Below are 109,714 nucleotides of genomic sequence, written 5' to 3'. Positions count from 1 at the left end.
TTGTAAATAATTGTTTTGGGATATGTAGATAATTCCATTATTTTTAAGCCTAGTAACGTTACCTAGCAACATCTGAAAAACAAACAGCTGCTCTGTTTAATGAATGCTATGCGTTATATGAAAAATACGGTTATTTTGTCAACACTGATTTTCTGACTGTGATGAGACTTCAATAGAGTTATGTAAGTTATACATTTAAGAGAATTCATGATTTGCCGATATTTATAATGAATATTTGACAATAATTTTGTATCTGTTTGTTTACTCAGGTTATTGGGCGATATAGGCTTACACGCTGTACAAGAAATTACTAAAGATGCCCCTAAACAGATATGGTGAGCATATTAATCCAAAATAATAACTTTATACTTTACTTTTACTTTATTAAAATTAAATTGTGTCTCATTTCTCAAAAATAGTGTGAGAGTGGATATCAATCTCAGTATTATGAGTCAACAATGTAGTAAATAAATTTAAGACCGTTATACCTAGCTCTCTGTGGCAAGATCATACTCCTTCGAGTATAAGTCGTGTTTTCGGTGTCGATGAATACCCATTATGAGATTCTTACACGATATTCCCTGTGAAAGAGTGTCAAAACCACAGTGGTCAAAACTCTTTTTGTCTCGTTTTGATTACGTCAGTAACGTGGAGATGACGTGGAGCGAATACGCACGTCGTCACGCGTTCCAATACAATACACAGGCGCGCCGCCGCGCCCTTGCACTCGGCAGTCAACTGGCAACAGTGTCATAGAACCGATATAATGTGTTTGAAAAGACAATACAAATTATACTCATATAATTTTGTTACGTTAAACTATTTTTGATAGACAGACTCACAATTAGACTCACAACCTTCTATTTATGAAATGTTTAAAAAAAAACCTTGCTTGTTATCCACCTTTTTTTTCAACATGGAAGTAAGCCTATGGGTGAGTCTTCCGGTTCATTAGCTGTAGGTAAATACTAGGGAGGAGAATAACAACATGCAGTAAATGGTACAACGGTTTGCACTACAAACCAGTGTGCTCTTAATTAAGATAATACATTAAAATAATATGAATAATATGACACACCAACTTTCAAAATCAAACAGCAAAATGAGCAAAATGTTTTGTTCAGCTAAAAATAGCTGGACGGAGTGGACTCAGATGAGACTGGAAGCCAGACTCATACTGTAGAATTTACAAATGACCCCGCCCATTTTTATGACAAGAAAAAGATGGATAAGAGCAACAGGTTCTACATAAATGCTTTAAAGTAGCCATTTTCAATCCCAATTTCCATTATTTAATGCCGCACTCTTTAACCTCCTGAGACCCAGAGAGCCAATTACACTTTCATTGTGCTGTTTTCAATATGGCACCAGCTGGTCTCTCATGGCCCTATGAGTTTTGTTAAAGTTTACTGTGGCAGCTACATGACCTGTGGTGCATCTCTATTCATTACCTTAATTAACTATCATTAGGCCTGCTATATGGGCCAATCTGTGGTTCCCTCCTACACTTTCTCATGCAACATGTGACGCCCCCATCTGATGAGTGACCCATTATGAGGGGGATGGAGATGGTTTTGATGATATTCATTTGACGCTTCCCATTGAGTGTGTCTGCGAGCACAGTGCAAGCTTGAAAGACCATATGCTCTCATTTTACATGCATGTGTGTGAGTGCATCTATCTAGGACACAAGGTCCTACAGGGGTTAGGGGCAATGGCCCGCCTAATATAAGACCGTTCTCACTTATCAAAAATCAATGTAGGCGGACTGCTTTGAGGGGGAAGGGGACGATGGCCATCCTTCCAAACTGTTGCACTCTGACCGCCCCCCTCAAAGAGCAATGCATACATGACTTCCCCCATTATATCTTAAGCAGACATTACAGACGTACCTCAACAGTTGCAGCAGAAAGCACAACGCCTCCTCCTTGCCCCCCTCAGCACTGAATTAATGTCTTTTTACTCACCAATAATGGGCTGAGTGGCAGTTTGCATAATAGATATGGACACTAAAGAACTGAGAGAGAAAAAAAGGGACGGATGGACACTAAAGAACTGAGAGAGAAAAAAAAGGGACGGAGGATCAACAAATAGTGGTGCAAGTATTAGTGATAAAAGGTGTTTTCACACAACTTCTGCTGTTCATTTTCTTCATTTAGCTGAAGAGCCGAAGTCTGTGTATTCCACCACAAGTCTTTCTGAGTAATTTGTCTTCCAAAAACGATGTTTGTTTGTACTCTTCAATACAACATCAGAGTTTTGGAATTTAACACATACAGACAAAACATACACAAACATACAGTAAAAAAAATAAATAAATTATATATATATATATATATATATATATATATATATATATATATATATATACACACATATATATATACGTATATGTATATATATATATACACACACACACACACACACACACACACACACATATATATATATATATATATATATATATATATATATATATATATATATATATATATATATATAAAAAATAACAGAGAAAAGTAAACATGTTTACAAAACAACCTGTAGATTTTAATAAATAAATAAACAAGTAAATTTGCAGCAGATCCATTGGGAATTTTTTTTTTTTTTTTGGGTGAGTTATTCCTTTAAACAGAAACCTATGAAGGAAGTGAAACATACACAAAACACCATGGTAACACACATGACACTGAAATAAAGCAATAAACATCAAAGAGTTAAAACCCTAATGTACATAACTGATAACAAAAAGTATTATGAAAAAATTATTGAAACAATACCATCAAATGTGAGCTGTCACGCATGCAGAGGACTCTAGGAGTGTCAGTTTACAGTTTTGTTGTAAATTATAAAATGACTTGTTCATTTTCACTTCCATAAATTGTACGTTTAACAGTATTTTACTTTGATATTATATGAAATGTAAAGTTACATCTATTACAGTATTACATATATAAGGAAATACCATTAACCAATGAATAGGTTTTACTGTTTTAACTGCATTTTTATAATCTTTCACAATTAAAAGGATTTTTTATTTTTTTATTTTACAGTGCATGTAAGCTCTTAATAGCTTTTAGCAATTTAATGTTTAATGGTCTCTTAATCTTTCCTTCACATTTTTAACAATGATGATTAAGCCATTAGTTATGTGGTCTGCATAACCATTTAAAGCAAATTCATAGCAATTACATCACATTATTAAGAGCCACACTCTAAGACCACTAATCCAGTCACTTGAACTCAGCTGATGTAAAATGGATGGAAATACACAGACAATCACTGATATCCCCCGAACACCCCACCCTGTATTATTTAAAACAAGTACAAAAAAGCCAATCCAAATTTCCTAACTAAATTTAAATCATATTTGAATTGATTTCTTTGTATGTGCATGCTGTATATTTAAATAGCAAATTTGAATATTTATCTTATATGCAAATTATTTTTTCTCTTAATTCAGTGGGATTTAAATCACGTACATAAATCTGCTATTTACATGCAAGTCTCATTATACAGACTGTTCTGTTTTGTAATATCATAGATTACTTTTTCAGGTCTAATGTAAACACAAAAAATAAGAAATCTAAGATCTTCCTAGAATGAAACAATAATTTAATCTTGCTCTGCTAATCTGAGAATACAAGATCCCAGAGCATGCAAAATAACATTAGATCTACTGTAACGGAATTAGTTATTGTTCCTTATTATCAGAGTGTTTTTTCAAGCAGCACTGTAGGAAATTCCCTGAAAATCCTATTGAACACACATTTTAATTTCATTTTTGTAGCTTAATCTTGTAGAAAGCATCATAAATAATCCAATGGGATTAGGTCATGTTTTTTTTTTTTTTTTTTGTCTTTTCAAATACTTTCATTTTGGGCTTTTAAGAAACCATCTATCACTGTTGTAAAAGCATGAGCAAAGACTATTATTGACGCAAAAGCATTACACCCAAACTGTACCACCACACTGTATCTGAACAGAAACAGGCCTCCTTGTATGGTCACATTTAATCATACTGTATATGTCATGCGTGGACTACATATATACAATAATTTGAGGATAAATTGAAGAAATTAGACATTTTTCGTTGTCCAGATGTTCTTTTAATCCAACTGAAGATTTAAGAGATGTAATAGGAGTCATCGATTAACAATTATTCTAATATACTTATTGTGAATAAAATCCTGCTCTAAATCCTTCTTATACAGCATCACGTGTACTACATGTATGTGAAAGAGTGTATGTAAAGAGAGGGAGTTGGGGGGGGTATTTTCTGATTAAGGCAAAGTATTATAAATGTATTTAAAAATGCTGAGAGATTTTCAACTAGAACCCATTCTGAAAGCAAGGTTTTAGCCACCATTACTTACATAAAAAGGCAGATGTAGCCTTATATGAGATCATTTGAGCTCCTTTATTTATTAATTGCGAACTAAGAGTCAAACAAGGCTTGCAACATTCAACAATTATCTTCATTGCAACAAAATATCTCACAGAACAATAAGCTGAACTAGTTAATTAATTGTACATGCTTATCAAAAACCACACAGCCATTTGTCCTTAGTGAAGGTAACAGCCCAGAGATTTCCCATGATGCTCTGCTGCAGGTTAAAACCTCATCCAGACTCTCATTTGTTATGGATGGCATTAGCCCGTTCAAATCCAATTCTCATCCACCAACATACTACCTTTTATAGACTGAATATAAAAGGATAAAGGAGCTAATGCCTTTTTTTGATTCATTATATAATGTTTTTCTGAGAGCAGACAAGGGAAATTATAATAATAATAATGGAATAATTTAAATAAATTTACTTTAGTTAATGTGCTCTGCGTGGGCTGGCTAATCTGAGGGAAATGGTCCGTAAAACACAAAAACAGGGAGAATCCCAACTAAAAGCAAATCCTCTCTGACTCTTTCACCATCACTTTAGTTCATTTGGAGAAGACTGGAGCAAAAATAAATAAAAGTCAAATAAAATATCTGTCCTACTACCAAAAAGCCTAAACACAGAGATGTGCGTGAAGTTTAGCATGTGATAATGCTGAGGAAACCCACATGTTAATTAATATATTTAATATAACCCATATTAATAGACTTAATCAAGTCACCTAACCTCTGCACATTATGTGCAATAGATCTTATAATGCAGCTCACACTAACCAACAATAACTAGGATCAAACAACAGTATTCTTATTTGCAATTGAGTTACAGTTTAATTTATGATTAAATATGACTTTGATAAATTGCAGCAAATCAGAAATTCATTTGTTATGGGTTTTCCATAATGCACCAATATTTTACAGTTTGTTAAACCCTCCTGCAATTAAAAATGATGGTAATATCCCTCATTTCTTTTGAGTCAGCATGTTTAAGCTGCACATACTATATAGGCACTTTAATAGCAATTCTAATGTTCTGGTTATTATTTTATAAATTTGCTGCTAAAATATCATGGTCTTATTCCTTTTTAAACTTTTAAATAGCAATGCATCATTGCATAACACTCATTTCAGGAAGAATTTGGGATTTATAAAACAGATTCAATGGACTGTCCACTTTAACATATCTGCTTTACAACAAGAAAGAAAATACTGTTTTGGTATTAGCAGGAGATATGATGGTATGTCCACACTTTAACATCTCCGTTCCTACAAATTTCATGCTTTACAACAAGAAAAAAAAAACAATGCTTTGGTATTAGCAATAAAAATTATGAGGATTAGCTGTTCTTTGTTCTAAAATGAAAGGACAGTCAGTGATAAAGAGGATGATTACTCTCACTGTGTAAAATCCCCTTTGCATGCATCAGGAGCTGGCTGGCAAAATCAGTGCTAAGCAGCAATCATATGATCTCAGCTTTAATCAGAAGTATAACAAAAACCTATTTCTGCTTCATAATTGTAAAGAGCCCTTAACATAAGCCTGTCACTGTGTTACAGTCTTTATTCAATATTAAAAAGTGACAGAAGAGGAGCTTTTACTGGAAAAGCTGTTCCAATCAGATTTGAGAGAAATAACATTCAGAGCTTGTTAAAGACATTGTACAGTTCAGCTCACATTTACAGCTCCGGAGGCATTTTTTGCTAATTTTTTCCCCAAATCTTTTGATAAAATAATAAATTATATCAAGCAGGTCAAGTAGTACTCAAGCCCTAAATCTTACAGCCCTCTCCCAAAGTCTTCATTCTTTTGTTCAGCTGGCTTTGCCACCCTGTTGATTGAGCTCCTAACAGGAACTGTTTAATATCCGGATAACCTGGTCATTTCATTGTTTTGTCCTAACAGGGCATTATTACAGTAATGAGAGCGAAATCAAATCACTTAATGCGTTATAGAGGGACAGGCTTTCAGCAAGCCTGCCAAATCACTTTTCACATTTGCTTTTAATTTAAGCAATCCAGTAGAAGACTCATTAGTGGGTGAGAAGATTAACTCATAGAGATGTCTGCCTCCTGATGTCTTTCCTTTGACAGTTTAATCCGTGTTAACTTGGAGTTCTGGCCTGCAATGAGATAAGCCGTAAAACTAAGTGATATTCCATGAATAAGATGTCATCGTCATGAAATTATATTTAAATATTGCTGATATTTCTAATGAGAACCACCGTGATAGAATCTGCTGATGTACAGCCTTAGTCTATCGAATGATAATGCTTTCTATATGTTTAGCTGCACAAAAATATCAAAAATTATTTCCATAGTGCCGTTAGAATTCAGATTCAAGTATTCTTTTGAACAAAATGGACATACATTATAGATCACTGGTGCGTTTTTGTACTTTAAATTATTAGAGCAAGATACAAGCACACATTTCAAGAAAAATGTTTCACAAAAGTAAGTTATTATCAATGCATAGATATTTATACAATGCAGTACTTTTTGGTACTATTGTATAGCCTTCAAAAGTTTGGGGTCTGTAAGAAGTCTCTTGCTCACCAAAATAAGACAGTACTGTGGAATATTATACAATATAAAATAACCATTCTATTTAAATATACCTTAAAATCTAATTTAATAATTTAAAATGTGATGGCCAATCTCTCGGCAGTCTGAAGTCTTCAGAAATCATATTTATATGCTGATTTGGTCCTAAAAAACATTTGTTATTATCAGTTTTGAAAACAGTTGTGCTGCTTAATATTTTTGTGGAAACTGTGAAACATTTTTTTATCACTATTCTTTGATGAACAGAAAGTTTGATTAATAAAAAACAGCAATGTTATGAGCAATTTAATGCACCCTTCCTAAAAACAAAACACAGCTGTGTCTCAATGTACCCTGTGTGATTATTTCAGTTTCCCCGGTTTTGAAGCCATATCTTCCACATCCAATGTCATATTAGCAAAAATATAATCACAACAGAATGTCCTTCAAGAAAAAAAGAAAAAAAAATCATAAATTGCCTGATCACCATCTCTCTATCCTGGCAGCTGCAGAGGACGCCGGCTGCCTGTCATCGAGCATATGTGCTAAATTAGCCACAGAGTGTCTGTCTTACCCCAGGGAGGGAGACAGACGGGTCTCTAACGCTGCCATATCTGCATGCCCCACTGCATCCTCATGCCAACCCTGCAGACCGCACTACAGACATGCATCTGCACCAGTGTTATAACTAGTGCTGCCTCACTGGAAACATGAGGGGGAATCAGATTTATTCTCCAAACAGTCTTCTGATTCTTCTTTACTTAATATTTTGAGCTGTGGAAAAATTACGTGGTGACACTGGATTAATTCTAAAAGTTTTGCCCAAAGCCTATTTTTTTCGCGTTTAACTCGATTTAGAAGTTTTACATTAAATTAATTTTATTCTTCTTCATGTAAACGCTGGTTGGCGGAATTCTACTGATGTTTTTGGGTTCATAACGTCCATTGTAGTGACAAATAAACATAAAGCACCATAAATAAACAACAGCTATATCGGTCTGTTATTGTGTTACGAATGAAGGCATCTTAATGGTAATAAAATACTTTTGCAATTTTTAAGAGCCGAATAAAATTCCCCAGAGAAGCACATTCTTTACGATTGACTCTTTACGACTGAGAATAGTGATTATTCGTGATTAAATATTTTAAATGACTGAAATATTTGTTATGCATTGAAAAAACATTTTATTATATATATAGGCCTATGATCAAGCAATATATATATTTATATATGATCAAGCTTAATCATAGACCTATACATAGCCTACATATATAATCAGATTTTAGTTTTTCATTTAATTTTCAGTAATCATTTCCAATGATTAAGACTCCAATTGGTATAGAGCGATATTTCCTAATTGTCATCTTTTCTCGCAATTTAATAAATCATTATTTTCTGCAGAGTTCATATGCCCGTAATTTTGCTATTATTTAACTGTTGTTTATATGTGACCACACAAGTTTAACCCTTTATTATTCAAATTAGTAAAAAAATTGAAATAAATAAATAAATGTAGTTTGAGGTGTAAAGAATAAGCAGCGTCTTCACTTAAAGTTGTGGTTGTTGCCACATACTGAACTTCTGATCTCAAATGAGAGGACAGGATAATTCATTTGTCATCTATTGTGAATCAATGTTTGCATTTTTTAAAACCGATTTTCTTCTTATTTTCCTTTTCCTTCTTTTTGTCAATCTGTTCTTAGCCTCATTTGGCATAATCCTGCTGCGGAGGGTGGGGTGGCTGCGGAGGGTGAGTAGATGGTGGTTGGTGGTAAAGCAGGGTGAGAGGGACACTGAGGACCATGGGGACAGGCACTCTCCCGTGCTTATGGTGGATTATGGGTAATGGCACTTAGCTGAGAAAATGAGCTTGAATGTATATGCCCTCATACATATGGGTTGTGGTTGGTTTAAATGCCAGAATTCACTTGCAACTCACCTATTTCTTTTTTTTTTCTGTGTATTTTACATAAAATGGTCAGATTTTAGTTTAATACCATATTTACTATAAGATATATTTTTTATTTAAAACCATCATCACTCCAAACCTCTTCCTTTCCTATTCATTGTTCATTTCCATATAATATATCCATTGTTTTTCATATATTTGTTCTTAAAAGGCACCTTAAGTGAATTTTGAGGCTCTAGAACCTTAATCCAAAGGCAATATCTTGTCATTCTTGAAGAAAAGATGCTTTTATATCTTTTTAAATATAGTCTTTGGGGCTTACAGTATGATGATGAGACGGATGGGATGGCCTTGGGGAAATGGAAGCCTGCACTCATGGAGCTCCACTTCTGCATCCCTGTGACAGATTGGAGCCAGATTGGGAGACGTTCTGACACTTGCAAGGCTGTCCCACTCCTCAAGGTTAGTTATTGAATGTTAGCACATGACATCTGCCACTCAGCACCAAACGCCACAGGGCTTAGGGCACTTCATCAAGCGCCATGTTTCCCTAATTAATTGAGTTAATGTGTATTTTTTAAATTCCCTAAGATTTATTGTATCTTGCAATCCACTGACAGGTCATTTTATATAGTTATTTAGAAAATATATTATCTTTTTATGTAAATATAAATGTGAAAATATATTTCTTAACCCCTCCACATGATTGTGACCTGACGGTTAAAGACAGTTTTTTCTGCCAAGAACTATAATCATCGTTGTGAAAAAAAAAATATTTGGAAATATAAGTTGGTAATCCATGTGCAAGATTGCTCTTTCCTTTCCCCTCCACTCAGATATGAACCATATGCCTCATAACATATGTGATTATTTTTAAGATTGACATAAAAAATACAATAGTCTCTGCACTTTTAATAATCCCTTTGTCCGATTTAATATCGCAACTATTATTCAAATCAAAGGCAGATTTTGTTTTCATTGTTCTTTTATAATACTCTTATGATTTCTCCCTATCACTTTCAGAAAAGTCCTCTGCCAGTTAAAGCTAAACCCCTCCTCTCCTTCCAGTGAGGACAGGGGGTGTGTTGGGTCGAATTAAATTCAGTGTTTCCAAATTTCTAATATGCCGAAAGTGTACACATGTTATTTCAATCTACATCTGTTTCTGCATCTTTAGTTCATCTGATTTAGTTTTGCCACACCAAAACTCTGTTCGCTTCCAGTTTGTGCCTCTAAAATATGAGGTTACCGTGACCCATGAGAAGCCAACAGGATTATTTAATTTGAAAAATGCAGCTGGCACCACTAAGGTCTTGGATTTGATTTCCAGGGAGCATAAACTGGTAAAATATTTATAACTTTCCATAAATACACTGTTCAGAGGTTTGAGTTCCATAAGGTTTTCAAAGTTTTTGAACAAAGAAATGCAAAGAAATAGATTTTTTTTCATCAAAGAAATAAATGAATAAATAAATAAAATAAAAACTGTAAAACTAAAATATTGTGAAATAGAATTTTAATGTAAACTAATTGTTTTCTGTTTTCATCACTTATTCCTGAGAAGGCAAAGTGTGGCATGATCCTTCAGAAATCATTCTTATATGCTGATCTGGTGCTTACGAAACATTTCTTATTATTACCAATTTAAAAAATATATATTTTTATGGAAAGCGTGATATGTAGTTTTTTCAGGATTCTCTGATAAAGTTCAAAATAACAGCACTTACTTGAAATATAAATCTTTTGTAACATTATTTAGAAATGTTTTTACGGACATATTTGAACAATATAATCTGTCCTTGCTGAATAAAAGATTGAATTTATTTAATCTTTTATTAAACAAACCTTATTATTGTTAGTGATAGCCCTTTTCCTCTATGACACAAGTGCACAGTAATAATATGCCCAAGTCGTTAATTATACTTTAGTAGTTTGCAGAATTCCACAATTGAATAGTCATCAAGTAGTCCGGAGCACTTAAAATAAAGTGATATCGAGACCAGATAGCTGGGACTTTTTATTGCCTCTTTTAGGTAAAGAGTGCATTGGCTCTTGCACAGCACAGTGACGGTTGGTTGTCTGGACAGAACAATGTGTCACTGATCACGGCGTCATAATGAGGCCCCATCTTTTAATTGACCTGATTCCTTCTAATTAGCAGACTTTAAGGAAGTGGGGAGAAAAGAAGAGAAAGAAAGAGAGGGCAAGAAAGGAGTGAGGGGGAAAGGAAAGGAGTGGGAGAAAGAATAAGAGAGTGATCACTGTCTAATAGGTTAAATGAGTCAGACAGGCCTGTGATGGCGTGTGAATACTGTCTTTGTTAGCTAAGCTAACTGAACAAGACACACAAATGTCATTAGTGGACATGCTTACCCATTACACAAACCCAGCACTTAGCTGGTGGTTAGGGCCTTCGTGCTTCCCACTGTTAACCTTTATCTTTTCCCCTCTTGCTTATCCTCCCCCAATAGCTCTTTTTTTTTCCGAAATTATGAGTCAAGAGTCTGGTAACTAGTAACCAGTGTTGGAGTGTAACTAGCTGTTGGCAGTGATGTAACTAAACTACATTTATTTTATCTTTTATTGCATGAAACAAGCTACTTTCTTTTATTGCATGTGTAGTTTACAGTCAATCATCTGATAGTTATGTGTACACTGTCATTCAAATTTTTGGCATCAATATTTTTTTACAAAAATAAACACTTTTATTAATCAAGGATGCATTTAATTGTTCTTGAGCACCAAATTATACTAGAATGATTTCTGAAGGATCATGTGACACTGTAGACTGGAGTAATGACTGCTTTAAATGGCATTTTAAATATATAAAAATCAGTTATTTTAAACTAATAATATTTAAGAATAGCACTGTGTTTACTGTATATTTTATTATTGAATAAATGCATGTTTGCTGAGCATAAGATCTGTCAAAAACATTTAAAAATCTTTCTGACCCCGGACAATATAGGCAGTAAAATACAGACTGTTGTGTCAAAATTATTTGGTTAATATGAATATTAGCAGAAAGAAACTTTCCATTATTGAATGTGTGCATTAATTATATAAGGGTCACAAAGCTTTGCTGATCGAGTGTGACCCAAGCTGTGCAGTTTTAGTGAAAGTGTTGAAGGTGGGACACTTGGACCAGAGGATTAGGACAAAATGAATTCCTTGATAAACCTGTGAGTCTGACTTGTTTTCATATGTTGCAATATAAAAAAATAAAATAAAAAGTATATATTTTTTTTTGTAAATATGAAACATTTTGTATACACAATGAAAGGGTCCAGTGTTGTTAGGCTTCTTTAAAATATGTTCTTTTTAGGAAACGACACGAGGGTATTTAAGCAATGAGTGAATTTTCTTGAACTAACTTTTTACATTTCAAAACTAGCATCTTGCAAAAATCTAGCTTTGTTCGGATGGCACGTGGCTTCTTTGCATATAAACGCAAAGGAAGGCTAATAGAGGTTTAACAATATTTATAAAATGCCTTTGACCCTGTGCATCCCCTATAATCTTTAATCCTAAACTGTTACACATAACGGCAAGTGCAGTTACATTGTTTACACTTTTGACAGATTTGTAACATGTATTGCGTGCTGCATGGCGTGGCCTCACTTCAGACGTGAGATTACCACAAGACTATAAAGCTCTAAGAAGACCAAAAAACCCCAGACATCAGAGATCATTAGTGGTCTTGACTAATTTACAAAACTTTAATCCCACGACTACCCATTGTTTACATCACTGAATTAGGTTAATCTACAAGGAGGACTATTTGCATAAATGTGCATTTTTGAATAATTAGTGGGCCAGAGGCGGTGAATGGGGTGTGATTGGAGGGGGTGACGCGTGGCCAGACTATTGTTGCCCCCTTATCTAGCATAAACAATGGACCAGCTAAACAATTAAAAACAAACTCAGTTGGGTCTGGTGTTTATAGGGCATTGCTGAAGATGACCCAGGACATAATCACTGTCTGGATACAGAATTATAGCAATTACTGCTATCATTTACAGTGTGCCACGTAAACACTCAAGATTCAAATTATGAAACAATTCCTTCCCCATCTGCCAAATTGCCTTGTCTTTAAACAATTAAAGCTTTTGTTGATTCTGTTGAAGGATATAATAAATTGAATTCGAAATCATTTTAAATTGTCAACCCAATAATACAACTTCTGTCAACATTTATTCACCCTCATGTTGTTAAAAACACTTAAGGCTTTTTCCTGCTGTGGAATATAAAAAGAAGTTATTTTTAAGAATGTTTTTATTTAATTTTTGATGTTAACCAAACCTGCTCCCAGTGATGTCCTTTTTTTGTCCATATAATGGAAGTCAATGGGAACCAAATGTTTGGTTATCAACATTCTTAAAAATATATTTTTGCTCAACAGATCATCAGTCATACAAGTCAATCAGGTTTGGAACAAAATGAGGGTGAGTAAATGATGACAGAATTTTAATTTTTGGTAAACTATCCCATTTAGTTTATAGTTTATTCACCCTTATGTTGTTCCAAAGCTGTATATATTTCTTTCTTCTGTGGAAGACAAAGTAAAAAGACACTCAAATGTCTATGACCCTTGGTTACACTTCAGTTTAGGGACAATTCTCACTATTAACTAGTTATTTATTACATGCATACAACTAGCAGATTGGCTGTTTATTAGTACTTATGAAGCACTTATTAATGCCTTATTCTGCATGACCATATTTTAGATCCCTCAGTCCTATACCTAAACTTACCTAAATGGCTACCTCACTATTAATAAGCAGACCATTATGATTTTATAGAGGCAAAAGCTGTAGTTAATAGTAAGAATTAGTCCCCAAACTGAAGTGTCACCAAACTATTAATTTAATAAACCCTTTTTAAATTAGTCTGCAAAATTTTCTAAAACTAGTCGCATACTAGTCGCATGGTCCCAGCATGGGAGCACACAAATCCATTTTAAAGCAGCAGTTTAGCTTAGTGTCTTCCCAAGGGAAAAATTCACATAATAAAAGTGATTCATAGCTCTAACTGACTGGCCAATTTCTCTTTGGTTTTGAGTGTAACTGATCAGATGACCTCTGATATCCCTTCTGTGTCTGTGTGTGAATATGAGTGTGTGTATGCAGAAGGTTTTTAATTAACCCGGCTCTCTTGGTCCCAGGTGGGCTCTTCCACGCTTTTGTACTTATTCCCCAGAGAGAGAGAAAACCGCGTCCTAACGCCTCACACGCTCTCTGCAGCACACGTCCTCGCACAATGCATCTATTTGAGCGTGTCAGTGGGTGTGTGTTAGTTTTTTGCCTTTATTGCCCTCAGTGGTTGGTAACAGGTTCTAAAGATGTTTGTCATAGCAAGAAACACATTTAATACTGATTAAAACAAGTCGTGAGGTTTTCAGTACCATACAAATCTGTCATGCATTGATTCAAATGTAAAAAGACAGTTTAGCCAATCATTTAAATTCTGTCATCATTTATTTACCCTTGTGTTGTTCTTGCATGACTTTCTTTTCTTTCTTTTTTTCAAAAAATGTTTAAATGTATTCTTTTGTGTTCCAAAGGAGAAAGAAAGTCACATAGGTTTGAAACAACTTGATGACAGAATGCTCAATTTTGGGTTAACCATCTCTTTAAGTAAACCTTTACAAATTAGTTTACTGTTATTAATTATGTGTGAATTTTTTTTAATACTTTTTAAAAGAGCATAATCAATTCATTACAGCACATTTGAACCTTGCAGGGTTTTATGGCTCATAACACTGGACTTTTTTCAACCAGAAAACTAGAAAGATCCAGTGAAAATGAACATCAGGCGCAGACAAGCAATTATTAGAGTGAATGTAAGTATAGTGAAGCAACAAAAGGCAAACCGATTTCAAAAACAGTGAAAATGAATGACTAAATCTCATAGATTTGTGCATCGACAGATAAGCTGCCAGCGGAGCTAAGAATGCAAAAACCTAATCTCAACATAAATTATTTACCACTCGAGGGTGAATACTTCTCTGGTGTGATTACATTTCATGGCATTAATGTGGCATACGTTCCAAAAAAACGATCAGCAGCTTATAAAATATTACCCCATCAAAACGCAAATCGTTGCCTTTGGTAAGTTTGAAATTTTGTGCACAAATGCTGTTAAGCCTGTTCTCCTCTAATACAGCAAAATGATTATCTGGCTGGTCTCCCTTTGCATGTTTGAAAGCAGCCGAATGGACATTTGCATCGGTTTTGATTATTATTATTATTATATAAAAGATTATATAGGGTTGGGATGAGGGCATTTCATTTTGCTTACAATTAATATACGCTTTATTTTGTCCTGGCTTGGGACAAATAGGATGCTGGGTTACAGCTTGTTTGTTTGTTGTTTCTGGATGAAGCTTATGTGCAGCTGACCTTGACGGTGCAGCTTTCTTCTGACTGAATTTCTTAGACTACCAAGTGATCCTCACAGCGTATTTGTGGGACATTAAACAAGTTGTCTAAAGGGATCATCCAGTGTTGTTGAAAAGCAGTGAGGGCCAGAGTGATGGGAAGTTGTTGCACACTGACGATTGGTCAGATGGAGTTTAAGTAGCATTGTGTGATGTTCTTGTTGATTACAAATCAGCTGTGATCTTGATAGACTGGGTAAAACATCTGGATATCTAAGGGCCCAGATGTTTGCACAACAAACACATAAAACCTCCGACCCTTGAGCACAGACAAACACAGCTACCCAAGAATCGAGGATTTGGATTTAGATTTGAACATCTGCCCACTGTTGTAAAGTGACAAAAAGCATCCTTGACATTATTAGGTTTTTGAGAAATCTTGTTCTAAAAGCCTAAAAATCTAAAGGAACATTTCAAGGTCCTGTGGTCCTTATTCTGGCTTACACTGAAAAAAATTATTTAGACGTTGCTAGTAAATTTCACAAATAATAAAAAAAACCTGCAAAAACCACATAAAATATTTTTTGCAGTGCATGCCAAACATTTGTCCTTGTGGGGGAAACAATTATTATTATTATTTTACCTAGTTTAACTTCTAAAATCTATTTTCCCCATCATATTAAATGTAAAATCTGTATAAAATCCCATTGCTTATAGCCATTCTGCTGGCAGCTAGTTCTTAGGTGGATGGGTGATGAGAGCGCGAGCGGGGCTGCTGCTATTCCCAGTGGCGGGATCCTGCTCAGAATTAGGGCACGTGGCATGTCTATTAGTCAAACAACCGCCGTGTGCCGCGCGCCACGGCCAGAGAAAATTAGAGCAAAGAGCGATTTTTGATGTTACGCTCTTTAAGAGATTAATAATCTTGGCGGTGGAGAATCGGCTGGAAATCTTCTCTGGAAAATAATGAGCGGAGAAACATTTACTGATTAGTTTAATCCAGGATTATCCTATCTGATGACACCATGAAACCCAGCCTTGTAATCTGGCCCTTAAAATAACATAATTTATTTCCTCGCTTTACCACAAGCGCAGTTTAAGTGTGTTGTTCGCTTCAGTTACTTAGCGCTGATTTCTATTGAAGGATTTGTTTTATTTGTCTGTTTCCGTTGAATTGTGTGTGATCCGGACTGCCTAAAAAACCAAAAACTGGGCCAGATATCAACGGTCAAGTTCTTTGTTTATTCTTAAAGATGCGTTACTGAAATGGTTTCAGAATTATTTAACAGTAATTTATTTTAATATTTATTTATTTGTTATTATAATTTTTATTTTATTTTATTGAGTATTAAACTCCAACCCGTTGACCAGTATAGGCCTACTAATAGGCTATTAATGAATCAACCTATTTACATGCAGGATAAATAATAGGCTGCACAAAAATAAAAAATAAACAATAATAGTTAAGGCCTTGCGTTTAAAGGAGAAAACAGATTCAGGAAATAATGCAGTGTTTAACAAAATGCAATATGGAATAATGTCTGCAAATGAATGAATGAATGAATGAATACGACTATTTTGGAATTTAATTGATTTCAGAAAGAATACAATTATATCACATTTGTTCATTATTTGTTCCTAATTTGCTAAGTTCTTATACAATAATTACAAGACAATACAAACAAAATAGTGTTGTTACTGCTGCTACAATAATAATAATTATTATTATTATTATAATTATTATTATTAGCCTATTAAAATATAGGGAATACTATTGAGTAGAAGATATAACGTGAAGAAAATAAACGTGATGGCCAAAGATTATTCTTCAGAGTGATTACTAATGATCTCTCTCCCTCTTTTTTTATATTTAATTTTAGTTAACGTTATTTTACATTAGGCTACAGTTATGAGGATTATGTTGAGCAGCTCTCTTAACTGCCAGTTAGAAAGCTGGAGGTTGTCCTGGTGGAAACGGGCCCTAAAAGCAGATTTTAGAGTCCAGCTTTTTATATGACAGATTAATGTTGTAAACGAATTTAATGGAGTTCATTTAATTATCTCGTGTAAGACGATTTCTAAAATTGCTTCTTTTTATCGAAACAGACTGGCTGAGATGTGGCCTCTGCCACTGTACATCATGTCGACCTGACAGCAAGCATTACCGTAACTTTGACCTCATTTTTCAAAATCTTTTACGATGTAAGAGCTTCATTTCCCCTCATTCATTGCTGACGTAATAATTCAATGGACGAAATAAAGCATTTCTGTGATCACGTCAAGACAACTAAGTTTTTAATACCAATATCTCCCGGGAAATTTGGTGGAATATCTTACTAGATCTAAGGAGACTCTCAAACACTGGTTTGATGGAGTGAAACTGTGCTTGAGGACACGTGTCAATCATGTTGCGAATATTATAAACATAAATGCATTTTATTCATTGTCAAAAGTTGATTAGCGGTTGTCTGGTCTTGAATAATTAAATGCAAGATCGAATAGCCTACGTTATTGGTTTACATTTCTCAATGTTAAAACAACATTTTTAGTTGAAATACATCCTACTACAAAAGTCTAATTAAGTAAAAATTAAGTAATAAGTTGATAGATGATACATTATAGTTTATATTTTTTATTATAAGAATTATAAGTCTTATATAGCCTACATGTAAAATAATAAATAAAAATTCAGGCAATGTTATCATAGATATAATAATCTGATACTAGCCTACTACTACTAGCCTTCTACTAATTATTAATATTATTTTTCACCTACATAAATTCAATGTTGCCGTTCTTGTTGTTTTGCATTCTAAAAATAACTGGATCGTTTTAATGTATAATTTGTAAGTAAATAATTTAAAGGAAAAAGTATTTTTTTAATTATATATATATATATATATATATATATATATATATATATATATATATATATATATATATATTTTTTTTTTTTTTTTTTTTTTTACAAGCAAACTAGTCCAATGCAAGCTTGGCATTTTTTTTTACTGATTTAAATTAATAGTTATGGTTATATTTAGAAGAGAAACTACGTTTTTATTTTTTTATTACAGAGAATATAATTTTCTGTTTGAGTTTTGGCTAATTATTATAGCAAGTAATTCAGACATTATTTAGAATTAGATTACTGCTAACGAATGACAAGAAATAATCACGAAAGACTAGATAGCAGGTCACTAAAATTTTAAATATTGATATCTTTCTGGTTTCTCATTACTAATTAATTTAGAATATATTCAGAATCCAAATGAAATATCACGCATTAAACATTTTCAGTAACTCACAACTCGTCGCGTTACAGTCTGCGCATATATATATTTTTTTTTTTTTTTTTTTTTTTACAAGCAAACTAGTCCAATGCAAGCTTGGCATTTTTTTTTACTGATTTAAATTAATAGTTATGGTTATATTTAGAAGAGAAACTACGTTTTTATTTTTTTATTACAGAGAATATAATTTTCTGTTTGAGTTTTGGCTAATTATTATAGCAAGTAATTCAGACATTATTTAGAATTAGATTACTGCTAACGAATGACAAGAAATAATCACGAAAGACTAGATAGCAGGTCACTAAAATTTTAAATATTGATATCTTTCTGGTTTCTCATTACTAATTAATTTAGAATATATTCAGAATCCAAATGAAATATCACGCATTAAACATTTTCAGTAACTCACAACTCGTCGCGTTACAGTCTGCGCATATGAGTGAAATCTTCCATCTAAAGGGAAAAAAATCTACTTAGGACCAATTCAAATAGAAAATCCTTATCGGATTAAAGGGAAAATTGGTGGCAATTAATCCTTTGTGATTGAAAAAGGGAAACGCCTCTTCAAGGTTGACATCTGAAGTTGATTCTGATTGGATAGTGCTGGATTGGACAGACGAATAAATGGTCCCGCCAGAGCGCGTAACTGTCCCACCGGCACGACCTCCTCAGCGAGAAAGTGAGTTAAACAAACTGCCATCATGACGGGAAGAGAAGAGGCTATAGACGAAAAACCTAAGGTTAAACTCTATCCCTCATTCGGAATCGACAAGTCACGTCTCAATGGATCTGGATTTAGGTCCAAAGGGTTCGCGATCACAGACCTGCTCGGTCTGGAGTCGGATCTCCAGCCGCGTCAGTCCGGTTCTGGCGCAGGGGCCAATGGAGAGGGGCAGAGCGCGGCGCTCGGAGGATTTGCCTTCCCGGGAGGGTCTTTGCCTATCGGCTTGGGTTTTCTTTGCAGTTTGGCGGCCCAACAACCCCCCGGGGCCCCGTGTTTTCTCCCGAGCCACATCCCGCTCCTGCAGCCACGGACAGAGAGCCACTTCATGCAGAATCTAGAACAGCAACGGGACGCCTATTCCGGTACGAATGGCTTTATTTGATCACTGAATGACTGGAAGAGCTGTTCACAGAAGTTGGTGCTGAAACTGATCCTGAAATCGGCGTTTCTGTTTGCAATGGAAACTTTTTAATTAACAGATAATTTAGTGATTTTATTCACTGATTTGATGAAATAATAAAAGCATAATAGGCTACTCTTATAAATAGTATAAAAACTATTATGGTATACAAATACGCTTTAGATTAATTCGTATTATATTTGGACTTGAATAAAACCAGTTAACATAAAGAACATTTTATGCTTAAAAGTGTAAATTTGTAATATTTTCTTGTTATTTTTAATTTTTTTTATATATATTTGTTTTTATTAATTTGCATTGTGTTACCTTGACCCAATTTTATGAATTGTATGTTAATCTCAAGGATTTAAATTTATATTAATTTTTTTTTAATGGAATTTTTTTTCATTACAGATGATGATTGTCTTTCCGGGGATCGCAATGATGGGAAAAACTCAGGGAACTCACAAAAGAGGAAAAAGCGAAGGCACAGGTATATACTGAAATTAAATGTTACGTTAAGTGTTTGATCTGTAAGGATTTAGTGATTTGTTTTATCAACCATACATCTCATTTCGGTTTTCAGGACGGTCTTTACCTCACATCAACTTGAGGAGCTGGAGAAAGCCTTCCATGAAGCACACTATCCAGATGTTTACGCAAGAGAAATGCTGGCCATGAAGACAGAGCTGCCAGAGGACAGAATACAGGTTGGATGATTTTCAGTTTTTCCCTCTCTTTTTCTTTCCTGGTCTTTCTTTCTTTCCAGTAGCTAATGCCCAGGTTTGTTTTTGTCCAGGTATGGTTTCAGAACCGCCGTGCTAAGTGGAGGAAAAGGGAGAAGTGCTGGGGCCGCAGCAGCGTCATGGCAGAATATGGGCTGTATGGTGCCATGGTCCGCCACTCCATTCCACTTCCAGAATCCATCATCAACTCGGCCAAGAATGGCATGATGGGCTCCTGTGCTCCCTGGCTTCTAGGTGAGCCAGCAGGTGGTTTTTCTATTTAGTACTCAAAGACTCAAATATGTATTTGATCACTTGAATACATAGCTGAGGTGTCTTGTGAATGTCTGTCTGCCGTTGCCCATATTTTACACTTAAAAGTATAGACTTAAATGTACAGAAATTGGGCTGTTTTGTAATCCAGCTATAAATTTAAGCAGTTTAAGGTAAATTTTTAATTACATCTTTTATTCTTTCAGGAATGCATAAAAAGTCTCTGGAAATTGGAAAAAATCCTCCTGGCACACCTGAATCAACACACTCTGATTCGTATTCGGAGGAACACAAGGTGAAAGACAGCGACACGACGTGGTCGAGTGGAGCCAATGGAGCAGACGACTCAGAAGACATGGCAATAGATTTGTCCAGCACTTCAAAACAAGAGAGTAAAAGCACTTTGAAAAGATCACCACCTCACACAGAAGACAGCAGTGATTCTGAGACTGAGAGTTAAATGTGCAAATGAATATGGACAATTTTAAAGAGCACATACAGTATACAGGACTATCGGCTTATACAGTATCTCACCTTTTGACAATGGTTTTGTTTTTCAGCTTTCCTGTGGATTTTTTGTAGTGGTTTATCAAACATTTGAATACTAGAGACTGTTTTATTCTGAATTATTTATCTTTCATGTGTAAAAATGATTAATGTAAAAAGTGTTAAATAATGTTTTATGTTATGTTTATGGGAATGATCCATAAATCTGATTCACAATAAGTTACCCTATTTTCTTTTGCTCTGTCAAAAAAATATGCAGGGTGACGACTTGTTCACCACTATTGTGAATGTCATAATTTTTCCCTGTTGTAATACGGTATATGTCTGGGGATCAAAAAAGTCTCCAGAAAGGATTCTAAAGCACTTTACCTACTGTGATGATGAATGTTTTGCATCGATCACTGTCATCAACAGAGCAATATAATTAAAGCAAAAATAAAACCCACATCATGACAAAAAATAAAATAAAATAAACCATATTTTATGCTTTTGATTCCTGCATTCTGTTTCTTTGTTTCAGCACTCCAGATTGAAAAATATGTTATTGGAAATTAACTTGACTTGTCACACAGAAGGAAGAAGTTTAAAAAAATTAAGTCTTCTTACTGTCAAAGACATGAGAACAGTAAGCAGATGTCTTCCAGTAAAGATACCGCTGACCTGTTAGATGGTCTGTTAACACTTCTACCATCTGGAAAAAGGTGTATTTAAGCCAAACAACAACAAGGTTAAGCAGTTTGTTTCCCAGAAACTGTCACACTACTCAACAGCCCAATCATCTTTAATTCATGTCAGCCTGCTTTTATAATCCATGCCCAGATATTCTTATTTAAACATTCTCAACACAGGGTTCTGCAGATATGCACCATTGCAAGAACATCACATGCAGATCTACAAAAACATTCTATTCTAGACAGTCATTGCTTAGATCTCCATGTTTAAAGTCACATGGTCAAAGGAAACCGACAAACACAGTGTTTTGTTATATTACTATTTTGTTTATCACTATACATTATAAAATCACTTCATTATCCAATTGTCCACTGCAAATGCTTAACTCTAACATCATAGCATAATCATAATAAATCACATTCTAACATTTACACAAAATGTCTTTTTTTTAAGAGCAATCATTTACAATTCAGCAAATCTATACAAACAGAAATAATTGTAAACAAACAAAACTAAATATTATTATGATGATTATTTTATGTATTGGCATTGTTATTACATGTATTAACATGCATTAGCATGTTATAAAAGTATCCACCTTACTTAGCAACGAGGAAATTAATTTTCTATGAATGTGCGAGACTTCCAATTCAATATAGTTGCATAAATAACTGGAGGAAAAAGTGAAAGAAAGAAAGAAAGAAAGAAAGAAAGAAAGAAAGAAAGAAAGAAAGAAAGAAAGAAAGAAAAAACTAAATGGTCTGTACTACAAACCAATGTGTTTATGATTACGATGATAAATTTAATTAATATAATAATAAATTAGCAATATAACAGCTTAACAGACTGTATTTGTACATAGATTTGATTGATATCGATAACTGTTTTTGTACAGTGAAAAATAAGTTTACATGTAATTTACTGTAATTTGTTAATGGGTATGCTATATAAACAGTTTGAAAGTATACATATATATATATATATATATATATATATATATATTTTAAAGGTAATCTCAATAATATGACATTAGGAAAAGCAATTGTTTTGTTAGGGGTTTAAAGAGAATAATAGAAAATCAGATTAGCAGAAGAGAGGGGCATGAAAACAGAGATTAAAAACACTTCAGTCTGAGACAAGCTCAGGACTATAGGAATTAAATTATTAAAATATTATCAATCACTGCTGATCCCAATAATCTTTCGTGCCAACTGCCCTTAGCAAAATAACAATTATAGATGATGGGTCCATTTTAAACTAATATGCCCAGGGTTAGACAAAAAGATTATCCTGTTGAAAATGGCCATTAATGAAAAACAAAATTGAATAACCTGATTTTAGGGCATACCAAAGAAGAGTTACATCTGAACACAGAACATCTGTAAGCACAGGGTGTGACTTAGTGCAACATCTGATAGATCGCTGAATGGCGCAGTTGACCAATCAGAGTCTAGTATTCCAGAAAGCCGCATAATAAATAACTAACAACATCCACCTTTCAGCATTCCAAGATATCTACAGAAAACCAAATAATAATAATAATAAAAAGATAATAATAAAAATCCCATTTCATTATCTGTTCTGGTTATAGGCTTAACCCCACACAGGAGGTTTTCTGATGCTTCGGGGCCAAACACCAGTTGTAAAAATTAGCCCTGTTTGTTGTACTTTCCGTGTGTGTGAGAGGGAGAGAGGGATTGGCAGAGACCAAAGCTGTGATGTTTTTGATAATGATGAAGAGAAAATATTATGTCCACTGCTAATTTGTAAGTAGCTTAGCGGTGCAGAGAGCTCCAAACATGCAGATGTGCATTTGGCACACAGCAAGTCGTTTGGCAAGCCCTGTGGAATCACTGAACAAAGCTGATTTGGTTCAGCGTTTCACTGGTGAAGTTGACATGATGAAGCGAGATCAGTTGGCATTTTAATGCATAACTAAAGCTCCTGCTCTAAACAGGTTCTAATTGTCGTGGCTAAACTTTCTCTAATGTCAGACACAATCACCTGTGCATAGGCTACTCACCTCAACACTCTATAGTGAATTTTTTGTGTTTGCGATCAATGGGGTGACATATAATAGCATATATATAACTTACTTTATATTTTTTTGTGTCCTGAATCTAAAGGAAATAAAATACACAATGTCTATAAATGGATCTACAATGCAATAACAGGTGAACATGTTCTGATCGTGGAGGGCTTCCATCTAGTGGCCATATGAAAGAAGGCTGCAAGCTGCATAAATCAAATAAATCAGACCCAAACCCTTTGCTTCATAATCTAAGAATGTGCGTATAATATATAATGTATTAAATACAATTTACAATGAAATTCTAAATTATATTATATATAAATTATATAATAATATATAAACATAACATATGTAAAAATAATAACATTATATCATATATATTGTAATTACAAACAACATATCATATTAAATAATATTTTAAAATATATAATAAAAAATGAAATTTGCTACTGAACTTAATATAATATATATAATATAATATAATATAATATAATATAATATAATATAATATAATATAATATAATATAATATAATATAATATAATATAATATAATATAATATAATATAATATAATATAATATAATATAATCTTATTATCAATAATTTAACACAAACAAAGGTGTTTAAATTATCCTGACTCTCCCATATAACTGTGTATACAATATAATATTTGAATAATATAAATGTAATTTAAAAAATATGGAACAATTAGCCTGTATGAATTATATGTCACATAAAAGTATCTCTGAACAGGCGTGATATGAAAGATATGGACACAGAACCACAAACAAGCAGATTATTTTCAGCAAGTAAACATGTAACTCACACATACAGTGAATGGAGCCAACTGCAGATGATGCAGGCAGTAATTCTGTCTGATATGCTGTTATTGGGATTAGCTCTAATTTGCGATTAGCACACAGAAAATCTGCATCCTGCATCAAAAATGAATTACAGTAATCCTTCGCCACCCATCCACTAAGCACTCTGCCCTTCCAGCCCCCTTCCCTTCCTGCTTAGTACATTTGGAGCTATATTTACATGTATATTTACATTCATTCAGGTGCTTTTAATCACATCATTGAGTCTTTTTGGTTTGGCTCAGCTACCAAATCAGACATCAAGAGACTAGACGGTCAGGACTGCTGAGAGGATTATTGGTCCCCCCCTGCCCAACCTCCAAGGCCTTTACACCTCCAGAGTGAGGAAAAGGGATGGTAAAATCACTCCCTCTTTGAACTATTTCTTCTGGCCGCCACTACAATACACTGAACACCAAAACAGCCAGAAACAAGAACAGTTTTTTCCCCCATATCTGAACAACGCATTACACACCAGTGGACTGTAAATAACTCAACAAAATATATCTGTAAATAGCACATACATATTCACATGTACACTATGTTTGTACTTTCTGTACTGGAAGCTACTGACACCAAGACAAAATCCGTGTGTGTGTAAACACACTTGGCAATAATGGTCTTTCTGATTCTGATTCATAATGTATTCATTTATCATTCCATGGTAACATACATACACACACACACTTAGTGATTTATGGTTACTTCTTATTAGTTGCCAGGACTCTAGTTTCTAATTTCCTTATTTCTTTAAGATAAGGGTACGTTCACCTGAATTTCTTAATGAACAGAAGTGTATGTCTCTGTGTGTTTTCTGTTTAGAAGAGCCTGAAACCATTGAAAAAATTTTTTTCTTGTCCAGTCACATTGCAGTTCTGGCAAGATCTTTACAGATGGCTAAATATTGATATTGATACTGATATTCTGTCACTATTATTTCAGGTTTTGGTTTATGCAGATGGCCTTTCAAAAAAGATGTCATTGATGTTAAACATTATTATTATAATGGGTACATTTCACACACATAAAAGAAAGTGACAGTACAACATCTTTAAATAGTTTTTAAAATGAATGCAAAAATTACTTAGAATCCTTAAAACACTTAACCAAAGATAATAAACCCATTGGTGAATTGTACAATACAATGTATGAGCCTCTTTCCTTTTAAGACTGGTAAGATTTTGTACCTAGGCTGCCTTTTTTAAATTTCTTTTCTTCAAGCAACCCCTTGAAATGTTTAAAGAATGTTTTATATATGTATATATATATATATATATATATATATATATATATATATATATATATATATATATATATATATATATATATATATATATATATATATATATGTATGTATGTATGTATGTATGTATGTAGGTAGGTAGGTAGGTAGGTAGGTAGGTAGGTAGGTAGATAGATAGATAGATAGATAGATAGATAGATAGATAGATAGATAGATAGATAGATAGATAGATAGATAGATAGATAGATAGATAGATAGATAGATAGATAGATAGATAGATAGATTAACACATATGGACATTTATGTATGACTGGATATGCAAATATGATAAATGTGTGTATATTTTTAAATGCATATATTGTTCCCCACTTGAGTTTGTAAACTGATATTGTGAAATAAAAAAGAATTGTCTGTCTGTAATGTCATTCAAAAAAATCCCTACAATTTATAAAGTCATAGTAATTCTAAATAAAATCGAAATAATTCGCATCATGAGCCTCACAGAACGAACCGTACCAGACATTGGTTTATTTTGCCATTTGAGCCCAGGTCAATGACAGTGCAAAGACTTTTATTTTGAAATAAATTACTCTCATGTCCGCCCTTACATTGTTGTTCACTTCACATCCTCAGGCGGAGAAAAGAAGCGGAGATCTGATGGCTTTGAAAAGGATCCAGAAGGTAATATTTTTTTTATCTCTAAACAGAATAAATGTCTTGAAAGTAGAATAGCATTACGGCGATCTAAAAGATCTTCATACGGCTGATACAGTGAGCCATCTCTCGGTCCACATTACTATATAAAGTCGGAAGGTTAGAAGAAATTATTTTTCGGCCAGATGAAAAGAGCTTGATGTCGAGAACAAAGCGGACTGAAGTCTTACAGGACATCACAAATATGCCATTATAATTGTAATAGGTATGCCATTGCATTGATTTAGATTGTCGACGAATGTTTTAGCAGATGTTGTTAAAAAGGTAACCCTTCTTTAAACAGTAGGTTCTTTATAAAAATAATTCACAATAATTACAATATATGTGAATGTTCCAAGAACACTGATTATTAAATATATATATATATATATATATATATATATATATATATATATATATATATATATATATATATATATATATATATAGTGTGTGTGTGTGTGTGTCTCTAAAAAAAAATATTTATATATATATATATATATATATATATATACATATATATATATATAACAAAACAAAAGAAATATTCAAAATAAATAAAATAAAAATGTAACGAATATTTAAAAACAGAGATATTTAAAAACAGCAACCAATAAAGATGACCAAAGCATGTAACTTTGTTTACTAAACAGGTATGACTGGAATATGTAAAAATCTAAATGAGTAAACAGTAAGCTATTAATAAATACAATAAGACACATTCTTTATGACAACCCTTGCATTTATAAGTTACAGGTTTAAGCTCATGATTTTTTATTTTTATTTTATAATATATCAAAACTTGATATTGTGTTTTTTCAGGTGGAATTGTCAGCAACAAGCAAGTCTCTTTTTGAAGCATAGAAAATTACATGTGCATTTATACTGTATTTGTAGGAGCTGCAGGATTTGCAACGGGATCCCCCCTCGCAGTGCTCAGCTGGACCACTCGGAGAAGACTGTAAGTGTGTCTGCTAACTGTGTACTTAATACTGGCCTAATGTTTTGACAGGATGGTTTACTCAACATAATATGTTTACACTTTCAGTGTTTCACTGGCAGGCAACAATAATGGGCCCAGTAAGTAACCCTGAGTAATTACAGCTTCATTTTTTAGAAATAAGTTATTAGTTCAGTAAAACAAAGGAACTGGCTCCTGTCGTACACAAAAGCTCTCTTTTTATCTCCCCTAGAGTGATAGTCCATATCAGGGAGGGGTTTTCTTCCTCACAATCCATTTCCCGACTGATTATCCCTTTAAACCACCAAAGGTGAGTGGAGAATTACACCTGTTCTTACCTTTTCCATAAATTATTTGTTATTATTATAGATATTTGACACCATTTTGCTGACAGGTTGCCTTCACAACAAAAATCTACCACCCGAATATCAACAGTAATGGAAGCATCTGTTTGGACATTCTGCGCTCCCAGTGGTCACCCGCCCTCACCGTATCCAAAGGTTAGAGAGCACAAAAATGTTCTTTTCATCATAGACATGAGCTTAGCATTATGGCACATGAAGATACTTTATTGAATTCAATATGGTACTTTTAGAAACCCCACTAAAATGATTCAGCTGTTTTCTATTGCTATTTTTTCAGTTTTATTATCCATATGCTCGCTCCTTTGTGACCCGAATCCAGATGACCCTTTAGTTCCAGATATTGCTCACATCTACAAATCAGACAAAGATAAGTAAGTGACCTCTCTTTCACTCTTTTATTTGAAAAATAGCTATATCTGTATGAACCTCCTTCTTCAGTGTGGTTTATTCAAAGCTGCATTTCCAAATATATTCTACATTCTCTTACTATCAAGCAATATGTCAAATGTATGAGTACCATATGACTCTGAATGCTTAATCAAAAGTGTTATTCTTTTGAATATAAGTGTCTATTCTTGTCTTTTAGGTATAACAGACTGGCAAGGGAATGGACTCAGAAGTATGCAATGTAACCAGATGGCAAGATTTTGAAATGGTTGCACATGGACACTATTACTGCACACGACTCTGCAAGGCAACTGTACAGAGACGAGACGTTTACCAAAAGATTAACCTCCCCAACACAAGCACCCACGCATATACATATATACACGCACAACTTTACAGAAAAAATAAAAAATAAAAAGAACTTGTTCAGGAGACTGAGTCACTTGTCCCTGTTGAAAGAGACATCCTGGAACAACCTGTCAGTAAACACATAACAACAAAATATTGTTTTATTTTCCAATGGATTAGTTACATTTTAGTAATTTTATTGTATAGAAATAAATACAATACTGTATTATTTTTATTGTTTTTGCATTAAAAGGTGTTATTATAAAATATGTGTCTCACTGCAGTTGTTTTATGATATTGTTATCTGTGTGATTAGGGATGAAACTACTCGCTGTGCTCACATTTAATTCTGCGTCGTAGCTTTGTGCCACTAGATGGCGATATTCTTCCGTTATATCCTCACCATAAAGTTTTTAGTACTCTGTACTAATACTAGTACTCAACACTGGCATTTAATACTTTGACAGGATGGACTGCACAATATATTATATTTGCACTTTTAATTGTTTCACTGGCAAGCGACAATAATGGGCAAAGTCAGTACACATGAATAATTCCAGGTTGGTGTTTATTTTATCAAATTAGTTTTTGGCCCAATAAGACAAAGAAATTCGCTTCTGTCATAAACAAATTTTCTTTAACCATCTCCCCCCAACTTCAGTATGGTATTAATTAAAATTAAATATTTGGTTTAAAATGCACCTGAGAATTTGCTACAATTTCAAACATCTTTGTCCATGTTCATACATTTGGAAAGAACTTGTTTTCGACAAAAAGGTTGATTTGTTGACTAACGATGTCAAATAATGTCCTCATGAAACAGTTTATCTTACAGAAAAAATCCTAAAAATTTAAAGAAATTTAAAGTAAATTTTAAGTGAGTTACCTTTTCTTAGAGTTTGCTCCATTTAATCAGAATAAAAATGAGAATTTAAGAAAAATTTCTGTGCTCTCTCTCGCTTTTTAAGGTTTTCAAGTCACATGACAACAATGGCTGGCTTCTGTATGATAGTTTAGATTTGTCTGTATGTATTATACACTGTGGTATGTATGCATATTTTCCTAGAGAGTTGCAGTAACTGGAGATTTTTAACAGTAAGTTTTTATGTTTTTAATAAATAAATAAATCTAAATAAAAGACTTTTAATTCCGGAGTTGAAAACGTGTATCATATAAACAAGGAAAATGTGCATGCAAAGTCGTTTTGTAAGTAACTTAACGTAATTGCATAGTGTTTTATTTTGCCGCGCGTGCAGGGTAAACTGGATATGATGTTGAGAAAGTTTTGGGAGGAGAGTGGGCGGTGATCCTCCTGACACGTGAATGCTCCCGCAGGACCATAATCCATCCATGCATCCATGTCCTCTAACTATAATGTGTTCTGGTCCTGGAGCCAGAGGAAAAGTGGAGGGGTGAGGAATCTAGGGGCAGATTGATTTTCTCGGGGGCAGTAACTGGCTAGAGGGGCTCTAAGGGACTTCAAAGGCAGGATTGGAAAAACTTGCCTGGAAATCGGAATGTTTTTCTCCTAATGTTGACTTGCCGTTTGCCTCTTTCACATATAAACCCCGTTTAGTAAGTTTGAAACACTTTAAGGCGCAAAATGGCTGAGCCGCTGAGTTTCATGCATCATGATCAGGGCTCCAGCAGCGAACGGAGTGACGACTCACCGTCAGCCGTGTCTGAGGATGACTCTAGCGGCCACTGCGGCCACATCTCCCCGCCTGACCCTGACTGGACCGAGGAAAGGTTTCGAGTTGACCGCAAGAAACTAGAAACAATGTTACTGGGTATGTTAAAATTTTCTTAAACATTTCCATAAGGAACTGGGAACACAATGTGATATCTTGAAAACACTTTTAGCTAACCTCGCAGTGTTGTTTGGCGTCGAGAAGCATAAATAGTTCTGTCTAAAAATACCACAATGTTTCCTCGAAGTCCATCTTGAAAGAGATGTGTTGAGGAGTCTGCTTGTTGTGAAGGACATGAAAACCAGCACTGGGATGTTATTTAGTAGCCAAGTTCTTCAGACATTCACATGAACTAGCAACTTTTTTTGGGTAACTGCACTGAATCTAATAATCAGCTTAGTGTGATGCATGGACTCTGTATTTGAAATATTTAAGCTTCTTATGTTCATTAAGTACAAATATGTGGATGTTAGACATTCATAACACACCACGGTAAGAAATAAGTTTATTATTGGAGTGTCATAAAAGTTTTACAAGAATACTTGCCAAATTCCAATCATTTCAATGCATTCAGCAGGATGACAATACAATGTCAGATGTAATTTACGAATATGAGATCAATATGACTGATCCATCAAAAGCATCACTGTCACACACATACATATAGACGTTGTGGTTTTTCTACAGAGGGGGTCAAGTTTGCTCTACCCTAAGTTTAAAAGGATGGTTCATGCTAAAATGAAAATTCTGGCATCATTTACTCAACCTCATGTCATACCAGAACTGTAGTAATTTGTTCCTGTGAAATACAAAATCTATATTTTTAAAAACCAAACAGCTTTGGTTGCTAACTGTCCCTCATAAAAAACAGTTTATTTCTTTAGATTTTGAAGCAATCAATATATTTCACTATATTTGAAAGACTAGCCAAATTTGTGGATTCATATAAACACAGACTTTTGAAGTTAAGACACGTTTTTTCATGTTTTTTTTTTTTTAAACTAAGATAATGATATTTACTATTCTAAACCTAAACCAAACCTTCATGCAAACTGTTTGACATTACATTAAGGACCACTTCACAAGTCGGTTTTCGCCATGTTTAACTAAATTAGTGAGGCCATTTTCACAATTTTGGCCCTCACAAGTACAGCCAAACCTGTACACAAATACACACAAACATTTTTCAAGCAACATCATCTGGTTAAAACTTATAATTCACCACTTGCATCATATTTTACAGTCAGTCTGTCTGTCAGCAATGGACTGTTTACTCGTTTACTTCACAGCAGAATAATGTTCAGTTCGTTTGGTTTTTCTTTTGTTGTAACTTCAGCTGAGGAGAATTTTAAACAAGTTTAAATATTATAAGTTGAGGTCAGTGGTTTGGTATGGGCATCTTCTAAACATGTACAAAATGTTTGGCCTTTTATAGCAGGCCCTCTAGGTTACAAAGTCTCTGCCTTTGTTACCATACCTTCAAAACAACCAGAAAAAATATATTTATATAGATGTTTACTTCATAAATGGCATGCATAATACATGTATATGCATTCCTTTGTGAGTTTTTTATTGAATGAATAAATGATGACAGAGATTTCATTTTTGGATAAACTATCCCTCGCAAAAATGGTTTATGTCTGTAGATTAAAAGTAAAACAACTACTTAAAATGCCCTCACAAGTCAAAAATGTCACTGTATTTGTGCAAATATTTACTAGTCTTTCATCACAGGTATATCCAAACCTGTACATGATTACAAACACAGACTTTTGGAGTTATGTAAGTAAGGGCGTCTAATAATCGCAGTGTTTTATTTTTGTACTAGGATAATGATATTTATGATATTCTAGTATTTTGTGGCGTTTTACATAGATATGCATGGTAAAAATTGTAAAAACTGAGCCCCTCAGTCCCCTTCCACCACCTTTATGTCTTCATGTGTGCGATTGAATGAGTGAATGCTTCCTTGATATTTGGACCCCAAGGTCAAAGGTCAGTTCAGCATGAGAGCGCATAAGAGCACCAGGAAAACATCCATAACCCGACTACCACATTTTCAAGATAAAGACAACATTTCACATCACACACACTCATATACTTACTCTACAATCATTGTTGTAGTGATGTGGGCATTTTTTCCCACACCTATGATTCAGTGACTCGTAATCATCTCTTTGCTCCGGATGACGTGCAACATCTGGAGGTGTTTTGAACGGCTGTTGTTTTGATTGGTCGGATGCAGCTGTAGGCGTGATCATAAATCCAGCGACGTGTGCTTTTTGTGTGAAGGTTTATTGTGTGGCACAATTTTGCTCCCCTTTTCCAGGAAATGGAAGAGAGAGCGAGAGAAACCGAAATGAGAGAGTTACAATTAAAATCCTTTTTCTTAAAAATAACGTGGTGAGGGAGAGACAGAGGGGAGACCCACTCCTGTACTTTTCCCCTTCGGCCGGACCACGACTAAATCAGCTCATTTTTATAGGCTTATTCAGAAAGACTAATGGAGAAAAGTGGATCACCTATGATTCATGTTCACGTAAGAGAATCCGAGCGTCTTTAGGGTTTCATTGGGAAGCACAAAAGTACTCATACTTTTACATAGAAGTAATTACTAAAACAAGGGACGATTTGGAGGGAAAGGCTTACAGACCCATTGTAATACTGCATTGTCTCCTTGCACGGTCTCTCACTAACTTTTATGGAAATAGTTTGTATATTAGGATTCAGTTTTTTCTTTATCCCAATGGCTGTTACATCAGATGTCTGGTTTTGATTAAAAACAAAGGAATGTGGTTGGCCTGACCTTATATTCCGTGCGATAAGGAATTCTAAAAAGAATGTGGTATTTGTTTATCAGAGTTTATTCCGGTGCTTTATGGAAATCATATGTCCCCCACAGTGGCTTTTAGATCAAGATGTGTGTTTTTGTAGGTTTTTTTCTGTTGCAGCAGGATGTGAAACTAAATATTAAGATCTACATTTCAGTACACCTCACACCTGCTAGGCTGCTAGTTAAAGGAATAGTTCACCACCCCTACTCAAAATATACCTTTATACCCTCAGTCCATCCAAGATGAAGATGAGTTTGTTTCTTCACATTTTTGGAGAAAATCACTTGCTCACTGATGATTCCTCTGCAGTGAATGGGTTCCATCAGAATGAGAGTCCAAACGGCTGATAAAATCATCGCAATAACCATCACCATCACCAACTCAAGTCCAACAATTAATCTGTTGTGAAAACCTGTGTATTTGTAAGAAACCAGTCCAAAGAAATTTGCAAGTCCTCTCTTTATAATATTGCTTTCTCCAGTGGAAAGTTCTGAATCAGGAGAGAAATATGCACAGATCAAGCACTGTTTACAAGCAAAAACAGTTGTAAACAAATGTGTCGGTGGATTTTAATGGGAGAGGACAGCAGAAGCTAGACTCTTTCACCAGAGGAAATGTTATGATTGATTATGCATTCTTATTTTGTTTAAAAAACCTTAACGATGGATTTGTTTCTTATAAACCCACAGCTTTTCACTTCACAAGACATTCATTGATGGACTGGAGTTGTGTGGATTATTGTGGTGTTTTTATCAGCTGTTTGGACAGCTTTCATTCTGATGGCACCCATTCACTGTATATGATGTACTGGTGAGCAAGTGATGTAATGATACATTTCTCCAAATCTGTTCTAATTATGGACATAAACTCATCTACAATTTGGATGACCTGAGGATGAGTAATTTTTCCATTGAATCCTGTTTTTTGTGTGTGTGTGAACGTGTGTGTGGGTCAGGCTTGTTGCCACCAAAAGTGTGCTGTGTTTTTTTATTAATTTTCTTATGCACGCAGAGTGTTTTCTGACATGGGTGTTATTTATTGAGTCTATTTTAGTCTGGGTGCATGTTCACTGCATGGTTCTTAATGTGCTGCATGTGTCTGGATTGGTGAGTGAAGCAACAGGAAGTGCGTTGTGTTTTGGGAATGTGCTGCTCATGGCTCAGCACACTGACTGTTGCCAGGGAAACACAGGTCTTTTGTCTTGGTTTTCAAATGTTTTTATGTGCATACATGTACAGTTGGAATATTAAAGGCACACTTGTTTCTTAATTTAGAAATGTAAGGAATAAATCAATATATCAGATATTGATGTGTATTTAGGAATTATAAATCCAGCGTTGTAGTATTAAAATTAATTTTGAAGTAGTGTTGTCTTGGTAACAAGAGTTTTATGGTTTGACAGATGAAACAACATAAAATATTAATTTTATATTGTTTTATTCATTTTTGGCAGTTTCAACTGGCTGGCCATTTTTTGCTAGTGCTATAAAGGCCTACACTGCCAATATTAGTGCAGTTTTCTTCGGAGTAGACTTCTGTTTGTATGTTTACAAATATAAATATATTTTTTGGGTTTAATGCATCAGATTTTACGTTGTTTTCATGAATTACTTCAGACTTGAGTAAAATCTTAAAGAACTGATGTATTGGATTACTAAAATGAGTGTTTGGCAGAAATATTTCAAATGTTGGGAGAGTTTTCGTTTGGCTGAAAACTCATCTGTGTTCATAACCTGTCAGATAGGGATAAAGTTCCTTATTGTCATGGAGAGATGAGATTCACTTTATTTAATTCACATTACAGACAAATCCTTTTCACTCAGTACTTTTGGAGAGGCCTTGAGTGTGTTTTCAGCACATCTGTAATTTATAATCCCAAATAGTTCTGCAGTTCATATTGCCTGATTATTGCCCTATTTTTCCATCGAATGTTAAATAGTTTCACAGACTTGTGCTGACCTTTTAGTGGTGGTAAGCATTGTTTTTCAGAGGCATTCGGGCCTAAGTGTTAGTTTCCCACTACCAGATGTTTCACTTGAGCTCTACATTTTGAGTTTCATTTCATACAGACTGCTTGCTTTCAGAAGTTGCAAAAGAAAATGTTACAGGAGATTGTACAACCAGTCTGCAGTAGATGTGTCGGCGGCATGTGTGTGTAATCTCAAATTATGACACTGCACATAAACTGTCTGAGAAGATAAAAGCTCTAAATCATTTGCACAAGTGGCTGAGTACTTTAGTTTGGGCATTGACATGGTCGTGATTATATGTAGCGTGATTTATGTATCCTGTCGTAATGGGTTGATGTAACCAATTAGATTACACTGCCATGAACTACCACAAGTTTGGGTCAGTCAGTAAGATTTTTGAAAGAAGTCTCTTCTGCTCATCAAATCTGCATTTATATGTTGAAAACTACAATAAAAGAAGAATATACTGTTAAAAGTTATTACAGTTTAAAATAACTGATTTTAATTTTCATATATTTTAAAGGAGTCATATGTTGTTGAACATTATTTTATGTATTTGGTGTAATGAAATGTTTATGCGGTTTAAGTTTCAAAAAACTTTATTTTCCACATACTGTACCGTTTATGCTCTATGCCCTGCCTTCTGAGAGTGTTGATTTTTTACAAAGCTCATCAGTCTGAAAAGTTGTGATCTGATTGGCCAGCTATCCAGTGTGTTGTGATTGGCTGAATGCCTCAAGCATGTGACAGAAATGTTACGCCTCTTACCATATTGTGAAGCCATGTCCCGGAGCGACTAGACAAAAACATTAAAACCCATTACAAACGAGGCATTTGTTGCATCCAGTGGGGACATAAATACGGATTATAATTAAAAGACTTGTACTGTCTTTTTATGCATTGTGTTGCATCGTGCCACGTAAACATAAAACCATGTCTGCATTTGTGATCGCAAAACCAACAAACAACAAGTGCTTCTGTACACTGCTCAAAACTTGTTTGAATTATCAGTGACAAAGCCTTTAAATATGTAAACATACTTACAGACTGTGAGTCAGAACAGCCGGCATTGTAGTCTACTCTCTCAGGATCAGGAAACAGTCCTCCATAAAATGCGCTACACACATCTGAATTTCCAGGAGCTGTGCTATAATCAAACAACTACTCTGGACGTGTGTGGAGACGTATCTTTCAGAAACTCAAAAGCTGTGGAGTTTTTCTGACCCACATCCTAAATGGAGCACAGGAAAGGCCTGAAATCAAGACACACACACACACACACACACACACACACACACACACACTGCATTTAACATTCTGTCTGGTTTGAGGCTTGCTATTTTCATATTTTTTCCTGTGTGAGGCGAGCCTGAGAGTATGTACATGTTTTCTGTTGGATGCGTTTCAGTTGTTTTTGTGAGTATTAAAAAGAGTATCAAGAGTATTTTTTGAAGTAACATTTTTGAAGTTAACATGGAATTATAAGCAGTTATGGGCTAGTGTGTGAGTAGTAGGGGCAGGTTTAGTTCAGAGGTGTTAATCTGTTTTATGCTGTACTCATTACAGATGAATGACCACATGTGTATCCGCGCTACAGAGATACGACATCATCCAAAAATCTCACGAAACTGTTGATTCAGTTTACAGCATCTGATAGGAAAGATGTGAAGTGAGCTCTTACTGATTTCACAACTTCAGAGAGTGAACTCAGTCTTCCTCTGTCCTCACTTCACCCAAAATCAGACTTGTGTGAGCTACAGTCATGTGAATGGCAAGAAAAGACAGTGATGTGACTAATCACATTTAAAGTGTGATTGGTTGTGATTTAAAGTGTGAAGTGGTTATCTGTCTGTCTGTGTCTATCTATATCTATTGATGATTAATTTTTTATTGTTAACAAAAACAGAAATACATATTAAACTGTACAGACATGTCTCAAATTTGAGTATAACAGGTTTGCAAAAATTGCAAACATACAAAAAATATTTCTCTGTTTAATTTATTTTTTTATTTTTAACACTGTTTGTGCATGTTACCTTGAAAATGACTTGTTTATCAAAATCGGGTACAATCACTGTTTCTGCTTAAAATTAAATGGAATCAATAAATGAAAGTATTTGAATGGATTTTGTTTTTGGAACGCAGAGGTTTCAAAGATTGAAACCACTTCTCTGTCTATCACTGTTGTTTTCATCCCTCTCTCTCTCCACCACATGCCAGACACTGTTGAGAAATTGTGAGGATACCATTTCTTTTTTCCCCCCAAAAGAATCTGTAAATTTAATAATTTTAATCTAAATTCCTGCATTGCTCGATTGATTAGTCCGTGCAGTGATGTGAAGTGAAGGAGGGTTCAAATCCAAACCAAACTTTGGTGTAATGAGATGGGCACTTCTTGTAATTGTAGCTCTTCCCATCCTTGTTTGGATCTGGAAATGTAGTGAATTTCATGGAGAGATGGGTGGATGTGCTTTTTTGTGATTTTAGGTTCATTAAAAGGTTTAGATGACACGATTGTCCCATTTCCAAACCATTTATTTCCTCCCATTTTGGGGTTTGTTGTTCTGACCTCTCAATGAAATCCATATTTTAACTTTAAAGGTAAAGCAGGAGTGCAGGAGAGGGCTTGGCGCTGGTAGATGAATCGCCCTCTGTGTAGACACACATGGGAGAATGTTTCATTTTATGTGATAGAACAATCTCAACCAAACATCTGGAGACCCAGAGTCCCACCAAAGCAAACAAACTCTCAGATTTTCCTGTGAACCCGGTGTTTTCATCACACCTGATTGGGAGTCTTTGCACGTTTCCTTTTTCAGCATCACACTTTAATTACATATTTGAGTGATCTGAAGTCTGATAATGGCTGGAAAAAATATGTAGATCATTTTACTAGTTTAAACGGACCTTTTCTAGTGTCAAAGAGCAGTTTTGGCACATGCTGCTGTACATGTATAAGCCATATGCAAGCATCATATACCCTGTGTAGGATCCTGTAATTGTGTTTATTAAGATTTATGAACAAGATTTATGAACTGTTTTTGTCATCTATAACTGAGTGCATGAGCTTGCATACAGCTGCTTGTGTGTGTAATAGACAAGCATGTGCTTGACATGTGAAATGCATTTAGTTTCAGCAGGTTGTGAGAATGCTGTCTGATTCTTATACGTGTGTGTTTTGTGGTTGTCTTTAAATACATCTTGAGTATGTAAATCTGGCATTAAATCTTTAATATTGTCCCTGACAGCAATCTTAAAATGTTATTGATTCAAATATAGAGTGGCTTCTTACACTATTGCTTAAAAATCATTCGTTTAGGAAGTTAAACGTTTTAGTGAACAGAAATAATATAAGTGTCTTTTGTTAATGGTAATGTCGTCTTTATGTCTCTCTCTTTTTCTTACATAGCGGCCAGTGAGGGGAGGATAAATGGAGGAGAGGATTTTTTTCAGAAGGTAAGAATTTATTTAATTTATATAATTATTTACTTTTTGACTTTGGGCTCCGTAAGATTTCACTTTTTAAAAAAAATGTAATACTTTTATTAGAAATCATTTTATTAAAATATTCGATTTAAAAGTCACAGTGAAGACATCTATGAACTGTGTCACTGAAGACTGGAGTATAATTCAGCTTTGCCAGGAATGAATTACATTTATAAACAAATTACATTTGAAAATATGTTATAATAGAAAACAGTTATTTTAATTTATAAGAATATAGCACTTTATTGTTTTTACTTGATTTTTTTTTTATCAAATATATGCAGCCTTGGTGAGCGTAAGTGACATCTGAAACATCACATTTGGAAATCTTACTAACCCTATGATTATAAACAGTCGTTTGTGATGTCGTGATGTCCCACTTTTCCTGTATACACATTGTTTGGTGCGCCAGAACTTTAAGCTTCACTGTATTATGTTTAAATGATTAGTTAACTTGATTAGTAACTTGATTGTTGTGAGCAATTTCAGCATTAGTTTCAAAGCTGGATGGAAGTTGATCTCCCATCTCCAGCATCACACACTGTAGCTATTGAACACACAAACTATCATCCATATTCCAGTAGCATGCTGGTCTTTCCAGCGTTTTTTGTGTGTGTGTGAGAGCTTATGGTGAGGCTTCTTCAAACCCACAGTAAATCTGACCAAAGATGCTCGATGGAGGAGCCAATTCAGAAGTTTGATTGATTTGATCCAAACAATTATCCCTGCTTAGGTTTCTAATAAACAGAGATAACAAGGGCCAGTGGAATTGTCAAAATGCTCTTGGTTTGGCTCAGATGATTGTGGTTTGTGTATAGTCTATGAACAGCGCTTCTCTAGTTTCAGTATTGATATGATCACTGTTTTCTGTCCTCAATTGCACTATTGCTGTCTTTCCATGGTTGATCCAGAAGGCCTTTGTGGTTATCTTTTTTTAGTGAATGCCAGTTCTCTGGCAGTTCAAAGAGGTACATTTAGACATTTTTATGCATCTGAATATATTTTCTTGTATTCTTCTTTATTAAGAGATTAAATTACAGCAAATTTGATGATTCAACCCTTCATCTATGATATATAAACAATACAGATTCAGAGTTCTCTGTCTTAGTTGTTTGCAACTGTTTGCAGATTATTCGGTGTGTATTTGACTTATTTTGTTGACATGAAATGATAATGAAACTGGAGTAGCAACAGATCTTTTCTTCACTAAATTATCAAGACATTTTGATTAAAAAATGATGAGTTAACTTCCTGTTAACGCACAAAACCTGTTTAATATTAATGAATCCAGCAGGTCATTAATCCTTAGTAATCCTTAGTGTGTTTTATAGTTCTTATTAGTAGGAATCATATCATTATTATCTTATCAGTATCAGGTTTTTGCCCAATATTTATATATATAAAATAGATAAGGAATTAATATAATTTTCATTTCATGCCAACATTAAGAGAGCAAGAAATGGACTTTCTGTGTCTCATCTACTTTTGCCTAAATGCTTTTTTGTTTTCATTGTAATTTTGTACTATTTTGTTCTGTCTGACACGGTCCATGTTTTAATCTTTTGAGAATCACCCACTAGTAAAGATAAATGGAGAGAAAGACAAATGTCTGATGTTTTTTGATAGTGGTGACATGGGAGGCAGGGAGTAGAGAGCCATCATTTCAGTGATTTAAACCTTTTGTTGAGTTTTCCTTCCCTGCAGTGAAAGGGATGGAATTATGCCTGTTGCTCATTCTTGCTTTTCAGCCATTCTTTTTGTCTCCGTTTCCATATCTTTATCATTATTATTATCTTGAACATCACCGCAGCGGTAGTCTCTTCCAATTCCTTCAATGTTGTTTTACCATTGTTTCACAACATTTTCTTAAAAGTCACTCCAAAAAATTAAAAAATAAACTGACAAGAAAAACATTATACTGCAGCCATAGTTACAGTTTCTGTATATTGTAAAAACTAATTTATGCCTTTGATGGAAAAGCTGAATTAACAGCAGCCATTAAACCACAGTGTTACATGATATTTCAGAAAACATTATAATATGCTGATTTGCTGCTTATTTCTCATTTTTATCAATGTTGAAAATAGTTGTGCTGCTTAAATTTTTTGTGGAAACGGTTTTAAATGTCTTCACTCACTTTTGATCAATTTGAGTAAATGATGAAAATTTTCATTTTTGGGTGGTGCATCCCTTCCTATTGTCCCATATTATGGAGCAGTTAATATATTACAGACAGAGTTTATAATGGATTTATTAAAAACATTTTTTTACAGTGTATTGCACACACCTGTGCAGTTCAGCCTCCAGTCAAAGTGAATGCTTTCCCAGCCCTTTCTCCTTCCCTTGTTCTGTTTCCCTCCTTTTTCTCCTCCTCGCACCTCTTTTCTTTGCTCGTTCTTCTGAGTGCTCCTCAGCTGAATCAACAAAGGAAACAGGAAGCAGATCTCTATACACACACTCTTGCACATCCACTCTCTCTTGCACATCATTTGTCATATATAAACACTCTGTTCTCCATCACGGTGCCCATTTTTAATGACTTAATGAAGATCACAGTTTGTGTGACTCCGGTACTTTGAAGTCACTGCCTTTTTAAAACTTTCTCTCCTTTTAACAGTGAGTGTATACAGTCCTGTGACAGGATGCCATTGGGTGTGGGTGAAAAGGAAAGTACATTTTCAAATGTATAGTTAACCCAGTTTTTTTTAATCGTCTGACCCATTTGAGAGGTATGTGCTGGTCCGTCACAAAAATAAACCACAAACCTCAAAACTGCTGTGTGGTCTGTCAGAAATCTCCCTCATCTGCAGATGGGAGCCAAAGAAAGCAGTCAAGAGAGAAAGTGAGAGCAGGCCGGGAATAAAGACCTATAGAACGCACAGCAGCGTGGCAGCACAATGCAAACACACAGAATGGAAATGGGAACTGGCGCTCTGCCTGGACAAACTGTTCACCTTTTCATCCCATCTGAAATGTTCGGGTTTCCTTCAGGCATGTTTGATTGTGACTTTGCTTGGTTCAAGGGCATCAGTGTAGAGTGCTCTGAGGTTAACACGTCTTAACAGAAACACCATATTTAAACGTAACTGAAAAGAATGTAGCAAATATTACAGAATGACTTTTCCCATTGCTGCAATAATAAAGTTACTTTGTGTTTAGCTTACAAGTGTCTTGTTTCTAGTGTGTGCAAGTGACTGATGTTTTGTGCAATAGATAGCAATACAGAGGATTTAAAAATAAGGATTTTTTGTTAAAGAAAATCTTGTTTTGCCATCACAGGAATAAATTACATTTAAAAATATATTAGAATATAAAAAAAATATTTTAATTTGTTATAATTATAACATTCTAGTTTTTACTGTATTTTTGATCAAATAAATTCGGCCTTGATGAGCATAAGACACTTTTTTTTCAAACACAAACACACACCCACACACACACACACACACACACACAAGCACATATATATACAGGTGCATCAAAAAAAAAAGCATATGAAAAAAAGTTTTGTAACTTATTTCAAAAAGTTAAACTTTTATATTCTAGATTCATTCCTTTTTTTGATGTTTGGAGCTTATAGCTCGTGAAAGTAAAAAAAAATAAAAATAAAATAAAAAAGAACAGAAGTGATCAGCCTGTGGCACTGCTGAGGCACTATTGAGCCTTCAGGTTGTCTGTATTGTTGGATTCACTGTTTCTTATCTTTCTCTTGAAAATAGCTAATAGATTCCATTTGGGCTTCAGGTCAGGCATGTTGGCTGGCCAGTCAAGCACAGTAATATCATGGTCATCAAACCACTTGGAAGTGGTTTTGGCACTGTGGGCAGGTGCTAAAGTCCTGCTGGAAAAGGAAATCGGCATCTCCATAAAGCTTGTCAGCAGATGAACTTCACACTGGACTTCAAGCAGCTTAGATTTTGTGCCTCTCCAGTCTGGCTGCAGACCTTGATTTCCAAATGAAATGCAAAATTAACTTTTATCTGAAAAGAGAAATTTGGAACACTGAGCAGCAGTCCAGTTCTTTTTCTCCTTAGCCCAGTTAAGATGCTTCTGACAATGTTTTTGTTCTAGAAGTGGCTTGGTAGCTTTTTTCCTCAAGACATCTGAGTGTGGTGACAACTGTCTCCAGCTTCAGTCCACTCCTTGTGAAGCTCTCCCAAGTGTTTGAATTGGCTTTGCTAGACAGTATTCTCAAGCTTGCGGTCATCCCTGTTGCTTGTGCACCTTTTCCTATCCTATTTTATCCTTCCAGTCAACTTTGCACTTAATATGCTTTGAAACAGCACTCTGTGAACAGCCAATGCTTTCAGTAATGACCTTTTGTGACTTCTTCACCTCTTTGTGGAGGGTGTCATTGATTTGTCTTCTGGACTATTGCCAAAACTGCAGTCTTTCCCATTAAACAATATATGAAAGTTACACTTTTTGACATGTTAAAAAAATAAATAAACTTTTTAAATATATATATATATATATATATATATATATATATGTGTGTATATATATATATATATATATATTTTTTTTTTTTTTTTTTTGTTAATGCAGTTTTGCTTGTTACCTGTTGTGACACTGGTGGCATTCAAATCAGCAGAATGGTACAGTACATGCAAAAAAATCGTATTGAAAATACTTATGTTTTCAATACATAAAAGCACATGAAACAGTTCAGTAAACATATAATGTTTTTTTTTTGTCAAATATGCAGAATGATTTGAGAACGAAGCATGAATTTTGGACATTTTGGGAAGTTTTCCTTTTTTTTAAGATTGTAAAGTTTTGCTTGTTATAATATGGAAGGAAACTTGATTTAGGCTCACTGTAGAAAGGGTGTGTAGATTGTTGTAGCCTTGCTAAACTTGTAACTCACAGGATGCGTCACAGCCGTGTGTATGATTTACAGACTTAAGAAGATCTGGGGGGATTAATAAACATGTTCCCTTAAGTAAAAAAAAAAGTTCTATTTTGATTTATGTCCTTTGGGGTGTCAAAACTAAATAAAAATTGAAGCCCGCTGTTGAACCACAGATCCAAGACTAATGTAACCTGAAAATTTAGTTGAGCATGCGGGGCTGAATGTTTCTGGTTTATGATCAAACACGTGCAGCCTGGGCTGTAAACAAGCAATAAGTGAAATACTGAAGTATTTACACTGCATGACCATAACTGTCATGATCACTCACTGCTGCCCGTCCTATCCAAGCTTCTCTGAAGAGATGACACTAAATTACTACTTTTTATATTCAGTCAATCTGTCAGAGACCAGCAGGCGCAAATCGGTGTCATGTTTAACTAAAATAAATGTAATTCTAGTTACTATTAGCCCAGAGGCTGAAATTCTCCTAAAGGTCATATGGGAAAACTTTTTTTTAAATTTTTTTATTTCATGCATGTTTCATGCTCTGAAGTTTTTTTTCCTAAAAGAAATTGGGTTTGTTGCCAAAACTTCTCATGAGAACTGCTGTACAGTAAAGCCTCGCTGACCATGAAAGCCAAGAGGTTTTTATAAGCAAGAAGATATAAAGTGCGCCACAAAACGGGAACAGAAATCTGTTTTCTATAGAGACAAAGGAGTGTGTTGCCAAAGTTGTGGTTTGCGCTAAAAAATGAATTTACATGAAAGACAAAACCACTAAAAATAGTGAAGCACTCTGCCTTCTTCCAGAGGAGGATTGAGCTCCAGGCAAAATCACGGCAGAGTTTTTATAAACATTGAACCTGTGTATTCATGTAGCTGCAAATTACCATAAGTTTCTCTTTTGTGTATTTTATATGCACACAAAACGCATTACCATTCTTGTTTTCTCTCTCTTTTCCTTCACATATGCTACTGGTTAGCATACTAGGCCTGTCAAAGACTCTGTGCCAACTGGCTGTTACAAGTTTCACAGATTTTGAGCCAGCTGTGTGTATATGTGTGTGAGAACGAGAAAGTGGGGCATGTTTTAGCCAGAGAGATGATTGTAAGACTTCTACTGAAACAGCCTGAACATTTCTGTGAATGAGAATATTTTAGCATAAGTGAAATATGAGTTCTTGTGTGTTTGTGTTTTGAGAACCAAATCGACCAAACATGGATTTGATAATATTAGTATAGCAGGCTTATGTGTTTTTGAATTCATACTTGGATTAACATGCATTTGCATCCACTTATGCCAGTGGTTTTTGTGTTTAAGGTCATGGATGAAACCAACACTCAGATCGCCTGGCCGTCCAAACTGAAGATTGGAGCAAAGTCCAAAAAAGGTATACGCAACACACAGACAGACTGTAGTCAAAGCAGAAGTCACTGTAGTAGTGTACTATGCAAACCTACAATCTGCTCACAAGCGGTTGCCTCTGATGGAGAATTTAGTTGAGTCTAGTATCTTGCTGTCTTTCTAAGTTTGTCTTTGTGTGTCTTGCAGTTTTAAAAAGGTAGTTCACCTAAAGATGAAAATTCTGTCATTTACTCACCTTCATGTTGTTCCTAAACCTGTATGACTTTCTTTTATATGTGGAACACATATATATTGACAAATATGGCTTTTCTAATATGGACAAAAACTTTTTCAAAAATAATTGTAGTTGTATGTTCCACAGAAGAAAGAATTTCATACAAGTTTGAAAGACATGAGGAAGAGTAAATTATGGCAACAAAACATTTTTTTTGTGATCTTTTCCTTTAAGAATTTATGTATGTTTACATAATATATGTGTGTGTACTGTATTTTTTTATGTATATATATATATATATATATATATATATATATATATAGAGAGAGAGAGAGAGAGAGAGAGAGAGAGAGAGATAAACATACATGCACACAAAAATCCAGCTTTGACATCAAAATAAATGAAAATATATTAAAATAGAAAACATATTTCAGTTTGAAATATTTCTGATCACATTTTTACTGTATTTCTGATCAAATAAATGCAGCCTTGGTGAGCCTAAGAGACTTTTTTCAAAAACATAAAAACATTTTCAGATCCAAATGTTTTAATGGTGGTGTATATAAAATGGAAATGTTAATTATCATCTGATTTCATAGAGGAGATTAGGTGGAGCAAGTTTCTGTGGCAGTAGTTCATACCAAAATGTTGGCTTTCAAAAGCCATAGAACATAATCAGGCCCTTAAGACTTTTTCCTAATTGATTTATGTGAGAGGATCTGGCAACACTAAACACAACTGAATCTAGTGTGGGTGAAGAGTGACATGAAACTGGATGGATTAGTAAGCTCAAAAGAAGTTAGTGTTCTTTGCTACCTTTAATGTTCCTTGTGAGTTTAAAAGACAGAGGCCAGATTGCTGTAAATCTTATAAGTCTCATTCAAAAGATGACAGGCTCTTAATTTGTACTTTTCCATGCAATTGATGATGAATGTAGCCTACATATGAATGTTCTTTTGAGGCTAATATTTCATGAACCTGTTTTTGTGCTTCTCTGTATAACTGTAGATGTTTGCACAGATTTTTGTGTATGTGGCTCATTGCCACGTGACTGAAAGATTCAAAAGAGTGTGTTTTTGGAGGTTCTGATCTCCTTACACTCTATTTAAAACTCCTAAAGAAATTAATCATAATAATAATCCTGCTTAAAATCACATAACCCCATAACATGAAGACAGTTCTATCAGTAGACTGCTGATTTAGTTCACAGGGTGCAGGTCACCCAGCCAAATCACTCATCTAAATTGATCGTGGCTTACTAGTTTTCAGCATTTCTAGGGCCCTATGATTTCCACGCTGTGGAAAACGTGGACGGAATCGAGGTGATTTCAGTGTCTGCTGTCTCACTAAATGCGGATGTACACGTGAATAACATCTCCAGAACTGAGAGTCACTTCATTAGCATTTGACCATTAGATTTGAGTAAAACTAGCGTCATATCACATACACAGAACAGGAAAGGTATTCACGGCAACCCGTCAAAATAAAAGTCTGGTTTGATTGAAGACACTGTGCCTTCTACTATTTGTCAGTAGAATGTACATAGCCTACTACTTCTACTACTACTAAAATGAAATAAACATTATTTTTTAAGGAATAATCACAAAACACTTCTTCTATGTTTTATATTTAATAGTTAATCCCCATTGTTTGCTCAAAAATAAAGTTTGCTTAATTTTCAATAATTAAAAGATAAATAAAAATAATGATTTATGCCTTAATTTGATAGCCAGAAAAATTCAATACACAACAGAATTTCTGAGGGGAAAAGAGGCTAATTTAAGGAAAAAATGAATAAATTGTTGTTTTATGTATTTAAATAATTAGACATGCTAAAACACAAAATTTGGTAACAAATAAATATGATTACAAAATAAAACAATAAAAAAAAATACATTTTTGTTAAACTTTTAATAAATTGATGTAAAAAAATGTATAAATGTCATGACTTTAATTAATTAGACATGCTTTTTGATTAATAAAATTAAATGTAACTATATTAAAAAGGATTCGAGAAAAATTTAAATGGAAGAAAACAAAATCCAGAAAAGTTGGAACATTGGAAACAAAAAAATTTGGGGAAAAAAATAAAATGGATTTCATAGGGCCCTACATTTCTAAAATGATAGCTGGTAACTGCGATTCTTCGTTTTGGTCTGATGCTACATTCATGCCGCTAGACTTGTGCTGGTATTCGGTAATGCGATATATCACGGTAATGAATATGCCCGATATTGTTATCGTGGGTACTTCTAAATACCGCAAATAATTATATGACAAATTATTCAGAATTAGGAATGCATTTTAAGAATACTATTCCCATCAACTGGTCAAAATGCACAACACTGCTGTATGCTGCTTGAAAGACTCTGTGCGCTCTGATGTAAACAAGCACTTAAGAGAAGCACATGGAGGAACACGTGAGGGACGCGCTGAATGAAAGCACATTCACTCTCTGACAGCCGATGGCGCTAAACTGCAGAAAATGTCCTTAACCTGGAAACCCCTTAAATAAACCAGCTGGAATACTTTCTGAAACATATTTAAATAATTTAAAATAGCCATTTAGATGTGTGTATTCGCTATGATGTTCATCACAGTGTCAAATACTTAAGTATTAAGACTTAATAATAGGTTATTTTAATCTGGACTACAACTTGCCATAGATTATAGTTTGAAAATGTTTAGATTTTTTTATTATTAATTCACACTTTACATCAGGGATTCATTTTTAACATTAGTTAATTTGGTTAACATAAACTGCCAATGACAAATTCTTCTGAACATTCATTAATCTTAGGTATTCCAATATTTAGTAACACGTTGTTAAAATGTAAAGTTGCAACTGTATTATTCAGTGAACTAACATGAACTATGACTTGTATTTTTTTTTTTTAACAAAGATTGATAACTTCTGTAGGAAATGTAGCTATTGTGAATTTTAATGGTTAACTAATGAGATTGTATGTCAATGTCAATGTCAATTTTATTTATATAGCACCATTTATCCCAACCGAGGTTGTCCAATGTGCTGCACATATTGTAATAGACAATTGCACAAAACAAATAAGCAATAAAAACATCATAATAAAACAAACATTTCAATACCACTTCCTCACTTAGAATATGCTTGTAAAGTGATACCTATGGGTCTTTATAGTTCTTTTGCACTGTAATCTGTGCAAAACTTTTAACTATATATTTTTCTTTATTCTTCTTTATTTAATTTAAATGTTCAGTTATTTTTGTTATTAGAAAAAAGTTATATAACCTATTATATTATATTATATTATATTATACTATATTTTGAGCACTTTTTTAAACGAAATTCCAATACCGTGATAATACCGTTTACCGTGATAAAAGCATGAGCAATTAATCGCAACAGGAAAATTTGATACCGGCATATCCCTACATGCCGCTGCAATATTGTATAGTGCAACAAACAAATAAACAAAACTACTGAGTGCATGCCTTGTACTTGCTAATATCAGTTAATACAGAAAATTTGTTGTAAATTTTTTCTGTACATATCATTCTGTTTTTTCTTTAAATGTACATATCATTCTGTTTTTTCTTTCTGACCTTAAAGTACCATGTCTCTCAACAGTCATTAACCACAGTTTATTCAGAATCAGTCAACCTTTTCCCTCTCATATATTCTTCTAAATGATAAGCCTAAGATCTCTCTTTTCTTAGTTTCTTGTGTTTTTTTCATGCTTTCTGTATCTTCTTTAAAGTCCCCTGATCATCATGTCGTAAATAATGGTCAGTGTCTGTGACATATATTTTACTCTCCCTGGTCTCAAACGGTTTTCTCATTTTCTCTCTATTTTTTCCTTCTTTCTTTTTTCAGCCTCTGTAACAGATGTTATCAATCTGAGAGATGTCTGTTCCACTCTGTCCTGAGTCAATAAAGCACTTTTAAATGAGGCTGTCTGTCGGACAAAAAAAAAAAAAAGTCACTCTCAACTGGAGTGTAGAAAGGCCAGACAGTTTGGTTGAGAACAGAAATAAATGACTTGATTGAAACCACGTACAAGATTCCAACATTCAAAAAGTTTCATCAGCAAAAAGCAAAAAATAAAATTCTATATGTGTGTGTATTTTATATGCATATACCAACTCAGTCTCCTCTACATGTTGAGCACTTGAAATTAAAGACAGACATTGGCATTGATATCATAACCTCATATAGGCATGCATGAACTATTACATTCCTCACAGACATGCATAGACATTCTCCATTCATAAACATGCTGGCCACACATGCAACCCCACACACACACATGTTGCAGTTGATGACTTCCACATGGCAGGAAGAGGGTAGTGTTGTGGGCTGGACAAGGAGAACCCTACTGGTGTTACAATGTAACAATGTACTTTGTGTGTGTGTGTGTGTGACTAAGACAGTGATCCTTCCTGTTTGATTTCCCCTCTGCTCCTCTAGGCCCAATCCTGAAGTTCGTGGGAGTGTTTTAGGGAGAGTGAGACAGTCAGAGAATATGTGTAGAGGGAAACAGAATTCCAAGAAGTTACACTACACAAGCTATTTTTAGAGAGTAGCAGTAAAGCAACTATCTTTCTAATGATGTATGTAAGGGGGTTGTGTCTCTGTGTTGAACTGACAGAGAAAAGTGTTAACTCTTGAAACCAGTGGTGTTAAAACTGCAGTTGTAGTAATATTCATCAAACTGAATGTAAGCATCTTTAGCAATGTATGACTTTGTTCTCTTGTCCTGCACTCATCTGCTCTCTTCCTCTCCTTCTCACAGATCCACATATTAAGGTCAGCGGAAAAAGGGAAGATGTGCGAGAGGCAAAAGAGAAAATAATGTCCGTTCTTGACACAAAGGTGACTTTCATGGAAAAGTCTGGTCTGTATGGGTTTGCTACAAAAACCTGCTCATCTAAACCAGTATATTTTTTTTCAGAAAAAAAATCTAAACCTCTTTAAAAGCTGAATTGCATAAGAATTTGGGAGTGAATGCTTAATTTTCTTACCCCACCGAGATTTTTTTTTCTTGTTTTAAGCATAAATATTTCTTGTTTTAAGAATAAAACTGGTAAAATGTCTGGAAAATATGCTATGAAATGTGATACAGCCAATCAGTGCAATATATGTTAAATGTACAGTTATGTAGAGAGAAATGTTTGGCCAGTAAGATTTAACTATAGGCAGAAGTAGCTGTAGAAACAGAAAATACACATTTATATGTAAGATATTCTATCTTAAGTCCTTGAAAAACCAGCCAAAGTTTTTTGAAGAAATCTCTTCTGCTTACCAAGTCTGCATTTATTTGATTCAAAGAACAGAAAAAACAGTAACATTTCTAAATATTTGTACTATTTAAAATAACCGTTTTTTATTTGAAAATATTTTAAAGTGGTCATATGATGCTTTTTTTAAAGATCATTATTTTGTGTATTTAGTGTAACAGAATATGTTGACATGCCTTAATGTTCAAAAAACCCATTTTTCAAAAACTGTACATTGTTGTAGGTCATCTATGCCCCGCCTCTCTCAAACACATCATATTCTACAAAGTCCCTCCTTCTGACAAACGCAATCTGCTCTGATTTGGCCAGCAGACCCAGTGAATTGTGATTGGCCGAACACCACAAGCACATCGGAAATGTAATGCCCCTTTCCATAATCACCTGCTTCAACTTTCAAAATAAATGTAAAGACAGTTAATAATGTCCTTAGTTTTACCATCAGTTCAAGCCCAAAAGAGGAACAGTCGCGTATGTGTTTGCAGTACACAAGCCACGGTTAAGACAGCTGACTCCACTGTGTGACACTGTCTCTCTCTCTCTCTCTCTCTCTCTCTCTCTCTCTCTCACACACACACACACACACACACACACACACACGCAACGCGCAGATACTATTGGCAAAACTCTGCATTTAAACATTCAATAGCAAATACTTAAACTAATAACAAAACATACTTACAGTAGCTGATTCAGAAGTGCCAGATGTTTGTAGCAAAGTCAGAATTACCTCCTCTCCTAGGTTTACGAAACGGTCGCTCATAAAATGCGTTGCTGTTCTGTTGTAAGTAATCTTAATTATTCCTAAATGCATCTACTTTCGGAGGCCAAATAAAGTGCTTTTGCTTTCACCTAGATACACACAGCATCTCCCTGACATGGCTGCTTCAACACTAACTGCGGTTACTGAAACCATGGCTTCTTTCTTTGCGTCAACATTTGGGCGGCATTACGCCAATTATTTCCACATAGTGACATAGACATGTGTTGCGTGTTTGAATGAGCCGTTTTAGGGGGCGTGGCAGAGTCTTAACTTTGATAAAGAATATCTCTTTGGATTTGAGACTTTAGTCTTTGCAACTTTAAAGATTCATTATGCACCAAGAGCTTGTAACACTCTAAAGAGAAAGGATAAATTGAAATCATATGACCCCTTTAAAATGTTATTTATTCCTGTGACTTTAAAGTTGTATTTTTAGCATCATTACTCCAGTCACAGGATCCTTAAGAAATCATTCTAATATTCTGATTTACTGCTATTTTAAACATTTATTAAAACAGCAGAGTATAAATTTTCAGGTTTCTTTGATGAATAGGAAATAATTTATCTGAAATATAAATCTTTTGTAACACTGTAAATGTCTTTATCATTTTGATCAATGTAAAGCATCCTTGCTAAAAAAAAAAAAAAAGTATTAATTTATTTTTACAAAAATATTTCTGACCTCAAACTTTTAAGTGTTAGTATCTCTGAATGCAGTCTGCTTAGAGTTTGGAGCAGGATTGAAGGATTTGAATTCAGCTCTAATAGATTTCCATGAATTGCTCTGTTGTTCTTCTAAATTGTGACCTTTGACACCTAGAGTAATCGTGTGACCCTGAAGATGGACGTATCACATACAGAGCACTCGCATGTTATTGGGAAAGGAGGGAATAACATCAAACGAGTGATGGAAGAGACGGGCTGTCACATACACTTTCCTGACTCCAATAGGCACAGCCAGGGCGAGAAGAGCAACCAGGTACAGACACACACACACTTTTTATCATATCGGTTTTCTAGTTATTTTAGTTAAAGTTCCCCCTAAAAATTGGTTCTTGTATGTATTGTGACCAGTCGTGATGCACAGAAAAGTAAAAGGAAATATAGTGCACAAGTCATAACATTTTATAGCACTTTTTGGTGTTATAACATGCAGAAGTCATGGCTTTTATGTTCTACGGATGAAAGAAATGTACGTTTTAAAAGATATGAGAGTGAATACATGACAGAATTTAAAATTTTGTGTGAATTATCCTTGCTATGGGAATATGTTTAATTTTTTGTGGAAATTTTGCAAAAAGCACAGTAAATCTCTTCCATTCACTATCCGGCAGTGGCTGAACTATAGCTGAATCATTTTATTGGCTGAGGGACATGAAGCAGTTTGTATTGGCTGGAGGATGAGAACGGTTTGGAGTATGATGGATCTGATTGGCTGTTGGACGGCTCTCAGGTTTAAATAGACTGCTGAGTGGTCTGACGAGGCGTGCAGACAGTTTGGATTGTTAGTAGCGTATACAAGCGCACGCATGGACAAACATGACTTCAGAGCCAAACCAGATGGACTCCCTGAACTGGGCGAATCACCTGGTTCCAAACCAGGAATAATTCTCGCAGGGCGTGATTAAATGTGTATTTGTCGGGATGAAATGATGGAAATGATGGAAACAAAAAGAAAACTAGCTGGACTTTAATTAAGGTTTTTTGACTGGCGCACTGCCACACACATACTCCCATTTAATGTCATAAATCAGGTTTCTGGACGTTACACTGTGTCTTATTTAAGCTTAACAAAAATTCTTACAGGATGAGAGAAAAGAAAAAACATCTGCACATGTTATGAAGAAAGATCGTGAAGTACAATCATTTCTTTGTTTCTGTATTTTTCTCTCAGGTGTCAATAGCAGGGCAGCCGACTGGCGTAGAAGCAGCGAGAGTTAAAATACGGGTGAGAATTTCTTTACCTGTGCTTTACAAGCATTCTTTCTTCTTTTTCTGAGTGTGTATAAGCGTGTAGGCTATTTTAGAAAGGAGCACTTAAAAGATGGAAAAGAGGAATTAGGAAGAAGCAGTAAATGATGAATAATTAATTTTCTTATTGTGCGAATAATATGTAATCACGTAATCAATGTAAAAGTAACTGTAGTCTGATCACGAGTATTTTAAAATGAATAAAATTACAAGTACTTAATTTTTGGAATCTTGTTACATAATCCAGATTACATGTAATGTAACTTTTTCTACCAACTAGTAATAGATGTAAAACCTGAAGAGAAATTCTGTTAAATTTTACAGAGAATTTTCCCTTAAACCTTCTTTTGAACAATATAAAGGCAAAAGATACACTTTAAAAAATACTGAAATATTTTCACAAACCTACAGTATATAAATATATTAGGCTATTTAATTAAACATAGCCTAAAGCCTAAAATGTACTGTTTTTCCTGTCTAATTTTGTTCTAGCGCCCCCTTGTGGTTCAGTCAATCAAGGAGCCAATCAAAGATTAGGAGCTTTATGTGCTGCATCCTAGTGGTTGAAATGTCATCATCATTTGTTCGAAGTGTTGTTTTTCCTCAAAAGCATCATTCTCCCTCATCCTCGCTGTAGGAGCTGTTGCCGTTGATGCTGATGTTTGAATGCAGTGGTTTGGTGCAGCATGTGGACTGTAGCTCTCCTGTAGTTCAGCATATCTCCCACACTTACAACGTCTCCATCTCCTTCAAACCTCCCTCCCGTCTCTATGGCAACACTGCCATCGTCCGTGGCAACCAGAACAATACCAGTGGCATTAAGGTGAGGCATGAAGTGATAGATTTATAAATGAATACTGCTGTTGAAAGAGCTGGATTGTTGTTTTTATTAGCATTATTTTAGCATTTTATTCAATCTATTTTATTATCATTTGTATTAATGTAATATTATACATGATTATGCTTGCATTATTTAAGCAGTGAACTATATACTATTACATAATAAAAGCTTATTTAATTTTACAATTAAGTTTACATTTAAATGATTACTTTTTTATTATTAAGTCTGTTTTATATTTTATAATTTATTTCATATCTGAATTTTAAGCAGCCATTACTCCAGTCTTCAGTGTCACATGATGCTTCAGAAATCATTCTAACATGATGATTTGCTGTTCAAGGAACATTATTATTATTATCAGTGTTGAAAACAGTTGTTTTTGTGGATACATATTTTTTAAGTATTCTTCGATGAATGAAAATTTCAAAAGAATAACATAATACATAATTAACAATACTTTATATCATTTAATGACAATTTAAAAGTCTTTGCTGTCACTTTTCTTTCTGACACCAAACTTTGCAAAGGGTAGTGTGTAAACCATTTCAGGTGAAATGATAAATTATAAATGCTTGGTAAAAAAAAGTTTCCAAGACATTTTAATATGATGAAAAAAAAATGGTAAAATCTGAGTTTTTTCAATTAACAGTAATCTCCAAAGTGCATGTATTTGACCTGAAAACAATCAAAACCTCCTTCTAAAGTTGCATTCATTAGCAGATATGAAATGAGTGGAGCTCCTGAGTAGCAGAAGTACCGAAACTAGGTCATTTCATGAAATGGAGAGATTTAGTTTTCGTATAGAGCTGCCAGAAATTAAACCAAAAACAGCAGCCTTCACCACATAATGTAAGACGTTACAGGAGATGGGTGATGGTTTTATTAATGTGTGCATGTGGAAGCTCACATGCTGGCGTCCCTGTGTGTGTGTTTGTGCAACTGCAGATCTATATCAAGTGTGTGCGAACATATTTGTGTGTATTTCAGCGCGGTACAGCTTTGTTATTGGAGCACCTCGCTGGGTCTTTGGCCAGCTCAGTGCTGGTCAGCACACAACTGGACATCGCACCTCAGCACCACAACTTCCTTCTGGGCCGCAATGGAGCCAACATCAAGAACATCTCCCAGCGCACTGGAGCCCAAATACACTTCCCCGAGCTCAACACTCACAACACACACACAAGTCGCTCAGCCGTCTACATACAGGGCAGCATTGATGCTGTATGTGTGGCTAGACAGCAGCTAATGGTATGTATGGTAACAGTGTGTCTGTATTTTCCTATTCAGGCTTATGCTCTTTAATTTACTATCTCTCTCCATGTTTGTGGCCAATCTGTAAAACAGAACACGTTTTGTTTAAAGAGATGAAACTGAGAGAGATGTTTGGATGAGAGTCTCTGTAAGTACTGACAGATGATGAGACTCAAGCTGGGCTGGCTGGAGACCTTGAGGCTTTAGCAACGTGCCCGACCAGAGGGATTTCAAGACACATGCCAAAATTATTCTTCTCCTCTGCTCTTTTTTTTTCAAAACAGGAAATGTAGATTTAGCCACGCTGCCACTTTAGACTATAATCTAAAATTAGAGGTCTCATAATAGACATGTGCAAAAGTACATATTTTCAAAATCAATTAGTCAGTGAATTGCTTCTAGAACTACGAGAAAATTTTATTATTTTATTAGTGTTATTTAAATACTATTGTATAAAATTATATTCACTTTTCATTTTAGTTTAAGTTTTAACTCTTTTTTTTTATATTTCATTTTCTGTTTTAGTAATTTTAGTATTTGAGCTTAATGTTATTTTGTTTAGTTGCCAGGTCAAGTTTCGAATTTCCATTTAAGCTTTTTTTATGTAATATTTATTTTTTATTTTACTGCAGCTTTATTTAAACTTATTAAAATGATTCTAAGGAATATTCTGATTTCAAAAGGATTTCTCAGTCAACAGCAATTGAAGACAAAACAATTCCTTGTGTGTGTGTCATTTAATATTAGAAGTAATATTAATATAAATAAATTATTTATTAATAATAATATTATTGTGTATTAAAATCTAATAATTATAAATAATATTACATTTAAAAAAATAAGCTACTGAATCTGGAACATACTTTTAAGGAAACTTGGTTTAATTAGGTTGGTTTTAGGTTTATAACAAACAAAGATGTGTTTTGGGGAGTAATTGTGTGTGTGTGTGTGTGTGTGTGTCTGTATATATTTTAGGGCTGTCTGCCACTGGTGTTGCTGTTTGACATTAAGGAGGAGATGGAGGTGGCATCTCAGGTCGTCACTACACTTATGGAGCAGCTGGACGTCTTCATCAGTATTAAACCCAAACCAAAACAGCCCAGCAAGGTAATAAATACCCAGCTCTTTCGTGGATATGTGGTACATTTAAATAAAGAAGTGAAGTCTGCACACTGAAAACTACTGCTCCAGAGGAATTTAATTAAGCTCAAGCAACGTTTCGACCTTCAGGTCTTCATCAGGCACAGTATCAATGTAAAGTGAAGTCAACTTTAAATAGACACAGGTGATCACCTTAATTAGGCACATCCAAGGAATCATGTGACAAATACAAGTCATGTGACACATACAAGTCATGTCTATTAAGTGACAAAAAACAAATCATGCAACAGATAAAAGCTACAAAGACATTTTGAATCTCTATAAAAATGGCTTAATATCAAAATCCTCATTCAACCCTAAAGGTGACAATGTATTTAAAGTATAAATCCAGAAACATTCCCTCTGTTATAATTTCTTCTCATAATCTCCTCCTCTTAAGGGTTTTGTTACCTTTTCTATACCAATATACTGTAAAACGCTGACGTTATGGCCTGCTTGCCTAAAATGAGACGCTATAGGACTGCGCATATCTCCAGTTCGAATGTTACTGCGATGTTCACTAATACGAGTGCGTAATTGTCTGAATGTTTTACCCACGTATGCAAGACCACAAGGGCAACGAATTAGATAAATTACATGAGTGGAAGCGCAGGTAATGGTACCCCGTATCAGAATGTCACGACCAGTGCGTGGATGACTAAACGATTTACATTTATGTGTAAAAGCACACTGGGCACACTTACCACATCTATAATTACCAGGAGGAAGAGAAGGAATACCTTGTTTGACACGTGAAGGATATTCAGATTTAACAAGTAAGTCACGAAAATTGTTTTGACGTTTAAAGACTAATTTCGGACCATTTTTGAAGACACCTGATAATTTAGGATCACTTGAAATAATATGCCAATGTTTGTTTAAGACTCTACGAAACTCAGCCCCCTGTGCAGAGTATTTTATCATGCTCATGGGAGCATGATTTATTAGCATTATTTATTATTATGTTTTGTTCGCAAACACTGCATTTGAGATGTCTCGTTGAATTTCTTTTTGGCATCTTCGATCCATTCTATACGATAACCACGATTCAAGAATCTTTTAGTTAAATCATTAGCTTGATGAGTATAAGATTTATCCGTACTACAAACTCTGCGCACACGCTTAAATTGGCTGATAGGTAAACTCTTAACTAAAGGTCTAGGATGGAAACTATCGCCTCTTAAAATAGTATTGCGATCCGTTGGTTTTCGGTACAGATCGGTGTGGAGTTTCCCGTCACATATGTATACTCGAACATCAAGAAAACTAATGCTCACTGGATCACATTCCATTGTGAAATTCACATGCTCAGTCCTTGAGTTAAGATAATTCAAAAACGTCAACATCTCTGCAGGTGTGGCCTTAGTTATCATAAAAATGTCATCAATATACCGTTTATAAAGCAAAATCTTAGGGTGAAAAGAATTTGACTCATTTAAAATAAAGTCGTTTTCAAACACTCCCATATACAAGCAAGCATAATTAGGTGCCATTTTACTACCCATTGCAGTACCTTTAACTTGTAAATAAAAATCGTCCTGAAAACGAAAAAAATTATTAGTTAAAACGATACTTGCTAAATCTAATAAGCATGCTGTACTAGGTTTTACATCCACAGATCTTTGTGTAAAAAAATGTTCTAAAGCAAGTAAACCTTCAGTGTGAGGGATGTTCAGTGTTGGTATATAAACTCTGAACATCAAAGGTAGCAAGAAGTACATCATCAACAACATAGTCAATACCATATTATGATTCAATGAAGTCCATAGAGTCTCTTACATAAGATGACAACATGGGTACAAATGGTTTAATATAAAAATCCACATAAGAAGAAATATTCTCCGTGAGACTACCAATACCGCTCACAATAGGACGCCCTTTCAAAGGGGTATCTAGTCCTTTGTGAACCTTAGGTAAAGTGTATATAATAGATGTAATTGGAAAATCTACTTTCAGAAATTCATATTCATTTTTACTAAACTCATTGTTTTCAAAGTGTAACCGTAACTAGAATCAATACACGTTTTTAATTTGTTGGTAGGATCAGCAGGTAAAAATTTAAAAAAAGCATGATCATTCAACTGTCTGCGAATTTCTTTTTCATAATCAGAAGCCCGTTGAAGTACAATCGCTCCACCCTTATCTGCAGGACGCACTATCACCGTATTGTCTTTGCTAAGATCAAGTAAAGCATCCCTCTCCATTTTCGATAAGTTATTGTAGACTTTATATTGCCTTTTATTCTTAAGTACATTTTTCATCAAATTCCACAAGTCTACAGTAAGTATCTAAAGATGAATTTCTATTTTTAGATGGAATAAAGGTAGATTTTCTTTTGAAAGCGAGACGAGTAATGGGCTGTTCAAGAGTAACACTGTCCTGTGTGGTAACGGGCCAAACATCATTAGAAGGAAACGACTGTTCATTTGTGCCAAAGAACTCCCGAAAGTCTCAGGTTCTGAAAAATTTGTGAAAGTAAATCATGGTATCAAAGTCATTAGCCTCAGTAGTAGGAACAAAGGAAAGTCCCTTGCTCAGAGCGGTCATACAAGAACTTGAAAGTGATTTATCTGAGAAGTTCATTAGCGTATCCCCTGGTTGCTTCTGGTCATCCGTGGAGGTAGGGAAAAGCCTTTTTCGCTTGCCCCTTCTGCACCTCTTCTTGGTCGATTTGTCCTTCGATCCATTTGCTGACTGTTGGGCTGAGTACGGCCTAAAAAGTAGAACCATTTCGCCGTCTTACAGCAGGTTCAGAGTCAGAATCACATGAGGTTGAAGAGGCCCAGGTTCCATTATCACCAAGTAGTTTGCGCTTACGAAATCCCGCAGTAGCAGCCCGATTCCGATAGGGCGTATTGGACTCCGGCTTTCCGTCCTTCCAAAAATAGATCTTTCCATGTTGATAGTCAGCATTGTCTCTTGCAAACTTTGTACGTTTAATCGCTCTGATCTCTTTAGACCACTCGGCACGTTGACGTTCAAGGTCTAATTTAAATTCTGTGAGCTTACTTTTTGTCACCATTTCACCCAGTTGAATCTCCTTTTTTTTTATCCACTTTTGTTGACTCAAGTTGTTTGGTAGTCTCTTGTATCACCAATGCCATCAAGTCAAATGAGCACTTGTTCAATATCTCACACCAACGGGTACAGAAGTCCGGATTCTGCAGACCAAAAGCAGGGGCTTTTTGTAGACGTAGAACACTTGGTATAATTTTCTGCCGAAGATAGTCGCTCAGGGTAACTGCATGATAGTACTGCTTAATCTCCCGTTTAAGATGATGCTGAAGTTTATCCATAAGTGATTCAACATCTATCGTGCATGAGGTGACATTTTAATCAAAAATAGTCTTTTAGCAGAATCTCAGAATAATCTGCTGCACTGAACTCAAATATCTTACTTGAAGAGGGACAGTCTTCATCTGTCATAATGGAGCCAGCAAGGGGGAGTGCAACAACCAAAAAAATCGCTAAAGACTCAATAACACAAAAATGGTGTGCACATCCCAAACATCCAAATAGGACGCAGGTGCAAGACAACTGAATAATATAATCAAATAAAGAAGTGAAGTCTGCACACTGAAAACTACTGCTCCAGAGGAATTTAATTAAGCTCAAGCAACGTTTCGACCTTCAGGTCTTCATCAGGCACAGTATAAATGTAAAGTGAAGTCACCTTTATTATTTCAAGTGATCCTAAATTATCAGGTGTCTTCAAAAATGGTCCGAAATTAGTCTTTAAACGTCAAAACAATCTTCGTGACTTACTTGTTAAATCTGAATATCCTTCACGTGTCAAACAAGGTATTCCTTCTCTTCCTCCTGGTAATTATAGATGTGGTAAGTGTGCCCAGTGTGCTTTTACACATAAATGTAAATCGTTTAGTCATCCACGCACTGGTCGTGACATTCTGATACGGGGTACCATTACCTGCGCTTCCACTCAGGTAATTTATCTAATTCGTTGCCCTTGTGGTCTTGCATACGTGGGTAAAACATTCAGACAATTACGCACTCGTATTAGTGAACATCGCAGTAACATTCGAACTGGAGATATGCGCAGTCCTATAGCGTCTCATTTTAGGCAAGCAGGCCATAACGTCAGCGTTTTACAGTATATTGGTATAGAAAAGGTAACAAAACCCTTAAGAGGAGGAGATTATGAGAAGAAATTATAACAGAGGGAATGTTTCTGGATTTATACTTTAAATACATTGTCACCTTTAGGGTTGAATGAGGATTTTGATATTAAGCCATTTTTATAGAGATTCAAAATGTCTTTGTAGCTTTTATCTGTTGCATGATTTGTTTTTTGTCACTTAATAGACATGACTTGTATGTGTCACATGACTTGTATTTGTCACATGATTCCTTGGATGTGCCTAATTAAGGTGATCACCTGTGTCTATTTAAAGTTGACTTCACTTTACATTTATACTGTGCCTGATGAAGACCTGAAGGTCGAAACGTTGCTTGAGCTTAATTAAATTCCTCTGGAGCAGTAGTTTTCAGTGTGCAGACTTCACTTCTTTATTTGATTATATTATTCAGTTGTCTTGCATTTAGCCTCGGTTACTGACAATATGTCTTTTTCTCAGTCAGTGATAGTTAAGAGCGTGGAAAGGAATGCTGGGAGTATGTATGAGGTACGACGGATTCTGTTGGGACTGGAGTCCAGCTGTGTGCCTCCTCCCATCAACCATGTGGCTGTTAATGGACATCCTCCTCCTTCCCCTCCCCTGATAGGCTCCATTGGACTGGACACCCTGGCTTCAGCTGGACTGAGGCTAAGCACTCTGGGTAATGTAGTTGTATATTTAGATCTTTTTTAGATATATTTTATGGCTTGTGTAAGGTACATTTATGATCTAAAAGTAATTCCTTGAATGTATATTCTAAGCAAGGACTTTTTATATCAATACAACATACACAGTCCTGCTTTAGCTCTGCAGTCACTATAATTACTACTGTCTGTGTTGGTAGATTACAACTCACGCTGCCAAGCAGATCCATAATTAGCTACAGCTGTCTGTGTGTGTGTGTGTGTGTGTGCGCGTATGTGCGCGTGTCCGCGCGCGCGTGTGTGTGTGTGTGTGTGTGTGTATTTGTGTTTGCCTGTGTTCCACATTCACTCACACAGTATAAGTGTGACTTAAAACAGTCCCCTCTGTTGTTCTCAAGACTCAAGCCTTGTTGTTCTCATGCACAAATTGTGCATATTTGCAGTACTATCACATTAAGGATTCATGCCATTTATAGTGATTAAAAGTTAACCGTCTTGCTGGTAACAATAGCTTTGTTTCAAAACATAGCAAGCTTTTTACCTAGGTAAATTTTAGGTATTGAAGGTTAAATTATGTTCCTTGTAATATATTTTAGCCTAATCAAGCCTGCATCAAAACCTATATGCATAAGACAATGAGAGTGCATTTTTACAAAAAAAGTAAAAATTAAAAATATTGAAAATAATTTGCATAATTATTATTCCTGTGTGTATATATATATATAATAGTTTCATACAACATTTGTGTTATATACATCTTATACAGCTTAGCAGCATGCAACATTTCAAAGCAATAATAAAGTCATGTTACACATTTTTTTTCAATTAGATCCAATGAAACGTATTATCATTAAATAAAACCTAAAGAACATTTTTTTGTTTTTGTAACTGGACATAAACATTAGCTTAAATAAAATAAAACCTTTTTGAAAATTTAACATTTCTCATTTTTGTTTAGTTTAGGGTTATGTTTAAAATAAAAGTAAATAAGCTAAAACACTTAAATAAAAATTAACATAGGCATATAAAAATGACAAAAACACACAACAAAATTACTAAACCATTAATTACTAAAAAAAAATCTAAATATTAACAAAAAGTAAATCAGTGATACTAAAATAACTGGGTCTAACAGGTATGCTAATTGTTGCTCTCTGTATTTCTTGTGCTGTCTCTTATTTGAAAATTGCATCGGAGCAAAATAAATGTATAATAACTGAACTGTAAACACATTATGGACAAAAATGTTTTTGGAATTTGCAATCTTTCTTTTCTCTTTTTCATCAGCTGGTCTTCTAAGGTCGTCTGTCAGCCCCATTCCTAATGGTTCCCCAAACCCAAACTGTGTTCATAATGGGCAAGGCTCTGTGTTAAACATCCAGAATGGAGCAGTGAACAGCTCACCGCACATTTATACACCCTCCAATACACCTGATCACACACATTCACATGCTACTGGTCACACAGCTTCACTTTGGGCCAGTGCGCTCAGTTCAGCAGCTAAAACAGCAGGTGAGTGTGTGCTTTTTTTCAACCACATATTTTATATATGTGTGTCACATAATCCACTCTCTCTGTCCCTGCCTCAGGGTTTTCCACAGACCTCATGCTGCAGTCAGTGTCTCAGTCGACTCTCGGGAGTCTTCTGCTCTCTGGGGTCCAGAGTCAAGCACACATTCACACACCATCCCCTCCACCTGGACTTGCACCAATACACAAACCAACGAGCGCAGAACATCTCAACGGACATGTGAGAAACTTCATCAAAGATACTAAACTGTATTCATAGGCAACATTTTTCGGCATTATAGATTAAAATATGCTGCCTTTTAAGACAAGTCTTTTTGGCCAAAATCAAGGAAGCATCATATGTGCCCCAAAATGAGTGCATCTTTTTTTATTTTAAACTAATTATTATTCCTGTGTGTGTATCTGCTGGATGTTGCAGCTCGCCAGTTCTATGTACAGTCGAATCTCCTCTGTATCGCTGAACTCCGCCCACTGTGACACATCCCAGGAAGTCATTGGACACTCCCAATCAGAATCCATTTCCAATAAATCTGCAGATGAAGGTATAAAACAAACTTTTTATAGATGATATGGACAAAAGTATTGGCACACCTGACATTCCGCCAACAGATACTTTAATGACTTCACATTCTAAATACATAGATATTAATAATGGAGTAGGTCTTCCCATTGCAGCCATAATAGGGCTATGAAAACAATTACATTTTTTATATTTATTATATATTTGTTTTAATATTTCTTTTATTCTGTGTTTTCGATTAATTTTCTGGATTCCGTTTGAATGGAAATTTATTTTTTTAATAATCAAAAGCATATCTAAATAATTTATTTTATATAAAAATGTAAAAATTAATTATTAGTTTTTTCTTTGTTTTCAGAAATATTGTGTTGTGCATTTACATTTTGTGGTAAAACATTTTTCTGGTAAATATTCCTCTAAAATAATATTTTAATAATATATTTTTTAGTAGTAGTAGTACTATCATTACTTTAAGTTATATATTTATGTCACAGTTTCTTCAAGTTAAACCAAGCTTTTATTTTGACGGGGTGTTATGAAGACCTTTAAGTTTCCCAGTTCATATAATATAATGATAGATTTTCTCAAAAAGAAATGGTAAAAATGCTCATGAAGTGACTCTCAGAGCAGTTATTGAACCACACATTTGCGGCATTCATTCACACAGATTTGTATTTAAATAGTATCCTATGGCTTAATATTGACCAACACTATCACATTTTGATTTAAGTGTACTAACCTACTTTTGATTTCAACTTTTCTGGGAATGCTTTCCACAAGTTTTAAGACTGTTTCTGTGGAAATTTTTGCCTATTCATCCAGTAGAGCATTTGTGAGGTCAGACACAAGACGTCCTGGCTCGCAATCTCCGTTCCAAGTGTTTGAAGGGGTTGAGTTCAGGGCTCTGTGCGGCCCGGTCAAGTTGTTCCAGTAGTTTAGGGCACAGTAATGCACATGGACTTCCCCAAACTGTTCCCACAAAGTTGGAAGCATAGCATTGTCCAAACTGTTTTTTAAATTTTCTGAAGCATTAACATTCCACCTCAAATGTAGGGGCCTAGCTCAACCCCTGAGAAACAGCACCATACCATTATCCCTCCTCTATCAAACTTTATAGTTTGCCCAGTACAGTACAGTTGACATGTAATGAAATTTTCTGCAACCCTAATTCAGTGTGCACAGTATTAAAGCATTATACTGTTATTCTACTATATATCTGTATCAGGCTCAGATACATTTGTTGAAGTGGGCATGCCCAGAAGCCCGTCTCACTCAGCCAATGGGAGTGAGCTGAAGAAGATGCTGGCCTCTTGCACCATGTCATCAGGAAAACGACAAACGGTGGAACTTTTGCAGAGAACCAAGAACTCACTTCTTCAGTATGTTTAATCATAAAATGACCTAACATCATCATGGCAATTCAGTTATGTTTTTTTTAATTCAAGGTTACACTGGAGCTGTAAAGTGCTCTTTAAATTTCCTCTGTGTGTGTGTGCAGTGTTGAGTGTGTGTTGGCCGATTCTGATAGTGAGAATCCAATGGCTGACAAAAGAGCACCAGGAAGTGAGAGAGCTGCAGAAAGACGACTTGCACCACATTTGCAGGTTTATATACACATACACTCACATTGTGCTCACATACAAAAGGACACAAACTAAAAAATATACACACTATCATTGTTTATCAATGTTTTTTTAGGCGTTTGACTATGAGAAAAAGAAGCTACTGGCCACTAAAGGTGAGCGTAGACTTGATCTCTTAATTTAACATCCTAATGTGAAAATAGTCATAAAATAACATCTAATTATAAGATCACAAGATAGGTTGTGGTTAAAAAGCTGTGTTGTTTTGTATAGCCATGCTGAAGAAGCCAGTTGTGACGGAGATTCGGACCCCCACAAATACCTGGAGCGGGTTGGGTTTCTCTAAATCAATGCCAGCAGAGAGCATAAAAGAGCTGCGCAGGGCACACCATGTGCCATATAAACCCAGCATAAGCACTACTTATGAGGTACAAACTCACCAGTGCAGCATAAATCTAGTTCAGTATATATGAAGCTGTTCTCTTCAAACATTTTTGAAAAAGCAGGGTTTCAAAGTTGCTTTTTGTGTATATGGTTTCAGGACTCTCATCTCTCTGTCTCACACACTGGGAGTCAGGAGGGTTTGGGTAATGACACCAAATCCGGTAATTGGGGGGATTTGAATGGGAACGTTAACATCAATGGAAACGGACTGCCAGGAAATTCTGAATTTTCCCCTGCTGTCAGCAGCCCAAAGAGAATCAAGAACAAATCTTGTAAGACTAAAGATTTTGCACTTTGAAACACAGAGCAAAACATTTACTTCCTACTTATTACAGTAGTTGTGTCTTAAACTTTATCTGTGTGTTTGTGTCAGTAGGTGAGCAGTATCTCAGCAGCAGTAATTATATGGACAGTATCTCTATGTCTGGCAGCAATGGCTGCTCTCTCGGTTCATCTCTCAAAGGAACAGATCTCCCTGAGCTGTTCAGCAAACTCGGTCTCGGCAAATACACAGACATCTTCCAGCAGCAGGAGGTCATTCATTAATTCATTGTTTGCATTGCATAAACATTTTGAATCTAGAAATAAAGAAATAAAGTAAGATTCTTTGCTAGTTCATCTTGCAAGCACTGTAAAAATGTGGATTAGTGCATTTATTTGTGCTTTTTGTAAATGTTAATTTATATGAATATGTCTGTGTTATGGTTTAATAGATTGATCTGCAAACATTTGTCACACTAACGGATCCAGACCTAAAGGAACTGGGAATCACAACATTTGGTGCTCGCCGGAAAATGTTACTGGCGATCTCAGGTCAGTGAGCTTTGTGTTTATATCTAAGTGACAGATCAACAGGAAAAAAAAAGATAAACCAAAATAAAGGATGTAGAAAGAATAGTCACTGTTGTAAAGTCACTGTTTTCTAAAGTTAGAAATTTCTTCCCAGATGACCTTTCATAGATTCACAGTCTATATAAAATTGGAATACTATATTGCAGTGGTTTTCAACCTGTGGGCCGCCAATTACTATTAATAAAAGAAATTCTAATATTGTTCATGTATGTAAAAATGTCTAAGTCATAACATAATAACATCATTTCATATATATATAATTAATAAAAAAGAAATATTAAACTGTAACTGCTTCCACTATTCGAGCTAGCTGATTGGATAAACCACCAATTTATCTTAGATATTGTTTGTGCCAAGCGGTGCCAGCTCGAGTTATTTTCTGTTCATTGCCAGTTCATTCAATAAAGACAGTTAACAATCTAGCTTCTGAGTACTAAGTTATTAACCCAACAATAGCGGGGTCAGTTAATTTTTTTGCAGTGGGCCGCGCAAACATATGTGTTTGGTTGTGTGTGTCGTGAGTTGAAAAAGGTTGGGAACCACTGCTATATAATATCTAGTGAGCAGCCTACCTAGACATCACTTTAAACTACTGTCATCATTTATTTGTGTGTGATGTGTGGTGGTGACTGTTTAAAGAGTATCTACCTATGCTAAGTGTTTCAAATAAATAACTTAAAAAGTTCCAATTTAGTTAGGATGCTGCCTTAGAATACAGCTTCCTATATTTAGGGAGAGAGTCACCTCATTAGGTTTAGGAACAAAGCTCATGTGTTTACTGATGATATTTGAATGTCTCCTCAGAGCTGAATAAGAGCAGGAGGAAGCTCTTTGACACACCCAACATTCGCTCCTCCTTCCTAGAAGGCGGGGCCAGCGGTCGTCTGTCGCGTCAGTTCCACTCGGACATGGCGAGCATCAGTGGTCGCTGGTGATCTTTTACCTGTGGGAATGTGGACCACAAACCACTTCGTACTGGACTGGACTGATTGATACAGAAAAGGCATAAAGCGATGCAGATTCTCACATATAAAAAAAATGTGGGGAGGTGTTATTAAGTTTGCTTTTTATGCCTAAATATATGGAAGGAAATGTATTATTGTTAAGGCAATGTGCCATTAATTTTGTCTTGCATTTACCCTGGGTGAACAGGCAAAGCACAGAGTTAAAAACTAACCGTACTGTTAGCAAGAGCGCTTCAGTATTGGTGTCTAGCACTTTAATCTGTAAACTCTGCTGTTTTTGCCAGTTGGTTGTATGCAGTGTCTGTCTTTTGTAACATCGGACTGTCCAGTGTCAAAGCCAAACACGTGCACATATTTAGCAGGTATTTCCAGATCACACGCGAAGGTCATCTGCTTGGTAATCACAATCAGCTGATGCTCATGTTGTTTACCAGACTGTTATATTCATGTTCAGTTTAATTACTCATTGGTCATCGTGGTATTTTAAATCTATTTTATTTTATAGTTTCATTATGTTCTCATATTTTATGTTAATCTTTTAAAAGGCATTATCAGTTTACTTTTTTGTATTGTTTTGGTTCTTTTTTGACATCATTTGTTTTTATTGTTTAATCTGTGATATGATTTGACAGAACGTGTAATAGTCATCTCAACTACATGTCAGCCATTTTTTTGGTGTAAATGAAGTCTTTTCTGAAGGATTAGGTTTGGAAATATTATCCATAGAATTCCACTGATTTGTTTAGCAAAATCTGTTTAATCAGTATTTACATTTCACGTGTAGCACAGACATCAGATTTAAGCTGCATTAGGTACTTTTCAAGACTAAGTGGGGTGTTTGTTGAAAGTTTGATGTTGGCATGTACAGTATAATTGGATATATTTCCTTTGTATGTGCAAACGTTATGTATCTGGTAGGTGTTTTTCAGGTTTGTGTGCATAAGTATGTATGTGTGTTTGTACTTATCCTTTACTCATAGCTTAAAGCCATAAATTAAACTCAAGGGCTACTGTTGATAAATGTCTGATTTTTCGAAATACTTGTTTTTGACCAGCAATTACTTTTTGTTAATCATTCTATAAAGTTTTTTGTTGTTTTTCTTTTTCAACCTGACAGTTTATATCAATAGAAGCATTCACAGTAAATGAGTGTTACCTGGTCTTTCATTTGTTTACATTTGTTAGATTTGTAGTATATTCACGGTACAGCCTACTAAGAAGAATGTATAACACATTGAAAGAGCTTTTTGAAACCATCTATTGGTAAATACATAAGAAACCATGCTAATCTCCTTTTTAGTTTGTTAGTTGTTGTTGTTTTTTTATGGAAGGAAAATAATGACAGTTTCAGAAATATTGCACAGAATGCTTGTGGTACTCTTGTATTATTGCTCAGTGATATTATTAAATGCGTAATTGTAGGTCCAAAGTGAAAATCTCGTAAGATTCACGTGCAAAATATGGACTTTTCAGAGATGCATAGTACGGAGATAAAATTCCTCACCGCTGTGGAACCAGTGTATATGGTTACTGAGCTGTGTTTAAGATCAAGATTCATATTGTTTTCTTTGCATCTTTCAAATCATGTGTGTTCATTCTGTTATCTCCACGCTTCAGCTGTTTGAAAATGTTCTTTTTTTTCTGAGGGAACAACTGTGTTGTTCGGTCATTCTAATTGTGCTTCCTCCTGGAGTGGAGCATTATGGGAGAATGTTTTTGTTTTGGATGTGACGCTGGCATTTGTATCACATTTAAATCTTTGACAAAGGGAACAATGTTCATGTTTTTGCCTTGTAAGAATGTTCTGTAAATCCAAATCAGTGTGTCTTAAAATGGACAGAAGCCTGTGACTTTGAGTGTTGCCAGAGTATTCCTCGCTGAAAGTAACAAAAAAGGGATTTAAAGTAAAAGTGAAAAATCAAAAATATTTGAAATGTTTGTCACTGATTTGTGGTTTTGTTCTAGAAAATAAAAATGTTTGCAAGCCAAATCAAATTTGTCTTATATTATGTATTGAACTGTATAAATCCATAGTAGTACAACATAAGCTGTAATTTCTTTAGGTACACAATCAAATCAAAGAGAGGGAGTAAATGTGTGGTTGTTGTCTGATGAATGTAGATAAAATGAGACTGACCATAAGAGCACATTTAGGGTTGATGATAATAGCAATCTACAGTGGCACTGTGAAACCGAATATTCACTATTTGTTTCATCTCAAAGGAACCAGAAAGGCACTTCTCTTTTGAAAGTAATAGCAAAGACATGGGTGATTATTATGTGTGATATTATGGTGTGTTTTGCATATCAATGTGCATCTGCTTCTAAATTGGGAAACTGCAGGAACTGAGTATGTGTGTGTGTGAGAGAGAGAGGGAGAGACCAGGGAGGGCGAAGCTGTCAGCTTGATGATAAAGAGTGCAATGCAAAAATAAAAAATTAATAATTAACAAGTAACAAAGCTTTGAACTGCCCAGCTGTACTGTACTTTTTGAACTAGCTAATTTAGTTCCATGAGACATAAATGACCCTTACCTAGTGAAATTGGTGGATCTGATGCATGTCATGTATTGTGTTGGTTAGTTTGTACCCAAGAAGAGAAATACATGGAGCCTTTTAAAGTTAAAACTGAAAAATTCTGGTAGCAAATGTGACTGCCTTTGAGCAGTCATATTAAATGGCTGTAATATCTGTTATGTGTTTGTGGTACTTTCTATTTGGATTTGTACACAGTAGGGGGTGCCATTTGCTTTACTCCTAGCTAGATTATTGAATTGTACATTAATAAGAAATGAAAATTTGGTAAAAACCTTGTGGGAATTTGTATTATTATTATTATTATGAATCTTAGCCTTTAATCTAAATCTTATTTAATGCAAAAGACCAAATGTGACTTTAATTTCTAGCCCACAGGACTACCTCTTGGATTGCATATCTTGCATATCTGTTAATTAACATTTAATAATTATGTGGGCCCCCCCTCCTCCTCCTACACTTTCCCACAAGTGGTCTAAGTAATCCATCAGTTTGTACAGATTTAGCAAAACTGTGAAGCAGCCTAATAATAAGCAAAAGTAGTGCCAGGTTTTTGAACAAATCTTCTAATTGTATGACTTATTCTCGTGCACTTAAATGTAGCGAGTTATATTTTCTATGTAAAAATGACTGATGATAATACACAATATAGACAAGCATTTAAAGAAGGTTTCGGTCGTGATTCTTAAATTTGGCCTACAGTTATGATGATTAAGTTATGACAGTTATGATATATCGATTTACTCATAAACCACTGACGTAAACGACTAATGACAGTACACAATTTAGAAATTATTGTAATCAAATATAGGCCTAATAGAAGTTGTATCAGTCGTGAATGACACTCACAGTGTTTGTTTTTTAATAGAATCATTTACTGTTTTTTTTTTTATTTACTCGTTATAAGATGTAAAGGTCCACTGACTGAACAAACCATTGAAAGAATCTGAACGATTCTTTTTGGTGCACGAGTTCAAAAGATTCGAATCACTGGGATGAATCAATGTCCCCACCACTGATCTATATATGACTGGATCGCTCATCGCGTTCTAAACATAGACAGTAAAAGAAAAACAGTGAAGCCACCGGAAGTGTTCGATCCGCCATTTTACTAATCCCTACCAGCAGAGAGCACCATTGAGTTACATTCAAACCGCTCTCCTAAAATAACTCGATTTGAAGCAAATCAGTCATATAGGATTCGTTTTTATGTTATGTGTATATAAATTCATCTTTACTTCAGATGTTATCTGCAGTGTTTACGGTCTTTTGGGGCAGGATAAGTGATATATTTAAACCGTTTAGGTGGGTGTGTCTGCTGCGCACTGACGACACAGGTAAGTTAACGGATCCAACACAAAATACAGCCTATTTCTTTATGAACATAATTTTTCAGGAATTATTAAACATGAACGTATTAGTATCGGAAATGGATTTGAATATATTACAATGAATAATACAATTATGTTGTTAATATTGCTCTATAATGAAATTAAAAGCTTAACATACTATCTTAGAAATAAAGCTTTATGTCTTTAAATTCGTGCTGTATATAACGTTAGTCATTTATTTCTCTGAATAAATTCAGATTTCAGAATGAGAACTTTGTCGTTTGTTTTATATGTTGAGGTCATGTCTGTCTGATGTTTTTCATATTCATGATATTCGCTACTGTAATGAACGTAGCTTTTTAATAAGTAGGGGAAATTCCCGACATTTAAAAATAACCGTTTACATGCTTAGGGTGTTTGCATTGTAATAATGTACAGAAATACCTAAAATGTATAAACGCTGAATTGTTAGGTGATGTTTTTTCATTAAAATCATACAATTTCCTATTAATTCAATAGAACGTTTACGCACGCTAGGGATTACCAATATGGCGGCGCGGCGGCTTCACTTTAATGACGTCATGAGCAATCCAGTTCTATATCATAGATCAGTGGTCCCCACCCTGTTCATGCAGGGGCCGATTCGGTACCAAATAAGGGCATGAGCTCGACCGCTTGACGTGACGTCAGTGAGGTGGCTGGTGGAATAAAGGAGTCTTTCGCTCAGAAGCGGGAGCAGAGGTACGGAGAAAATTAACTGTAGTGTAGACCGTAATCTCGTTACATAACCCTTTCGTCTGTTCACACGCATTAATCCGTTTCTCCTCAGAGCGAAAACACTTGTGGCGTTTGTCAGAGCGAGGGACCTCAGATACATTTCTGTTTTTTTTCCAAAATGAGGACAAACATTCATTTTATTGAGCCACTAGAATAAAATAATCTTCCTTATAGTGTATATGCTTCTGTATGTCCAGCAGTGTGGTGATGACGATCCGTTGACGCGGTTTCCAACAGAACGCCAGGGAAGAGAGAGGGAGAGAGAGAGAGAGAGAGAGAGAGAGAAGGGAATCAAGGCGACATAGCACAAGACTCACCTTGTTTGGGTTTCAAAGCCGAAGCAGAATAATATTTTCAAAGATATCCAAGCGCCTCTGCAGACATGGAGGGGGCGAGTTTGGCACACGGGGTCGCGAGCCCGTTAAGCCCGCGCGAGGGCATGATCAAGAATGTGAGCCTGGAGTCGCTCCAGCTGTGCGAGAGAGACGGTAAGTAACCTCTGCAACACAGTGAGTGACTGTAAACTTGACAGGTTTTTATCCACGCATGTTATCCCCTGTTAGCAAACCTTTTTTTTTTTTTTTGCAATGAGGGAATATTCATTGCTGCAGAAAAATTCGCCTGTCACATCCATGAAAAACGGAATATGAGACATGGCAGGCTGCCTTTGTGTGTGCTGGCTGTGGTTTCTGAAATCTCTGCTGTCTGTGTGAGGCTTTCGTTTCAGCACCATGGACACTACCCTCTTGCAGTCGGCTACCTTTTTTCTTGTCATGCGGTCAGTTAAGATGAAACCAACGAACTGGTATTGTAAACCATTAGAGAAAATAATGTAAATATCAAAATAAAATAATGATAATAATTCCAAGAGCCCTGAAGCAGTAAAGGAAGCTTATGTGGCAGGGGTTGAGGCTTTTCGACAGTGAGAGAGCGTCTATATATATTTGTTCATATTTATATTTTAGGCTATATACATGTATTATGCAAAGTATGTTAATATATCGAAATAATTGTAAACTATAAGAATAACTCATAATATAAACATAACTCAGGCTATAGAACTAATATTTTACAATGTTACATATTTTACTTTTTGTTTTTCCTGTATTATATATGCATCTTATGTAATTATATATATGTTTTGTATAGATAAATGTATTTACAATACAATACATGAACACATTTCTTGAATCAGTACAGATGACTTAATGTTTACTGAATGTATTTAGATGTTTACAAAGAGCATCAGACATTTTTAACAACTTCATGTTGACAAAAGGTGAAGTCAGGTGCTTGCGCGCACACACACACACACACACATACACACACACACCTTTCACCTGTTTCCATCTCCTTTGGTTTGAGTGGAATTGCAGGAATATAAATGCTAATCCATTTTAACTGACAGAGTCACCTTTGTCTTTTTAATAGGCGTTACAACCATCAGTGTTTCAATAGTGAGTGTATGTTTGAAAATGTCAAAATGTGTCATCCTCTTTAAGAATGACTGAAGCAAAAAACTGCACATACACATACGGCTTCAGAAGGCTAGCACAATGACTCACCAGTTTTTTGAGAGGGAGTTTTTTATCTTCCCTACATGAATGTATTTGAATCAGCCTGAATAGATTGCTGTGCTGGCAGCAGAGTGCCTCTTATCTCTTTGAATTACCACATTTACACATCAGTGCTCATTTCATTTGGTCTAATTGCAACGAACTTACAGAGTGCATAAGGCACTGTTTTTAAGGTACTAATTGAACTCTCTAATTAGTTAGCATGAGTGTGCTTCTCAGACATGAAGGAAATAATTTCCTTTAAACTTGAACCAGACTTCTCATCTGTTCAACTGTCCTAACCAGACACAGCTCTATCTGCTTTTAAACACCCTTATTTAGGACCTTTGCAACATGATGTTTTGGATATTTTTTTAGCTAAAAACTGATCTCAGTTAAAGTGCATTCACATGATGATTGAAACTGTTAGTGCTGGCTAATGCTAACCCATCAGATGAGTGCGGGTGTAAATATCTACAGTAAATCAGATTAGCTAGAAACCTGAATCTGTTCCATGCAGGACTTTGAAAAACCTTGGGGATTCCTGTCTGCAGCCTGTGACACCTGAACAAATATATTTAGATACATGTTGCACAAATAACATAATCCGTTTAAGATGTTGGAGTGAGCCTTTCTAGTAAGGACCTGGATTTGTAATGAAGCGGATGTAGATTTGATCCCAGTTAAAGGCAACCAGTGAACTGTAAACTTTCGGTGCCCTTAAGCAAGGGATATGGGTATACAGATGCAATATGAAGGCTAGACTATGATGTATGCGATGAATAAAATATAAGAGAATTAGCAAATGTTAAATTCTCTAAACAATATACAAATGTTTAAAAACAAAAACATCACATTCCCAGCTAAGGAAAGACACTAGTGTTTAATTGATATTGAATTACAGACAGCGCATGCTTAATTAATAGTTAGACTGCTTGTATAAAATCATCCCTAATTAAATCCAAATATTTCATTCTTTATGATTAAGTGCTGCAATGATTATATGTTACTTGAGGCTTGACTTTAGTTAATTTTCCCTCCCCCTAGAGAAGCTGTGGGCTCATAAACTAGAAAACAGCAGCCTGCTGAACCATTTTATTATGTGCACAGTGCTTGTTGTGAGCTCTGCAGCTCATCTCAGCAAAACTAAATTGCAAAGTAAATGTGTTGTCTTATTGCAGGCAGAGAGAAGCAGATTATGCTCAGAGAAAATTTTCCCACACACATTTGAAGCTCAGATGCCAAGAGAATCATGTAGAAATATGATTTGATTAGATTTTTTTATTCTTATCATATAAATAGAATTGCATATACAGACTATATCATGCTTTTGTGGTAATTGAAGCTGAAAGCTGTTAAAAATGTAAATTTACTGCCATGCACAGCTTGTTGTTCTGTAAATGACAAACATGTGTATTAATATGCAGTTCTGTGTGCAATTTGGAGTGGATCCAGAGCTCATTAAACAAACTCCAGACCCTGCTAAACTAGCATTCTGCCACAATTCAGAGACCTTTGCAGTTTGAACCTGCAGTTTCGCTGTGTTTTGGAGCTCATATAGGAGAAAAGCATTGTTTTCATGCACAGGAACCAATACTATTTTGTAGTCACATGTTGCAGTGCTGTTTGCCCACATAAAGACCTCACTGTAGTTTGGGATTTGTGAGTGTGGGGTTTGATTTGCAGTCTGTATACTCTGTACAGTCTGGACATTTCTGTTTTTCTGTTATGTAATACTGCAGTTTTCTGGGAAAACTCACACAAGCTGCTCCCCGATGGATATTCTTGGTTGTTTAGGTGTTTTTGAAGGAGATATTTGGAATGGAGTTTAGTGATAGATTTATTTTGCATTGTCTGATGTTTCTGTAGGTTCTTCTGTCTGCGTGGCTGTAAAAAGACTGTGGTCCCGCAGGAGGCTTTTAACCATTATTAGAGTCGATATAGAACCAGACGCTCCATGCTTTTCATTCTTCGTCTCTTACTCTCCCATGATTCAACAGGTAGTTCTCTGTCCGTGCTTTCCTACATGTTTTGGGTCTCACATTGTCACAATGAATTTCTCACCAGTTGTTTCCGTAACAATAAAGTAATCCATACATACAAAGAAAACAAAACAAATAAGTTCAGAGTAATAAAGTTCTGTGTAATAAAGTAGAATCACACTGGGAAAACGTATTGAACACATGAAGAAAGGTAGGTGCAAAAAGGCATGGAAAGCTAAGACACCAGCAAAAATCTATCAGTAATTAGAAAGCAATCCTACCCCTAGTCAATGGAAATTAATATTAGTTGGTTCAGTCACAAATGATGGCCTATAAAAAGGTGTCTCATGACCAACATGTCACACAAGAAACAAAGCAAAGAGCTTTTTCAAGACCTTCGCAACCTTATTGTTGCAAAACATAGTGATGGCATTAGTTACAGAAGGTTTTCTGTACTTCTGAATGTTCCAGTGAGCACTGTTTGGGCCATAATCCTGACATGGAAAGAATATAATTTCAAGCCGTGGCCTGTATGCACGCTCACCACGCACGACTCTAATGCTGAAGAAAAAGCATGTAGAAGCTCATTTAAAGTTTGCTACACAACATTTAGACAAGCCTGTGAAATACTGGGAGAATATAGTCTGGTCAGATGAGAAAAAAATTGTACTCTCTGGATGCCATAAACACACACCATGTTTGGAGATCAAATGGCACATCACTCCAAAACATCATGGTGTGGCACTGGCAAAATTCATATAATTGAAAGAAGGATGAATGGGAAAATGTACCGAGTCATTCTTGATAAAAAATCTGCTGCCATCTACCACGATGATGAAGATGAAATGAGGGTGGAAATTCCAGCGAGACAATGATCCCAAACACTCAGCCAAGGAAACTCTAACTTGGTTTCAGAGAAAGAAAGTAAAGCTGCTAGAATGGCCCAGCTTGACTTGAATCCAATAGAAAATCTATGGAAAGAACTAAAGATTAGAGTCCAGAGAAGACTGTGTGAAAGAATGGGCCAAAATCACACCTGAGCAATGCATACGACTAGTTTCTCCAAACAGGAGATGTCTTGAAGCTGTTATTACCAACAAAATCTTTTGTACGAGATATTAAATACATTTCTTTAAGCATCTTGTTCCCTGGGTCATTCCATTTTATTAGACTGAACTTAATTTCTGAACTTATTTGTATTGTTTTCTTTGTATGCATGGATTACTTGGATTGTTACCGACATCTGGTGAAAATTTCGTCAACAGGACCTTTAGAAATATATTTACTGAGAAAAATGGTGTTGTGTTCAATACTTATTTTATCCGCTGTATACCCTTCAGTTCAAAAGTTTGTGGTTGGTTCAATATTTGTCTTAAGGCTGTCTTAAGACATTTATTTGATTAACTGTTTCTCAAATCTTTCAACAGTAATGCACAATAAATAAAAGGTTTTATCTGTCAGCTTTTCTGAAAAACAAAGGTTTTCTATCTGAATCATATACTATCACAATAATTTCTCATCCAGCAGCTCTGACTTTTGTTTACGATCTTAAAACTTGAGTGCTTATATATCTTTTGCCCATCTTCCTCTTTAAATTATGCTACATTGATTAATGGCCTTGATTTGTTTCCATGGAAACTGCCGTCTTTGTTAGAGCGTGTGGAAAACCTGTGGGTGTGTTTTGAAGCTGGCACTTTTGTAGAGAGATGCGTATAGTACTGGTTTAGTATTTCTTTTTAGGTACAAATAAAGTAAACACATTTTTACAGACTTGCTTTATGATTTTGTTGCAAGTTTTTCAGAGCGTGAAGGAAAGCAGATTCTGTAGTGAGAATATGTCAGAAAAAAGCAGAAGTTGGTAAACAGACATCTGTTGTTTGTGTGAGGGAGGCTGTTGGCAGAGGCGGGGTTCGGAGGGCTTCTTCAGCCAGACCCAGTGTTGTGGGACGACTAGTGTAGTGCAGGAATACATCTATAACTCAACTCAACCTTGTGAGTACTATTATTGTTCAATGAGACATTTTGCTGTTTTGTTTGTGCTTTAACCTTCTTATGTATTTGTCTTTTTTTTACCTTATATTTCACAAGTGCAACTTTATTTTTTGTGTCACTTTAATTTCTATAATAATGACTTCATATCTCACAAATATCACTTTTTACAACACAACGTGACTATTATTTACAAATTATGACTATTTCTCACAATATTGACTTATTTTTTGTAATTAGAACTATTTCCCACAAGTGTGAATCAATGTGACTTTCTCACAATGTGGACTGTTTCTTTTCACTTTTTAATTTTTTATTTTTTAGAATTTTTGTTTTATCTCACAATTACATTTTTTATTCTAAGACAGAAACAGATTGTTCTGTTTTAAATAAAGCAGAAGAGTTGTGTATCAAAAGACAATAAAAATAGCAATATCGTAAAACATTATTTTTAATTTAAAATTTCTGTTTTCTATTTCAATATAGACATTTTTCAAATATAATTTATTTCTGTGATGGCAAAGCAGGCTTTTCTCTTTTACTCCAGGCTTCAGTTTCCCATAATCTTTTAGAAATCATTTTATTATGCTGATTTGATGCTCAAGATTCATTTCTTATTATTATCAAAGCTTAAAACATTTGCTTAATATTTTCTGGAAACTATGATAAACTGAAATAGAATTTGTTTTTGTTACACAGTAAATGTCATTACTGTCATTTTTGTATCAGTTTATTTATCCTCTAATAAACATGGATTTTTTTTTTGTGCAGATTTTTCAGTAATACTCTTAAATCAATATTAAATCCCAGTAATTTCTTTCCAGAGGAATATATCAGCAGTAGTAATTCAAGAATTAATTTTAAGAGAGAAAGAGCTCAGTGTTTAGTGAACAGTGAGCTGAGGGTGATTATTGTACAGTAAAGCTTTATCATGAACCTATTCATGGTTATAACAGGCGGTTCAATGTTCTCTGTGTTTTGTGTGTGCGCCATTCAGGAATCCCACATTCCTGTTGTTCATTTCTAAACACTAAAATAACACAGTCCCACACTGTAGCCAACAAAGCACGTTTTTAACTCCATGTGATTGTGTATGTGGGTCAGTGTTGTAGTGTTTATAGAGAAAAACTTAATATTTCAAACAAAACAGGATTTTAGACAATATTCTTTCTTTCTTTCTACCAGGTAAGGCTGAGGATCCCAGGGTGGTAGGAATGGAGTTACCCGTTGCTCGCAACATTAAGATCAGTAACATCACCTGCGACTCCTTTAAGATCTGCTGGGATATGGACCCTCACACCACAGAGAAGATCACACATTACTTCATTGACCTTAACAAGAAGGAGAACAAGAACTCCAACAAATTCAAACACAAGGTACTCAATGATTCAGTTCAAATTATTTCTTGAGTATTGCCTGAGGTTTCAAAGTTTGTAATAGTTCATAATACAAATGTTAGTTTTTTTTTGCCTATTTATAAGAGAGCGTTTTAGCGAAATTTCGTTCTGTTGTCCGCTGTCATAAAAAAGATTCAGTTGATTAAATGTCATTAATTAGTAAATTAATTCCTTGATGACTCTTTGTCTTTAGGATGTGCCTACGAAGCTTGTTGCTAAGGCAGTCCCGTTACCCATGACAGTGCGAGGCCATTGGTTCCTGAGTCCACGGACAGAATACACAGTTGCTGTGCAAATAGCATCCAAACAGACGGATGGAGACTACGCTGTATCAGAATGGAGTGACATTGTTGAATTTTGTACAGCAGGTAAATAACCCAAACACACATATACAGATAAAAAAGAATATTATACAGGATTTTACAGCACATTTGATACACACAGGTAATTAAAAGTACTTTAAATTGGCATTAAAAGAGAGAAAAAATACAAATGAAAAAGAGTGATAAAAATAATATGTAAAATTGCTTAGGCATATAAGGAAAAATATTGAGGAAAAATTCTTTAAATACCTAAATATGAATAGGAGAATAATGACATGTATCTTTTAAATGTTGTGCTGCTGATCAGCTTTTTATGTGGATAACAAGACAAAAGAAAACTGATGACAAATAAAAAAAAATCCCTTCAATCTTCTAGATTATTCCTCGGTGCATTTGACGCAGCTGTTGCAGAAGGCTGAAGTCATCGCTGGCAGGATGCTCAAGTTCTCTGTCTTTTACCGGAATCAGCATGAGGAATACTTCCAACACTGCAGGTGATTCAGAAAAACAAACAACAAAAAAAGACCTCAGTAAAAAATGCTTAGTATATGAAATAGGGAGGAAAAAGAGAAAGTAATGTGGTTGAGGAAGATAAAGACCTTACTTTACTGCTGAGATTCAGATCGGTAGAAAGTAAACAGCTCCCTCTTGTGGAATCATTTCCTCATTAATTAGCTGGGTTTACTGTCTTCTTTTTGTGTTAAGATTTTCTCTTACACTAATGTTTTATTTAAATTTGGGGTCAGTATGGAGGGGGTGGGGGGGTGTGGTATGTTAACGCTATTTCATGCATTCTGAGTTACTTACACTGTTAAAGAGTTAGATTCTCATGCTAAACATGGCCAAAGTTTAAAAAAACTATTTGGATGTATGATGGAGTATTTCCGTGCCAAATACACTCCTTCCAGGTTCGTAAAAGGTTCAGAAAGTTTCTATTCAATCATGGCCCTTCGTGACGTCATGGAAAAATCCATACTTTTATCAGCAGAGTTGCTTTAAATTGATTACAGGTGAATTTAAAGACATTTACAATGCTACAAAAGATTTCTATTTCAAATAAATGCTTTTCTTTTTTATTTATCCTATCACAATTTCCACAAAAAAGAAGCACGATTGCTTTCAACATTGAAAGCATTAAGAAATGTTTCTTAAGCACCAAATCAATAAAATATATAGAAAACATTTATTTTAAATTGTAGTAATATTTAACAATAATACTGTTTTTCTGCATTTCTTTATACAAATGCTACCTTAGTGATCATAAAAGACTTCTTTCAAAAACGTTACAAAATCTAACTGCCCAAAAATGTTTGAAAAGTAGTATAATGAAATATAAAGACATTAGAAATGTCTTTTTTTTTCTGACACAGAGATGTTCTTGGCGGTCGAATGATGCCCTCGGTAAAGGATAACAGCGGTAGTCACGGTTCACCTCTCAGTGGTAAACTGGAGGGGATCTTCTTCAGCTGCAACACTGAGTTTAACACAGGTCAGCCGCCACAGGATTCCCCATATGGCCGCTTCCACTTCCAGATTCCCGCAGAGATTCTGTTTAACCCTGATACGCGCCTCTACTTCGGGGACTTCTACTGCATGTACACTGCCTATCATTATGTTATCCTCGTCCTGGCTCCCCGGGGCTCACACGGAGACCTTTACTGCAGAGATCGCCTTCCGGAGCTGGATGTGACGAACAACCGCTTTCTGACACGTGTCTGTGGGGAGGATGGGCGGGTGGTGTTTCAGCATGCACAGGATGTGATTCTGGAGCTGATTTATACTGAGCCGGTGCCGCTGGCACAGGGGACAGTCTCTCAGATCAGCGGCCACCAGTTGATGAGCTTGTCAACTGTGAATGCTAAGAAAGACCCCAGCTGCAAGACCTGCAACATCAGCGTTGGGCGCTAACTTGGGTGAACATTCACACAAAAACCCAATTGTGCATATGACAAGAAGACCTCCTGAACAACCTTTGAATGCTATGTTACAAAACAAGATACAGATGCACTTCAAGACAAAATGACCCCAGAATCCTTTCAGATATGCCCACGTAGCACTCAAACCCCTTTGGGGGGTTCTCACAGACCCCCAACTAATGCTAAAAAAATTATATCTTTGTTCAATGAACTAAGAAGTGTTATAAAAAGGGTATCAGAAAAAAAATAGAAAAGAATTAGAAAAAATATAATAAAAATAAAAAATAAAGTTTTGAATTGAGAAAAGATTGAGAACAAAGAGTAAAGCTAAATTTCCAAAACCTTTAATCCCACTGTGAAATTTTAATGTGTTTTTGGTGCTTTTTCTGATTGCTTTTCGGACCCCAGCTCTATTTATCTCCAAACCATTTGTGACTTTTTTTTTATACACACAGTGACTTTCAGACAGGTATGTCTTGCTCAGTTTCCGCTGAGGCTGTCAAGCTGCCCGTCTCTCTTATGTTGGACTTGTGCTGCATGAAGTCTGATCCTTTAAGCATCTACATGCCACCTCAGCCTTTAAACCTTCTATATGGAGATTTTCTTCATTTACACAGATACATCCTGTGGTCTGCGTGTCCACTGAGCCCCTATTCACCCATGCCACTCGCCTCTGAGGACTTCTTCTGCATGTATACTGCCTAGCATTACATTATCTTGATGGATGTTACAAAAAACGAATGCTTTAAGAGTTTAACGCCAACTGATCCTTTAAGCACCTTCATGCCACCTCAGCCTTTTAAACCTTCTCCTTTATCCTCAATCTTTTCATTTTCTACTCTGATCGCAGTTCTCCTTTAACCTTTCTTACTCTTAAACATGGTTATTTTGATGTTCTTGTTATATTGTTCTTGTTTTGTTTTTAGAGACTGTGTGATGCAGTATTAATGGTGTATGATGATTCCTGATAGAACATCAAGCAGTAAGTAGAAATGATTTGTATACAATATATCCTAAACATATCCACTGGACATATCCACAGCTATGTCCAGGTTCTTGAGGAGTTTGCACTGTTCTATCAGAGACTGATGGTTTCGTTCTTGCACCCTCTGCTGGTGAAAATTCAAATTTCACATATGCATGTTTAGAATTTTGTGCTGTTCTCTATCTGAACTTGTTACTTACTCCTTAAGATCCAAAAATAGAAGCCAATCATGGCAGACATGGATGCACACTATTTTTTTTTTTTTTGAGAACTTTTAGATGCCAGTATCCTAAATTCTAAAGTCAACATGTAGCTTTTGCTCAAAAAAAAGAAAAGAAAAGAAAAAAAGAAAATAATACTTTTTTTTTTTGCTCACTATGATAAATTCCGCACTGTATGTACTCATACTGTTCAAACATTTGGAAACATACCAATGCTCTGTTTTATTAGATTGACAATACTGCAGTATTGTAATACAGTAATATTATGAAACATTAGTACAGTTCAAAATCACAGTTTTTTTATCTGAATATATTTTAAAATGTAATTTATTCCTGTGATGACAAAGTTGAAATTTCAGCACCCATTACTTCAGTTTTCAGTCTCACATCATCCTTCAGAAATCAGAAGAAGCATTTATTATTATGAACAATGTTGAAAACAGTTGTTGAAACAGTGATGCCTTTTTTAAAGGATTTTCTGATTTTTTTTCAGCATTTATTTGAAATAGAAATCTATTTAAAATAATCCATTTCATTATTGTAATTTTTAAAGTATTAATTTATTTTTCAAAAAATCTAACTAACCCAAACTTTTGAACAGTAATGGAAAAAATGTAAAGCCCAGTCAGTGTGTTTTGTGTTTTCTAGGAGTTCTGATTATAAATGAGTGTGTGTGTGTGTGTGTGTGTGTGTGTGTGTGTGTGTGTGTGTGTGTGTGTGTGTGTGATTGTGTTTTTATGCATGTTTTGTCTGTATAAGTAAGTGTGTGAGCTGTTTAGATTCGAGTTTGGTGTGTCAACTGGAAATATGACTGTTTGACTGATAAAGCAGCACCTGTTCACTCAATTCTAAAATAGAGGAAGTCTGTCATACCTCTGTGCACTTCATTAGTGAAGAAGGGATGAAAAAGGAACAAAAAAATGTTTACTCATTCTGTACACATTCATGACCTTTAATGCCTTACTCTAATACGCTGAAGAAAAAATTTAGTTCATATTTGGATTTATGCACAGGACAGTATCCCAAATCAAGTTCTCGCTGTGTGAATGTGCCTCAGAATGACAGATATGTTGAGTAAATATTGTTATTCTTGTTGCCATGTTTATGAATACCAAATGTGACTGTTCATTAAAGACCATTCAAATTGAGACTACTGTATGCGTTTAGTGAGTCAGTCTTTGGGAAGTCTTTCTATTAAAATTATAATGTGTATGCCTTTATATTTTTTAGGGTTTAAATATATATAGATTGTTGTTTGTAGGTTTTCACTTTTATTTAGCTAATCAAATAAAAGCATTTTAACAAATGTGGCGCACTCGGCTAAGGCACTGGTCCTGAAACCGTGAGGTCGTGGGTTTGAATCCAGGGTGGGACAAGTTGAAAATTTTTATAGGGTGGTGTTGGCGCAGTGGGTAAAACAATTATATACAATTAATATACATTAAATGTATATACAATTAAATGCAAACAAGACATTAAATAAATACCCTAATCTCCATTATGGAACACTGTGTAAGTACCTACACATATTCTTGTTAAACAAGCACAAAAAGATACAAAATGACCAAGACCACCATTTTTAAAATTCTTTAAAAATATCTATAAAGTTATTCATGCCTTTTTCTGTCCATTCAAGTTTGTGCATAAAATATACAGACCATAGAAATATGAAACTGCTGACTATTACTGACATGAGTATTGATTTCTATGGGTGCCTACACACTGCACAATTTGTTAGAGTCTTAGAAAAGAAAATAATAAGAAGAACATTTTATATATATTTATATACAATGAAAATATTTTACATTTATTTTCTACTGTTTTGCTCTTGCCTTGTCAGCTATGAGGCAGCTAGCATGTGAAAGTTGTTCTGTGTTGAAGGTGAATAGCAGATAAGTTCTGCTTTGCCCTCTGAGGGGGGAGTCTGGGAGCAGAATTTGAGCTCGATCCTCATTATAAACATCTGACATGCTATCCCCTGTGAACAAAAAAAATTGTATATATATGGCATTATACTGCTAAATGTAATGTTATATATTACATAACACATTTCCATATGCTTATATTTTATACTGACCAAATATGATTATGAAACAATCATTTAGAATGAAGAAAAATAGCATTAATGTGATATTCATAAACCTTTATCCTTTATTTTGTACATATATTGCACATACGTGTTTCCACACACACACACACACACACACACACACACACACACACACACACACACACACACACATATATAATGTAATGTGTGCTAAATTGTCATTGTTGTTGTATTGTAATAAACTGACATAATGCAAAATTCACTGCATTGTTCTCATTAAATTACTGAAAATCAACATTATAAACATAAACAATCTTACAAAAAAAAATTTTCAATCAAATTTTTAGAATGTTAATATATATATATTAACAGCAAATTATAACCAATTTGACTTATGGATGAATAAAAGGTGTTTTTCCAGTGGTTGTGTGTGTGATGGCCATCACCACAGACAAGCGGACACAATCTTTGGGGTGTATTATTTAAATAACAGTAATAAACAGTGTATAATTTAAACTATATTCTCTCTATCCTATACACTGCTAAATTATATAGATCAATAATCATATTTTACCATAATTTACAGAAAACGCAATACATGTGTGCCTTTTTCATAGGCATACTGAACTGATTAATGAATGCTGCCCTCTACCGATCACTTAAAAGTTTCGCACGTTTCCTTGTCACTGAAATAACTTAGAAAAACGTTTTGCTAAGTTTTGCCAAACTGTAAAGAAAGAGTGTCCAGATATACAATGAACGTACGTTTAAACGTCACGGTCTTGTATATACAAGCTCTTTCATGCTTGTTCCAGCTATGTCTTCAGGACAAACACTTCACCTCTGTAAGTGATTTCACACACTGACGCTGGTGGGAGGATTCAACACTCACTGACTGGGGACTAAACGGGACTCTACAAGAGTACTTTGCACCGCTCAGACCCGGGACACCTCTCTACAATGATTTTAGTTAAATTCGTGTGCGCGATCATAACCAGGTCGTTATTTATTCTGGTCTCTCTCATCGGCGTCTGGAGAGTGAAAACAGTGAAAAATGACAACATGTACTGGTTACTGACTGTCCTTTACCTTCCTCTGGTCGTGGAGATGGTCATCACTTTAAAACGAAGGAAAGGTAAAGACTACAAATGGTGAGTGACACACTTTCCATTTACATTTCAACATAGGAATATACACGATTCACAGTGTTGTCAGATTCACTGATCTTGCCAACAGCTGTTGATCATTTTCTGCTGGACGACTCACTCTTCTTGGTCCAAAATAACGTGTATTCGATATTTAGCTTAATTTCGGTTTTTATGTAGCTTTTATTTGACTTCTTTACTGGTAGCTTGTTCTTGTTTCAGTTACATTTTTAATAAAATTTTACTAAAAAGTTATCTCTCCTTCCTTTCCCCTCACCCCCTCAACCCCTCACCAACATCCTGCTAGACCTATTGTTACTGGTGAGTGCTGACAAAGCGATACACAGGGTGTGTGTGAAAACTACTAGTGGTCTAGTATAATATTAAGTGGTCTCCAGCAGTAACCCTGACATTGGCCCTGAAAGGAACATTCAAAAAATTTACATTTATTATTTAGTTGTTCAGTGTATCTGCTATAAAAGTGATTTAACCATCTTCTGTCCTCTTTTAGGTTTTCTCCAGCCATCCTCTTCTTCCTCATCAGCATTATTCCATCCATATGGCTTCTGGAGTTACATCATCAAGAGAACAAAGCCAGAGACCCTCAGGCAGTATTCTATATTCACTCTTGTGTCATTCCATTCCAAACCTTGCACTTTCTGTGAAAAATTATGAGAAATGTTATTTTATTTTTTCTACAGAAATATAACGGAAATATGTCTCAAGCTTACTACGGCTGATTTTATTTGATCAAAAACACAGACAAAAACAGTGATATTTTAATACTTTACAATTTAGAATATTAGATTTTTTTAAAAGATCATGTGACAGTGATGACTGGAGTATTTGCTTTTGGCCTGCAGCTAATATTGTATATATTTCATTATTATTATAATGTTTTTTTTCTTCTTTGTACTTTGAGCTTCTCCGATACAAATTCATTGTCTGTGTAAGCATACTTGGCAGAAAAATTCTGATTCATTTTAAGATGAGCCATTTTAATGTCACTTGAATGTTATTTGTCAGCAAAATGTGATTATGCACATGTTTTTGTGAAGCCAATATAGCTCTGTTATGCTCTGATATAAGCTGATCTGCATTGTCAGTGTCTTTTCCACACATTAATTTCTTCTCTGTGCTTTTTTTGTATCCGGCAGTGCAGGAAACTGGACTCTTGGGAAAATGTCAAAAGCATATTGCCTACAAATGGCACAATGGGCGAGGAAACACTAAAGGTAATTTTGAAAATGATTATTTGTTTATTTTTACGTTTTAATTTGTGGTTCAGTGCATTGCTGTACAAAAGTGACTAATGCTCTGACTGTGAGGCATCTGCTATATACATATGCACAAATCACACACATGTCCAATTTGTGATGTCATTCATTTCCTGTGCTCCTCCAACACAGACAGATTATCTCATAATGTAGTATGCAGAATGGTTATGTGGAGACTTTTGTCTTGCCTTTTGTTTTGTCTCCATATATAAAGGGGTCATATGATGCAGTTTACATTTTCCTTTCTCTTTGGAGTGTTACTAGCTCTTGGTGGATAAAGAAGATCTGTAAAGTTGCAAAGACTAAAGTCTCAAATCCAAATAATTAAAAAAAAAAAAAAATTAAGAGTCAACCTCCTAAAAAAGCTCCTAACACGCATCCACATGTCTACATCACGATGTTGAAGATTTACATAACGCAGCCCAAATGTTCATGCAATGAAATAAGGTGTAACTTTTATTCTTGCTGTCGCCGCCACCATGTCGTGGAGAAGCTGTGCTTCATTGTGAAATCGTAACTACTTTGTTTTGTCTTCCAAAAGAGGACACAACTAGAAATCAGTGGATAAGTTATATTTCAACACTGTTCCAGAACAGTTCAACCCAAATATTCAGATGTGTGCTGCGCATATTATGGAAGACGAGGACTTTTTCCTGAACCTGCAAAGTAGCAGAATGCATCTGTGGCACAAAGGCTGTTTCTATAAAGTGGAGCAGTTCCAACTTTGCAAGGACAGTCTGTCGCTTCTGACTCACAGATGAGCTTTGTAAAAGTCATGTAAAAAGAATGATGAGCTTTGTAAAAGTCAACGCGTTTCAGAGAGGCAGGCCATAGAGGAGAAACAATTATGTACATTACTTCTGTTTAAATAGGTCATATGACGTTGCTAAAAAGAACATTATTTTGTATTTAGTGTAATGTAATGTGTTTATGTTGTAAGGATAAGGTTAAAATAACACATTATTTTCCATATACAGGTGCATCTAAAAAAAAATTTATATCATGAAAAAGTGCTTTATTTTTTGTAATTTAATTCAAAAAAGCAAACTTTTTTATATTATAGATTCATTGCACACATACTGAAATATTTCAAGAGGTTTTTTTTATTCTGATGGTAACGACTTACAGCTTAGGGAAAAAAATGCAGTATCTCAAAAAATTAGACTGTATATGGAAAATAATGGTTTTTTTTTTTTTTACCTTAAACCGCATAAACACATTGCATTACACCAAATAATGTTCTTTTTAGCAACGTCATATGACCCTTTTAAACAGAAGGAATCATGATATATCAGAAATATTTTGCTAGTACACCCCAGTCATCCCTTCACCCTCTGCTCTGGTTTTGGTGGGGTTTTTTTGAAACGTTTGCATTGTTATATTTCATGGAGGATGTCCAAGATGCATTTTGACACTCATAGGAATTCAAAGGTTCTAGCAAGAAGTCTTTATTATACTGCTTTTTTCATTCAGCATCTCTTCCTATGATCTATTATTTTTAGACCTTCTTTCCCACATTCTGTGGGTATAGAAACCAGGAAAACTTAATCTTTGCTAATTTTCTTTTGTGAATTTGACCACTTTGATGCTTTTATCCAAAGTAACTTGCAGTTCACTCATAACGGGCAGCCAAAAGTGCTGAATCGTTGTAGTAAGATGATTCATGCCCTCATGAACCTCATTCCTCATCCTCATACTTGGGAATAAAGAGGCTGTTCCTCTTTCTTGTCAGTGGTGTAATGTTTTCAACAATTGATAAATATCTCTATGTGTAAACTATTGTGTCTTTCAGCATTTGGAGCGCACGCTCACTTCAGTGTGTCCGAATGACTGGATCCTTGGTCTTCATCAGGTTTTGCTCATTCTTCTCATTCTCGGAAAGTGGCTCCTTCCATTAGGAGGAGGAGTGACGCGTGACGAACTATCACAGCTTTTACTTATCTTTGTTGGCACGGCGGCAGACATACTGGAATTCACCAGTGAAACACTTTCTGATGTCAAGTAGGTACTTCCTGTTCTCAGCCACTAAACAAAAGCTTGACTCAGTCAATGCCAGTTCATAGGCTATTGTTGATGTACAATGCTGTATTTCTCAATTTGATTGATGATATTTGTTCGGCCCTCAGGTGCATTTTGTGCCTGAAAAGATCAGCAGTTTGTAATTGTTTTATTTGAAACGTTGTTACAGCTCAACGTTCAGCAAATTCTACTCACAAAGTAAACACCTAATAATAATAATAATAATAATAATAATAAAAATAATCATCAAGTTCAAGTTCAGTTTATTTATAAAGCACAAATAAAAACGGCCACAGGCCGACCAAAGTGCTGTACAAGTTAGGAAAAATAAAAGGTTAAGTACTCTAAAGTCAGCAAGATAGTTTAAAACAGAACACTTATAAAGTACACAAATAGTAGCAAACAATTTATGATAGAACACTCTTATAAGTTAAAAGCAACCGAGAATAGATAAGTTTTGAGACATGATTTGAACTCAGACAAAGTGGAGGCAGATCTAATATGGAGTGGGAGCTTATTCCACAGTGTTGGGCCGGCCACTTCAAAGGCTCGGTTACCCCTCGATTTTAGCCGGGTAGTGGGAATCTGAAGGAGGAGCTTATCTTTGGATCTAAGGCCTCTAGTGGGAAGGTAGGGATGTAGTAGATCGGACAAATAAGAAGGTGCTAAATCATTTAATGATTTAAAAACCAGTAGTAAAATTTTGAAATCAATTCTAAAATTAATCGGAAGCCAGTGAAGGGATCTTAGGAGGGGGGTGGCATGATCAAATTTCCTCTTTCCCTTCAGAAATCTCGCCGCTGCCTTTTGAACGACCTGTAGGCGTGACGTTTGGGATTTAGATATACCAAAGTATAGGGAATTGCAATAGTCCAGGCGAGAGGTAATAAGAGCATGGATAGCAGTCTCCATGGAGCGCTTAGGGAGAAAAGATTTGATTTTTGTTAAAGAGCGAAGAGAGAAGAAGCTGGACCCAATGACTGCGCTTATCTGCTTGTCAAATTTGAGGCACCTATCTACCATCACACCTAGATTTCTTACTTGGGGAGAGATGAACTGATTTAGAGATCCAAGGTCAGGGTGATTACTTAGCCTGGATTCTGAGGAGTTAAAAACAATGACTTCTGTTTTGTCTGAGTTCAGAAAAAGAAAATTATTGGCAAGCCAAGCTTTCACATCCTCAAGACACGCTGACCTCATTATAAAGTTTGGCAAAATTCTCACAAAAGTGAGGCAAATATTCGTGGGCATGTGTGCCTTCTGAGGCAGGTGTAAGAGAAGGCAGTGGGAGGGATAATTTAAATAAAACAGGAAAATGGTCAGAGATGGCAGAATCAACAACTTCAATGTCAGTTACAGATAGACCATGTGACAAAATTAAGTCCAAAGTATGTCCATGAGTATGAGTAGGATGGTTAACCCACTGCAGTAGGTTAAAAGAGTCAATTATGTTTAAAAACTCAGGAGTTAGCTGCTTAGAGGGGCAACATATATGGACGTTAAAGTCACCTAAAATGAGGATGCGATCGTGATAAGTAGAAAATCCAGGTCGTGAGCAGTGATAAAATCGTTTAGGATGTATGTCTTGTTCACCAGAGAGCGAGTGTTTATCAGCGCAATTTTTGGGGAGCGTAGAATGTTGCGCGAAGCAGGTGCTTTACTCAGAGGACAGAGGTTGGCAGTATTAGCGCCCTCACGGTGCGGCCGGACAATAATCCGAGAGTGGAGATATTCCGCTTGAGTCCGGGAGACAGGAGAAGCATGAGCAGAGGCAGGGGGGTCCGTCGTGGTTGACCTAAGCCAACGTGTCACCGGGGTTGGCCGCTCCAACGCCGTAAAGCGGTCCGATACCATAACCCGTGATCGAGGCAACGAACAGGGTACTGCTATAGAACCAGCTCTCATAAAGGTTTTAATTCTGACAATCACACCCCCATGTTTCCCACGTCTTCTCCGACGCTTTCTTGGAGTAGTGTCCAGAGGTAGTAGCCGGAGGAAGGCTATATTAATAATAATAATAAATACTAAAAACCAGTGACATTTCTCTTTCAAATTATATTTTGTGTAATTAAATGTCAACCCTGTTACATTTAAAATGTGAGGTTAATGTGTCTGGCATTTAATTGGAAATATCATCCCACCACACAACATTATTTAATATTTTTGTACTGTACATTTCTGAGGGACAAAGAGAAAATTGCATTTTAGAAAACAAACAAACACAAGGGACAGACAAAGCATATGAAGTATTTAAAAAGGCAGACATTTTTTATTTTAATTTCATTTATATTTAATCAAACAAAATATAAAAGTTAAATACCATTAAAAGTATAATAATGGTGACGTGCAAATATGTGACCCTGGAGCACAAAACCAGACATAAGTAACACAGGTATTTGTTGCTAGATATAACAACACATTGTATGGGTCAAAACTACAATTTTTTCTATTATGCCATAAATCAATAGGATATTAAAATTAAAATGTAATGTTTATCTGCTTACCCCCAGGGCATCCAAGATGTCGGTGACTTTGTTCAGTAGAACACAAACAAAGATTTTTAACTCCAACCATTGCAGTCCGTCAGTCATATAATGATGGACCGATTCTACATGAACCCCATGTTGTTTTCATCCCTGACGGTTTTCAGTTTTCAGAAAACAAGATGGCGCCATTGTGCGTGGCTTGCCGTCTGTCACTGTCATTGCTGTGTGTGTTTTTGCTGTTTGTTTTATTTTTTGCCTGGGATGTTGACTCTCTACTGGTGTACGATCGTCAAACACTGCTGGATCTGCGATTTTCTGCTGGAAATATAGTAAAATTGGATGATGGTGGACGTGAAACTTTGCCCCCCTCCTGGCGAGGCTCCCGGCTCACCTTTGGTGTGCCCCGGCTCCACCTTCTCGAAGTAAGCGCCGAAGAAAGCGCACCCGCCGCTGGGGAAAATGCAGCGGCCGGCTGGTGAGGTTGAAGGCCCGTCTTGCATGTTGTTCTACGCCTTTTTGGACTGAGTTTGGAGTCGTGCCTATACCTCGACGCTCGCTGGACCCTGTCGACGCCTGGCTGGTACCTGTTGTCGGCCCGGAAAAGGTGTTCCAGCCCCGCGGCCCCTGCTCTCCTCGTCTCCGCTGGCGCGGAGTGAATCACAGCAACTTGCGCTCTCTGTGTCGGGTTTCACGAACATCCATTGCCGCGGACCCCCCGGTTCCTGTCAGGTTTGGGCTGGTAAATGCTAGATCTCTAGCAAATAAGACTTTTGTATTAAAGGATTTTTTCACGTCCCGAGGATTGGATTTCCTCTGTGTAACTGAGACATGGCTGAGCGATGGTGAGTCTAGCGCTTTCACTGAATTTGTACACCAAGATTGCCGCTACTTTAACTCCCCGCGAACATCTGGCCGAGGAGGAGGAATAGCGACTGTATATAAGAGTCATTATAAATGTAAACAGATTTTGTTGTCCTCCGCTTTCAGCAGCTTTGAGCTGAATTTATTTGAGATGGGTCACCCCTACACAGTGTTGTGTGCTGTGGTCTATCGGCCCCCTAAGTACAATAAGGACTTTTTAAATGATTTTTTGGCTGAAATCATGCCTAAATATGATCGTGTTCTTATTGTTGGGGATTTTAATGTTCATGTGTGTTGTCCTGATAAGCCAATGGCAAAGGGGTTTTTAAACCTCATTGATTCTTTTAATCTTGTGCAATCTGTGTCTGGACCCACACAAGAACATGGACACACACTTGATCTTGTTTTATCATATGGCTTGCCTGTTCTTAATCTAGAGATAAGTGACGCAGTGTTTTCTGACCATATGCCTGTTTTATTTGAGACTGCTCTTGCCTGTCATACAGTTAAACCGCGCGCTGCTGCACGGCGCTGTCGCATGATTAACCCTTCCACTGCTGTTCAATTCTCGGTTGCGTTCAAACAGAACTCCATCACTCCCGAGTCTGTATTGCACACAGATGAGCTTTGCTCATGGTTTCACTCCACCTGCCAAACTGTTTTAGACACTGTGGCTCCATTAAAATCCAGGCAGCCTAAAACTAAATCTGAGCCCTGGTTAAATGACATGACTCATGCTGCCAGACGTGAGTGCCGTAGAGCTGAGCGCAAGTGGAAGAAGGACAAATTGCAGGTGTCTCTTCAAATGTTAAGGGATTGCTGGCGTAATTACCAGAAAACTGTGAAAGATGCCAAAAGAAAACATTTCTCAGATATTATTCTGGCAAATTGTCACAAGCCTCGTGTTTTGTTTAACACCATTGACTCACTTTTAAATCCCCCGCAGAATGCTTGTATGGAAGCATCCCCTGTTATGTGTGAAAACTTCCTTTGCTTTTTTAATGATAAGGTCACGTTTAAGGCAGTGGGTTGGCATCAGTGGCATAGCACTGGATTGGTTTAGGTCATACTTAGCAGATCGAACCTTTTGTGTTAGCTTAGGTGACTCTGTATCCTCCTCTGCTCCTCTCTTGTGTGGGGTCCCACAGGGCTCAGTCCTCGGCCCTCTACTTTTCTCTCTGTATTTGCTTCCACTTGGTTCCATACTTAGAAAGTATGGCATTTCATTCCACTGTTATGCAGATGACAGTCAGATTTATGTACCTCTTAAAAAGAAAAATTATAACTCTGTTGGACAACTACTCAATTGTCTCGACGACATAAAGGCCTGGATGGCTCTAAACTTTTTAAATTTTAATGATAAAAAAACAGAAGTGATGGTTTTTGGAGGCACCACTGGGACCCCACCTGTAGATCTGGGCTCCTTAGCACCCTATATTAAACCTACTATATATCACAAACCTAGGAGTAAAAGTGGACCCTGAGCTTAAATTTGACAGTCAGATCAAAGCTGTTGTCAAATCAAGCTTCTTTCATTTAAGGCAGCTGGCCAAAATAAAGCCAATTCTGTCAAGACAACATTTTGAAACTGTTATCCACGCCTTTGTAACTACACGGCTGGACTACTGTAATTCACTATATGCGGGGGTTAGTGGGTCCTCCATCACCCGTCTCCAGATGATACAAAATGCAGCAGCACGTCTTTTGACGGGCACACGTAAACATGAGCACATTTCCCCTATTTTAGCTTCATTACACTGGCTGCCTATTCAATTTAGGATCCATTTTAAAATTCTGTTATTTGCTTTTAAATCACTAAATGGTCTTGCTCCGCCATATCTCTCTGAGCTTCTACACTCTTATAAACCCGTCCGCTCTCTCAGATCAGATGATCAGCTGCTCCTGACTGTGCCTAAAACTAAGCGTAAGCTCAGAGGGGACTGTGCCTTTGCTGTGTCTGCCCCTAAACTATGGAATGATCTGCCTTTGCATGTTAAGCAGGCCTCTTCTTTATCTGTTTATAAATAAAGTCGACTTTATTTACTTGATTCAATTTGTTACTTTGAATGCTTTTATTTTGTGGTTATAAATGGTACTTTTTGTCCATGATTGGTGATTGGTATTTTATCTATTTTATTTTTATTTATTTATTTATTTTTCTGTACAGCACTTTGGTCAACTTTGGTTTTTGTAAAGTGCTTAACAAATAAAGTTGGTATGGTATGGTATGGTATATAATGGAAGTGGATGGGAATCATGGCTTTGAGAGTAAAAAAACATACACAAACAGAACCAAATTAAACCCTGCGGCTCGTGACAATACATTTATGTGTAAAGATACGAAATGAATGGTCTGTGCAAGAAACTGAATCATCTCAATTAGGAGTGTCAATGGTCCATTTGAGAAATAGGTGGTGGTAATGCACTTATAAGTCTGCGATTTGCCATTAAGCTAGAAGAAGAAGACAGGTCACTGGTGGCTGTTGAGAAAGCTCTCAGGACAGTTTGGACATTCCTGTGAATAAGAGGTAAAAAACTATAAATACTGTTCAGTTTCTTGCACAGACCGATTATTTCGAATCTTTACACATCAGTGTATCATCACGAGCAGCAGGGTTTAATTTGGTTTTGTTTGTTTATGTTTTTTGACTCTCAAAGGCATGATTCCCATCCACTTACATTATATGAATGACAGACTGCAATCTTAAAAATGAAGAAACAAAGTCACATTCATCTTGGATGCCCTGGGGGTAAGCAGATAAATATAAATGTTTCTTTTTTGGTGAACTATCACAAGTAAAAATCATTTTCCATTAAGATATTTTGTCAATTTCCTACCATAAATATATCAAAACAATTTATTTTTTGTAATATGCATTGCAAAGAACTTCATTTGGACACCTTTAAAGTTTTTCTCAATATTTAGATTTTTTTGCACCCTCAGATTCCAGATTTTCAAATAGTTGTATCTCATTCAAATATTGTCCTAACCTGCATCAATGGAAAACTTATTTATTCATCTGTCAATGTCAAAGAATTGACCCTCATGACTGATTTTGTGGTCCTGAGTCACATATAAAATTCTATTTTTTCTTTCTTTCTTTTCTTTTTATTACACATTAAATATAGTTGAATCAATCATATACTGTTGCTACATTCAGGATCTCTGGTTTTTCCTGTCCGTGATATCAGTAGTAACACAAATGGCCCCTTTTCCGAGTTTTCCTGTGAGAGTTTATTTTTTTGTGTCGGTTGGTAAATTAAGTAAGTCTTGGTGTTTGAGAATCTGCTCTCCATTATGCCAACCATAATGCCTTCCTGATTTTCAAATTCGGAAAGACTCCTATATAAATTCTAATGCATTATTAAATACAAATCTGCATAACAAGTTATTTACTGTGTGTTTTAGGGAGAACAACTATAAACTGGTGTATGTAATCTTGGCAGTGTGGACATGGAGTATGTTGCAGTTTCCTTTTCACCTGGCAGGTTTGTGATCCCACATTTGTGTTTCTTTAACATCCCACCATCCAACATCACAGATGTTGCTTTGGAAAGCAGCAAAATGAGCTATAAAACAGTTGTGGCTCCCTCAAGTGACTGGAGGAGGACCCTGCTGTTCTGTGCAAATTTCAGTTTGACGCTCAGATATCATAAACGTCTCATCCTGCTCCATCAAAAGTATTTTTCTTACCCTCGGAGCTCACATAAACTAGAGGTTTGGGATGCAACTCAATGTATTGTAACAGATCTCCAGTCATTTGTAGATCAACAGCATGTGTTTTTGTTGCATTATGCTCTATGCGTGCTCTCATTTAAGGAATGAGAGCTTTGGCAGCTGGATGAATTTGAATGTTACCAAACCCCATAGGAAGAGGAGAGGGGTGGATTTTTTTGGGATCTTTTCAGCCATTTGCTGAAAGTTCAACTGACTGTTCATTTCTGCAAATCTACCCTGCAAACTGGTCTGTAAACTATGGAAACTTTTGTCTGCCATGAAATAAAAAATAGAATATGTAATTATGAATTTAAATCTCACAATTCAGACTTTTTTAGATTTGTAAGTCTTAAACTCATAATTGCAAGTTCATATAGAAACATTTAATTCTGAATTGAGAAGCTTGCAACTGCAAGGGAAAAAGTCAAAATTGTGAGATAAAAAAGTATCTTGTGTTGGAAACAAGAAATAACAGAATTTTGAACTGTATACTCATTGGGTGGAAAACAGCTCATAGTTCAGATTTCTGCGGAAAAACAAACCCCCCACACATTTAGAGTCATTGATTTCCCGTAGGCTATGGAGCAAAGTGCGTTGTAGTCCAAAACAGTCATAAGGCCCCTCTGCCAAAACTTTATTAAAAACACTTTTACAAATTAACCTTTTATTGAAACCATTAAAACATGATTCAAAACATAACATTTCCTGAAAAAAACTTGTCTAAACTTGGCTAGTGTAACACCAAATTGATTTTGTTTGGCTTGCAGTTAATAATATTCATATCTCTGTGTCTGTTTTCATTTTGTTTCTCTCTTCCATGTATGTTGCAGTTGTGACGTCCCGGCCGCAGAACTCAGATGAGCCGAAGGCTGGAGACAGCTGTTGTAACTTGATATTGTCAAGACATAGTACAGATATTTGGAACATCGTGGAGAGTTTGTTTATCCAGGACGGGCCCTTTCTCATGGTACGTCTCATTGTGATGATACACTTTGATGTGTTCCACCAGATGTTGGTCTTCTTCGCTATTAAGAACTTTCTAGTGGTCGTCCTCAATCTCTACAGGCTCATAGTTATTTGTCAAGATTTTAAAACACCATCATCATCACCACCATCTGCTTCTTCCCCAATATGAAGGAAGCAAAGGAAATAAGATTAAAGTGAAAATTTAGCTTCTTCAGTACAAATACACTCCATTAACTGTGACAGATGGTTTAATTCAAACTTGGATCTGGGGACCCCCCAGGGGGATTCAAGAGAGTCCTAGCCAGTGTTATTTTAGTGTCATTGACATTCTATTAGAATATTTCTTCATATTTTTCTTCATATATACATTATAAATGTATAGCTACATTTTTAATTTTAGGATGGGGGGTCCTAGCACCAAGATGATTATATTTGGGGGGTCAGTGGCATCTAAAAAATTGAAAGCCTCTGGCTTGTACTGCTTAAAAAACATTTATGGGTGACAAAAGTTTTAGAAATGTATTCTGAATGTTTGAATATGTAATGTACAAACAAACTAGGACCAATAGTAGATGTTTTATTATAGCATTCATTATGTGGTTCCTAATTTTATATATGAATTTTAATAGCTTTTTTTAATGTTTTACAATGCTTGAATGTCAGACAGTGTTATGAAGCAAAAACAGTAAGACAACTCTATATATATATTTTTTTTGTATTATGAAATGTCAGAGGCAGACACACGTATATCTATTGCGTGCATGTGTTAAAAGGGGTCTGCTCATGCATGATTACTCCCCAGTGTGCATTCAGATATGACTCTATGACAGTGGTTCCCAACCTTTTTCAACTCGCGGCCCACACAACCACACACATATGTTTGCGCGGCCCACTTCAAAAAATTAACTGACCCCACTATTGTTGGGTTAATAACTTAGTACTCAGAAGCTAGATTGTTAACTGTATTTATTGAATGAACTAGGGCTGTGCGATATGGACAAATAAAAAAAAAAAAAAAAACACACCGATATGCTTTTACAGTCATAAATGCATTCAGGATTAACTTATTTCCAAAAGAAAACCAATTAGAGCTTTATCAAAAAGTTGTAACGTCTCTAGAACAGACATAAGTCAAAATTATAACTATAGCAAAGATGTAACAAAATGTATAGACTTAAGGCAAAAAAAAAAAAAAAAAAAATCCCAGACTTTTTTTTTCTTTTTTGCCATGCATTGTTCATACAGTTCATTAATTGTAGCGGTGCCTCAGGTGTTTGCAGTGTGTATACAGTATGTGTATGCGGTGAGCAGCGAGAGCGCATAAATATAACCTGAAAGCACATTAAAATAATGCACGAATGCGAATCTCTCTGTTCGCACGCAGATTTCCTTTGCTCTGTCACAAAACCAGACGTACTTGCTCAGATACACGCTGCTCTTCGAGGGAGGAGAGAGTGTGCGCACTTAAAACGTGTCTCCTCTCACTTAAACTGCGTCCTGTGCACTAACAACTCTCTCTATGCTCATGTGTTAGATATTAATTATTTTTGCACGTTTTTATTTCTAGCCTTTTACCGCGTGCAGTGTGAACACTCTGATCCGTTAACATGGGCTCGGAAAAAAGGCGCATCACAGACAGTGTGTGAACCTGGAGTTAGCCATATGCCCAGTCTGTTCTGTTCTCGTGCTATGCGCAATGCATTCTGATTGGATCGGATAGCATACTACGGGAGGTCAGGGCCGCGGAAAATCGTGCTATAAAGCGATTTAGAAATCGCGCACGCTCAAATCGTGATTTTATGTCGAATTCTCTTAATCGCACAGCCCTAGAATGGACTGGAAATGAACAGAAAATAATTGGAGGCCCACCTGCAATACCACCGCGGACCACAGGTTGAAAACCACTGCTCTATGATATCAGACTATTTGAGTCACTCTGACATGATCTGTTGTTTTACTGCAGTTCCTAGATCAGCCTTTTCAAAGGACCATGCGTTTCAACCAGAGATATTTACAGCTACTGAACATGGCTGTAACCAGTATGTGTCTAGCAATGTCCACTATTGAAATAAATGTTTTTGTCTAGTTTCTATCTATCTGGATTCTCTGTATTTTTGTATAAGGGAAGATCTACCGTATTCTGGTTATCTGACCTTTGGGATTCATTGCTATTTTTAACATTGTGGGAACAGATGAAAAATATCACATCGTCTTTCTCTTCCTCTTGCTTTCTTTCATACTTTACATTCACACAGTATCTCTCAGTTTCCCGCATGTCTTCAAAGTACACTGGGTTGGGGTGATTGTATCTGTTTATGTCTGTCCCCATCTGTTTCTGAAGCATACACGCATCCCTAAAGCTTTTCTGGAAACAGGAAATAGCCACACAGGAATAAAACAGGATACCAACAGTTAAGTTAGATTAGACCAACAGTTAAGTTAGATACATTTAAGTTAGATTTAAATGTATAACAGGGGCAGTTTGACCTGCTACACATGCTTACTGAGACCTGTACTGTGACCATTGCTTTACAGTAGATCAACACCGTTTTGTTAGTTATTTTTAACCAATGGATGCAGTTTAACAAAACAACCTCCCCAACAACTCTCATTAATACATTGATTAAATGGGACTTGTCGATGAAGGTAATGGAAGATATTTTACAAATTTGTAGTGCTTTGATGATTTTCATTCATTAGTTCTTATATGGTTTAAACGGTTGTTTATTTTTCATAAACCATACGTCGATTTAAAAATTTCTGCAAGTACCCTGCATTAAAGGAATAGTTCACCTAACACTGAAAATCTAAAAACTGAAAAAAAAAGAAACATGATGCAGTGAGATCCACGCAGAGTAATGATTATGTCAGAGGTCAATTTTAGATGAAGGAATAACAAATTTATTAAATAAATAAATGTATGCATTTAACAGACGCTTTTATCCAAAGCGACTTAGTGCATTCAGGCTAACAGTTTTTGCCTAACGTGTTCCCTGGGAATTGAACCCACAACCTTGCGCTGCTAACGCTTGAGCCACAGGAACACTAATAAAATAATAATAGGAAGTAAATGTATCTTATTTAGTAATTTCTACTAAAGTGCAGAGTATTCCAAATGATTATTTGAGGGATGAAGCAGTGAATATCAGAAAAACAGCTCAAAAGCACTTAGAATGCAAGGACAGGGGAAAAGCAAAAGAAACAGAAGAAAGAAATAGATGAAAGAGTAAAGGTAACCTCTTCACTGCAGAGTATCCATTGGTGAGCAAGTGACGAAATGCTTTATTTCTCCAAATATGCTCTGATGAAGAAACAAACTTATTTGCATCTTGGATGGCCTGAGGATGAGTATATATTCAGCAAATATTCATTTTTGGGTGAACTGTTCCTTTAACAAGACAACCAGTTTCAAAAAGTGCCTACAGGCTAATGGTTTGTATTACACAAAGGTTTCCTTGTGCTGTAAACAAAAAAGGCAGTTTACAGTACAGTGTGCTCTAAATCTTATGAAATATTCATGACTGTGAGAGTCTTTTCTCTAAAGCACCCTTTGTGAAGTCTTTATATTGCAGAGCTCTTAGAAGTTAAAAATACTAGTAGGACTGACCTAACTGACTAAATATACAGATAATACACAAATACATCAGTATATGATACTAGGCTTTGGTACAGACATGTACTGAAGAATAAACTGGTTAGTTAAAATAGCGAATCATTGTTTTTATTCTCAAAGTCTTTTGTGACCTGTTATTCAAAAAGACGATAAGTTATGTACACACAGTCATTTAGAGCTTGCTGTGCAATCATGATTAGAGAGATGTCTTTGGAGTGAGTATAAAGCAAGCTTACACACACTCAATCACTTGTTCACTGTTTAAACAAAGAAACTATTTTAGAAAAAAACATCATTAATATTACATGACACATGATGTGATCTGCAAAGAAACAGTATTTAACGCTTCACAGAGTAGACATGCCTTGGATGACATTTTCTTTGTATTTTTCTGGCAAACGCTATGGGAAACTTACTGGAAAACACAGAAAGCAAGAGAATAGTATGCTTTCATTCTGAAAGAAGACTGAATGGGTTGAGTGTCCAACACTTACTTTCACTGCACTGCAGAATGCTAGTTCGTTACTAATGATCAAACAGTGTTGGACATCAAACACTGAGCTCATTACAGGTCAGGTCAAGATGTTCTTACAAAACCACACTCTCAAAGTTGGGACTTTTCTACATTCTTTTTACAGACGTTTTTACTTTCTTTTCTAAATACTGTTTTATGGGAAAAAATATTTTGTCTACAAAATTCTCACTTAATGGTTATTTTATGTTCCTGTAGCTGAAAAAAGTTCAAATTCAGTGAAATGTATTAACAGGTAAAATGTACACATTATCTTTAATAAAAAGCACATTGGTAAGAGAGTCGGACTCGTAAACCAAAAGTATCGGGTTTGAGTCTTGTACCACTTTGGATGGGTTAAATGCAAAGCCCTAATTCCAAGTATGGGTCACCATACTTAGCCACATCACGTCACTCATTAAAAGAATATTTTATCCAAAAATGAAATTTGCTTCGAATTAGAATTCTTAGAATTTACTGACCCTCAGACCATCCAATCGAGATGTAGGTGAGTTTGTTTAGGAAACATTTAGCATTACTTTCCTCATCCCTTACTTACCACTGGGAGTGAATGGGTGCCATCAGACTCCAGTCCATCAGTTAACATCTCATAAACTGCATGTGTGTGATAAAGTTAATCAATAAGGGCTTTTAACTTAAACAGTTGCTTTTGGTTAAAATATGAGTCCTCTTTCCATAATATTGGTTTCTCAAGTGGAAAAAGTCATCTGAATCAGAAGAAATAGGCACAGATCAAGTACTGTTTACAAGCAAAAACAGAAAAAAAAAAATCTTAAATGTCATTTGGATTTTGATTGAAATTTAGAAATCTAAATTAAAAAAAAAAAAAAAAAAAAGGGGGGCAGAATATGTTATTATGGACTAGTTTTTTGGCCAGATATTACAGTTTAAGAGTTCAAACGCCTTAACGGAAGATTAGTTTTTTTTATAAACGTACAGCATTTTACTTTACAAAATGTTAATTTATGGACTCTAGTATCAATAACATGTATTATTGTTATGTTTTTATCAGCTGTTTGGACTCTTGTTCTGGCGGCACCCATTCACTGCAGAGGATACAATTAATATAATGTATTAATGTACATGGAAACAGAAAACTTCAGTCCATGATGGGATTTTACAAAGTGCTCTTTATTATGAACAGTTTATCTTTGTAATATGCCACTTTGGGTCCACAAAAAATATATATGTTTTATTTACAAACGGGTGTTTGATGTAACATAAAACAGGATAGGAAAAAGACATACAAAAAGACAAAAAAAGTAGAAAAGTACAAAAGCCACCCAATAAACAAATGAGCAAAAGGTTAATTATTGCATGTCAAAAGACTAAGCTTCCATTGCTTTAGAACTGAAGTCTATATCTTCAGATTACTGGCTGGAAGAGTGCTCTTGTCTAAATCGTCAAAATATGGATGTGTCATTGCTTGCCGTGCTGAGATCCGCTTAGGAGGGTCATAAATCAGCATTTTCTAAACAAAAAGACAAAATAAAAATGAATATGTAAGAAAAGAAAGAGACAAAACCAAGCAGGTAAGTAGGACACCAGTACGTTAGGACGCCGTTTTACCGTGAGCAGGTCAATGCCGTTCTTGTCCAGGTTTTTCACAGTATTGGCCAGATTCCCAGATTTCCACTTTGGGAAGGTATTCTTATAATCTGGCAGCGACTCAACATCTGGCCAGACATCATTGTTAGGGGTTCCAAGAGTCCTAGATATAAATAAAACCACAGAAAACATCTAATTTGTTTGCAAGTAGCTGGTTGTAGCTTCACAGTATTGTATAGTACACTATTATTAATATTCAGAGTTATGAAGTTTTTAAACACTTTTTAGCAGGTACTCATTAAATTGACGTGAGCGTATTGTATCTGTCCGCGGCCTGCACAAGCTGAACGGCTGCCCATGTCCTACGCACAGATTTCAAAATACTTCCACACAAATGACATAGCGAAGGATTAAAATGTAATTTGTGCACGCGGGTGCACTTCTGGAGAAAATTGGCCGAGAAAAAAAAAGAAAAAAAGAGACAAAAACCGTCCGATTGCTGATCGCATATTTTAAGCAAAAACCTGCTGGTTCCGATTTATGGGCGGTCAACTAGTGATGGGAAGTTCGATTCTTTTCCTCCTCTGTTCTCAAAACGGACACGTCCGAAAGAAACGGTTTTGGTTCAGTGTACTGATGATCCGAAAACCGATGCAACCGGTTCTTGACTCGAGAACGAGAATCACTCTAACCGACACGTGCTGCAGTTCAGTATAATCAGCGGCTCTACTCGTGTTCATGTTCTGTTTACTACAAACTCAATTTGTGAATGTGTCATCATTAACTATAAATACAGTACACATATTTCATAAATCATCCCTTATTCCTATTAAACATAGAGTCTTTAGAGTTCTTAATTATTGTCCAACTTCCCTGAAACCCCCTCTGGCCTATTCATAATCTACAATATACAGATTAGAAACATTCATCTTAAAAAATAATAATAATAATAATAATAAAAATGTATATAGATCTTTTATCACACTTTCCGAAATACTTTACACGCATGCGCAGTAGCATCAGTTCATCGGTTCTCAAATCGGACGTGTTCGAAAGAAACGGTTTTCGTTCAGTGTACTGGTGATCCGAAAACCGATGCAACCGGTTCTTGTCTCGAGAACGAGAATCAGCTCATCGGTTCTCAAATCGGACGCGTCCGACAGAAACGATTCTCAGTTCAGTGTACTGGTGATCCGAACACCGATGCAACCGGCTCTTGACTCGAGAATGAGAACTGCTCCAGCAGAGGGCGTGTTCGTTCGTCATCTGGCTCGGCTTGGTGTTCATCTTCAGTTCGGTCTACACAGCAGTTCAGTCAGTGTACTGTTTGAGTAAATGAATTACTCTGGGATATTGGTTTATTCTGACTCAGAGGGAGTGTCAGTCACGTTAAAAAAGTTAACATCTTAAGTAATTTGTGGATTAATGCTTATTGGAGACGTGAGCCGTTTCAAACGATTCAGTTCGATTTGGTGAACTGGTTCAACCGGTTCACTAAGAAGAGCCGGTTAAATTGAACGAATCGTTCACGAATCGGCCATCACTACGGTCAACCGGTGCATCCCTAAATTTTAGTGACTTAAAGTGATAAATATAATTAAATAAAAGTAAAAATAGGGGAAAAGAGCAAGCATAAGTATCTAATATTTAAACATTAACATGCCAATACATTAAAAAAATCTTTAAGGGTGTACCAAAATGAAAATTCTGGATGCACTTGGCCAAAAACCGAAAGCGAAAATGCTTTGTAATGATTATTTATTATTTTATTAAACAAAGTAATTTTGTAAGACTTTTTAATATAACTAAATTGTAATGATAATAAAAAAAAAAACCTGCATATTTTTTTTTTACTGAAAGTAACAATAAAATTGGACAGAATTTATAATATTAGTAACATGACAATAATGTTCATTAGTTAACAACTCTAGTTAACATGAACGAATAAATAATACTTCTTCAGCATTTATTAATCTTAGTTAATGTTCATTTCAACATTTACTATTACAATCAACAGTAAATGCACTCTGGATTAACTTCTCATTAACCATTCTCATGAACTAACATTAGAAAAGATAATAATAATAAATACTGTAATAACTTTATTGTTCATGTTAGTTAATAAGCTACATTACCTAATGGAACCTTATTGTAAAGGGTTACCTTAATATTAAATATCAATATATTATTTTTATACACTCGTAGAGCGGAATATTGAGCTCCCTGAAAATCTTTTAATACTGTCAGACAAATGATGTAACCAATACATTATGGAAGTCTTAGCATGCATGCAACTATCAAAACTGTTCCAGAAGTCTGTATACCTGAAGATCCTGAAGAGCTGGTCTATTTCTGAGTCTCCATGGAAGAGAGGTTTCTTTGTAGCGAGTTCGGCAAAGATGGTACCAATACTCCAGACGTCTACTGGTGTGGAATAACGTGAGGCCCCCAGCAAGACTTCTGGAGCTCTGTACCACAGAGTGACCACCTGTGTAATCGGACAGTGAGAATAAACACATCAGCGTGATTGTTTACTGACCGCTTTAAGAAAGGAGGAGAAATTACTCTCATGTACCTCATGTGTGTACACTCTGACCGGGACTCCAAAGGCACGTGCCAGCCCAAAGTCTGCCAGCTTAATCACACCTTTATTATCAATCAGCAGATTCTGGGGCTTTAGGTCACGATGCAGAACCCTGCGACAGTGGCAGAACAGAATCCCCTCAAGGATCTGATACAGGTAACTCTACAGAGAGGACACACACATAAAAGCTACAGTTACTTCCAGGAGTCTGAGCCTGGGACCTACTGCACAATCCAGACATAAATCAATACAAAACATCTGGGAAAGTAGTAGAATTTATACATTGGAGTATAAAAAAAGTAATCTGAATAGTGTTAAATGTACATGATCAAAAAAAAGAAAAAAAAACTGTTTCAGTCTTAAGTGTCACATGATGCTTTAAAAATATTTCTAGTTTGCTGATTTGGTGCTCTGCTCAAGTAACATTTCTTATTTAAGTGTTGAAAACAGTTGTGCTGCTTACTATTTATGTGGAAACAGAGACGCAATCTTTCTTTGATGAATAGAAAGTTTAAACTAAAATGTAGAAAAAATATTTGTAACATCTTTTTATCTTAATATCTATTTTTATCAATTTAATGCATCCATGCTGAACAAAAGTATTAATAAAAAAAAAAAACTTCAAACAGTGGTGTATTATAGAAAGCAGACCCATTAAGCACTACAACGGTTTCACAGGTCTATGCTGGTAAAAAGGGAATTTAAAATAAGATTTGAATACTGAGGGTCTTTTTTTAATTTAAAAAGTTGTGATGTAAATAAAGGAAAATTTTAAAATTCTGCACCATTTATTAATCAAATAAGCTAAGGTTTTATGGTTTAATATTGCACAACATTTAATGCACCTTGACAAGCATGGGATCCATGAACTGGCCTGATGGGATGGAGTCCAAGTACTTCTTCAGATCCATGGACAGAAATTCAAACACCAGGTATAACTTTGACTCCTGCATCAATACATCCAGCAGGCTGTAAAAGGCAAGGCAAAAAAAAAAACCAACAACAAAAAAAGGAAATAATACAGAGTTTATTCCACACATAAAGCAGCGATGAAACTGTAAACCATAATTTTCCAAAGCAGCTGTTTGTTGCACTTACATTTTAAAATATAGTAAAATAGAAAACAAAATTTAGCATTACTAGTAGTAATAGTTATTATGAGTTGTAATAATTTCACAATACTACTGCTTTTACCACATTTAATAAATAAATGCAGCACCTGGGGAGCATAAGAGATCTCTTAAAAACATTACTACAAAAACAAAAACTTTTGAACAGTAGTGTACACAGAGTGTACATATGTAATTTTGATAAATGTGTCAGTCTTACCGTACAACGTTGGGATGCTGGAGCTCCTTGAGGAGGGAGATTTCTCTGACAGCGGTGCTAGGAACCCCCTCCTCCTCACTCTCCAGGCGGATCTTTTTCATAGCAACCACTTGTCCAGTGGTTTTATTCCTTCCCTTATATACCACACCATATGTACCTAAGGAACAAACATGCATACGGATTTCCATTAGACATACATACATACACATACACACACATATATATATATATATATATATATATATATATATATATATATATATAAAGGACTCTCATATTCTGCCTCGAAACAACAAACTCTGAGAAAGAGGCCAGGAGACAACACTAGACAGCTGACTCTACACAAAGACAAATTCAACTTTACCTTCACCAATTTTCTCTATCTTCAGATAGTCATCCATTTTCTCAATACTTTGAAGGGGGAAAAATTGAAAAAGTACATTAATAACAGCTGAACATTCTGATACTATAAAAATAATGTATCTCCAAAAATATGTCAAACAAACTTGTCTTTTTCTTTTCAATATACTCGCTCAGGATTGTTATTTTAAACACAAGTTTAGTTACCGTCTAATGTAAGAGGTGCTATGTATGTAAAGTAAATAAACATCGACATAATAAGCTATGAAAGGCAGAATATATCTGACCTTTACAATTGTTATTCTTGACATAGCAAACATTATCATAAAATGAAGTGAAATTTCAGATGATTAATAATTTTGTGCTTATAAAAACACTCATTTTTTATATCGATGTTCTGCCAAAGAAACAATGAGGCCACTTTAAATCCAGATGCATCAGAAACTTAAAGACCAATACCATGGACCATGTCTGTAAACCATATTAATCAAGCGATTGTTCTGAAATTTTGAATACAATATAAAGTACAAGTTGAAGTTAAATGGCTCAGGAGGTTTTTTTCTCAGGGGGGCCTGAGCAAACTGAAAACGTTCAACGGATCAGAATCAGTTTGGACAACAGTCAATCATTTCCATATATTAAAACTCACCTTCTCTGTAAGTATATCGAATATGGATGAATAATCAAACTCTTCTATTTTCCTTCCAATATCTTTATGAAATCTTTGAGAACAGAGAAAGCGTGAGGATGTTGTGTATCTCACTGATCTGCGAGTTCCTTGATTCAAACTGGCCGCGTAGACGTAATTCAAAAGCAGCCAATCGGAGTGCTCGGTGGACTTCAAACTAACCAATCAGATGATAGGACGGTTAAGAACGGGAGTATGTTGTCTGTACGCGTGTGAGTGTGAGTGCGCCTGCTCGGTTTGTTCATTTAATATTGTGCAGGTACCGTCATTTTTCACGTTTTTCTACTATGTTCATTGCTACAGAATCACTGGTAGTGTTTTCAAAAAACAATTTTCTCCTTCCACTCTATAGGTTGTCCTAAAAGACCATACTGAAAGCACCCTTTCAGTTCATGATGTTCAGTGCTACTGACATGTGAGTGTTTTTAATTCCGAAAAATGTCCAATATACGACACATACAGTACGTATAATTACACTGTTTGTACAAAACATGTTTGGTTTGTGTGTGGTCTGTCAGGGTCAGTAGACACATGCACATACAAAGATGCAATACTCTGTTTCACCACGTGGCCTCGCTGTCGAACTGCTACTGCTGTGTATAGTGAGTGTAAATCAGATGTCCACCAGAGAGGGCGCTGTCGTGTACGTCAGTGTGTTGACATCATCATTATTTCTCTCGCCCGCCAGACATAGAGACAAAAGTGTGGTGTACAGAAAGTAACGAAATTAATATGCTATTCAAATGTGCATATATTACTAGTCTCTTTAGCGTTGTCTGTACAGAAACTTCTGATGTTCGATCACAAAGTGAAAACAAAAATTATGAAAAAGTTAGTTTTTTAACTCCTCGAAAGAACTATTAAAAAACAAGCTCTCAAAAGGCCAATGAAGCATAACTAGGCTGTCTAATTACAGATAAATAAAGGAGGGCTAGTCACCCGGATAAAATCTCAATTTAAACCCAAATCCTCAGAGGTAAACACTTTAATTAAAGAAGTGATTAGTGGCAAATTATTAAAATGCACATTTGAGCCGCCCTGATTGGGTGAAGGAATTAACACTTTCCCCTGGTTTCACAGACAGGGCTTAAGACTAGTCCTAGACTAAAATGTAAGTCTGAGCTGTTTCCACTGAAATAAACTTGCACTGACTGATCTTAAAAATATATCAGTGCCTTTTTAGTTTTAAGATGGACATTTTTTCTAAGCATGTTTATAAAAATTACTTAAATGTCCTAATTGATCTATGGTCTAATCCTGGCTTAGTATAAGCCCTGTCTGTGAAACCGGGCCTTAAAGTGTAATAGAAGGACTCACACTCTTGATTGTTATTGTTGCCTTTATTCTTATATAATGTAAGTATACATGTATATATGTTACATACATGTAAATGATAATGTATCCTGTTTTAGTTCAGGTTTTTTATCTCCCTGTTCCTGTAGGGGTGTATTTTATGAACATCTCTTATTATATGTCTACTTAACAAATAAAAAATACATTGAAATTAAATATTGATTAAATATTGATTTGAGTTGAAATTATTTTATTATAAGAGTGATATAACAAACATACATGTAGGATGGTCAGTGATACATTTTAGTGGTCATTGTACATTGTGACTCATTTAGATTCTGTTTTCAATGTTTTTATTATTCTTTTGAAAACATTTTTTTCCATTTTAATTTTCGCTCAAATGTTTGTTTTTTTGTGTGTGGTTTTGTCATTTTATATGATTTTTATTTTTTAATATGTATATATAATATGTATATATTATTAATTATTAGTGCTGTCAAATGATTTATCGCATTTATTCGCATACAGTAGAAAAGTTTTGCATAATATGTGTGTGTTCTGTGTATATTTATTGTTATATATAAATAAATAAGTAAATACATGTAAATATTTTCAAAACATATATTGTATGTGTATTTATATATATAAATACACACACATACAGTATATATTTTGAAAATATTTACATGTGTTTACATGTCTATATTTATATAAATATAATTTATATTATAAATAAAATATATTTAAAATATAAACTAAATATCTTTCTGAAATATATACATGCATGTGTGGGTTTTCATATATACATAAGAAATATACACAGCACACGTACATATATTATGTAAACAAAAACATTAATTTTTTATGCAATTATGATTAATAATTTAATTATTAACATATTTTGATTTTAGTACTTTTATTACATCAAGTTTATTTATTACATCAAAACTATAAAATCTAACTAGCTGAAATGAGATAGCTAAGTTTTCATTAGAAATATTAAAAAAGTATATTTTATTTAAATCTAAAATCCTTTATTTATAAATTTTTTAATTTTAGTTCAGTTCATGTTTATTTCAAGTAATAAAGTTCTTTATATATATATATATATATATATATATATATATATATATATATATATATATATATATATATATATATATATATAAAATTACAAATATATTTTAATATATATAT

The 109,714-nt window shown here is 35.3% G+C and overlaps 7 protein-coding genes across 12 annotated transcripts in view; 5 read left to right on the top strand and 2 right to left on the bottom strand.

Annotated features, from left to right (window-relative positions):
• Positions 1–619, bottom strand: part of entpd6 (ectonucleoside triphosphate diphosphohydrolase 6) — a 9,963-nt gene extending 9,344 nt beyond the window's left edge. For both annotated transcript variants that reach the window (XM_059520183.1, XM_059520182.1), the window contains exon 1: positions 489–619. The gene's annotated coding sequence lies outside the window, so the exon portion shown is untranslated. The remainder of the gene's footprint in view (positions 1–488) is intronic.
• Positions 620–19,152: 18,533 nt separating this feature from the next.
• On the top strand, positions 19,153–21,635 carry vsx1 (visual system homeobox 1 homolog, chx10-like). Of its 2 annotated transcripts, none has more exons than XM_059521015.1 (5): positions 19,153–19,599; positions 20,052–20,130; positions 20,224–20,347; positions 20,437–20,629; positions 20,842–21,635. In XM_059521015.1, exons 1-5 carry the CDS (start codon positions 19,215–19,217, stop codon positions 21,093–21,095), a joined length of 1,035 nt encoding a protein of 344 aa, XP_059376998.1. In that variant the 5' UTR covers positions 19,153–19,214; the 3' UTR covers positions 21,096–21,635. The 2 variants fall into 2 exon arrangements, with proteins under 2 accessions (XP_059376998.1, XP_059376999.1); XM_059521016.1 differs by having other exon boundaries at positions 19,154–19,599; positions 20,437–20,617.
• Positions 21,636–26,520: 4,885 nt separating this feature from the next.
• On the top strand, positions 26,521–28,970 carry ube2d1a (ubiquitin-conjugating enzyme E2D 1a). 2 transcript variants are annotated; one of them, XM_059520180.1, is made up of 7 exons: positions 26,521–26,630; positions 27,540–27,603; positions 27,691–27,722; positions 27,836–27,913; positions 27,998–28,103; positions 28,246–28,339; positions 28,555–28,970. In XM_059520180.1, the coding sequence occupies exons 1-7, from the start codon at positions 26,544–26,546 to the stop codon at positions 28,598–28,600; spliced, it is 507 nt and encodes a 168-aa protein (XP_059376163.1). In that variant the 5' UTR covers positions 26,521–26,543; the 3' UTR covers positions 28,601–28,970. The 2 variants fall into 2 exon arrangements, with proteins under 2 accessions (XP_059376163.1, XP_059376164.1); XM_059520181.1 differs by lacking the exon at positions 26,521–26,630 and adding an exon at positions 26,664–26,762.
• Positions 28,971–30,004: 1,034 nt separating this feature from the next.
• On the top strand, positions 30,005–69,031 carry bicc1a (BicC family RNA binding protein 1a). Of its 3 annotated transcripts, none has more exons than XM_059520178.1 (22): positions 30,005–30,115; positions 30,343–30,493; positions 38,608–38,654; positions 44,861–44,930; positions 49,895–49,974; positions 51,980–52,138; positions 53,054–53,107; positions 53,768–53,953; positions 54,959–55,219; positions 56,198–56,329; positions 60,958–61,159; positions 62,430–62,654; positions 62,732–62,892; positions 63,091–63,214; positions 64,418–64,571; positions 64,691–64,796; positions 64,891–64,930; positions 65,049–65,203; positions 65,317–65,491; positions 65,596–65,753; positions 65,933–66,032; positions 66,876–69,031. In XM_059520178.1, exons 1-22 carry the CDS (start codon positions 30,062–30,064, stop codon positions 67,004–67,006), a joined length of 2,925 nt encoding a protein of 974 aa, XP_059376161.1. In that variant the 5' UTR covers positions 30,005–30,061; the 3' UTR covers positions 67,007–69,031. The 3 variants fall into 3 exon arrangements, with proteins under 3 accessions (XP_059376161.1, XP_059376160.1, XP_059376162.1); XM_059520177.1 differs by having other exon boundaries at positions 65,593–65,753; XM_059520179.1 differs by having other exon boundaries at positions 30,011–30,493; positions 65,593–65,753.
• A 2,514-nt stretch (positions 69,032–71,545) lies between these two features.
• phyhipla (phytanoyl-CoA 2-hydroxylase interacting protein-like a) lies at positions 71,546–82,086 on the top strand. Its single transcript, XM_059520175.1, has 5 exons — positions 71,546–72,167; positions 78,392–78,582; positions 78,797–78,971; positions 79,303–79,420; positions 80,297–82,086. The coding sequence occupies exons 1-5, from the start codon at positions 72,062–72,064 to the stop codon at positions 80,832–80,834; spliced, it is 1,128 nt and encodes a 375-aa protein (XP_059376158.1). The 5' UTR covers positions 71,546–72,061; the 3' UTR covers positions 80,835–82,086.
• Positions 82,087–84,738: 2,652 nt separating this feature from the next.
• tmem26a (transmembrane protein 26a) lies at positions 84,739–97,255 on the top strand. Its single transcript, XM_059520176.1, has 6 exons — positions 84,739–85,249; positions 85,755–85,851; positions 86,401–86,478; positions 88,313–88,521; positions 95,296–95,375; positions 96,435–97,255. The coding sequence occupies exons 1-6, from the start codon at positions 85,059–85,061 to the stop codon at positions 96,737–96,739; spliced, it is 960 nt and encodes a 319-aa protein (XP_059376159.1). The 5' UTR covers positions 84,739–85,058; the 3' UTR covers positions 96,740–97,255.
• Positions 97,256–101,825: 4,570 nt separating this feature from the next.
• cdk1 (cyclin dependent kinase 1) lies at positions 101,826–107,340 on the bottom strand. The gene is made up of 8 exons (XM_059520171.1): positions 107,186–107,340; positions 106,541–106,587; positions 106,177–106,333; positions 105,693–105,816; positions 104,839–105,009; positions 104,588–104,751; positions 102,285–102,426; positions 101,826–102,186 (listed from the first exon to the last, which is right to left on the bottom strand). The coding sequence occupies exons 2-8, from the start codon at positions 106,575–106,577 to the stop codon at positions 102,073–102,075; spliced, it is 909 nt and encodes a 302-aa protein (XP_059376154.1). The 5' UTR covers positions 106,578–106,587; positions 107,186–107,340; the 3' UTR covers positions 101,826–102,072.
• Between the last annotated feature and the right edge of the window lie 2,374 nt (positions 107,341–109,714).

Source organism: Carassius carassius, chromosome 32 (assembly GCF_963082965.1).
Source record: "Carassius carassius chromosome 32, fCarCar2.1, whole genome shotgun sequence".
NCBI lineage: Eukaryota > Metazoa > Chordata > Actinopteri > Cypriniformes > Cyprinidae > Carassius > Carassius carassius.
The sequence above is the reverse complement of the archived record's forward strand: the minus strand, read 5'-3'. Positions and strand labels throughout refer to the sequence as shown.

What these genes read in the sequence shown, in the direction of transcription:
- vsx1 (XM_059521015.1), top strand. Translation starts at nt 19,215, where the DNA reads ATGACGGGAAGAGAAGAGGCTATAGACGAAAAACCTAAGGTTAAACTC. An exon ending in TGCCAGAGGACAGAATACAG is followed by an intron (nt 20,348 to 20,436) that starts GTTGGATGATTT and finishes GTTTTTGTCCAG; the next exon opens with GTATGGTTTCAGAACCGCCG. An exon ending in GCTTCTAGGTGAGCCAGCAG is followed by an intron (nt 20,630 to 20,841) that starts GTGGTTTTTCTA and finishes TTATTCTTTCAG; the next exon opens with GAATGCATAAAAAGTCTCTG.
- ube2d1a (XM_059520180.1), top strand. Translation starts at nt 26,544, where the DNA reads ATGTCCGCCCTTACATTGTTGTTCACTTCACATCCTCAGGCGGAGAAA. An exon ending in CTTTGAAAAGGATCCAGAAG is followed by an intron (nt 26,631 to 27,539) that starts GTAATATTTTTT and finishes CTGTATTTGTAG; the next exon opens with GAGCTGCAGGATTTGCAACG. An exon ending in ATCCCTTTAAACCACCAAAG is followed by an intron (nt 27,914 to 27,997) that starts GTGAGTGGAGAA and finishes TTTTGCTGACAG; the next exon opens with GTTGCCTTCACAACAAAAAT.
- bicc1a (XM_059520177.1), top strand. Translation starts at nt 30,062, where the DNA reads ATGTCCTCTAACTATAATGTGTTCTGGTCCTGGAGCCAGAGGAAAAGT. An exon ending in GAGAGGATTTTTTTCAGAAG is followed by an intron (nt 38,655 to 44,860) that starts GTAAGAATTTAT and finishes TTTGTGTTTAAG; the next exon opens with GTCATGGATGAAACCAACAC. An exon ending in GAAGCTACTGGCCACTAAAG is followed by an intron (nt 64,931 to 65,048) that starts GTGAGCGTAGAC and finishes TGTTTTGTATAG; the next exon opens with CCATGCTGAAGAAGCCAGTT.
- phyhipla (XM_059520175.1), top strand. Translation starts at nt 72,062, where the DNA reads ATGGAGGGGGCGAGTTTGGCACACGGGGTCGCGAGCCCGTTAAGCCCG. An exon ending in CCAGCTGTGCGAGAGAGACG is followed by an intron (nt 72,168 to 78,391) that starts GTAAGTAACCTC and finishes TCTTTCTACCAG; the next exon opens with GTAAGGCTGAGGATCCCAGG. An exon ending in TGTTGAATTTTGTACAGCAG is followed by an intron (nt 78,972 to 79,302) that starts GTAAATAACCCA and finishes TCAATCTTCTAG; the next exon opens with ATTATTCCTCGGTGCATTTG.
- tmem26a (XM_059520176.1), top strand. Translation starts at nt 85,059, where the DNA reads ATGATTTTAGTTAAATTCGTGTGCGCGATCATAACCAGGTCGTTATTT. An exon ending in TGGGCGAGGAAACACTAAAG is followed by an intron (nt 86,479 to 88,312) that starts GTAATTTTGAAA and finishes TGTGTCTTTCAG; the next exon opens with CATTTGGAGCGCACGCTCAC. An exon ending in GAAACACTTTCTGATGTCAA is followed by an intron (nt 88,522 to 95,295) that starts GTAGGTACTTCC and finishes TGTGTGTTTTAG; the next exon opens with GGAGAACAACTATAAACTGG.
- cdk1 (XM_059520171.1), bottom strand. Translation starts at nt 106,577, where the DNA reads ATGGATGACTATCTGAAGATAGAGAAAATTGGTGAAG. An exon ending in GATAGAGAAAATTGGTGAAG is followed by an intron (nt 106,334 to 106,540) that starts GTAAAGTTGAAT and finishes TTTGTTCCTTAG; the next exon opens with GTACATATGGTGTGGTATAT. An exon ending in TGGATCCCATGCTTGTCAAG is followed by an intron (nt 105,010 to 105,692) that starts GTGCATTAAATG and finishes TCCTCTCTGTAG; the next exon opens with AGTTACCTGTATCAGATCCT.